The 144,179-nt window shown below is 40.5% G+C and overlaps 1 protein-coding gene and 1 long non-coding RNA gene across 2 annotated transcripts; one reads left to right on the top strand and one right to left on the bottom strand.

The window, feature by feature from the left end:
* Positions 1-16,603: 16,603 nt before the first annotated feature.
* LOC121987465 lies at positions 16,604-16,945 on the bottom strand. The gene is made up of 3 exons (XR_006113606.1): positions 16,860-16,945; positions 16,759-16,781; positions 16,604-16,662 (listed from the first exon to the last, which is right to left on the bottom strand). It is a non-coding gene; the product is annotated as an uncharacterized LOC121987465 (long non-coding RNA).
* A 24,608-nt stretch (positions 16,946-41,553) lies between these two features.
* LOC121986694 lies at positions 41,554-117,777 on the top strand. The gene is made up of 7 exons (XM_042540645.1): positions 41,554-41,881; positions 42,068-42,210; positions 114,535-114,746; positions 115,505-115,586; positions 115,697-115,778; positions 116,659-116,729; positions 117,190-117,777. The coding sequence occupies exons 1-7, from the start codon at positions 41,554-41,556 to the stop codon at positions 117,409-117,411; spliced, it is 1,140 nt and encodes a 379-aa protein (XP_042396579.1). The 3' UTR covers positions 117,412-117,777.
* Positions 117,778-144,179: the final 26,402 nt, after the last annotated feature.

Below are 144,179 nucleotides of genomic sequence, written 5' to 3' on the forward strand. Positions count from 1 at the left end.
CTACTCCACTCAAGAGATTTACTTGTTGCCAGTGCGATCCTCCAGATCGACTGGACTTTTGCTCAGCATTCGAAGCTTCCGGATTTTCTGCTGGACTTCCGCTTCCCGGCCCGTCTAGTCTTTCACCTGGTTCGCGACACCAGGACTTTCCACCTAGGGTTACCCCCTAGGACTTTTGCCTGAAGCTGTCAACCCGCCAAGACTTTCCGCATAGGGTTACCACCCCCTATGACCTAGGGTTACCACCCCCTAGAGTTTTCCACCTGCCTAAACGCAGCTAGGACTTTTGCCTAAGTATCACTTAGGACTTTCCTGCAAGCTCCATGAACTTGTTAGATCATAACACTACTTAACTTTGAACCCTTTGCCATTATCAAAACTTAGGTTCGATCGTCTGATGCTTCCCGCACCAACAATCTCCCCATTTTTAATTATGACAACTCATTCAAAGTTAAGTAAAAAAAATGCATAAATAAACATAAGCATGCTTTAAAATAATAAGTTTAAGTACAAACGTAAGCATACTTAAGTAACAGGTTAAGTACAAGCAAAAAGGATTTTAAGTTTTAAGGTAAACTTAAAGTTTTCCAAAGTTAAGGCTCCCCCTTAATAAGAGAACTCTTATTCTTAATTTGAATTTTTTGTCCTACACTCCCCCTTTGTCATATATCAAAAATTTTGTAGGAAAACTTTGAAAAGAAATGTTGAAGCCCAAGAATAACATTTAAAATACCTGGCTTTTAAAATTTTATAGGAAAAAACTTAATAAAATTTGGCTAAGTAAAAATAGTTTAAAACAACTCTGTTTAGCCAAAAATTTGAGAACTTAAGTTTTAAAGACTTTATTTAAAGATTTTCATTAAACTTAAAAGTCTTAAAAAAAACTTTCTGAATTAAGTTTGAATTTTTGTTTTTAAAGAGAACACTTAGCTTTAAAGAAAAGATATTTAAAGCACTTTTCAAACACTTAGCTTTATAGTTAATATTCAATGTAAAACTCTTAGCTAAGTGTTTAAATAGATAATTATCTTTCAACTAAAATCTTTGGGGAAAATAACTTTTCAAACTCTATGTTTTCAAAGCCTTATTGGAAAGTATTCTTTTACTTTTGAACACATTTTTGAAATAATAGCTTAAAAAGTACAAAATAAACTTCACTAAATTTTCAAAGGATTTTGAAAAACAATATTAAAAAGGTTTGAAAAGGTTTTTAAATGAATAATGAATTTCAAAATACTTAATGGCCAAGGAGGAGCAATAAGTTTAAACCTTAATGTCCAAGCATGAGTTGAGTTAATTTGATTGTAAGTTAACTAAGTTATTTTAAGTAAGGTATCAGAGCCCTAATGTGCAAGGTGAGTAACCCTAAACAATCAAATACTTTAATTTCTTGGCCACATGTCTAACCATCTAGCTACTAGCTGATTGTCTAGAGGATAACAACTTTCACTTGGTTAGTCAAATTAAGTCAATAAATCCAGTTAGATTTGACTAGGGCTGGATGACTTGACTTGATTACTGTATGTAAGGTATTTAACGCCCAGACTCATATTGATGCACATATATAAGCATTTTTGAGTCCAGGCTATACCCTATGCATCTCACACCATTCTATGTTTTTCAAGCATAATCAAGGTAAGCTTAGGTGTTTGTGAGATGCTCTGGCTAAATTCTAGGGGAGCATGATTTCTAAGGTAGAGCCTAGGCTAAGTCCAAATTTGAAAAATTAGTAAGATTGGGATTTTGAAAATAAAATTTTGCCTAGAATTTAGAAATATTATTTTGAAAACAAGTAAAACATTTAAGAGTGAAGGTAGGAAACTGTTTTGAAAATCAATACCTATTCTACCCAACACATTCCTATTTGTTTTCTACGAGTAGAATTTAACCAAAAAAAAACTAGTAAGCAAAAATAAGTATAGTTCAACTAAGCACCAGTACAGTCAAACTAGACAATATAGGTCTCTATCCAAAATACATCAAATGATAGTGTCATAAAACAGGATCATCGAAGGCAGGATCATCGAAGGCAGGATCATCAGCTAGAGGGTCGTCAGCTGGAGGTGGTGCAAGGGGCTGCTCGGGTGCAAGCTGAGGCTGTCCATGGCGACGTATCTCGCCTCGGAGAGAGACGAACCCTGCAGCTATCTTGGATTGAAGAGATCGGAGGAAGCGATGACTCTCTCGAACAGCGCATCAAGTCTCAATGGACTGAACCTCAAGTCGGGCGAGTCTGTCCTCGATGGAGAGTGATGCCGAAGTCGAAGGCTCGACTGATGTGGAGGGCCCAGCAGAGGTGGAAGGATTTGCGAAAAACTCCTCTGCTAAGAAGTCGGGCCACTCCTCTCCCTCACCTGGTGCATCCTCGACCTCTGGAGCGATAGGAGCAGCGACTGGTGGTGGCCGACCCTTCTAGGCCAGAATCCCCTCGGCGGTGACCTCTATACCGGCTAATCGAAGACTCCGCTGCCCTAACTCATCGTATATGGTAAGTGGGATGAGTGTCCCTATGGACGTGTCAATCCTAGATGTGGAGAAAATCTGGGTCAGGATATGACAATAGGGCATATGGATCACTCCAGACGTGACTGTACTTGATGCATGAATGATGTTATGAAACATATGCAGTGCAATGTCTATATCTAGGCGCTGACTAAGAGCGTACAAAAAGAATGAATGAGATGATCGCATCTTCGAGATGTCTCGAGATGTGATGAGCAAAATACATGCTGTCAGGACTCTGTACATAACATAGTCCTGAACCCTAAGAAGAGTCGACCTGAACTCAGTTAGGCCAAAGGGTCTCTCCTCTCCCAAAAAATGCATATAGATGTCATCTAAGGTGATATGGGAATAGGGATCACCGAATGGTAGATCCCTAACCGGATAGCACAGGAAGGTACTGAACGACCACCCTTCTCACTACTCTCTAAAGGTGTCCGTTACATAACTACTATAAACTCTAACTTAACTAGTGTAACAAACTGTACTTAAAATTTTTCCAGAAAACTTAAAATTTCGACAGAGTATATGCAGTTCAGCAGGACTAAAATACAATACAATACTGACATGCACATATAACTCATAATAGCAGAAAACATATGAAACCATATCTCAATGCAAACACAAAAGTACCTACTTACTAAACTGAACTCATCTTAGCGTGCAATCTAAAGCAAGAATAATCTCAAATGACATGGAATATAAAGTACAATCTCAAATGACATGGAATATAAAGTACAATCTCAAATGTTTCTTATCCACTAAAACACGGAAACTTAATAATGTCCCAAATCTCTCCCATAGTCCTGGCATCACACACATCATCGAACACCTCCTTGTTGCCTTCCTTTGCTATAGCTTTTCCTTCCCTTTATCTGCAGTAAGAGGAAATGCAAACTATAAGCGAATGCTTAGTAAGCGTTGTCTAACTCACAAAAACTCGAATGTGCATATAAATACAACAAATGCTAAAAACTGAATCTGTAAGAAGAAAACTACTCATGCTCATCTAATAGCAAAGCACTAAAATTTGCATACTCATGATATACAAGAATAAAACTGCATGCTGGAAGACAAGGCTAATCATGCTCAATAAACTAATCAGGAAACAAATAAAACTAATACTGCATGCTTTGAATTAATAGCAAATAGAAAACTAGAAAATCTACTCATGTATATAACAACAAAAGAAACTAGATGCTTGATGAAAAATCTGCACTGCTACAAAATGCAAGAATCTGCACTGCTACAAAATGTGAAAATCTGCACTACTACAAAATGTAAAAATTCTACAATTCTTCATTTGTGGTGCACGCCTACTGCTACCCAAGAACCCCAAGAGCTAAATGTAAACTAAAAATCTGCAACGCTTCATGACAGTATCAATCAAACTAAGGTTTGCAGTGCTAAAAGAAAACATCAGTTCTAACTTGCTGTACTTGGGAATAAAGAGGCTAACTTGCTGAATTAAACTTTTATGACACTTGCTTTGCTAGTTCAAATACATATAGTTTAATACTTCAAAATAATAATAAACTTTCTCTTGGGCTCAGGCTTAGTACCAATGCGCGCTCCCTAATAGAGACTGTGGTAGCTAGTCACCAGTCCTACGAGGATAAAGACCTTGGTCTTACCAGGGCCAAGACCTTGGAATTGGTCACCGAATTTGTTTAAGGATAACCTTGGAAGTCGGGTACTAGCCTTTTAAAGTAAAATACTTATTATCTTCTAATTCTCTTAGTATAGAATGCCTCGGCATTTCTTCAAGCACTAGGCGTGCCTTTGATCTTCAACTTCTGGAATTTGGATCAAATCAAGACCTTGGTCTTTTCTTACTTATAATTACTCATAAATGCATATGTACAAAAGTCTGAAAACATGGTAAGAACCTATTCATATGACCATTTATTCTAATCAACAAGAAATCTATCTATATACTCGGAATAAGAGGGCAGTTCAGGTTCTGTACAGCAGCAAAGAAAACAAAAGAAAACTCGAATATGATCTGCACTTGCTAATGCACGAGTTACTTAAAGAAACTGCACCAAAATTCTGCACTACAAGGAGATCTATACTGCACTACATTTCTGCACTACAAGGCTAAATGAAATCTGATTAACTGCAAAGGAATCTAATTCTGCAATGCAAAAATAAACTGCAATACTTATACTTTTATTGAGCAACAGGATCTTAAATCTTGTTACAACAGAACTAAAAAGGAAAGAAAGCCAAGAACGATTGCTACTCTTAAAACCTCTAGCTATCCCAATACTGTACAGTATAATCCAAAAGCAAAGAAAACAAAGGACACTTGCTACTCTTAAACTTCTAGCCATCCCAATGTTGTACAGAAAATCCGAAAGCAAGGAAAACAAAGAACACTTGCTACTACAGAATTAAAAAGAACAATCAAATCCTCTTAGTAAAGACAAGTCAATTAGCTTAAGCAAAAGAAATGCCATCTACCAAAATAATGCTGTTGCTATCAAAAGTTGATACGTGAATATGATGATATACTAGAACATACACTTAATGCACTTACACATTCTAAATTATTTCCAACTAAGCAAAGCATGTCTGTACCTAGAAAGCAAGTTGTACCACTTCAATTGCCAACTAAAAATGAAGTAGGTTTTCTTGATAGACAAGAATCTGGGATCAGAAAATCTTAAACCTCCTAAACTAGGTAGTAGGTTTATTCCCTTGCTTTGAGATTCACAGCAGCACTCCAAACAAACAGCATGTTCCGAAACCAAAAGAAAAAGAGAATCGAAGCTCGAAACTACTCTTACCGTAGATGAGTAACACTTACATTGGTTTCTTGGACTCACAACCGAGAAGAGAACTTCTAGGGTTTCGGATAGCTCAAGATTCCGACTTCTTCTTTGTGCCCACGGACTCTCCTTGACAAGAGGATCTCAATTCGATGAAGAAACCCTTCGGATCGAGCCTAGGCTGACCGCCGGAGATGTGCCCTAGGCTTGTCTTCGTTGTCGCCCGAGCCGCCGTCGCGTGCGAGGAAGAAGAGGTGAGAAGGAATTAGGTCTCGAGATAATACCTAAGTTCTCTTCTTATAACTAGGTATTCTGTTATCTACTTCCATATAAATATTTTTTGCTCTTTCCTTAATTAGCACAGCTTGCTTGGGCACTTGGTTAGCCGAATTCGCTTAAGGTTCGGGTCGGGTCGGAGGTCACAGGTTCGAACCTTGGCCGAACCTATTTATTTTTTGAAACTTCCTCCTTTTGGTAAAAATACTAAACGACATCTAAAAATTGCATAAAAATACTCTAAAAATTTCTAAAAATATCTAGAATTTTTCTAAAGCATTTTTAATTATTTTTAAGCACTATTAAGACTCGAAATGAGAAAATTTGGGTTGTTACAATTCCCCATACCTTATAAAAAGTTCGTCCTCGAACTTAGAATAATTCTGGATATTTCTGTCTCATGCTGTCCTCACGCTCCCAAGTAACTTCATCGTGCTTCTGATTCTGCCAGATGACCTTCACTAGTGGCACTTCTTTGTTCCTTAGTCTCTTAACTTCTCTGTCCACTATCTGTGTAGGTCTGCTCTCATAGCTAAGATCCTCCTGGATCTGCACTGACTGAGGCTCAATCACTTGGCTAGGGTCGTGAAGGCACTTCTTCAGCATGGAGACATGAAATACGTTGTGTGTTGGATCGAGACGCGCTAGAGGGGGGGGGGGGGTGAATAGCGCTCGCGGCTTTCACACTTTTCAAATCGCAAAACTATCGGAGTTAAAATGCAGCGGAATAAAAATAAACACAGGGGAATTTACTTCGTTCGGAGCCTTTGACGACTCCTACTCGAAGGCCCGCGATCCTTGATCGCTTTCCGTGGGCAACAACTATAAGTTCGAATAGAGTACAAGTATTGTAAATAAGTACAATAAAAAGAAACACAGTTATACCGACAATAGTATAGAAATCATAAGTTTTAGAGCTCCGGGTCGTCGATGTCAAGTCGTAGCACTTCCGGGTCGTCGATTTAGTAGCACGCAGTAAGAGGATTACTTAGAATCTGATGAATGGAGGTGCTGCTCGAAACCCCTTTATAAAGGGTGTTCAAGGCGCCTTGAAGGCTATTCAAGGCGCCTCCATGCTGCCGAGTCACCCGCGTGGATCAAGCTTGAACTGGTCGAATTTTATCTGCCCAAGGCGCCTTCCAAGGCACCTTATGACTCCTTCAAGGCGCCTCCAGAGTGCTTCGCAGCCAGCTCCAGCTTTGCACCCGAGGTGCCTCCAAGCCCCATGGAGGCGCCTCGGACACTGTTTATCCGAGGTTAACTTGTGCTACTTTGGTCCTGCAACAGTGTTAGTCCCAAACACATACCCTGCAAACCAAAGTTACCATAATACAATAGAAAGTATGATAACAGAGTAATGACAGTCTCCAGACTGTCCGGGTCTGACTTCGGATTTCCGTCCGGAAACCCTAGGTCGACCCGACACCTACTGTTCCCTCTACGGGGAACGCGTCCTCACCTACTCCACTCAGGAGATTTACTTGCTACTAGTGCGATCCTCTAGATCGACTGGACTTTTGCTCAGCACTCGACGCTTCCAGACTTTCTGGTGGACATCCGCTTCCCGGCTAGTCCAGTCTTTCACTTGGTTCGCCACACCAGGACTTTCCACCTAGGGTTATCACCCCCTAGGACTTTTGCCTGAAGCCATCGACCTGCCAAGACTTTCCGCATAGGGTTACCACCCCCTATGACCTAGGGTTACCACCCCCTAGGGTTTTCCCTTTGCCTAACCGCAACTAGGACTTTCCTGAAATACTCAAGCAGACTTGTTAGATCACAAAACACCTTAACTTTGAATCCTTTGCCATTATCAAAACACGAGTTCGATCGTCGGATGCTTCCCGCACCAACAATCTTCCCCTTTTTGATTATGACAACTTAAATTCAAAGTTAAGTAAACAGATATCAAATAAAGAATAGATGCAAGTAAAAACATTTAAAGCAAGCATAACATTAAGTTTAGGCTCCCCTTAATTGTTACTCCCCCTTTAATATTTTGTTACTCATTATTTTAAATTTGAATTTGCTACTCTCATTTTTGAATTTGATAATTATTTGAGTATTTGAATTTGCTACTCTCCCCCTTTGGCATATATCAAAAAATAATCAAAATAATCATTTGATTTTTAAAGATGGATAACAAGATTTTGGTAACACTTAACATTTTATAATTTCATTTCTTACCTTTAGCTAAGTGAAATAAAAATCTAAAACTATATGTAGAGAAGTACTAGTCTAGATTTTGAAAATTTGTTAGAGAAATATTTGGGGCCAAATGAATTTTGAAATTTTTTTTTTAAGTCGCTTTTTGCTTAGTAGAAATTTTTGGAAGAAATGAGTTAAAGTTTGCAAAACTACATAGGAAAGCAAGAATTTACAAAGGTAGATTTAAAAGTGGGCTAAGTTTTTTTTTTTTTTTTAAAATTTTGAGAATAAAGATTGGATCTTAGCTAAGTTCTTTGCAAGTATTGTATTTTGAAAACTATAGCTTAGGTTAAAAAACTTAGCTTAATTCTAAACAATACTTATTAAATTTTAGGACAAGGAGGGAGTGAAGTAGCTAAAAATTTGGTTTAGGTTATTTAGTTGGTCCTTAAGTCCAAGCATGAGTCAAGTTCAATAAATTTCAAATTATCCAGTTTTATTTTTAGAGGTATCAGAGTCCTAAAGATCACACATGCTTAAACTGAAAACTGAGTATCCTTTTACCAACTGTCTAACCTTTAGCTACTTGCTGATTGCCTAGAGGGCAACAACTTTCACTTGGTTAGTCAAGTTAAGTCAGTTTGGTCCAGATAGATTTAACTAGAGCTGGAAAACTTGACTTGATTGATGTATAGTGCGTGTTTAACGCCCAGACTCATATTGATGCACAGATATAAGCATTCTTGAGTCCAGGCTGTACCCTATGCATCTCACGCCATTCTATGTTTTTCAAAACACAATCAAGGTATACCTAGGTGTTTGTGAGATGCTCTGGCTTAAGTCTAGGGGAACATGATTTCTAGGGGGAAAGCCTAAGTTAAATCCAATTTTTGAAACTTCTAAGAAAAAGGGATTTTAAAGTCATTTTTCCTAGAATTTTTAAAACCAATTTAAAAGTTATTTTTGAAATTATGCTCACACATAAGTACTCAATTAAATATAAGGTAGCTAAACATCATATGCCCAACTCCAAGATACAATCCAAAAGATGAGTAAGCTGGCGAATCCAAGAAGTGAATAACATGTCGAGGACAGACTCACTCGACTCGAGATCCAGTCCACTCAGATGCGACGAGCTGTGCTAGATAGCCATCGCTTCCTTCGATCTATGCGATCCGAGATGGCTGCTGGTTTCGCATCTCTCCGAGGCGAGATTCGGGGTCAGGGACAACCTCAGCCGCCACCCGAGCGATCGACTGGACTTTTGCTCAGCACTCGACGCTTCCGGACTTTCTGCTGGACATCCGCTTCCCGGCTAGTCCAGTCTTTCACCTGGTTCGCGACATCAGGACTTTCCACCTAGGGTTACCACCCCCTAGGACTTTTGCCTGAAGCCATCGACCTGCCAAGACTTTCCGCATAGAAAATCAATTTGGACTTGGCCAATACTGGGTCCCGAAGGATCAAATACACTACCTCGATAGACCATATCGAGGCTATGATCCAGGGGGAGTAAACACGAAAACAATTCAAATTTTAAATCAAAATTCTAAATTAAATTAAAATTCAAATTACAAACTCAAAATTTGAAATTAAATTAAAATTCAAAAAATTCAAAATTCAAATTACAAACTTAAAATTTGAAATTAAATTAAAATTCAAACTTAAATTAAAAATTCACTTAAAAATTCAAAATAATTCGAATTCAAATCAAATAAAATATAGATGGAGGATCCAGAATAGCTGGCACCCCCAACTGAACTACCCGACTGGGTAACTGAACTTAATCTACCCAAAATGGATAAAACAAGAGTAGATTACCTGGCAGGGTAATTAAGGTTAGGTTAAAATGGGCTAGGTTTAACTTGACCCACAATACTGGTAAAGTTTTTGGATGATAGTACGTTAGGGAAGCCTGGGCATCGCATGTCTAGGAAGATATGACTTCGACCTGGTGCATTTGGGCAAGTGGAACTGACCGAAACTACCCTTAAATGGATCCTAACTAGTTAGACCAAGGTTTAGTATTAAGTTCAATGGGTAGGACTATTTGGGAAACCTCTAAGACATGGTTACTTTTGTTGGTGCGGGTAGCACTAACGGTTTAACCCAGGTTTTGATGAATGACAAATAGGTTAAGTTAGTTTTGTTATTATCTGACACTTTGATCGAGTGTGCAGGAGAAGTCCAAACAGGTCGACGGGCTGACCGGATGTCTGGCACGAAGTCCAGCTAGGTCGACGGGCTGACCGGATAGCTGGCGAGAAGTCCAAGCGGGTCGACGGGCTGACCGGACGCTTGGCGAGAAGTCCAGCTAGGTCGACGGGCTGACCGGATAGCTGGCGAGAAGTCCAAGCGGGTCGACGGGCTGACCGGACGCTTGGCGAGAAGTCCAGACGGGTCGACGGGCTGACCGGACGTCTGGCAGGTAAGTGAGGTAAGTCACTGGAGGGGAGTGACTGCGAGGACACGTTCCCGGGAAGGGAACATTAGGCGTCGATCCGGCTTAGATCCATTTCGGATATCTAAGTCGAGATCGTGACTAGATTCCGGTCTCGGAAAGACGGAATCTAAGTCATACTAACTTGTGCTAATTCATACTATTATAAATGTGCTAATAATCTATGTTGCAGGGTATATATTGCCTCGGACTAACTTTGTTTTGCAGGAAAAGGGAGTTTTCTGGAACAAGGTGGTCCGGGTGCTCGGAGGTCCGGGCGCCCGGAAGGCAAATTATATCCAACCGAGTCGTCGCCACGTGGAGCATCACGATTTGTGCAGCGACGTCATATTCCAGGCGCCTGGAAGGAATCCAGGCGCCCGGAACAGCATATAAAAGAAGCCCCAGGCAGGAGCTTCAAACAATCAATTCATCTGAGAACTCTTCTACTGCTGGTCTTGCTGCTCGACGTTCAGTGCGACGCCAACAACGCTCCGACAAAGTGCTCCTTCCGTTTTTATTTAATTTCCTTGTCGGTATTGCTTTATTTTCACTAGCATTTCCAGTACTTATTCTGTAATCATATTTCGACTTGTTAGTGATTGCCCAACGAAAGTGGTCAAGGACCACGGGCCTTTGAGTAGGAGTCGTCACAGGCTCCGAACGAAGTAAAAAACATCTGTGTCTATTTTACTTTTCCGTTGCGTTTATACTCTAAGTTTTCGAATCGATATTCACCCCCCTCTATCGAATCTAACGGTCCTACAACTTTAATGAGTTCCTTGTGACTCACCATAGCCCAGAAGTTTATCCAAAGAATGCTTACTTGTTGAACCCAAAGCTAAACCTAAATCTAACACAAAGTTAAACCTTACCCTAAAATTCAACCATAATTCATCTCACAACAATTATAGGGTTCCCTGATTGAAAATGTAGATCGGGTGAGATGACTAAGAAATTAAAACTGACTTAAACTTAAATCAAGTTAATTCAACTAAATTAAACTAATTGAAATTAATTAACTTAAAATTATTTTAAAAAAATTAATTAACTTAAAATTCTTTTTCAAAAAATTAATTAACTTAAAATTCTTTTTCAAAAATTAATTAACTTAAAATTATTTTCAAAATTAATTTTCTTAATTTTATTTTCAAAATTAATTAAATCAAAACGATTTTAAAACTTAATTTCAAAATGATTTTAAAACTTGATTTCAAAATGATTTTAAAACTTAATTTCAAAACAATTTTAAAACTTAATTTCAAAACGATTTTAAAACTTAATTTCAAAATGATTTTGAAACTTAAATCAAAATTATTTTAAAACTTAAATCAAAATTAATTAAATCAAAATTATTTTAAAACTTAATTTCAAAATGATTTTAAAACTTAATTTCAAAATGATTTTAAAACTTAATTTCAAAATTATTTTAAAACTCAATTTCAAAACTCTTTTAAAAATCTTTTCAAAATTACTTTAAAACCCTTAAAACTCTTTTGAAAATCTTTTCAAAATTATTTTAAAAATCTTTTTAACTTAATTTCAAAATCTTTTTAAAACTTAATCCTTTTAAAACTTAATTTCAAAATCTTATTTAAAACCTTCTCCAAAACTTTTCAAAACATTAATTTAATTCAAAACAACCATAGGATTAATTGCTTGCTAACTTAGATTGGGTGAGATTGAAAAACTAAGGAGTCTACTTCAATTAAGCTATCTTTAAATCCATTAAAAGGAAACCAATTCAACTAGTTCGTGTGTAGGAATTGGATCAATGGATGTTGGATAGTGGATGCTCCAGACACATGACTGGAGATAAGTTGAAGTTTACTAAACTCAAGTACAAGAATTTAGGATCGGTTGCATTCGGCAACGACGGTAAACTTAAAGTAATTGGAAAAGGTAATATTGAACTTAGTTCCGATTTCATTATTCGAAATGTTTTATTGGTTGAAAATTTTAACTTTAATTTACTGAGTATAAGTCAATTGTGTGACAGTGGATATCTAGTCAATTTTGATAAATCTGGGTGTCTAGTTAAAAACATCGAAAACCCTGAAATTAGACTTAAGGGACTTAGGAAGAATAACATCTACACAATTGACTTATCAATATCCTCAATAAAGTGTCTCTTGACACAACAAGAGGAAACCCAACTGTGGCACAGAAGACTGGGTCACACTCACACTAGACTCATTTCAAAAATGAGTCAAAATGGTCTAATTAGAGGTTTGTCCAAATTAAAATTTATTGAAAACTCAATCTGTGATGCGTGTCAACAAGGAAAACAAACCAAGTCAACCCACAAGTCAACCAACCTAGAAAGAACTAACTCCTTACTTGAACTCCTTCACCTTGACCTATTTGATTCACATGGAGCCAAATCACTAAGCAAGAACCAATATTGCTTAGTGATAATTGATGACTACTCTAGGTACACATGGGTAAAATTCCTAAAAACAAAAGATGAAACCTATGAAATATTTAGTAATTTTTGCAAATTAACGGAAAATGAAAAAATTCTAAAATAAAAAGAATAAGAAGTGATCATGGGGGGGGGGGGGGGATTTGAAAATCACAGGTTTCTAGAACCCCCCAACAAAATGGTCTAGTGGAACGTAAAAATAGAACACTATAAGAAGGTGCTAGGACTATGTTAAACGAATATAATTTAAATCATCAATTTTGGGCTGAAGCAATAAATACTGCAAATTATATTCAAAACATAATTTTAATAAACAAACCTCACAATAAAACACCTTATGAACTTTACTACCATAAAATTCCCAACCTAAACTATTTAAAAGTATTTGGTTGTAAAGTTCACATTTTAAATACTAAAGATTACTTAGGAAAATTTACACCCAAGTCTAACCAAGGAATATTTTTAGGATACTCCTCAACCAGTAGGGCCTTTAGAGTATATAATCAAAATACCTTGAAAGTTGAAGAAACAACTAATGTAATCTTTGATGAAGAAAACAACCTACCTAATATAAATGAAAATATTGACATCAATCCAAGAGCTATAGAAGATGATGAAATCCAACCTAACCTTAATAAACCAAAAGAACCAATTTCTGACCACAAATAAGACCAACTAGAGTAAGTACCTCTCACCCACCTGACCAAATTTTGGGTGACCCAAACCTAGGAGTCAGAACTAGATCCTCCTATAGAAACCTTAGTCAGATTGTCCTTATTTCTAAAATTGAACCTAAGACTATAGAAGAAGCCCTACCTGACCCAGACTGGATCATTGCAATGCAGGAAGAATTAGCACAATTTGAAAGAAACCAAGTCTGGGACCTTGTACCTAAACCCGTAGATAAATCAATAATAGACACCAAATGAGTTTTTAGAAACAAGTTGGATGATCAGGGTGATATAATAAGAAACAAAGCTAGACTAGTAGCCAAAGGGTTCAGTCAAGTTGAAGGCTTAGACTATGATGAAACCTATGCACCAGTAGCCAGACTCGAATCCATTAGGATGCTATTAGCCTATGCAGCAAATAAAGGGTTTAGGTTATACCAAATGGACGTTAAGTCGGCCTTTTTGAATGGGTTTATCAAGGAAGAGGTCTATGTAAGCCAACCCCCATGATTTGAAGACTTAGATTACCAAATCATGTATTTAAACTAAAAAAGGCTTTATATGGACTAAAACAAGCCCCTAAGGCATGGTATGAAAGATTATCTAATTATTTAATATCCAAAGGCTTTAACCAAGGACAAATAGATCCAACCCTATTTGTAAAAACTATAGAAAAAGACATCTTTATAGCCCAAATATATGTTGACGATATAATTTTTGGCTCAACTAACTCGAAGTTTTTAAAAGAATTTGTTGGATTAATGGAAAATGAATTTGAAATGAGTATGGTTGGGGAACTCAACTTTTTCTTAGGCTTATAAATAAAACAAACCAAAGATGGAATCTACATTTATCAAACTAAATATGCTAAGGAGTTAATTAAAAAATTTTGCATGGAAAATTCAAAAATAATAAATACTCCAATGGCAACCAACATCAACATTGGCTCTGATACCAATTGTTGGATCGAGACGCGCTAGAGAGGGGGGGGGGGTGAATAGCGCTCGTGACTTTCACACTTTTCGAATCGCAAAACTATCGGAGTTAAAACGCAGCGGAATAAAAACAAACACACAAACATAGGGGAATTTACTTCGTTCGGAGCCTGTGACGACTCCTACTCGAAGGCCCGCGATCCTTGATCGCTTTCTGTCACGCCCCAGGTAGTCCCTGTCCGAAGAAATTTCGGCAGCATCTCCCCTGTACGGCGGACAATATGAAGCTCAGTATACATATATCTCTATACCTCGGCCACACACGGCCGGAACGATACAATACAATTAAGAAACAAACCACGCAGTTTATATCAACATTCCACACAGATATAATATATGATCAATCCACGCAGTTTAATAAGGAAAGACGATATGGAACCTCGAAGATATATGTAAACAGCCTACTCCACTACAGCGAAGAAAACAAATCCACGAAGTAATGAAAATACAACCGCAGCGGAAAACAAAAGTAGCAAACCCGAATGTTCAATGTAAAGTCCACAATACAAACCCACAATACAAGTATATAAGATGCAAAAGCAAAATATAATCCGACAAAGAAAATCCTCGCGATAATGGGGCTAGCGACTGGAATATCTCCCAACAACCTCAACCTGAAAAATAGTAACAACGGGGTGAGTTCAAAGAACTCAGCAGGTAATCCAATAGACATGTACAGCAATATATAACTACCAGTAATATCCTAAGGTACAACCTCCTAAACCATAAAGCCTATAGTACAGTCTCCTATCAGTATAACACATATGCATAACTGAATAAAATGCAGTAACCAACAATAGGCATGTAACACAGTCTACTGCACAAATAATAAGAAATGCGATACTGAAATAAACTGTACTCACCTGCGAGGCTTGGACAAATAACTGTGGACATACACAGACAAAAATAGTCAGAGCAAAAGCATGTATCCTGTATGCATGTCAATCATATACAATCACCAAAATGCATGAATCATAACGAATGCAATCCGTGCATATGATGCAATATGACATGGTCACCCCTGTCAACCAGTCAGCCATCTCACACACAATGGTGAGACCGAGTGGGTAGGGCTGTGACACCGTGCACTCTGCCATCACTGCCCCTGAAGAGTGACCGAGTGGACGGGATGCTGTCGGAGTACACCTATCCTCCTACCTCAAACATAGTGAGGGAGCGCAATGCTCTCAACTCCCGGTACGCGATGACGGGGAGGGATCCCTGTCTGCTACCCCGCTGCATCACACTACCCATGAGCACCCGGACGAGCACTACAGAGCTACTGCCATACACACCCTACTGTGCTGTGCCACTACCCATGCAGTGAAACACGTTGTGTGCAGGCCTATGTAGCCGGCCGACGAGCTCAACAATAATGGAGTCGTCAATCGCCCAGCATGCAATCATGCGATATGGTGCATGCGGCTACAATATGACATACCTGAACATAGCCTCCTCCATATATGTGTGTGCCCAAAAGGTAAACGCATATATATAACCATGATATAAACAACATAAATCCAAAGACATCACATATAACAACGATGTAGGTATCATGAATCGAAGAGCATGTATCACACATGTAAAGCAACTAATCCATTAGAGTAGAGCACTATAGATATGCATCTCTATGAACATATATACACATGGCAAGAGATAAAATATCCAATCCTGAAGTAACGCAACTAGCAGATGAAGCATGTGATAGGTATCAACTAGCTAAGACCAAGAGAAAGAATAATCTACTATCTACCACTAGTAAGTATATATAAGCTACACATATCATAAGACATTATCAAAAGATAAGTCAAAGGGTACCCGCCTCAAATAGAAGGTACAATCCAGTCCTAATCCAATGTCGAGATGCTCGTCTCGAATCAGAGTCCTGTGTAAATAAATACATTTACATTTATTTAGCTAAAACACAAACAAATAGCTAAATAAATCCTAAACAGAAATTTAGGGACAAACCCTAACCTATAACCCTCCACCTTTCTAACGGTTAATTATGAATAATTTCCTAATCCTTAATTAACCATTAGATTAGCAAATCAAACCTAAATCCATATAACCTAATTAATCTACACAACCTAATGATAATAAATTATCAATAGGTATCCAGATCATACCTAATCATCTAACATGTGATTATACAACAATATCCAAATTCGAACCATGATCTACAACTAAGATCAATTACCCTAACTAATCATGTACCAATCCAATCCATTCCGAATTCAATACATATCTAATTCATCAACACAACACTAATTATGTATCAACCTCGCTACACCATACCTCAATCTAGCTGCTGTTTGATTCTGGATCAAGGGAACACTGATGGATGGGTTGCTGCCGCACCAAAAAAAAAATCCACAGAATAGCAATGTGTTGAATTCCACTCTACATTCCGGATCAAGAAGAAATCAATCTGGAAGATTATTGATCAAGTCAAGAACAGAGATCAAGATTGGAGATCCCTAATCCAACAACAATCTAATTAAAGAAAACAATCTATTCATCTTACCTTAATCCCTTCAATCTCGTGACCTAAATCCGTAGCCAAGAAAATGAGGATCAAGAACAGGGAAGGGGATTGAACAAACACAGTGAAGATAAGGGTGTTACCTCACCACACCGCCGTCACTGGACAGATCCGACGAAGCCCTAAATCTCTGGATCACCTCCCAATGGCGTCGTTGCCCAATTCCAGCAAGAAGGGAGGTGTGGACTGCTCTGTGAGCAACACGAGGGGAGGAGAGGGTAAGCCTACCAGTCGGAGACGATACGAGATCCGGCTCCTCACCAAGCCCTAGCCACCGATCGTCAACAATCGGTGCAAAATCCACCGAATAGCAACTCCTCAGCCGAAGAAGACCCGGAGAGGAGAAACACCGGCCAGATCTGAGCTTAGGGTGTTGACACCGGCAGAGGAAGACCGCCGGAGATCAAAGCTTCATTCCCTTCGGCGTCGCTTGTCCGCGAGAGAGCAGAGAGTAGGGAAGAGAGGGGAGATCGGGGAAGGAGGGCTCGGGTTCGGCGATGGGGTTGGGGAAATAAAATAAAGGAAATGGATTTATATATTAAAATATTTCCTCACTTAAATGGGTATCCCAAATAGGCCTTATCTGTACCCGAAATTAATCTCCTCAAAACCCGTCGTACGAGCTCCGATAAATTCCCAGAAAATTTCTAAAAATTCTGGAAAAATATTGTAAGACTATTTCTGAAATAACCCTATCTATTTAAATTTTCCGAGATCTCACATCCTCCCCTACTAATAAAAATTTGGTCCCCAAATTTCGCTATAACTAACAGCAAACACTAAAATATAACCAAACAGTATAAATGCTGAAAGGAACTCTAACCCACATACCTCAAGTAAAAAGATGAGGGTATCGAGCTCGGATCGTATCCTCCAGCTCCCACGTAGCCTCCTCGTCAGAATGATGCTGCCATCCGACTTTAACCAGACGGACAGTCTTGTTCCGCAACTGACGCTCTCTACGGTCCAGAATCCGTACAGGAACCTCCTCGTAAGTAACATCAGGCTGAATAGGAACAGATATATCTGACAGAACATGTGCCGGATCGGATATGTATCTCCTCAGCATAGATACATGGAATACATCGTGAATGCCAGCTAGAGATGGTGGTAGCGCCAGACGGTAAGCTACTGCTCCAATCCTCTCCAAGATCTGGAATGGTCCAATATATCGGGGAGCTAGCTTACCTCGGAGACCAAATCTCTTCACCCCTTTCGTGGGTGAAACTCTAAGAAATACGTGATCACCAATGGAGAACTCCAGAGGTCTCCGTCTCGATCAAGCATAACTCTTCGCGGTCCTGAGCCTCGACATCCTCCGTCGATAGTGCGAACTAACTCGCATCCCTGCTGAGCTCTCGAGGTCCTATCAGTGGGCCTCCCAACCTCTTCCGGAGGATGGGTGTCCGACAAGGCCTACTATACAACGCCTCAAACGGTGCCATCTGGATAGCCGAATGATAGCTGTTGTTGTAGCGAACTCCACTAATGGCGGTGGTCCTCCCAACGCCTCCAAGTCCATGACACAAGACCTCAGAAGTCCTCCAATGTCTCAATAGTCCGCTCGATCGCCCATCTGCGGATGGAATGCCGTCTTGAAGCAGGTGTGCCCAAGGCTGCGCCGGACTCGCCAGAATCGGGACGTGAACCGTGGGTCTCTATCTGATATGATGCTCAAAGGCACACCATGTAATCTAATAATCTCACGACAATATAACCCAGCTAATCGATCCAGAGAATCAGTCTTCCGGATCGCTACAAAGTGTGCGGATTTGGTTAATCGGTCAACGATTACCCAAATCGCATCATGGCCTCGTCGAGTCCTAGGCAAACCAACCACGAAATCCATAGTAATATACTCCCACTTCCACTCTGGAATAGGGATCCTCTGAAGTAATCTAGCAGGTCTCTGGTGCTCGGCCTTCACCTGCTGACAGACAAGACATCTAGCAACAAACTCCGCGATGTCCTTCTTCATACCGTTCCACCAATAGGAACGCCTCAAATCATGATACATACGGGTCCCACCTGGGTGGATAGCAAATCTAGATCGATGAGCCTCTTGAAGTAACTCCTCCCTGACCGGGTGAGACTGAGGTACACATAATCTACCTCGAAAATAAACAATCCCCTCATCATCGCGTGTAAACTCGGTCTGCTGTCCGGAAGCTATATGGATGCTAATGAACTGTAAATGCTGATCTCCGGCCTGGGCCTCTCGAATCCTCGTCCTGATCGACGACTGAGCAACCATGGTAACCAGAATACCCTGCTCTGTCCGTCCCTGCTCCTCAAGGCCCAAATCGGAGAATCCCTGAATCAAATCCGTGACTAAAACTCGGTGACAAGCTAAAGTCCCTCTGGACTTCCTGCTAAGTGCATCAGCAACCACATTAGCTTTACCCGGATGGTAGCTAATAGTACAATCATAATCCTTCAGGAATTCCATCCATCTCCTCTGTCGAAGATTGAGTTCCTTCTGTGTGAAAATATATTTGAGACTCTTATGATCAGTAAGAATCTCAAAAGTAATACCATAAAGATGATGTTGCCAACTCTTCAACGCAAAGATAATAGCAGCTAGCTCTAAATCATGTACTGGGTAGTTCTTCTCATGCTCCTTCAACTGACGAGAAGCATAGGAGACTACCCTACCGTGCTGCATCAAGACAGCGCCCAAGCCCTGAAGAGATGCGTCGGTGTAAAGTACAAATCCGTCATCACCAGAAGGTAAAACCAAGACTGGTGCTGATACTAATCTCCGCTTCAGCTCCTGGAAGCTGGTCTCACAAGCCTCTGACCACGTGAACTTCACGCCTTTCCTAGTCAGACGTGTCAATGGCATAGCAATGCTGGAGAAACCCTCAACAAATCGTCGGTAATATCTAGCCAAGCCCAAGAAACTGCGAATCTCTTGGACTGACTTCGGCTGCTCCCAGCTGGTGATAGCCTCGATCTTCTGAGGATCTACTGAAATACCTTGGCTAGAAACCACATGTCCTAGAAAACCAACTGAGGAAAGCCAAAATGCACACTTGCTGAACTTCGCATACAGATGATGTCGTCTAAGAGTCTCCAAGACTATACGAAGGTGCTGCGCGTGCTCCTCCTCGGAACGCGAATAGATCAATATATCATCGATAACCACAATAACAAACTAATCTAGATACTCCAGAAAGATACGGTTCATCAGATCCATAAATACTGCAGGAGCATTGGTAAGCCCAAATGGCATTACCAAAAACTCGTAATGTCCGTATCTGGTGCGAAATGCTGTCTTCTGAATATCAGAATCTCTAACTCTCAGCTGATGATATCCAGACCGCAGATCAATCTTAGAATACACTGATGTATCTCTAAGCTGATCAAATAAATCCTCAATCCGTGGCAAGGGGTACTTATTTCTGATAGTCACTGCATTCAGTTGCCTATAATCGATGCACAACCTCAGAGTACCATCCTTCTTCTTGACGAATAGTACTGGAGAACACTAAGGCGGAATGCCGTGGGGTTCTCCACAAGGACACTGGAATGCTCCTGCCCGTGCATGCCATATGCAGCTGCTGCAGGGGGGGTTGTCCTCTGCTGACGATGCGAAGATTGGGCTTTTGACCCACCTCGCTGAGTCTCGGACTGACCAAACTGTCCTCCCGGAACAGAAATCCCGGAAGCTACATGCTGAGCCTTCAGCGAACAGTCTCGTCTCAAATGTCCAGGCAGTTTGCAATAATAGCAAACTGACTGTCCCAGAGTGCATGCAGAGATGATGTGATCTCGGGACTCGCATCGGGTGTAGTGAGAGTCACCAGTGGACTGTTTCCGGTTCTGCTGAGAAGACTGGGAACGTCTTGATGTAGAGCGTCCTAACTTCTGGGGTCGTCCCGATGACCCAAAAGTACCCTGACCCGTCTGAGTACGACTGCTCTACTGCTATCCCAATAGTCTGTATCTGCTGGATCTGTCCGGAAGTCTGATCAGTCTGCTTCCTCTTCTTATCCGCATTTACTCTCTACTGAGCTGACTCAATCATAAGAGCACTATCCAGTGCCTCTGTGTATGATGCAATACCAAGACCGGCAATCTTCACCTGAAGATGCCCGTCCAGTCCTTGGACAAACTGAAACATACGAGATCTGTCCTCGGCAACCAACTCAGGACAGAATCTGGCCAACCGATTAAATTCGGCATTATACTCCATCACTGAGCGGTTATTCTACCGAAGACTCAGAAAAATCCTGCCGAAGTGTCATCTGATACGCTCGGGGAAAATACTGACTCTCGAATGTCTCCCTAAATCTCGTCCCGGTAATATGTTGCTTGCTTATAATAGAGCGCTGTGTGTCCCACCAGATCTCTGCCCCATCTCGTAAGTGGTAAGCCGCCAGCTCAGCCTTCTCCCACTCGGAGCAGCCATGTAAAAGAATGTCCGCTCCATTGACTCTATCCAAGATTGAGCAACGCTCGGATCAGTCTCCCCGCGAAATAGCGTAAATCAATCTTTTCACCGACTTCGCTAAGGCTGGGACCCGTGCCAGTGTCGCAACCATATCCGTAGATATCGCTACGGAACTGGACAGAACCACTGGAGCTGATCCTATGGGTGGTACTACTGGATAAGTCGGAGGAGGTACTACTGGTGCTGCCACATAAACTGGGGTGGGTACTGCTGGTGGAACTACAGGGTAGACATAAGTACTAAAAGTACGGTGGCCAGTACCGAGTAAGAAGTAATAGGTACTACCAGTGTGGGTGCCTAGTATATAGTAACCGACACAGGTATCTGTAGTAATACCGAGTACGCAGTAACAGGCATGGCTAGAGAGGCTGCCGAGTATAGCGCGAGTACTACGGATGGGGAGGTGCCGGATATGCCGACGGTGGTACCACTAGTGGTACAGTCGAGGTATGTACCTCTGAAGTCAGAACCGTCGGGGTCTTATAATCCGACGTGCCTATAATATCCTGACGAGTCTGTTCCTGATGGGCAGACTCGACCCTAGCAGATCTCTCTGAAGACTCTGTCTCAGGAGAATCTATCGGCCTCTTACGTGTACGACCACGTCTAAGTACTAGAACACGTGTCATATATGAAAAAAAATGTTATCCAGATATCACTACAGGTATGAAAACTATAAAATTACCTGATTTACCTATTGCCGTCTGGAGATGTCCTGTCGCTGCATAGCCCCCAAATAGATCCAATAAAACTTCGTCAAAATACCTCGGAATTCCGAAACGATAAAATCGACGAAAATCCGTACAATCCGAAATACTGAAATATCCAAGCTAAATCAAAAATTTAGCTCTGATACCAAATAAATTGGTATCAGATAAACCTCGAAAATCCAAAATGAAGAGCAAGTATCGTAAGCCTAGCTCTGATACCAAATAAATTGGTATCAGATAAAAAGAAAATACAGAGCATCGTAACCCAGGCTCTGATACCAAAAATTATCACGCCCCAGGTAGTCCCTGTCCGAAGAAATTCCGGCAGCATCTCCCCTGTACGGCGGACAATATGAAGCTCAGTATACATATATCTCTATACCTCGGCCACACACGGCCGGAACAATACAATACAATTAAGAAACAAACCACGCAGTTTATATCAACATTCCACACAGATATAATATATGATCAATCCACGCAGTTTAATAAGGAAAGACGATATAGAACCTCGAAGATATATGTAAACAGCCTACTCCACTACAGCGAAGAAAACAAATCCACGAAGTAATGAAAATACAACCGCAGCGGAAAACAAAAGTAGCAAACCCGAATGTTCAATGTAAAGTCCACAATACAAACCCACAATACAAGTATATAAGATGCAAAAGCAAAATATAATCCGATAAAGAAAATCCTCGCGATAATGGGGCTAGCGACTGGAATATCTCCCAACAACCTCAACCTGAAAAATAGTAACAACGGGGTGAGTTCAAAGAACTCAGCAGGTAATCCAATAGACATGTACAACAATATATAACTACCAGTAATATCCTAATGTACAACCTCCTAAACCATAAAGCCTATAGTACAGTCTCCTATCAGTATAACACATATGCATAACTGAATAAAATGCAGTAACCAACAATAGGCATGTAACACAGTCTACTGCACAAATAATAAGAAATGCGATACTGAAATAAACTGTACTCACCTGCAAGGCTTGGACAAATAACTGTGGACATACACAGACAAAAATAGTCAGAGCAAAAGCATGTATCCTGTATGCATGTCAATCATATACAATCACCAAAATGCATCAATCATAACGAATGCAATCCGTGCATATGATGCAATATGACATGGTCACCCCTGTCAACCAGTCAGCCATCTCACACACAATGGTGAGACCGAGTGGGTAGGGCTGTGACACCATGCACTCTGCCATCACTGCCCCTGAAGAGTGACCGAGTGGACGGGATGCTGTCGGAGTACACCTATCCTCCTACCTCAAACATAGTGAGGGAGCGCAATGCTCTCAACTCCCGGTACGCGATGACGGGGAGGGATCCCTTTCTGCTACCACGCTGCAGTCACACTACCCATGAGCGGACCAGCGGAGCACTACAGAGCTACTGCCATACACACCCTACTGTGCTGTGCCACTACCCATGCAGTGAAACACGTTGTGTGCAGGCCTATGTAGCCGGCCGACGAGCTCAACAATAATGGAGTCGTCAATCGCCCAACATGCAATCATGCGATATGGTGCATGCGGCTACAATATGACATACCTGAACATAGCCTCCTCCATATATGTGTGTGCCCAAAAGGTAAACGCATATATATAACCATGATATAAACAACATAAATCCAAAGACATCACATATAACAACGATGTAGGTATCATGAATCGAAGAGCATGTATCACACATGTAAAGCAACTAATCCAGTAGAGTAGAGCACTATAGATATGCATCTCTATGAACATATATACACATGGCAAGAGATAAAATATCCAATCCTGAAGTAACGCAACTAGCAGATGAAGCATGTGATAGGTATCAACTAGCTAAGACCAAGAGAAAGAATAATCTACTATCTACCACTAGTAAGTATATATAAGCTACACATATCATAAGACATTATCAAAAGATAAGTCAAAGGGTACCCGCCTCAAATAGAAGGTACAATCCAGTCCTAATCCAATGTCGAGATGCTCGTCTCGAATCAGAGTCCTGTGTAAATAAATACATTTACATTTATTTAGCTAAAACACAAACAAATAGCTAAATAAATCCTAAACAGAAATTTAGGGACAAACCCTAACCTATAACCCTCCACCTTTCTAACGGTTAATTATGAATAATTTCCTAATCTTTAATTAACCATTAGATTAGCAAATCAAACCTAAATCTATATAACCTAATTAATCTACACAACCTAATGATAATAAATTATCAATAGGTATCCAGATCATACCTAATCATCTAACATGTGATTATCTAACAATATCCAAATTCGAACCATGATCTACAACTAATATCAATTACCCTAACTAATCATGTACCAATCCAATCCATTCAGAATTCAATACATATCTAATTCATCAACACAACACTAATTATGTATCAACCTCGCTACACCATACCTCAATCTAGCTGCTGTTTGATTCTGGATCAAGGGAACACTGATGGATGGGTTGCTGCCGCACCAAAAAAAAATCCACAGAATAGCAACGTGTTGAATTCCACTCTACATTCCGGATCAAGAAGAAATCAATCTGGAAGATTATTGATCAAGTCAAGAACAGAGATCAAGATTGGAGATCCCTAATCCAACAACAATCTAATTAAAGAAAACAATCTATTCATCTTACCTTAATCCCTTCAATCTCGTGACCTAAATCCGTAGCCAAGAAAATGAGGATCAAGAACAGGGAAGGGGATTGAACAAACACAGTGAAGATAAGGGTGTTACCTCACCACACCGCCGTCACTGGACAGATCCGACGAAGCCCTAAATCTCTGGATCACCTCCCAATGGCGTCGTTGCCCAATTCCAGCAAGAAGGGAGGTGTGGACTGCTCTGTGAGCAACACGAGGGGAGGAGAGGGTAAGCCTACCAGTCGGAGACGATACGAGATCCGGCTCCTCACCAAGCCCTAGCCACCGATCGTCAACAATCGGTGCAAAATCCACCGAATAGCAACTCCTCAGCCGAAGAAGACCCGGAGAGGAGAAACACCGGCCAGATATGAGCTTAGGGTGTTGACGCCGGCAGAGGAAGATCGCCGGAGATCAAAGCTTCATTCCCTTCGGCGTCGCTTGTCCGCGAGAGAGCAGAGAGTAGGGAAGAGAGGGGAGATCGGGGAAGGAGGGCTCGGGTTCGGCGATGGGGTTGGGGAAAGAAAATAAAGGAAATGGATTTATATATTAAAACATTTCCTCACTTAAATGGGTATCCCAAATAGGCCTTATCTGTACCCGGAATTAATCCCCTCAAAACTTGTCGTACGAGCTCCGATAAATTCCCAGAAAATTTCTAAAAATTCTGGAAAAATATTGTAAGACTATTTCTGAAATAACCCTATCTATTTAAATTTTCCGAGATCTCACACTTTACGTGGGAAACAACTATAAGTTTGAATAGAGTACAAGTATTGCAAATAAGTACAATAAAAAGAAACATAGTTATACCGACAACAGTATAGAAATCACAAGTTTCGGAGCTCCGGGTCGTCGATGTCAAGTCGTAGCACTTCCGGGTCGTCGATTTAGCAGCACGCAGTAAGAGGATTACTTAGAATCTGATGAATGAAGGTGCTGCTCGAAACCCCTTTATAAAGGGTGTTCAAGGCGCCTTGAAGGCTATTCAAGACGCCTCCATGCTGCCGAGTCACCCGCGTGGATCAAGCTTGAACTGGTCGAATTTTATCTGTCCAAGGCGCCTTCCAAGGTGCCTTATGACTCCTTCAAGGCGCCTCCAGAGTGCTTCACAGCCAGCTTCAGCTTTGCACCCGAGGCGCCTCCAAGCCCCATGGAGGCGTCTCGGACACTGTTCATCCGAGGTTAACTTGTGCTCCTTTGGTCCTGCAATAGTGTTTGTCCCAGACACATACCCTGCAAACCAAAGTTAGCACAATACAATAGAAAGTATGATAACAGAGTAATGACAGTCTCCGGACTGTTCGGGTCTGACTTCGGATTTCCGTCCGGAAACCCTAGGTCGACCCGACGCCTACTATTCCCTCTACGGGGAATGCGTCCTCACCTACTGCACTCAGGAGATTTACCTGCTACTAGTGTGATCCTCCAGATCGACTGGACTTTTGCTCAGCACTCGACGCTTCCGGACTTTCTGCTGGACATCCGCTTCCCGGCTAGTCCAGTCTTTCACTTGGTTCGTGACACCAGGACTTTCCACCTAGGGTTACCACCCCCTAGGTCTTTTGCCTGAAGCCATCGACCTGCCAAGACTTTCCGCATAGGGTTACCACCCCCTATGACCTAGGGTTACCATCCCCTAGGGTTTTCCCTTTGCCTAACCGCAGCTAGGACTTTCCTGAAATACTCAAGCAGACTTGTTAGATCACAAAACACCTTAACTTTGAATCCTTTGCCATTATCAAAACACGAGTTCGATCATCGGATGCTTCCCACACCAACATTGTGTATTGCTGACATGTCTTGTGGTAAGTCCAGCTTGTAAGCTACTTTCCCAATCCTCTCTATGATCAGGTAAGGCCCTACGTAGTGAGGACTTAATTTTCCCTTCTTGCCAAATCTCATCACGCCCTTCATAGGAGCGACTTTGAGAAAAACTGAATCCCCCACTTTAAAATCAAGTGGCCTATGGCGTGTGTCAGCATAACTTTTCTGTCTACTCTGGGCAGTCTCAATCCTCTGTCTGATCTTCTAGATAGCCTGAGTAGTCTCATCTATCACCTCAGTCTGAATGCCCAGCTCTACTTCCATTTCTTTTCTTTCACCTGCTTCTTGCCAGCAAATGGGTGATCTGCACTTCCTGTCATACAACGCCTCATAAGGTGCCATCTTGATGGTGTCCTGATAGCTATTGTTGTAGGCAAACTCAGCTAAGCATAGATACTTGCACCAACTTCCCTTGAAATCTAGTGCACAAGCTCTGAGCATATCTTCTAAAATCTGATTTACTCGCTCTGTCTGTCCATCAGTTTGAGGATGGAAGGCTGTGCTGAACTTGAGTTTGGTGCCTAGTGTATTCTGAACACACTCCCAAAAATGAGAGGTGAAGTGCCCATCTCTATCAGACATAATAGATTTTGGAACTCCATGAAGTCTGATCACTTTCTTAACATACAGTTGTGCCAACTGCTCTATAGAATGAGACACCTTGATGGCTAGAAAATGGGCAGACTTGGTCAATCTGTCCATTATTACCCATATTGCATCATATCCGTTCGTGGTTCTTGGAAAACCTGTTATAAAGTCCATGAATATGTCTTCCCACTTCCATTCTGGTATTGGGAGAGGTTGTAACATTCCTCCTGGTCTCTGGTGTTCTGCTTTGACTCTCTGGCATGTCAGGCAGTGACTACTTTGCAACATCTCTTTTGAGTCCAAACCACCAGAATCTCTGTTTCACATCCTGATACATCTTGGTGGAACCAGGATGCATGGAGTAAGGTGTACTATGAGCTTCTTCTAAAATTTTCTTTCTCAGTTCTTCATCATTGGGGACACAAAGGCGGTTCCCCTGATAAAGAATTCCACTGTCTAATACTCGAAACTCCAAATTTTTCCCTTTTTGTACCCCTTGCTTGATCTTTTGGATATCTGTATCTTCACTTTGCTTTCTCTGTATATCCTCAAGCAGGGTTGACTCTAAGGTCAATGCAGAGAGTTGCCCATAAATAATTTCCATTCCAAAATTTGACAACTCCTTCTGCAGTAGTAGGGCTAATGATGACAAAAACATCAGGGATGCACTGGATTTTCTGCTTAGTGCATCTGTCACTTTTTTAGCTTTGCCTGAGTGGTAGAGGATTTCACAGTCATAGTCTTTGACCAACTCCAGCCACCTGCACTGTCTCATGTTTAAGTCTTTCTGGGTGAAGAAATACTTTAAACTCTGATGGTCTGTGAAGATTCTGCACTGGACTCCATACAAGTAGTGTCGCCAGAGTTTCAGTGCAAAGACCACAGCTGCCAGCTCAAGATCATGAGTGGGGTAGTTCTTCTCATAGTCTTTGAGTTGTCTGGAAGCATAAGCTATAACTTTTCCTTCTTGCATGAGTACAACTCCTAGGCCCATCTTGGAAGCATCACTGTAGATGTCAAAACTCTTGTCACTTTCTGGAACTATTAGGATGGGAGCACTGGTCAGTCTCTTCTTTAGCTCTTGGAAACTCTGTTCACATTTGTCTGACCATTCAAACTTCTTGTCCTTCCTCGTTAGGGCTGTTAGTGGAGAGGCTATCTTGGAAAAGTCCTCCACAAATTTTCTGTAATACCCAGCTAAACCAAGAAAACTTCTGATCTCTCTAACATTCTTGGGCCTATGCCAATTATTGACTACCTCTATCTTGGCAGGATCCACTTGGATGCCCTCTTTAGAAATAATGTGACCTAGAAACGCCACCTGATTTAACTAGAACTCGCACTTCAAGAATTTGGCATAAAGCTGTTTCTGCTGTAGGGTCTGCAGGACTATTCTCAAGTGCGTGTCATGCTCCTCTGGGGTTCTGGAATAGATTAGAATGTCATCGATGAACACGATGACAAATTTGTCAAGGTATTCTCTGAACACCCTGTTCATCAAGTCCATGAAGACTGTAGGTGCATTAGTCACACCAAAAGGCATGACTACGAATTCATAGTGTCCGTATCTGGTCCTGAAAGCTGTTCTGGGTATATCACTTTCCTTCACTTTCAACTGATGGTACCCAGAGCGCAGATCTATCTTAGAGAACACTGTTGCCCCCTTTAACTGATCGAATAGATCATCTATTCTGGGAAGAGGGTACTTGTTCTTAATTGTCACTTTGTTCAGCGCTCTATAATCTATGCACATTCACATAGATCCGTCTTTCTTCTTGACGAACAACACTGGAGCTCCCCATGGTGAATGATTAGGGCGGATGAAGCCTTTGTCAAGCAGCTCCTGGAGTTGTTCTTGTAGCTCTTTCAGCTCTGCTGGAGACATTCGGTAAGGAGCTTTTGAAATTGGACTGGTACCAGGAACCAATTCAATTTCAAACTCCACTTCTCTATTGGGAGGTAGTCCAGGTAGCTCTTCTGGGAATACCTCTGGATACTTACAGACTACCCGAACATCTTCCTGCTTGGGTCTTTCTTGTTCTTCCTTTTATTACCCTTGCCCTTCCAATTCTGATCACTTGATTGGGGTCTCTGATTCCCCACTGTCTTGTCTTCTATCTTGACTAGCTTGTGTTGCATTTGTTGTGCCTTGATGCTGATTAGATAGTGCTCAGCGACTAATGCTTTGCTGACCAGCTCTTTGCCAGTCTGGGGCTGGTGAGTTCCACTACTCACATTAAGTGCTATCACTGGCCTCAGCATCCTGAGCATCAATCTGACTCGTTCCTTCTCTGTGCTTACTAGCTCTGGGCAAAGACGAACTAGCCTATTGAATCTCTTTACTGCTTCTTCCACTGACAGGTCACCTTGTCTGAATTCTATAAACTCCTCATAATGCTTATTGGTGATCTGCTGGCGGAAGAATTCTTCATAAAACTCTGCCTCAAAGTCAGCCCATCTCATCTGATTGACTGCTCTCTTGCTTTTAAATCTCTCCCACCACATACGAGCATCTCCAACCAGGCAGAAGGAGGCACACTTGACCTTCTCGACTTCTGGCCAGTCAAGAAGCTCCATTGTGCTCTCTAATGTCTTGAACCAAGCCTGGGCATCCTAGGGCTCAGTCTTGCCTGAGAAGTTTTCTGGCTTCAGCTTCAGCCACTGTATCAGGTATTCTTCTAGTCTTCTAGGTGCTGTGGGGACTTCCAGGGTGGCTGGTGGAACCTCAGTCACCACTGGAGTCTCCACATTGATAGTTGGAGGAGTGGGAGGGACTGGCTGCTGATTCACCATCAGATTGACGATCACTTGTTGCTGCTCCGCCACTTGTCTCTGGAGTTGAGCAACAACTTCAGAGAGATTTGGTTCAGCTGTTCTGGGCTCTTCGTTCTCCTGAGCTCGGTCCTCAGTACGAGCGGTACGGGGACACCCTCTTCTTGACATCTAATTATGTGGAAAGAGAAACAAAACTAAATCGTCTCTATTCTTCTTAGACATATGTATCAAAACATAGAAAAAATAAAACAAGAATTTTCTTCTCACTTAAGCACATATGAGCAGATACTCTATACTGCAAATAATAAGGAAAAGCACAAGAGAAAAACTTAAGTACTTTCTTACTTGAAGACGGCAAGGCTGATGCTGATGTGTGTGTGATGCTGGAGAATGGGAACTGCTCTGATACCAACTGTAACGACCACACTTCTCACTACTCTCTAAAGGTGTCCGTTACATAACTACTATAAACTCTTACTTAACTAGTGTAACAAACTGTACTTAAAATTTTTCCAGAAAACTTAAAATTTTGACAGAGTATATGCAGTTCAGCAGGACTAAAATACAATACAATACTGACATGCACATATAACTCATAATAGCATAAAACATATGAAACTATATCTCAATGCAAACACAAAAGTACCTACTTACTAAACTGAACTCATCTTAGCATGCAATCTAAAGCAAAAATAATCTCAAATGACATGGAATATAAAGTACAATCTCAAATGACATGGAATATAAAGTACAATCTCAAATGTTTCTTATCCACTAAAACACGGAAACTTAATAATGTCCCAAATCTCTCCCATAGTCCTGGCATCACACACATCATCAAACACCTCCTTGTCACCTTCCTTTTCTATAGCTTTTCCTTTCCTTTATCTGCAGTAAGAGGAAATGCAAACTATAAGCGAATGGTTAGTAAGCGCTGCCTAATTCATAAAAACTCGAATGTGCATATAAATACAGCAAATGCTAAAAACTGAATCTGTAAGAAGAAAACTACTCATGCTCATCTAATAGCAAAGCACTAAAATTTGCATACTTATGATATACAAGAATAAAACTGCATGCTGGAAGACAAGGCTAATCATGCTCAATAAACTAATCAGGAAACAAATAAAACTAATACTACATGCTTTGAATTAATAGCAAATAGAAAACTAGAAAATCTACTCATGTATATAACAACAAAAGAAACTAGATGCTTGATGAAAAATCTGCACTGCTACAAAATGCAAGAATCTGCACTGCTACAAAATGCGAAAATCTACACTACTACAAAATGTAAAAATTCTACAATTCTTCATTTGTGGTGCACGCCTACTGCTACCCAAGAACCCCAAGAGCTAAATGCAAACTAAAAATCTGCAACGCTTCATGACAGTAGCAATCAAACTAAGGTTTGCAGTGCTAAAAGAAAACATCAGTTCTAACTTGCTGTACTTGGGAATAAAGAGGCTAACTTGCTGAATTAAACTTTTATGACACTTGCTTTGCTAGTTCAAATACATATAGTTTAATACTTCAAAATAATAATAAACTTTCTCTTGGGCTCAGGCTTAGTACCAATGCGCGCTCCCTAATAGAGACTGTGGTAGCTAGTCACCAGTCCTACGAGGATAAAGACCTTGGTCTTACCAGGGCCAAGACCTTGGAATTGGTCACCTGGATTTGTTTAACGACAACCTTGGAAGTCGGGTACTAGCCTTTTAAAGTAAAATACTTATTATCTTCTAATTCTCTTAGTATAGAATGCCTCGGCATTTCTTTAATTACTCATAAATGCATATGTACAAAAGTCCGAAAACATGGTAAGAACCTATTCATATGACCATTTATTCTAATCAACAAGAAATCTATCTATATACTCGGAATAAGAGGGCAGTTTAGGTTCTGTACAACAGCAAAGAAAACAAAAGAAAACTCGAATATGATCTGCACTTGCTAATGCACGAGTTACTTAAAGAAACTGCACCAAAATTCTGCACTACAAGGAGATCTATACTGCACTACATTTCTGCACTACAAGGCTAAATGAAATCCTATTAACTGCAAAGGAATCTAATTCTGCAATGCTAAAATAAACTGCAATACTTATACTTTTATTGAGCAACAGGATCTTAAATCTTGTTACAACAGAACAAAAAAAGGAAAGAAAGCCAAGAATGATTGCTACTCTTAAAACCTCTAGCTATCCCAATACTGTACAGTATAATCCAAAAGCAAAGAAAACAAAGGACACTTGCTACTCTTAAACTTCTAGCCATCCCAATGCTGTACAGAAAATCCGAAAGCAAGGAAAACAAAGAACACTTGCTACTACAGAATTAAAAAGAACAATCAAATCCTCTTAGTAAAGACAAGTCAATTAGCTTAAGCAAAAGAAATGACATCTACTAAAATAATGCTGCTGCTATCAAAAGTTGATACGTGAATATGATGATATACTAGAACATACACTTAATGCACTTACACATTCTAAATTATTTCCAACTAAGCAAAGCATGTCTGTACCTAGAAAGCAAGTTGTACCACTTCAATTGCCAACTAAAAACGAAGTAGGTTTTCTTGATAGACAAGAATCTGGGATCAGAAAATCTTAAACCTCCTAAACTAGGTAGTAGGTTTATTCCCTTGCTTTGAGATTCACGGCAGCACTCCAAACAAACAGCATGTTCCGAAACCAAAAGAAAAAGAGAATCGAAGCTCGAAACTACTCTTACCGTAGGTGAGTAGCACTTACATTGGTTTCTTGGACTCACAACCGAGAAGAGAACTTCTAGGGTTTCAGATAGCTCAAGATTCTGGCTTCTTCTTCGTGCCCACGGACTCTCCTTGACAAGAGGATCTCAATTCGGTGAAGAAACCCTTCGGATCGAGCCTAGGCCGACCGCCGGAGATGTGCCCTAGGTTTGTCTTCGTTGTCACCCAAGCCGCCGTCGCGTGCGAGGAAGAAGAGGTGAGAAGGAATTAGGTCTCGGGATAATACCTAAGTTCTCTTCGTATAACTAGGTATTCTATTATCTACTTCCATATAAATATTTTTCGCTCTTTCCTTAATTAGCACAGCCCTCTTGGGCACTTGGTCAGCTGGATTTGCTTAAGGTTCGGGTCGAGTCAGAGGTCACGGGTTCGAACCTCGGTCGAACCTATTTATTTTTTGAAACTTCTTCCTTTTGGTAAAAATACCAAACGACCTCTAAAAATTGTATAAAAATACTCTAAAAATTTCTAAAAATCTCTAGAATTTTTCTAAAGCATTTCTAATTATTTTTAATCACTATTAAGACTCGAAATGAGGAAATTTGGGTTGTTATAGGTACATGTGGACTCCCTAAGCTCTAGACTCGTATGAATCAGGGAGGGGGTAAGCTGGATGTCAGTTCCACCCACTCTGGTGGAATATGTAGTATCATCAACCTTTTCAAGGTTGTGATAGAACTGGGCACACAAATCCTGGTTTACTGTGTTGTTACAGTCAACCAGTTTCCCTTGGTGATAGTAATCTATCATCTGGACAGTAGGGAGACAAAATTGGGTAAAAAATGCCCTAACTACAGTCCTAAGTTTAATGGACTCAAATGTAAACCTAGCAAAATCTACCCTATGCTGCTCCGAGGGGAATCTAGGGTCCGTAGAAGGGGCCCTAGTCGGTGTAGGATCAACAATGCGACGTTTCCTATTTTTGACAATATATATATAAAAATGTAGAATAACTACAAATAAGGACAATAGGGAGGTTTGAGATATACCTAGGAGGCATTGTAGGTGGGTGAAGGAGAGTGGATGGTTTGAAGGCACCTTAGGGAAGAAATCACACGTTTTTGTAGAGGGAATCGTGGAGAGAAACGAGTTTGAGACGAATAGAAAAGCTTCTATTCGTTTATGAAATCTCAGGTTGGAGGCGCCTTATACGGTGATTAAGGCGCCTCCAGGGGGCCGTTAGAGGCTCCTCGGAGACCATCCGAGGCGCCTTTGGTTAAGGCGGTGGGAAATTTCTCGCCATGATTAAGGGCGCCTCCCTCGTATGGGAGGCGCCTCCGCTGTGCGCCTACGTGTCAGACAATTCTTTTTTAATATTAAGTTAATTTGTTTTAAAGGTTAGGTTAATTAAGAAAAAGAAAAAATAAGTTAATTAAGTTTCAAAAAATATTAGGTTCATTAAATTTTTGAAAAATATTTTAAGTTGATTAAATTTTTGAAAAATATTTTAAGTTGATTAATTTTTTTGAAAAATATTTCAAGTTGATTAAATTTTTGAAAAATATTTCAAGTTGATTAAATTTTTTAAAAATATTTCAAGTTGATTGAATTTTTGAAAAATATTTCAAGTTGATTGAATTTTTGAAAAATATTTTAAGTTGATTAAATTTTTGAAACATATTTTAAGTTGATTAAATTTTTGAAAAATATTTTAAGTTGATTAAATTTTTGAAAATATTTCAAGTTGATTAAATTTTTGAAAAATATTTCAAGTTAATTAAATTTTTAAAAAATATTTTAAGTTGATTAAATTTTTGAAGAATATTTTAAGTTAATTTAATTTTTGAAGAATATTTTAAGTTAATTAAATTTTTGAAAAATATTTTAAGTTGATTAAATTTTTGAAGAATATTTTAAGTTAAAATATTTCAAGTTAATTAAATTTTTGAAAAATATTTTAAGTTGATTAAATTTTTGAAAAATATTTTAAGTTGATGAAATTTTTGAAAAATATTTTAAGTTAATTAAATTTTTATAAAATATTTTAAGTTAATTAAGTATTTAAAAAATATTTTAAGTAAATTAAATTTTTGAAAAATATTTTAAGTTAATTTAGTTTTTGAAAAATATTTTAAGTTAATTTAGGTTTTGAATAATATTTTATGTTAATTAAGTTTTTGAAAAATATTTTAAATTAATTAAGTTTTTTTGAAAAATATTTTAAGTTAATTTAGTTTTTGAAAAATATTTTAAGTTAATTTAGTTTTTGAATAATATTTTATGTTAATTAAGTGTTTGAAAAATATTTTAAGTTAATTAAGTGTTTTTGAAAAATATTTTAAGTTAATTATGTTTTTGAAAAATATTTTAAGTTAATTATGTTTTTGAAAAATATTTTAAGTTAATTTGAAAAACAATAAAGTTAATTGAAAAATAATTAAGTTAATTTAAATTTGAAGGATAATTAATTTAATTTTAATTTCAAATTTCAAATTTTAATCTTGAATTAGAATTAATTTAATTATAATTACAAATTTTAATTTCGAATTTCGAATTTTAATCTTGAATAGAATTAATTTAATTATAATTTCGTATTTTAATTTCGAATTTCGTATTTTAATTCTGAATTAGAATTAATTTAATTATAATTGTGAATTTTAATTTCGAATTTCGAATTTTAATTCGAATTTCGAATTTGAATATTGAATTAGAATTAATTTAATTATAATTATGAATTTTAATTCGAGTTTCGAATTTTAACTCGAATTTTGAATTTCGAGTTTCTATTTGAATTTCAAATTTGATTTTATTTTAATTTCTATTCCTTAGTCATCTCATCCAATCTAAATTTTCAATCAGGTAATCCTATAATTTTTGTGAGATAAATTAGGTTCAATTTTAGAGTTTGGTTTAACTTTGTGTTAGATTCAGATTTAGCTTTGGGTTCAACAAGTAGGTATTCTTTGGATAAAATTCTGGGCTATGGTGAGTCACAAGGACATCATTAAAGTAACCATGCCTTCGAGTTTTCCAAATAGTCCTACCCATTGAACTTAGTACAATACCTTGGTCTAACTGGTTAGGATCCATAAAGGGTAGTTTCGGTCAGTTCCACTTAGCCAAATGCACCAGGTTGAAGTCATATCTTCCTAGACATGCGATGACTAAGCTTCCCCAACGTACTATCATCCAATACTTCACCAGTGCCGTGAGTCAAGTTAAACCTAGCCCATTTTAATCTAACCTTAATTAACCTGCCGGGTAGTCTACTCTTGGTTACCCTTATCGGGTGGATTAAGTTCGGAGGTGCTAGCTATTCTGGAGCCTTCCCTTGGATTTTAATTTGATTTAATTTGGATCTTAATTTAATTTGAATTTTAATTTAATTTTATTTAATTTGAATTTGAATTTTATTTAATTTGGATCTTAATTTAATTTAATTTAATTTAATTTGAATTTAATTTAATTTTAATTTTAATTTTATTTAATTTGAATTTGACTTTAATTTTATTTAATTTGAATTTGAATTTAATTTTATTTTTATTATTTTTCTTCTAGCTCCCCCTGGATCATAACTTCGATATGGTCTATCGAGGTAATGTATTTGATCCTTAGGGACCCAATATTGACCAAGTCCAACTTGATTAACCAGGTTGGACTTGGGTACCCATGCTTGGACTGATTTATTATTTTGTCTGTTTACTAAGGATAGGTAAGATCTATATTTTCTTTTAGTTTTATAACCTAACCCAGTTTTGTTGTAAACAGCTCTTTGTGTCCCAAGAATTAGGTCAAGCTTCTTGGAGCCCAAAGAGAACCGTTCTAATATATTTTTTAAATCCTTAACCTGAGTTTTCAGACTGGAGTTTTCTTCCTCAAGTTTTTGAACTTGAGTTGAATTTCCAGTCTGACTTGGGTCAGGCAAGGTTTTGGGGTTAGTCACTTCTTTAAGGATCGCTACTTCCTTTAGAAGTGACTTGACCTTTAGGTTTGATTTAGCTAATTTGCGTAGTAAGTAATTAACTAAATTATTATGTCGAGGAACACTTACAGCGGGGTCTGGCCCTTCAGAAATGGATACAGATCCGTGGCTTCGTTCGACCTCGGCTTCAGACTCGCTCTCGCTCTCGGACAGATTGATCTGGTCCCGGGCCATTAGTGCAAGTAGACTCGTCTGATCGAGTTCGTCTTCATCGTCCTCTGAGGAAGATTCGTCCCATGTCGCCTTTAGCACCTTCTTTTTCTCCGCTTCTTTGTATCCTTCTGATTTGGGCAGTTTGCCTTGATGTGCCCTTTCTAGTTGCATCCGTAGCAGATCACTTCGAGTTTGACTTTTGAATTGGATTGAACCTCCTTGGATTGTACTGCCTTCTTTAGATCTCTCTTGTTGAAGCCTTTCTTTTTCTTGTAAAGCTTCTTCACTAGGTTCATGAGCTCGGAGGTTAATTCGTCGTCTTCATTGTCTGAGTCGGGTTCGTCTTCCTCCTCCGGTTAAGTTCTTCGCCGTGATCTTGGTTCGCGTGTTCGACTGGTACCTGCAACCAAAGCAATACTCTTCTCGGTTGGCAATGTATTAGTCTGTTCATGCAGTTCAAATTCCGAAAATAATTCATCTAATCTAAAGGAAGATAAGTCCTTGGAGACTTTGTAGGCATCTACCATCGATGCCCACAATGTGCTCCTCGGAAAAGCGTTTAGAGCGTACCTTATGATGTCCCGATTCTCGACTCTTTGCCCGATCGCATGGAGGGAGTTGAGAATGTCTTGTATGCGAGTGTGGAGTTGACTTGTTGTCTCTCTGTCCTGCATTTTTAAATTATATAATTTATTAAATAAAAGATCTCTTTTACTAACCTTGGTGTTGGAGGTGCCCTCGTGGAGTTCGATCAGCTTCTCCCAAAGCTCTTTTGCGCTGGAGAACGATCCAACTCTGTTGAGCTCCTCCTTGGTTAGTTCGCACTGGAGGGTGCAAGTCGCTCTGGCATCAACTTCCACCTTCTTGATTAGGGTCGGTTCCCATTTTTCGCAGGGTGTCGGCTTGCCATCTTCGTCGGTTGGCAGTTGTATTCCAGTCTTGATTGTTAGTTAGAGCCCCAGAGCCAATCATTTGATGATTGTTGTATGGACTCATTGTATCATATTCTTATATATAAAGGTATTTGATTTTTTGGTTATTATGCTTACTTGTATTGGTGCCAAATAAACTAAGTATAATAGCGTCCTTGAGTCGAGGGTTCTTACCTATATCAATCAGTTAGTTGAACCGATAGTGAGATGATATAGGGAACACTACTCTTAATCATTCCTAGTCGAGTATTAACATTCAGGGACAATGTTAATGCGACGAGACTAGCATGTAGGTCAACTTGATGACTTGATCTCACAAGTCATGGATATAGAGATATCAAGTTGACACATGGGTATGCATTGGAGAATGTATACTGAATGACCCGCCATGAGAAAGTATCATGGATCGTTATATGAGTGTCATATACTTTCTCATGTGGCTATTAGTATGACTACTAGTCCTTGGACCTGAAGTCACCATGGATCCCTACATAAGGAGTTACGTACTTTGGCTTCGTCAAACGTCACCCGTAACTGGGTGGACTATAAAGGCGATTACTGGGTATGTAACGAATTATGCAGAGGGATGTGAGTGATGTAGATGGGATCTATCCCTCCTATATGACGGGAGCGACATCGATATTCTTGATAGAGTGAGACCACGAAGTGCATGACCATGCCCAAATGAGTCAATATGAGATATTGAGCTTATTTGATCGTATGAGTCTACTTGGAGTTCAAGATTTAGATTGATTAGAGGATGACATGGTCTATGCCTCACGTTGATCAATCTAGATGTCTAGGATAGAAGGACACTTGTCATATATTGTGAGGAGTCACAATTAGTAGTCACAAGGTGATGTTGGATCTCAACATTCTTGTAACTTGGGTAGTAATGATGTGTTGCTAGATACCACTCATTACTTATGCTTCTAAATGGGTTTAGGAGCATTGCCAACGTTACAAGAACCTATAGGGTCATACACAAAGGGCAATTAGATGGAGATTAGGTTCATTTGATGAACCTAAATGATTAGGTTCATGTGATGAACCAAATTGGATTAAGAGTAATTCAAATTGAGCTAATTGAGTTGGACTCAATTTGGTTCATGTGTTAAGTGAGTCTAATTTGGACTTAGACTCATTTAATTAATTTAATTCAATGAATAGAGATTCATTAAATTAAAATTGACTTGAACCAATGGTTAGATTAGATCAACCAAGGAAGAGAAGTGGTCAAGTTTGACTTGATTCAAGTAGGAAGATGAAGAGTCAAGTTTTGACTTGACTTTGACTTGACCAATGCCACATCATCAAGGCTTCTTCATTTGGTCAAGTTTGACTTGACCAAATGCCACCTCATGGAGGAGATCAAGAGACATGACTCTTGATATTCCATGGGGGTTACAAGACTTGAAGTGGCCGGCCACTTTTAGTGTTGAATGAGATTGATTTTTCATTCAAGGCATTCATTCCATCTTCTTCCTCTTGCTCTCAATTTTCTTCTCCCTCTCCTCTCTTGGCCGAACACTTCATAGGTGCTAGCACACCTTTTGTTTGGCCTCTCCATCTCTTGCTTGTGTGGATACATATAGAGAAGTGTCTACTTTGACACTTTCAAGATCCGGCGAACCGAGGACTAGCGGGATTGCGAAGGGCTTCGCATCAAGGGTAAAATTCCTTGTCGAAAGTGTAGATCTAGGCTTTAGTAAACTCATACATGAAATTTTGTTTTATAAACTTCGCATGGATCCGGTGGCATGGGAGATTCGGGGTTTCCGCAACGCGAAAAAGCAGTTTTTGCGGCCCGAAAATCCCAACATTGATGATCATCCACGTGTCGAATTGTATCTTGAGGAAGGTTTCCCTTCGCCCCTTCCAATATCCGAAGTCTTCTCAGGTGAAAAGCGGGGGGCGAACGGTGCTGAAACCCTCTTGTTGGGCCATTAATAATATGCAAAATAAAGACAAAGTATAAATGTCCGAAGACTAGGTCTTGGATTAACAGTGCGGGAAATAAAATTTTAAGATTACGAGCTCGAGTGGTGTTGCACCAACTTCGAGCTAAAAACCGATTCAAAAAAATAATTAGAATGTAGCTATTAAGCTAGATTCTAATTGACTCCGTAAAAATTAAAAATACCACGAAAAAAATTTGCGTGATTGGTGGTTGCACCAGATCAACGCGACCCCGCTCTAATACCAATTGTTGGATCGAGAAGCACTAGAGGGGGGTGAATAGAGCTCGTGGCTATTTCGCTTTTCGGAATCGTAAATCGTTCGAGTAGTAAAGCAATGGAATAAAAAGAAACACACAAACACAGAAGACACAGGTCGTTTACTTGGTACGGAGTCTGTGGCGACTCCTACTCCAAAGCCCGCGATCGTTGATCGCTTACTGTGGGCAACAACTATATCGTGCAAATTTTGTACAAGTGTAAGTTACAATAAGTGCAATAATTAAAGAAAACTTATACCAACGACAGAATCTTAAAGTAGCGGAGCTCCGGGTCGTCGGAAACTTGTAACAACACTTCAGAGTGTTTTTGAGGCAGCACATTGTAGCTTGATCACTTAGAAATTGTTGTTCTGAACCTCTGCCTCGAACCCCCTTTTAAACAGTGCTGGAGGCACCTCTAAGCCTGTCTGAGGCACCTCCAGGCCGCCGAGTCGCATGCGTGGATCACTCTGATCTGGTTGCACCTTATCCCATTGAAGGCGCCTCCAAGCTACTCCAAGGCGCCTCCAACGCCTGGTCCAAGGCACCTTCAAATTCCTCCGAGGCACCTCCAGCGCCTCTGGACAGCTGGCTTCGGCTAGCACCCGAGGCACCTCTAAGCCCCGTGGAGGTGCCTCGGACACTGTTCATCCGAGGTTAAAAGTGCTCCTTTGTTCCTGCAAAATGTGTTAGTCCCAAACACAAACCCTACAAAACAAAGTTAGCACAGAAATATGATAAATGATATCGACAGTCATCGGACTGTCCGGGTCTGACTTCGGATTTCCAATCGAAAACCCTAGGTCGACCCGACGCCTACTGTTCTCTCTACGGGGAACGCGTCGTCACCTACTCCACTCAGGAGATTTACCTGTTGCCAGTGCGATCCTCCAGATCGACTGAACTTTTGCTCATCGTTCGAAGCTTCCAGACTTTCTGTTGGACTTCCGCTTCCCGGCCCGTCCAGTCTTTCACCTGGTTCGCGACACCAGGACTTTCCACCTAGGGTTACCCCCTAGGACTTTTGCCTGAAGCTGTCAACCCGCCAAGACTTTCCGCATAGGGTTACCACCCCCTATGACCTAGGGTTACCACCCCCTAGGGTTTTCCACCTGCTTAACCGCAGCTAGGACTTTTGCCTAAGTATCACTTAGGTCTTTCCTGCAAGCTCCATGAACTTGTTAGATCACAACACTACTTAACTTTGAACACTTTGCCATTATCAAAACTTGGGTTCGATCGTCTGATGCTTCCCTCACCAACATAGGTATGATCACAGGAGGCCCGACTGATGATAATTCCAACCGAGCTCGGAAGTCACATACCCGACAATTGGAAATACACACTATCGGATGCAGAAATGAGAAAGCAGAAGGTTCAGAGATCAATTTTGGTCCTTGGGACTTGAAGGGAGTGGAAGTCCCTCATGACAACGTTTTGATTATCCGAGCGGTAATCGCTAACTATAATATTCACCGAACCTTTGTAGATACAGGTAGCTCGGTGAACATTATATTCAAGAAGGCTTTCAATCAATTACAAATTGATTGAAGTGAGTTGCAACCCATGACAACGCCCTTATACGGGTTCATGGGCAATAAAGTGTTGTCGATTAGCTATGCTCGGCTAGCCATATCACTCGAGGAGCAACAACTCAAATGGACAAGGACGACTAATTTCATTATGGTGGACGCCCTGTCCGCTTACAATGTCATATTGGGTTGACCGGTGCCAAATGAATTCTAAGTGGTCGTCTCCATGTTTTGTCAGAAGATCAAGTTTCCTGTGGAGATCTCGGTCGAGGAAGTAAAGGGTGACCAATTAACCTCCTACCGGTGCTACATTGAAATGGTAAAGATGGAGGCACATGCCACTCGGAAAGCACAGCGGTTGGAGGTGAATGCAATCCTTGAAGAGCCTCCCACCCTTGTCTATGAAGAAAAGGAAGAAGTTCAGGTGCATCCCACCCGACTGGAGACCACAACTTTTATAGTGACTGATCTAAGCGTGGAGAAGAAGGTGGAGCTGGTCGCCTATCTAAGGAAAAACCATGATGTGTTTGCATGGGTGACTCACGAGCTCTTGGGTATCTCGCCGACCATAACATAGCACGAATTACACGTCTAATGGAACGCAAGGTTGGTAAAACAAAAGAAAAGAGACTTCAGTGTGAAGTAAAATCAGATCATCTAAGCGGAGGCAGATAAGTTACTTAAAGCTGAACACATCCACGAAGTGTAGTTCCTGAGCTGGCTCATCAATATTGTGTTAGTCTCCAAGACAGACAACAAATGGAGGGTCTGCATTCACTTCCACAATCTGAACAAGGCTTTCCCAAAGGACTACTTTCTACTGCCACATATTGACCAGATGGTGGATTTCACGAGCAACTGCGAGCTGATCTACATACTGGACGTATACTAAGGCTACCACCAGGTTCCGCTCGCCAAGGAGGATCAAGAGAAGGGCAGCTTCATCAAGGTGGATGGAACTTTGTAGTATGTCGTTCGGGTTGAAGAATGCTGGAGCCACATATCAGAGGCTGATGAATAAGGTGTTCCACCATCAAATCGGCCGAAACATGGTGGTATACATAGATGACATTTTGATAAAATTCCTCCAAGCTGCTGACCTTTGTGCACACATATAAGAGACTTGTTGAACGATAAGGAAGTATGGAGTCAAGCTCAACATGAACAAGTGTCTGTTCGAGACAAAAAGTGGATGATTCCTCGGTTACATCGTAACCAAGAAGGGGATTAAAGCAAATCCGAGTAAAGTGAAGGCACTCCAGGACATGCTTCCCCCACACAACTTGAAAGAGACTTAGTGATTGACCGGATGGATTATGGCCTTATCAAGATTTATCTTTAAGTCGTCTGATCAGAGCCACTCATTTTTTAAAGTTCTACACTGATCTATGAAATTTCAATGGAATGCGGAGAGAGACAAAGAACTAGAAGAGCTCAAGAGTTTTTTAACTTCTTTACCTGTACTGGCAAAACCTATCGTCGGTGAGCTGTTCTAGCTGTACCTATCATCCATAGAGCAAGCGGTCAGATAAGTATTGGTTCAACAGAATGGCGCTGTACAATAGCTAATGTACTTTTTGAGTCACTTATTAAAAGATGTTGAATGACACTACACCTGTCTTAAAAAATTAGCGTATGGGCTGGTTCTCACCGCTTGGAGGTTACACCCATACTTTTTAGTGCATCCCATAATTGTCTTAACTAACAACACTCTAGGAAGAGTCATCCTCAACCTCGAACTGTCCGACCAACTAATCAAGTGGATCACGGAGATGAGCAAATTCAGCATACGATAACAGCCTAGATCGACGATCAAGGCACAAGCCTTAGCTAATTTTGTGACTGAAGTGCAGAACGGTGAGCCAGAGATAACTTGGAAGATATATGTGGACGGATCCTCCACCCGCCATGGCAACGAAGTAGGCATATTATTGATATCGCCATGCGAGGAGCGGTTACAGCCATCCATTCGACTGAATTGCCGAGCTACAAACAATGAGACGGAGTACGAAGCACTGATCATTAGCCTGTAGGCAACCAGACACGTGGGGGCCACCCGAGTGGTTATCCATTCGGATTCTCAATTGGCATCGCAACAACTCTTAGATTTTTTTGGAATAAATAACATCAGGTTTAAATTATACACGGAGGCTTTCGAGAAGTTAAAGGAAGGATTCCAAAAAGTGATCATGAAAAAAATCCCCCGGGCGGACAACCAGTACATGAATGAATTGGCCAAGTTAGCAAGTTCCTTATGTTAGTCCCTTGGCTGCCGGCTAGAGGGGGGTGAATAGCCCTACACAATAAAAACAGACACCTTTCTCAGAACTTTGGAAATAAAGCATGATGCAGCGATAAAGGGGGCCCCACCTGGCATGGACCAACTATCGAGGTGGAGGTCAAAGTCAATGTGGTCAACGCCAGGGTGTCAAAAGGCTCGCCTATAATGTCCGACCGGCTAGAGACTACAACAGCTGGTCGGGTTGATCAGTGTCCAGCGGGCCAACCGTCCAACTTGGGTTAATATGGTAAGGCAGCCAGACACTCAGTGCGGAGCGGCAGGACGCTGAGGAGACCGAAGAGCTTGTCCAAGTGGGATGGACACGCTACTATGCCCAGTCACTGCAAGGAAGAACAGCTGAGGCCGACAAAGCAGAGGAGTCCCAGCCAAGCGGCTACCCCGCTCGGCCAAGCAGCAGGACTATTGTTATCTCTTTGAGGCTAACAAAGCAAAGGAGTCCCGGCCGAACGACTAACCCACTCGGCCAAGCAGTGGAACCATTGTTATATCTCTCGATATCCTTTTGGGAGATAATGCCATTGACATGAGGCATGGTCAACAGGCAGATTGTACGACGGAAGCTTCTATTATTTTATCAGGGATATGCATGCCCCATTAAGGTATGGTGTCAGAGGTACTTTCTTGATAGGTCCTTTCATAGGACATATTGGAGAACGTGTTCATGCCTCGAGAAGTGTGCACATCACCTACTAGGGCTCTATATAAAGGGGATCCAAGCACCAGTGAAGGCACTCATTATTACTGTTTGAGCTTGCATTACTATTACTCCATTTTCTGCTACAGTTCCAGTGACTAACTTGAGCGCCATAGGGCCAATGCCGAGGACCCCTTTTCTGTCTTGACATTGACATTGTTTGTTTTACAGAGCGGGATGCAATCTATAGCCAGTTAGTGCAGTAGCCACATCCCTAGCTTTCCACCTCCCCATTTTTGGACAGGATTATTTTGCACTGTCTGTGGGAACGTAGCCTGCATTCGAAACTAGAAGATGGAGGATGCTGAACAACTCACCATGGTGACGCTGACAAAGGAGGAGCTCAATATGTTTATACAAGCCCGAGCGACAAGGATATAGTGGAGCAACAATAACAACAAGCGCTGGTCGAGCACTAAGCGCATGAGCCTGCGGTATCAGCGGTAGGGCATCAAGCAGATTATGGAGACCAAGCGGAGCGTGCATCCGCTCAGGGACAGAACAAGAAGCCAACTGACACATATGGGGAGGCACCCAATGTGCCAATCCCTTTTCATCTAGCGCTGTTTCGGACTCCATCAGAGGAACAGGGCCAAACGGACAAGGACCAGGGGTCTTCCTCAGATGATGCACCCGTTCTAGATGCGCGAAAAGGGAAGGTGCTAAGGGATGATGATTCTCCCAAGCGGATCAATTAATAATTTTCACAGGGGATCCTAGATGACCCTCTGCCCAGACACTACACTCCACTGGTGATCAGAGAATACAACGGAACTACTGATCCAGACGACCACTTGGCCAAGTTTGACAACACAGCCACACTTCATCAGTACACCGATGGGGAGAAGTGTTGGGTCTTCCTCACCACACTCTCTAGATCAGTACAACATTGGTTCAAGAGATCGCCGAACGGATCCATTCATAGCCTCAAGGACTTTCGAGTGGCGTTCCTACACCACTTCGCCAGTAGTCACCGCCACCAGAAGATAAGTGTCAATCTGTTCTCCTTGAAATAAGGGCCCAGGGAGACACTGAGGGCCTACATCCAGCGCTTCAAGTAGGTGGCCATGGATATTCCCTCGATCTCTGTAGAAGTGTTGGTGAACACCTTTGCCCAAGGTCTCATCGAAGGGGAGTTCTTTTGGTCACTCATCCGGAAGCCACCAAGGGACTTCGACCATCTGGTCAAGAGGGCCACGGAGTATATAAACGTGGAAGAAGCCCAAGCGGCCAGAAGAAAGGAGGTGTCTACCGAGCCCCAATAGTGCCCGAGTGGCAACAATCAAGTAGCCATCAACCACCAAAGGGGCCCCGATTGGGAGGAGCCCAGCAACATCAGGAGCCGAGGACACATGTCGTGCAGCATGTAGCAGCCGGTCGACTAAAGGCTGCAAAGGCAAGGCATGGACGCCACTATTCTGCTCATTCCATTAGTCGACGACATACAACACGCGTGACTGCTATGATTTGACTCTGATCATGAGCTGACCGACTCTACGAGAATATCGCCATCGGTCACCATCACCCGATCGACATCATAGATGCTGGTTAATTGGTCGGAAGGAGGAGGAAAGAGGGGTGTCTGAGCGGTGGCATCATCAGCCCCAGCGAAGGAACAACACAAGTCCCGCATGAGCTTCTACTAAGAGGAATAGATCCTTGGCTCGAGAGGAAAAAAATAGGAGCAACGCCACTAAGGGTGAAATTGGAATGATTACTGGTGGGTTGACTAGCGGTGATTCCAATCGAGAAAGGAAATCGCATGCTCAGTGACTGGTGATCCACGCTGTGGGGTGTAGCAAGGAGAAGGCTAAAGGACCTGAAATAAGCTTCTGCCCTTGAGACTTAGAGGGAGTGGAGATCCCTCACGATGATGCACTGATCATCCAAGCGGTAATCATATCGCTAATTATACAATTCACCGAACCTTTGTTGATATAGGGAGCTCGGTGAATATTATATTCAAGAAGGCGTTTGACCAGTTGCAAATCGACCGGAGCGAGTTGCAGCCAATGACAACCCCACTATACGGCTTTACAGGCAATGAAGTGTTACCAATCGGCTAGGCACGACTGGCCATTTCACTCGTTGAGTAGCCGTTCAAGAGCACCAGGACCACTAACTTTATTATGGTGGATGTGCCATCCGCCTACAACGTCATATTAGGTCAATCGACCCTTAACGAGTTTCGAGCGGTGGTGTCCACCTTTTGCCAGAAGATTAAGTTTTCGGTGGACAACGAGGTGGGTGAAGTCAAATGCGACTAGTTGGCTGCTTGGCGATGCTATGTCGAGATGGTCAAGTCCGAAGCAAGAGACGCTCGGAAGAACCTGTGCTTGGAGGTGAATGCTATCAGGGAGGAACCTCCTTCACTGGTCTATGAAGAAAAGGAGGAGATTTAGATCCACCCCAGTTGGTCGGAGGTAACTACTTTTATCACTGCCGACTTGGAAAGCGAGAAGAAGGCATAGTTGGTCACCTGCCTAGGCGAAACCATGATGTGTTCGCCTGGTCGACGCATGAGCTCTTGGGCATCTCGCTGAGTGTGGCTCAGCATGAGCTTCATCTCTGACTGGACGCTTGGCCTGTGAAGCAAAAGAAGAGGGACTCAGTACGGAGCAAAACCAGATCATCCAGGTGGAGAGAGAAAAATTACTGGAGGTCGGCCACATCCGTGAAGTTCAATTCCCGAGCTGGCTAGAGTGTCTAAACTGGGCAACAAGTGGCGAGTCTGCATCGACTTTCGCGATCTGAATAAGACGTGCCTGAAGGATTTCTATCTGCCGCCTAGGATAGATCAGATAATGGATTCTACGACGGGCTGCGAGTTGATCTGCATGCTCAACGTGTACTAAGAAAAAAGGTAGATTCGCTACCTTAGCGGCCCCCCTAGTGCCAGCCCCACGGATATGGAGGGAGGTTCATGCAGGTACACAGACCATAGGCGCATGGCGGGGTAAACCCCAGGTCGTCAGTTCCTGAGAATCGACCCCTGACCATTACGCCAGAGATACCATGTGCCCACCGTCTGCGCTACACCCTGGGGGCTGCTCAACGTGTACTAAGGATACCACCAAGTGTCGCTCACCCGAGAGAATGAGGAGAAGGTCAGCTTCATAACGGCCGATAGAACCTATTGCTATAATGTTATGCCGTTTGGATTGAAGAACGTCAACGGTACCTACCAGAGGCTAATGAATAAGGTGTTCCGATGGCAGATCAACCACAACATGGAGGTATATGTCGATGACATATTAATAAAATCCCTCTGAGTTGTTAACCTTTGTGCAGACGTCGAGGAAACTTGCCAAACCTTGAGGGTCTATGGAATAAAACTGAACTCGAATAAGTGCTTGTTTGGCGCAAAGAGTGGCTGCTTCCTCGGATACATCGTCATCGAATAAGGCATTGAGGCGAATTCGAGCAAGGTGAAGGCGCTACAAGACATGCCCTCGGCATGTAATTTGAAGGAGGTCCAATGGTTGGCCGGAGGGATTACTACACTATCAAGGTTCATCTCCAAGTCATCCGACCGGAGTCATCCGTTCTTCAAGGTGCTGCGTCGAGCGACAAAATTTCAATGGGACACGGAGTGTGACAAGGCGCTGGAGGATCTCAAGGAGTACCTTAACTCCTTTCTTGTACTGGCCAAGCTGAGCACTAGCGAGCCGCTCTGGATCTGCTTGTCATCCATCGAGTATGCGCTTGGGTCAGCATTGGTATGGCAGAACGGTTATGAGTAACAGCCTATGTATTTTCTAAGCCATATATTAAAAGATGCAGAGTCCCCCTACACCTGTCTTGAAAAGTTGGCATACACACTAGTGCTCCCCGCTCAGAGACTCCGTCCTTACTTCTTTCACACCCTATCATCATGATGACCAATAATGCCTTGGGAAGGGTCCTTCTCAACCTAGAAATGTCTGGTCGGCTAATCAAATGGACACCTGAGTTGAGCGAATTCGATATACAATATCAACCCCGAATAGTGATCAAGGCCTAGGCCTTAGCTGATTTCGTTACGAAGGTCGAAAACACTGAGCCAGACGCAACATGGAAAATATATATGGATGACTCATCCATTCGGCAAGGTAGCGGGATCTGCATTCTTTTGATTTCACCATAGGAGGACAGGATGCAGCTGTTCGTTTGTCTGGATTATCGGGTGACGAATAATGAAGCTGAATATGAAGCCTTGATAGTCGGCTTACAGGCAGCTCGACATGTCGGAGCTACAAAAGTCCTCATCCACTTGAACTCTCAATTGGTTGCTTAGCAGCTATTAGGGATGTTTGAAATAAGCAGCTCCTAACTCAAGTTATATGTAGAAGCTTTTGAGAAATTGAAAGCTGGTTTTCAAGAGGAAGTGATCCAAAAGATTCCCCGATTGGAAAATCAGGCTGTGAATGAATTGGCTAAGTTAGTCAGTTCATTGTCACCAATCATGATAGAGCATCCAATCGAGCAAGTCTTATTGGTGGAGCACATCGACAGGATAGAACGAATAACTTTCTCGAGCGACTGGAAGACAATACTGATATAGTTCCTCCGATTGGGCATCACACTCGCCGATCAGGAGGAAGCCTGTTTACTAAAAATGAGGGTCGGATGGTTCACCCTGATCAGGGATCAACTATATAAAAGAATCTTCTTTAGGCCCCTACTCAAGTGTGTTGGTGTTAATTAGAGCCCTAGAGCCAATCATTTGATGATTGTTGTATGAACTCATTGTATCATATTCTTGTATATAAATAAAGACATTTGTTTTGGTTATTATACTTACTTGTATTGGTGTCAAATAACTAAGTATAATAGCGTCCTTGAGTAGAAGGTTCTTACCTATATCAATCGATTGGTTGAATCGATAGTGAGATGATATAGGGAACACTACTCTTAATTATTCCTAGTCGAGTATTAACATTCAGGGACAATGTTAATGCGACGAGACTAGCATGTAGGTCAACTCGATGACTTGATCTCACAAGTCATGGATATGGAGATATCAAGTTGACACATGGGTATGCATTGGAGAATGTATACTGAATGACCCGCCATGAGAAAGTATCATAGATCGTTATATGAGTGTCATATACTTTCTCATCTGGCTATTAGTATGACTACTAGTCCTTGGACTTGAAGTCACCATGGTTCCCTATATAAGGAGTTACGTACTTTGGCTTCGTCAAACGTCACCCGTAACTAGGTGGACTATAAAGGCGATTACTGGGTAGTATGTAATAAATTATGCGGAGGGATGTGAGTGATGTAGATGAGATCTATCCCTCCTATATGACGGGAGTGACATCAATATTCTTGATAGAGTGAGACCACTAAGTGAATAACCATGCTCAAATGAGTCAATATGAGATGTTGAGCTCATTTGATTGAGTGAGTCTACTTGGGATTCAAGATTTAGATTGATTAGAGGATGACACGGTCTATGCCTCATATTGATCAATCTAGATGTTTAGGATAGAAGGACAATGTCATATATTGTGAGGATTCACAATTAGTAGTCACAAGGTGATGTTGGATCTCAACATTCTTGTAACTTGGGTAGTAATGATGTGTTGCTAGATACCGCTCATTACTTATGCTTCTAAAAGGGTTTAGGAGCATTGCCAATGTTACAAGAACCTATAGGGTCACACACAAAGGGAAATTAGATGGAGATTAGGTTCATTTGATGAACCTAAAGGATTAGGTTACATGTGATGAACCAAATTGGATTAAGAGTAATCCAAAGTAGGCTAATTGAGTTGGACTCAATTTGATTCATGTATTAGATGAGTCTAATTTGGACTTAGACTCATTGAATCAATTTAATTCAATGAATAGAGATTTATTAAATTAAAATTGACTTGAACCAATGGTTAGATTAGATCAACCATGGGAGAGAAGTGGTCAAGTTTTACTTGACTTGAGAGGAAGATGAAAGGTCAAGTTTGACTTGACCATTTGTCACCTCATTGGTGAGTTGGCATTGAGTGGGCCAATGATGATGCTCCACATCATCATGGTTGCTTAAGTGGGATGCCATCTCATGGGAGTTACCAAGAGTTGTGACTCTTGGCATTCTATGGAGGTTACAACTCCTCTTAATGTGGCCGGCCACATCAATTGAAGGGTGATTTTTCATTTTGTGAAAGAAACTCTCATCTTCTTCCTTCTCTCAAGCTCTCTTCTTCTTCTCCCTCTCCTCCACCTCCTTGGATGAAACTTCTAAGGGTGTTAGCACACCTTTTAGTTGTTTTCTCCATCATTTGTTCATGTGGATACACATAGAGGATTATCTACTTTGATACTCTCAAGATCCGCGAACCTTGGACGAGCGGGATACGCGAAGGGCATCGCATCAAGGGTAAACTCTTCTCCTTGTAGATCTAGTGTAGAACTATGTTAGAAAACTCATATTCGAAGTTTTACGAAATTTTATTCTTCGCACGGATCCGGTGGCGGGGGTTTCGGGGTTTCCGCAACACAAAAAGCGATTTTTGCGGCCCGAAAAACCCAACAGTGGTATCAGAGCCACGTGCGAAGCGAGTATGAGTTTTAATTTGTATTTTTATGAAAATTACAGATCTGTAACTTTCTATGAATTTATGATTTTTATAGTTTTTATGGGTATTTTTTCTCGTAGAAGCGAAGCACAAGTGTTTAGACACTTGTAGGCTTCGACTACCGAGAAGATTTTTTCCAAAACGGCAAGGTTTCGCCCCAAATCATTTTGGGACAGCAGACTAAGGCACTGTAGGATCACTTAGGAACACTCACGATGGTTATATCGCGGTTAGGGGCGCTTCCCCTAACCCCGCAAGGGGATTCGTTCTGCGATTGCGCCCGAAAATCGCTAAACGGGACCGCCGAGAATTTTTACTCATAAAAATTGTAATAAAAATTACAGAAATTTACAGAAATTGCATAATTTATAATTATGTATTATTTTGTGATGGTCATGGCCCAAAAGACCCAATTAGATTGAAAAATTGTGTTGTAATTCATAATATGGCCTGCGTGTCATTTTGTGTTTGTGCGTGTTGTACTTGATTCGCGACCTGCGCGTCGTGCCTTCCTCTATTTTATATTTCCTGTTGTAAATTAGTTTAGACTCGAATGTAACTTGAGTTTCACTTTTGTAATGTACAAAATGGAGCGGTGGAAGGTCCACTCGAGACGGAGTTACGAGGAGGGCGTGAGCAACATAAGTTGGTCAAAGGGAGGAGCTTGAGAAGCTGTTGACCTTAGGTTGACCATCCGATCTTCTCATTGGCTTGAGAAGATCGTAGTAGGGCCATGACTAATCACAAAATATTTAATTAATTTCTTGTGTGTGTATATGTGATGCATGCTAGAATAAGTAATTAATTAGCGCCTTAACGATTTGATTCGATCAATCGCGTATATGATACACCTCGATGATTAGATTAGATCTAAATCGCGTACATGATGCACCCTAACGATTAGATTAGATCTAAATCGAGTATATGATACACCTCGTCGATTAGATTAGATCTTAATCGCGACAACTCGTAATGCCTACCATGTCGTGATACCTATCACTACCTCAATCACATGTAGTTGTTGAATCTGCCAAAGCAGAGCAACACATATTATCTTGGTAGGGTACGGAGGGACAATCTTGGTCCCGCCTATCAATGCATGGGTGAGTAAAACCCAATTAGATTGAGTATAACTAGTTAAATCAAGTTTAACTGTAGGCATTTTTCCAATTGTTGGTAGATAGGACAAAATCACGTTTATATTAACTCTTGGGCGTATTAGCCAAAGCTAACTCGAGTTTTAATATAAATGTGGATCTTGATCCTATAAACAAGAGTTGCATAGAGATGTAATTGGTAATTAGTTACCTACCGATCATACTAAGTCTTGGGCATTTTAGCCAAAGCTAACTCAGGGCATAGTATGATGTGGATCTTGTCCCACATGAATTATAGAATTCAGTGAGAGCATCATTTAATTAAAGGCCTAATTAGATGATTAATTGGAATATGATATTTCGAACACCTTCTCTCTGCATTCTGTCCTTGACAAGGACAAGCTCAACGGAGCAAATTTCCTGGACTGGTACAGGAATCTGAGAATAGTTCTCACCCAAAAACGTAAACTGTACGTTCTAGAGCAGCTCATTCCGGAGGGTCCTCCTGCTAATGCCACGTGAGCAGACAAAGATGCTTACAAGAAGCATCAAGATGACGCATTAGATGTATCATGTCTAATGCTCGCGACCATGAACTCTGAGCTTCAGAAGCAACATGAGTTAATGGGTGCTTATGATATGGTTGAACATCTTCGTCAACTATATCAAGGACAAGCGCGTCACGAGAGATTTGAGATCTCAAGGGCACTATTTCAGTGCAAGATGTCAGATGGGGCTCCCGTAGGTCCATATGTACTTAAGATGATTGGGTACATAGAGAATCTACAGAGGTTGAGATTTCCACTTGGCCAAGAGCTGGCCATTGACCTGATCTTGTAGTCTTTGCCAGAGAGCTACAGTCAATTTGTCATGAACTACAACATGAACGAAATTGACAAGTCACTGCTCGAACTGCTTAGTATGTTACGAACTACTGAGCTCAACCTTAAGAAGGTTAAGCCCAACTCTATTCTGATGGTTCAGAAACATAAGGGCAAGGGCAAGCCTAAAGGCAAGGGAAAGTCTCAAGCCAAGGGCAAAGGCAAGGCACTGAAGCCTAAAGGAGGGGTCGCCAAGGATGCTACCTGCTTCCACTGCGGTCAGACCAGGCACTGGAAGAGGAACTGCAAAGTCTACCTGGAAGATCTTAAGAAGAAGAGAAGTGAGACTTCCACTTCAGGTATATATGTTATAGAAATCAATCTATCTATTTCTTCATCATGGGTATTAGATACCGGATGTGCTTCTCACATTTGTACTAATGCGCAGGCACTGAGAAATAGCAGGACATTGACGAAGGGCGAGGTGGACCTACGAGTAGGCAATGGAGCACGGGTTGCTGCTGTTGCTGTAGGGACTTATTTTCTATCTCTGCCCTCTGGGCTTGTATTAGAGTTGGATGATTGTTGTTATGTGCCTACTTTGACTAAGAACATTATATCAGTTTCTTATTTGGACAAGAAAGGGTTTTCATTTATAATAAAGAACAAATGTTGTTCAGTTTATTTAAATGATATGTTCTATTGTAGTGCACCTCTGATGAATGGACTCTATATTCTAGACCTTGAGAGCCCTATCTATAACATAAGTACCAAGAGGTTCAAGTCAAATGACATGAACCAAACCTATCTCTGGCATTATCGCTTAGGTCATATAAATGACAAGCGCTTATCCCAGCTCTATAAAGATGGTTTGCTGGACTCATTTGATTTTGAATCATATGAGACATGCGAGTCATGCCTACTAGGCAAGATGACCAAGACTCCCTTTAGTGGACATAGTGAGAGAGCGACTGACTTGTTAAGACTTATACATAGCGATGTATGTGGTCCTTTCAATGTCACTGCTAGAGGTGGTTATAGGTACTTCATTACATTTACTGATGACTTTAATAGATATGGTTATGTGTACTTGATGACACATAAGTCTGAATCCTTTGAAAAGTTCAAAGAATTCAAGAATGAAGTACAAAACCAACTTGGCAAGAGTATTAAGATACTTCAATCAGATCGAGGTGGGGAATACCTTAGCCATGAGTTTCGTGACTATCTAGCTGAGTGTGGGATTCTATCCCAACTCACTCCTCCTGGAACACCGCAGTGGAATGGTGTATCTGAAAGGAGGAATCATATCCTATTAGATATGATACGGTCTATGATGAGTCACACAGATCTTCCTACATTCCTTTGGGGCTATGCTCAAGACATGGTAGCCTTTATACTCAACCGAGTTCCATCCAAGGCTGTAATAAAGACACCATATAGGATATGGACTGGGAGAGATGCCCAGGTATCTTTTATGAGGATTTGGGGTTGTGAGGCTTATGTTCAACGTCAAGTCTCAGACAAATTGGGACCCAAATCCGACAAGTGCTATTTTATTGGATATCCCAAGGAAATGAAGGGATATTACTTCTACATTCCCAGTCAACACAAGATAGCTGTGGCTAAGAGTGGGGTATTTCTAGAAAGGAATTTTGTTTCTAGAAAAACTAGTGGGAGTACGTTCGATCTTGAAGAAGTTCAAGATGCGAACAATAGCACTGAAACCTCGATGGAAGTTGAACTAGAACCACAAAGTGTTGTGGATGATGTTGCTCCACAAGGAGTTGAGGAACAACAACTAGTTCAAGTAGACATACCTCTTCGCAGGTCTGATAGGGTACGTCGTCAGCCTGAGAGATACTCATTTCTCTTGTCTGACCATGATAACGTTGTGCTCATAGAGGATGAACCCACCTCCTATCAGGAAGCTGTGATGAGACCAGATTCCGAGAAATGGCTGGAAGCCATGAGATCCGAGATGGAATCCATGTACACTAACCAAGTATGGACTTTGGTTGATCCACCTGAAGGGGTCAAACCCATTGGGTGTAAGTGGGTCTTTAAGAGAAAGACTGACATGGATGAACTTATTTATAAGGGTCACTTGGTAGCTAAAGGTTTCAAGAAAATTCATGGTATTGACTATGATGAAACCTTTTCTCCAGTAGCGATGTTTAAGTCCATTCGGATCATGCTTGCTATTGCAGCATACCATGACTATGAGATATGGCAGATGGATGTCAAAACTGTGTTTCTGAATGGAAACCTGCTCGAGGATGTGTACATGACACAACCTGAGGGTTTTGAAGATCCACAGCATACTAGCAGAGTATGCAAGCTGCATAGGTCCATTTATGGTCTAAAGCAAGCTTCTTGGAGCTAGAATCTTCGATTCGATGATGCAATCAAACAGTTTGGTTTCATCAAGAATGAAGATGAGCCTTGTGTCTACAAGAAGGATGTTGGGAGCACAGTTGTTTTCCTTATATTGTATGTGGATGACATACTACTCATTGGGAAAGACATCCCTTTGCTACAGTCTGTCAAGACTTGGCTAGGGACTTGTTTCTCAATGAAGGACTTAGGTGAAGCATCCCGCATTCTAGGCATACAGATCTATAGAGATAGATCTAAGAGATTTCTTGGCCTAAGTCAGAGTACATATATTGACAAGGTACTCCTACGGTTTGCCATGCAGAACTCCAAGAAGGGATTTCTGTCGATGTCACATGGTGTGAGTCTTTCGAAGACTCAAGGTCCCTCTTCTAGAGAGGAGAGAGACCACACGGATCAGATCTCTTATGCCTCAGCAATAGGATCTATCATGTACGCCATGCTATGTACTCATCCTGATATCTCGTATGCTTTGAGCATGACGAGCAGATACCAGTCAGATCCAGGTGAAAGTCACTGGATAGCGGTCAAGAATATTCTTAAGTACTTAAGAAGGACTAAAGAATATTTCTTGATATATGGAGGCGATGACGAGCTAGCTGTAAAGGGTTACAGTGATACCAGCTTCCAGACCGACCAGGATGATTATCGATCGCAGTCAGGGTTTGTGTTTTGCTTGAATGGTGGTGCTGTGAGCTGGAAGAGTTCACAGCAGTTCTACGACGCTTCCATCTCATTCGAGAGATTATCGATAGAGGAGATGTGAAGATTTGCAGAGTACCCACAGAGGCTAACATCGTAGATCCCTTGACCAAGGCTTTGGCACAGAGAAAGCATGATGGTCACACTAGGTCATTAGGCCTTAGAGCCTACACTGATTGGCACTAGTGCTAGTGGGAGATTGTTAGTTAGAGCCTTAGAGCCAATCATTTGATAATTGTTGTATGGACTCATTGTATCATATTCTTGTATATAAATAAAGACATTTGTTTTGGTTATTATACTTACTTGTATTGGTGCCAAATAACTAAGTATAATAGCGTCCTTGAGTAAAAGGTTCTTACCTATATCAATCGATTGGTTGAATCGATAGTGAGATGATATAGGGAACACTACTCTTAATTATTCCTAGTCGAGTATTAACATTCAGGGACAATGTTAATGCGACGAGACTAGCATGTAGGTCAACTCGATGACTTGATCTCACAAGTCATGGATATGGAGATATCAAGTTGACATATGGGTATGCATTGGAGAATGTATACTGAATTGTTAGAGTGTATACTGAAAGCCTAAGCTTTTGTAAACATTTATTATGAATAAAAAATCACATTTGGTCAAATTATCTACATTTGTTTGTAGTTGTTCAATTAATTTATATTGTAGATAACATAGTATGTGGTGTCACATACAGAAGATAATGTTATCAGTACCTTATAAATTATAGACAGTAGCTCACGACTAAAATGGAAAGGAACAAACCATTGGAAGGTCGTAGTGTAATTAGAAATTAGTTTATCTTAACTAAATAATTACACTAGTACACTTAGAGTGTATTGAGTAGGACCATTAGAGGTCGTTTCTTTTATACTGACTTTATAAAGGAACAAATACCTCAGTTATTATGGAAGTGTGTGCTCTTAATCCTAATATAATAACAAGCACATATATTTGATATTTATTTCTTTAATTTATCAATGGGTGAGATTTAGTTCGATAAATCAATAAGTCCGATAAGTTGGGAAATGATATCACTTATAGTGTGTGTTGTTGATTATAGAAGGAAACTGTGTCCTAGTATCTAGGTTGATAATGTCCCCAAGATGAGCTTATAAGGATTGTCATGTTAAACCCTGCAGGTGGACTTAGTCCAACATGACGATAAGGTTGAGTGGTAATATTCTTGGATTAAGATATTAATTAAATGAGTTGTCAGTAACTCACTTAATTAGTGGACATTTGACATCTTAAACACAGGGAGACTAGCACACTCATAATAAGAAGGAGCCCAAAAATGTAATTTGGGATTGGTGCGATAGTTCAATAATAGTTCTCTAGTGGAATGAATTATTATTGATAAAATTAAGTTGTGTGTTCGGGGCGAACACGGGATGCTTAATTTTATCGGGAGACCAAAACCAATTCCTCCTCTCGGTCCCTATCATAGCCTCTTATTTATAGAGTACTATACCCACTTATACCCACCTTCATACCCATGATGTAGGGGCCGGCCAAGCTATGCTTGTGGATCAAGCTAGGGTCGGCCAAGCCTTGGTTCATGGGTGGCCGGTCCTAGCTTGAACCCAAGCTTAGGTGGCCAACCCCCATTAAATTAAAATAATTTTAATTTTAAAATTTTCTTATGTGAAAGATATAATTTATTGGAGAGATTAAAAATTAAAATATCTCTTTTAAAATGATCTACAAAAGATTAAAGAAAGAGATTAGATCTCTTTCCTTATTTGTAGATTGGAAAGATATTTTATTTTTATTCTTTATAAATTATTCACATGTTGAAAAATTAAAATTGTAGAAATTTCTTTTTATCCACCATGAAGGGATAAATTTTATTTTAAAATTTTTCCGGAAACAAATAAGGAAAGTTTAATTTTTCAGAAAATTTTTCTTATTTGTTTGATCCTAGTTGTGGCCGACCATAAGATGGTTAAGAGGGAAGTTTAATTAAATTTTCCTAAATAACCATTGACAAAAAGAATTAGGGAAAATTTTATTGTAAAGAAGTTTCCTTAATTACCAAGGCCAAGGATTATAAAAGAGGGGGTTAAGGTGCCTTCAAGAGACACAACCTCTATTATTTTCTCCCTCTTTTTCTTTGGTGTTGTGGCCGGCCATCCTCTCTCCCTCTCTTCCTCTTTGTGGTGGCCAAAACTCTTCCTTTCTTGGAGCTTTTGTGGTGGCCGGATACTACTTGGAGAAGAAGAAGAAGAATGAGAGAAAGCTTGCATCCCTTGGAGCTTAGTTGCTGGAAAAAGTTCTTCATCCTTGGATTTTGGTGCTTGGTCGAAACTTGAAAGAAGAAGAAGGTGCTAGGTGGTCCTCATCTTGGAAGATCGTTGCCCACACAATGTCCGAGGTAAGAAAAGGAATACGGTAGAAGATCAAGAGGTCTTTCTAAAAGGTATAACTAGTATTTTTCCTTTCCGCATCATTCTAGTTATTTTTGGAAATAATACCAAATACAAGAGGCTTGCGATTCTAGTATTTCGAAATAGTTTTCGAATTTGTGTTCTTTTGTTTTTCTTTTCCTTGTGATTTGATTGTTCTTTTCGGTTGACCTAAAGTTATTTAAGAAAATTAAATATTAACTTTCCTTAAAAGGCTTTGTCTAGGTGGTGGTGGTTGTTCCCATATCCAAGAAGGCCATGTGCCTCGCCATGCAGTCCTGAAAGCCAATTTTGGAAACTAATATTTAATGAAATTAATAACTTAGGTGATTTGGATCGAACGTGTTAAGTTTCGCAGGAGATCCAAGTCTAAACCTAAAAGAACAAATAGATTAAACTTTGGATCAAACATATTAAGTTCCGCAGGCGATCCAAGTTTAATTTAAAAGAACACATGGTAGCTAGGAAAAGGTTTAGACCTTTGTACAAAATTTTTGTACGGTGGAACCATTAGGTTTTTCGAGTAGCAACCAACAAATGACCCGCCATGAGAAAGTATCATGGATTGTTATATGAGTGTCATATACTTTCTCATCTGGCTATTAATATGACTACTAGTCCTTGGACCTGAAGTCACCATGGTTCCCTACATAAGGAGTTACGTACTTTGGCTTCGTCAAACGTCACCCGTAACTGGGTGGACTATAAAGGAGATTACTGGGTATGTAACAAATTATACGGAGGGATGTGAGTGATGTAGATGGGATCTATCCCTCCTATATGACAGGAGTGACATCGATATTCTTGATAGAGTGAGACCACTAAGTGCATGGCCATGCTCAAATGAGTCAATATGAGATGTTGAGCTCATTTGATTGAGTGAGTCTACTTGGGATTCAAGATTTAGATTGATTAGAGGATGACACGGTCTATGCCTCATATTGATCAATCTAGATGTCTAGGATAGAAGGACAATGTAATATATTGTGAGGAGTCACAATTAGTAGTCACAAGGTGATGTTGGATCTCAACATTCTTGTAACTTGGGTAGTAATGATGTGTTGCTAGATACCGCTCATTACTTATGCTTCTAAAAGGGTTTAGGAGCATTGCCAACATTACAAGAACCTATAGGGTCACACACAAAGGGCAATTAGATGGAGATTAGGTTCATTTGATAAACCTAAAGGATTAGGTTCATGTGATGAACCAAATTGGATTAAGAGTAATCCAAAGTAGGCTAATTGAGTTGGACTCAATTTGATTCATGTATTAGATGAGTCTAATTTGGACTTAGACTCATTGAATCAATTTAATTCAATGAATAGAGATTCATTAAATTAAAATTGACTTGAACCAATGGTTAGATTAGATCAACCATGGGAGAGAAGTGGTCAAGTTTTACTTGACTTGAGAGGAAGATGAAAGGTCAAGTTTGACTTGACCATTTGCCACCTCATTGGTGAGTTGGCATTGAGTGGGCCAATGATGATGTTCCACATCATCATGGTTGCTTAAGTGGGATGCCACCTCATGGGAGTTACCAAGAGTTGTGACTCTTGGCATTCCATGGAGGTTACAACTCCTCTTAATGTGGCCGACCACATCAATTAAAGGGTGAGTTTTCATTTTGTGAAAGAAACTCTCATCTTCTTCCTTCTCTCAAGCTCTCATCTTCTTCTCCCTCTCCTCCACCTCCTTGGCCGAAACTTCTAAGGGTGCTAGCACACCTTTTAGTTGTTTTCTCCATCATTTGTTCGTGTGGATACACATAGAGGAGTATCTACTTTGATACTCTCGAGATCCGGCGAACCTTGGACGAGCGGGATACGCGAAGGGCATCACATCAAGGGTAAACTCTTCTCCTTGTAGATCTAGTGTAGATCTAGGTTAGAAAACTCATATTCGAAGTTTTACGAAATTTTATTCTTCGCACGGATCTGGTGGCGGGGGTTTCGGGGTTTCCGCAACGCAAAAAGCGATTTTTGCGGCCCGAAAAACCCAATAGTTTGACTAGAGGATGCAGAATACATCATTCAGGAAGTGCACCAAGGCTCCTGCGAAAGTCATCCGGGCGGCCGATCGCTGACTCGAAAGATCCTCCTCGCCGGATATTTCTGGCCCACGCTTCAAGATGATGCCACTTGGATAGTAGTCACCTATCTGTCATGCCAAAAATACCACAGCATCCCGCACCGACTGACCAAGGAGATGAAGGCATCCACGGTGTCTTGGCCATTTGACAAATGGGGCATGGACATCATTGGATCATTTCCAATGGCGATCGGTCAATGAAGATTCCTACTGGTTGTGGTGGATTATTTTTCAAAATGGGTGGAGGCCGAGCCACTAGCAAAGATAACCAAGTAGATGGTCATCAAGTTTATTTGGCAGAACATCTTGTGTCGGTTCGACATTCCTCGGTGGCTCGTCTTGGATAGTGGGAGGCAGTTCGTTAGACGGAGGCTCAGGGAGTGGTGCGAAGGCTATGATATTCAGCAAGTCTTCACCTCAGTAGCCTACCCCTAGAGTAACGGCCAGACGGAAGTCACCATCTAGGAGATCCTTAAAGGCTTAGGGGCTCGACTCGACCATGCAGGAGGCAGCTGGGTTGATGAACTCCCCAGTGTCCTGTGGGCTACGACACCAAAAGAGGCAACCAGCCTCACACCATGTCAGCTGGTGTACGGTGGTGAAGTGGTGGTCCCCATGGAAGTCAGAGTAGAATCTGACCAGGTGCAACTATACGATGAAGGGAACGTTGAGCAGAGACTCATGGAGCTCAATTTGGTTGATGAAGCTCGGGATAAGGCCGCCATCTGACTCACGGCGTATAGGAAGCGAATGAAGCAAAATTACAACAGGAGGGTGATCCTGAGGTCCTTCCAGGTCAGTGATCTGGTGTGGAAAAGAATAAAGTCAGTCGGCAATGTCACCAAGCTCGAAGCCCCGTGGATGAGACCTTACAAGGTCATGTAGAAGCTCCGCTCAAAAGCCTACTACTTGCAGGACAAAGATGGGAGACAGCTCAAACGACCTTGGAGTGTGAATCATCTCCAACCATATAGAGCCATGTGAGAGGTGCGTGAATAAATTCAGATGTATTTGTATAAGTGTATGTCTTATGGATGCAGGAAGAGAATGAATAAAAATCCCAAGTATTCTAGACTTTTGTGCTGATCGGCCAAGTTAAAAGTTGAGCGACGACTATAAACTCTTGTCTACGCAAATCAACTATCGAGCAGTGATGTTAAACCCTGGTCTTCGCCAACTGTCGAGCAGCGACATTAAACCCTAGTCTTCGCCAACCGTCGAGCGACGATGTTAAACCTTGGTCTTCGTCAACCCTTGAGTGACGACGTTAAACCCTGGTCTTCGTCGAGTGACGACGTTAAACCCTGGTCTTCTCCAACCGTCGAGCGGCGACATCAAATCCTGGTCTTCGCCAACTGTCGAGCAGCGACGTTAAACCTTATTCTTTATCAACCATCAAACGACGACGTTAAACCCTGGTCTTCACCAACCATCGAGTGGCGACATTAAAACCTGATCTTCGTCAATCGTCGAGCAACGACGTTAAACCCTGGTCTTCGTCAATGGTCGAGTGGCGACCTTAAACCCCTGTCTTCGTTAATAGTCGAGCGACAACCTTAAACCCAAGTCTTCGTCAATAGTTGAGCGGTGACTTTAAACCTAAGTCTGCGCCTTCAACAGTAGAGTGACGGCTATAAACCTGAGTCTACAACGAATAATGGCTGATCAACCACTATAAAACCAAGTCTCCAACAAATGAAGAGGACCGACGAATATATAAGCCGAGAATAAGGTTGAACAGGAAATGTGCTGTTGCAAGAAGTAGTTTTCACTAAAATAAGGTCGTTCAGCAGCATTGAAATGATTGCTTGGACATCCTAGTGACTGCTCACATCGACAATTAGGAGGACATGGAACCACACTTAGAAAGTTTTCACAAAATGGTAACTGGTTCATAGTCCTACTCGAGCCAAGCGGTGAAGCATGAATGAACAAGTGTGACAACCAACAAAGTAAAGAAATGTCGAACGACGATGCATGATGAAATATAGAATCAAATAAATGCCGAACGGACAATCATGCATTAAAACTTAGAAAATTTTATAAGTTTGTGGAGGACAATACAAAAGGAGGCGAGCTTCACAGGGGGCAGTTCACTCTAGGTAATCCAGCACATCAGCGAGCAGCGACTCGATCATCTTGTCCCTACTAATGACCTTGTTGTTCAATGCGGATGGGATATAGCCGCTGCCCTTCAGTTGGTCGAGCGTCCCATCAATGATGAGATTAAAGAGGTCGAGCATCCGGTCGGTGAGCCTGTCATTGAAGAGGTCCAAGAGAAGGTAGTCTCGCTTCAGAATCTCGAATCGACTTTAGAATCCAAGGCAGTTTAGGAGGCCTCTAGCTCAACCTTCAAAGTAGCTATCTCGGCATCCTTAGTGACGAGTTATACTTACGCCACTGCTTGTTCAGTTAATCGACTCTCCCGCTTGGCATTCAGATCCGCCTCCGCCTCCTTCAAGTTTTGAGCCAGGATATGAGCCTCTTTGTTCTTGATCTCTAGGTCCTCAATGGCTCAGAGCTTTCTAATATTGGCCGAATGGATCTTCGCCTCGAAGGAGTTGGCTTGCTTATTGAGCCTCACTAGTTGCGAAACCTGCTCGACACTCCTACCCCTCTCTGCCTCCAGCAGCTCGGCACTCTTTTGCAGATCAACCTTTAGTTGAGCGACCTAAGCAGTCTTAGCTGCTCCATGCATGCCTTAGAAGCCGTTGACTGATTGCTCGGAGCGCGCAGTTGTTGGACTTCATGCTCCAAATAATGCAAGTCTCTGGCACATGGCCAGGTTCTCGACCTCGTATTGTAGCAAAAGAAAAATGGTAAGGGCCAAGAGGATAAAGAGAAGTAAGTACAAGGGTAATGTACATACCCTAATGGACATCTGGGTATGGCTGTTCGCGAGCTCTTCTAGAGAGATGACCGTCGCACGGGCCTGGGCATCGACCCATATTTGTGTGAGCGGCCCTTGGATCCTTATCTAGTGCTCGGAAGTGCGGGACTCAATGTCGTCCGGACTGCTCCACTCCTCGGTCGGCAAATGGACAATTGCCTTAATTTATCTCTAGCTGCTTGGACCAGAGGGTTCCGAGGTAGCTCTACCCATAGACTGGGGCATTGGGATCAGTCGGATGTGGGAGACTTGGGCCTCCGGTAAGGATTGAGGTGACATGAAGGAGACCGGTGGTGTACAAACTGTCCCTAGCGGTAGCCCGGACAATGACGGTGTCCGGTCAGAAGACAGGGAGGTTGTTGGCTGCTACTCGGAATACCGCGCTAGTTCCCCTGTACAAAAATTTGTACAAGCATAGAACTATCCTAGCTACCCATGTGCTCTACTGAAGTTAAATTTGGATTGCAAATGATGCTTAGCATTATTAATCCAAATTATCATTCAGAAGTTAAACTTGGATTGGAAACGATACTTAACATTTTTACTCCAAGTTTAACCGATGTGGTCTTCCTAAGTTAAATCATATTACAGAAATTATCAAATATCTATTTCAAAAATCTACTTCCAGGTTAAACATGGCGAGGCACTAGGCCTTCTTGGGTATGGGATCATCCACCACTTCCTAGACAAAGCCTCTCAAAGAAATCGGATATTTAACTTCTCACAGTAAACTAGATTTAACTATAGAGACCTCAACAGAAGCACATTATCGAAACATGAAATCGAAAAATAAAATCGATAACAAAAATGATAACTTAAAACTGATAACCGCTTGTGTTTGGTTTTTCAATATTTATACAAAAGGATGAACTAGTTATGATGCAGAAACTAATAACTAGTTATACCTTTTATAGCTTATAGACTTCTTGATCTTCTGTTATATTCCTCTCCTTCTCTTGGACATCGTGTGGGCGACGATCTTCCAAGATGAAATCCACCCAAGCTTCTTCCTTTGCTTCCAAGGTTCGACCACCAACTAACCTCCAAGGGATGCTAGACAAGAGAGCTTCCTTCTCTTCTTCTTCTCCTTCAATCAACCGGCCACCAAGAGATCACCAACTAGATGTCGCTGGCCTCCAAGGAAGAAAACAAAAGGAGAAGAGAAAAGGAATAGGGCTGGCCACCAAGGGATTGGAAGAGAGGAATAGAAGATGTGTTGTTGGGTGAGGCTCCCCCTCCTTCTCTTTTATAATCCTTGGTCTTGGCAAAAAAAGGAAAGTTTTAAACATAATTAAAACTTCTTTATATTCCTTGCCAATGACTAAAAAGGAAAGTTTTAAAACAAAAAATTAAAACTTCCTTTAATGCTTGTCATGGCCGACCATATACTTGTGCTCCAAATAAGGAAAATTTTAAACACAAAATTAAAACTTCCTTATTTGTTTCCGGTAAGAAATTTTAATAAAAAATTTCTCTTTTAAATCCCCTTGTTGGTTATAAAAGGAAAATTTTATAAATTAAAATCTCTCTTTTAAAACATGTGGATGGTTACAAAAAGGAAAGTTTTATCAAAAATTAAAATCTTCCTTTTAACTACAAATAAGGAAAGATATCAACCTTTCTCTTAATCCTTTGTAGAAAGTTATAAAAGGAAAGATTAAAATTTAAAAAACTCTCTTTTAAAACCATGACTTCCACAAATGGAAAGATTTTAAAATTTAAATACCCTTTTATTTTAATGTGGTCGGTTACCTTGCTTGGGCTCCAAGCTTGGCCGACCATAAACTTGGCTTCCCTCTTTGGCTTGGCCGACCCTAGCTTGGGCTCCAAGCTTGGCTTGGTTGGCCACCATAAGATGGGTAAGAAGCTTGGCTTTATAAATAAGAGGCTACAACAGGAATCGAGAGGAGGAATTGGTTTGGTCTCCCGATGAGCTTGAGCTTCCCGCGTTCGCCCCGACGCCCTACTCAACTATGCCCACGGTAAAACAGATATCCGGTCTCGTGCATAACATTGTATACATTAGGATTCCTACGGCCAAAGCATAAGGAACTGCCTTCATTTCTTCTATCTCTTTTGATGTCTTAGGAGACATCTCTTTAGATAAAGATACTCCATGCCTAAAAGGTAGAAAACCTTTCTTGGAGTTTTGCATGCTAAAACGAGCTAGGATAGTATCGATATATGAAGCTTGGGATAAGCACAACATTTTTTTCTTGCGATCCCTTATTACTTTGATCCTGAGAATATGTGCGTATTCTCCCAAGTCCTTCATATCGAATTGCTTAGACAACCCTACCCTTACTTCTGACAACATTTTGATATTGTTGCCAACTAACAAAATATCATCTACGTATAGTACAAGAAATACCATCACATTTTTATCACACTTCTTGTATACACAAGGCTCATCCGGACACTGAATAAATTCATAAGACTGGATTACTTCATTAAACCGGATGTTCCAAGATCTTGAAGCTTGCTTCAATCCATAAATAGACCAATTGAGCTTACATACAAGATGCTCTTTGCCCTTTACAATAAACCCTTCTGGTTGCTTCATATGGATGTTTTCTTCAAGACTTACATTAAGGAAATCTGTCTTGACATCCATTTGCCAAACCTCATAATCCATATGAGTAGCAATAGATAAGAGTATCCGGATAGACTTAAGCATAGCTACTGGCGAAAAAGTTTCCTCATAATCAATTCTCTCTTTCTGAGTATACCCCTTTGCAACAAGCCTTACTTTGAAGGTTTCCATCTTCCCATCTATCCCTCTTTTTCTTTTGTGGATCCATTTACATCCAATAGCTTTTACACCATTTGATGGTTCTACTAGCTCCCAGATTTTGTTAGAATACATAGATTCTATTTCTGAATTCATTGCTCTTTGCCAAGATGCTGCATCTTTATCTTGGAGTGCTTCGTCATATGTTCGAGGATCAGGTTCATGTTTACATGGGATCAAGTCCGAAGACTCTCCCAAAAACATGAATCTTTCAGGTTGCCTCACAACCCTCCCACTACGACGAGGCACTGTCTGTAGTTGTGTATCATTTGTAATACGTGTTGCAGTTTCTTGTGATATTTCATCTTGCACTGTTGGTACTAAAGTAGGTGTGTCCTCTCTCATTTCTTCTAGAACAATTTCACTTATGGGCTTGTGGTTATTACATAGTTCCCTTCTAAAAATCAGGCATTAGTGCTAACAATGACCTTCTGATCTTTAGGACTATAAAACAAACCACCTTTCGTTCCTTTAGGATAACCTATAAACAGCCGAACTTCTGTACGAGATTCCAACTTATCAGCATCTCCTTTCAGCACATGTGCTGGACTACCCCAAATCCGGACATGACTCAGACTAGGCTTACGCCCATTCAACAATTCCATGAGAGTAGAGGGTACTGATTTAGAAGGTACCAAATTCAGAATGTACATTGTCGTTTCTAAAGAATATCCCCAAAATGAATTTGGTAATTCTGAATAACTCATCATCGATCTAACCATTTCCATAAGAGTCCTATTCCTTCGTTTTGCCACACCATTCTGTTGGGGTGTACCAGATGCAGACAATTGGGATTGAACCCCAACCTCTGATAAGTAATTCCTAAACTCTCCTGAGAGGTACTCACCACCACGATCAGACCGTAGTATCTTGATACTTTTACCATGACGTTTCTCCACATCAGCCTTGTACTCTTTGAACTTATCAAAGCACTCAAACTTGCGACGCATCAAGTAAATGTACCTATATCTCGAATAATTATCTATAAAAGAGACAAAATATTCGAAACCACCTCTCGCTTGGATAGTCATAGGTCCACACAAATCAGAATGAACCAATTCCAACACATCTTTTGCTCTATACCCCTTGGCCTTAAAAGGTCTCTTGGTCATTTTTCCTTCCAAGCAAGATTCACAGGTTGGAAAGTTTTCCAACACTAATGAACCCAAGAGTCTATCGGCTATTAGCCTTTGAATCCTAGTCAAGTTAATATGACCAAGTCTTAGATGCCAAAGATATGTTTGGTTCATTTTTGAAGGTTTCTTTCTCTTATTAGAATTAGATGATGTGTTATTAATTTCCATTTGTTGCTTTGTGGGAGTTATCAGATTTAGAGTACACAAATTGTCTACTAATGTACCAGAACAGATAACTATCCTATTTTTCTTGATAACCACTTTGTCATCAAAAGAAACAGTATATCCATCCAAAAATAGTTTAGAAACTGAAATTAAATTCTTTTTAAAACTTGGTACATAAAGACAATTTCTCAAAATCAAAGTTCTATTCCTATCAAATGATAAGTAGACGTCTCCCACTACAACAACCGCCATTTTCATAGCATTACCCATGTAGACGGTTATCTCTCCCTCATATAGTCATCGGGTTTCTTGGAACCCCTGCAATGAATTGCAGACATGATTAGTGGCTCCCGTATCTACACACCAGGTACTGGTAGATAACACCACTAAACATGTTTCAACTACTAGAGAATAAGATATACCTTTATTATTCTTATTCCTACGAGGATAGTCCGCCTTCCAATATCCAAACTGCTTGCAAATGAAGCATTTGCCCTTCGGCTTCTTCACTCCTGCTGTTAGTCCAGTACCTAGAGATCAATTTACTTTCTTTGTCGAGCCAGCTTGTTTCTTCTTCTTCTTGCCTTTCGACTTAGAAGTAGAAACATTCTCAGCAAAGTGGATTTGAGAACTATGACGAAATAACCCTTCTGCTGCCTGAAGTTCTGTCAGTAGTTCCACCAATAAATAAATCCTTTTATTCATATTGTAGTTCAGGCGGAACTACTCAAAACTTTTGGGTAGCGTTTGAAGAATAATATCGACCTGAGTTTCCCTATCGGAATACTGTCCTAGTTCCTTTGTACAAAAATTTGTACAAGCATAGAACTATCATAGCTACCCATGTGCTCTACTGAAGTTAAATTTGGATTGCAAATGATGCTTAACATTATTAATCCAAATTGTCCTTTAGAAGTTAAACTTGGATTGGAAATGATACTTAACATTTTTACTCCAAGTTTAGCCGATGTGATCTTCCTAAGTTAAATCATATTACAGAAGTTATCAAATATCTATTTCAAAAATCGGCTTTCAGGTTAAACATGGCAAGACACTAGGCCTTCTTGGGTATGGGATCATCCACCACTTTCTAGACAAAGACTCTCAAAGAAATTGGATATTTAACTTCTCACAGTAAACTAGATTTAACTATAGAGACCTCAACAAAAGCACATTATCGAAACATGAAATTGAAAAATAAAATCGATAACAAAAATGATAACTTAAAATAAATAACCTCTTGTGTTTGGTTTTTCAAGATCTATACAAAAGGATGAACTAGTTATGATGCGGAAACTAATAACTAGTTATACCTTTTATAGCTTATAGACCTCTTGATCTTCTGCTGTATTTCTCTCCTTCTCTTGGACGTCATGTGGGCGACGATCTTCCAAGATGAAATCCACCCAAGCTTCTTCCTTTGCTTCCAAGGTTCGGCCACCATTAACCTCCAAGGGATGCTAGACAAGAGTGATTCTTTCTCTTCTTCTTCTCCTTCAACCAACCAGCCACCAAGAGATCACCAACTAGATGCCACCGACTTCCAAGTAAGAAAACAAAAGGAGAAGAGAAAATGAATAGGGCCGGCCACCAAGGGATTGGAAGAGAAGAATAGAAGATGTGTTGATGGGTGAGGTACCCCTCCTTCTCTTTTATAATCCTTGGTCTTGGCAAAAAAGGAAAGTTTTAAACATAATTAAAATTTCCTTATATTCCTTGCCAATGACTAAAAAGGAAAGTTTTAAAATAAAAATTTAAAACTTCCTTTAATGCTTGTCATGGTCGGTCATATACTTGTGCTCCAAACAAGGAAAGTTTTAAACACAAAATTAAAACTTGCTTATTTGTTTCCGGTAAGAAATTTTAATAAAAAATTTCTCTTTTAAATCCCCTTGTTGGTTATAAAAGGAAAATTTTATAAATTAAAATATCTCTTTTAAAACATGTGGATGGTTACAAAAAAAGAAAATTTTTATCAAAAATTAAAATCTTCCTTTTAACTACAAATAAGGAAAGATATCAAACCTTTCTCTTAATCCTTTGTAGAAAGTTATAAAAGGAAAGATTAAAATTTAAAAACTCTTTTTTAAAATCATGACTTCCACAAAAGGAAAGATTTTAAAATTTAAAATACCCTTTTATTTTAATGTGGTCGGCCACCTTGCTTGGGATCCAAGCTTGACCGACCATAAACTTGGCTTCCCTCTTTGGCTTGGCTGACCCTAGCTTAGGCTCCAAGCTTGGCTTGGCCGGCCACCATAAGATGGGTAAGAAGCTTGGCTTTAAGTGGATATAAGGCTTTATAAATAAGAGGCTACAACAGGAATCAAGAGGAGAAATTGGTTTTGGTCTCCCGATGAGCTTAAGCTTCCCGCGTTCGCCCCGAACACCCACTCAAGTTCATCAATAATAACTCATACCACTAAAGAGTTATTATTGCACTACCGTACCAATCCCATATTACAATATGAGCTCCTTATTATTATGAGTGTGTTAGTCTCCCTGTGTTTAAGATATTGAATGAGTTACTGATAACTCACTTAATTAATATCTAGCTCCAATAGTAGTACCACTAAACCTTATCGTCATATCGGACTAAGTCCACCTGCAGGGTTTATATGACAATCCTTATGAGCTCCTCAAGGGGATATCATCAACCTAGATTACTAGGACACAGTTTCATTCTATAATCAACAACACACTATATAAGTAATATCATTTCCCAACTTATCGGGCCTATTGATTTATCGAACTAAATCGCACCCTTTGATAAATTAAAGAAATAAATATTAAGTATACGTGCTTGTTATTATATCATGATTAAGAGTATGCACTTCTATAATAACAGAGATTTTGTTCTTTTATATAGTCAGTATCAAAAGAAACTACCTCAAATGGTCCTGCTCAATACACTCATAGTGTACTAGTGTAATTTTATAGTCAAGATAAACTAATACCAAATTACATTACAACCACTCCAATGGTTTGTCTCATTCCATCTTGGTTGTGAGCTACTATTTATAATTTATAAGGAACTGATGGCATGAACTTCTGTGTGTCTCCTCACACCATGTTATCTACAATATAAATTAAACGGACAACTACACTTAGCATAAATGTAGATATTTGACCAATGTGATTCTTATTTCAAAATAAATGTTTATACAAAAAGTTAGACTTTTAGTATACACGCTAACAGAGGTGTGGAGTGATGCGGCATCCTGCTCGAGAGGAGGCATGGATGTCTTACCTTGCTCGGAGGATGGTCATGAGGCGGCTTGGGTTGGAATCTGTAGGACGAAAGTAGTAGAGCCGGAGGACCCTTCCGCGCAACGCCTCTTGCGTCGTACCAGAGGTTCACCAGAAGTGGCCAACTCAGAAGCCACCGCGATTGACCGCATCGAGGGTCGTTCAGGAGGAAGGTTCGCTGTAGCAACTACTACATCACTGGCCGCAGTCTAACTTCTTCCACCCCCGCTACCCGGCGCTTGCATTCCTTCGGTGTCGCCGAGCAGATCCTCGTGGGAGCTGACCGACTGTATGCCTTGACTCTCTAGTTCGACCACAACTGTGACATTAATTTCCACATCCGCAAGTTTGCTCTTGCCAGCCAGACGCACCCTTAACATGATGGGAGCTGCAAAAAAGAAAGGAAAATTAGTTAGATTCAAGGATGAAGAGAAGAAAGAGCATACCTAGGCTGGATGGAAGTCGTATGCAGATCGGGCTCAAACCGAACATGTAAAGGATGCCCTCTAACAACAACCAGTGAATGTGGTATTTTTGACTGACCAAACTGGAAGCTACCTGGAGAAAGTCCGATTGGCTTCTGTACTTCTCGAGCGATGGGGGATTTGTCTCCTCTATCTGCCAGCCGGTTGGGAAGTCTGTCCGCTTAGGAAAACGAATAAAGAAGTAGTGGTCCCTCCAATGCTTATTGGAGGACAACATCTTATCAAAAAAGACCAAGCCCACTCGGGCTTGGAACAAGAAGGTCCCCGACTCGGACAATTTAGGGTAATAAAAATAATGGAAGAGCCGAGGAGTCAAAAGAATGTCATACATGTGGAACAAAATTACGACCCCGCACAACAGTCTAAAGGAGTTCGACACAAGCTAATTAAGGAAAATATGAAAATATTTACAAACAGTGGAAAAAATGGATGAACAGGGAACCGAAGGCTAGCAGTGAACTGATCCTTAAAAAACACAAAAAACTTGCTGGTGGTTCATGTGCCCGATTGTACGTAGAGGGAATAGCAACTTGGTAGTCAGATGGGAAGTGGTAGGAGGATTTCAGACTTTCAATGTCGCTCTTGTCAAACCTAGACTCGGTGGAAGTATTCTAGAGTCCAGGGACGGGGACGGGGGATTGCGAAGAACTGGCCATTGAAGATAAAAGACTTGAGAAGGAGCAATGAACGGATTCAGATCGGGAAAAACAAAGAAGCTTACAGAAAATGATCGCCGGAGAAGAAGAAAAGGTGAAGCGTCGTAGAGAAGGCTTAAAGACGAAGGCGCACGAAGTGAAGATAACGGTGACACGAAGTGGGGTTTATAACCCTCGCGGCCGATCACTCTGAGCTGTTTGATCCAGGGTTCGAAAAACAAGGAGAAGATCCGAATGTAGAATTTGAAAAGGCATCTATTATATCACCAGCAGATATCCGTTTGTTACATCAAACGTGTGGCAGCAGAAAGCAGGACACGTGACGTTCAGCTAATGAAAGTCATTAATAAGGCTTAATTAAAAGGTATGCCCGCGTGCTCGACCATAATGATTAGAGATTTGTGTGGTCTTTGAGAAATTTAGATAACGTCAGCTACTATGAAAGGACGCTCATCTGTTGGAGCATCGGGAAAGGAAAAATTTCGCCAAGTATTATCGCCCATCGGCACATAGAGTGGGTTATCACACAGCCGAGTGGCCGATGGACCATCTGCCCTAGGTGGTATGATATGAGCGGTAGTTATAAATATAAACCCATGAAAGGGAGTTGAACGGTGAAGACATGTGATCCAATCAGAAATTTGGGAGCATATGCAAGGTCCGATCGAACGTGGAAGCCACTGAAGACTCTACTGGTCTATTCAGTCAGACTTGCAGCCTCCTTTGACTAGACTTGAGGGGGAGGCTTGTGATGCGACAATAAAGGCTGGCCCCGCTCGACATGGGTCAACTACCAAGGTGGAGGTCAAAGTCAAGGTGGTCAATTCCAGGGTGTTAAAAGGCTGGCCTATAATGTCCAATCTACAAGAGACTACAACGTCCGGTCGGGTTGATCAGTGTCCGAGCGGGTCAACCGTCCAGCTTGGACTAATACGGTAAGGCAGCCAAACGCTTAGTGTGGAGCGACAAGATGTTGAGAAGATGAAGAGCTTGTCCGAGTGGGATGGATATGCTATTATGCTCAGTCACCGCATGGAAGAACAGCTGAGGCTGACAGAGCGGAGGAGTCCCGGCCGAGCGGCTACCCTGCTCGGCCAAGCAGTGGGATCAATTGTTATCTCTCTGAGGCCAAAAAAGCGAAGGAGTCCTGGCCGAGCGGCTACCCTGCTCGGCCAAGCAGTGGGATCAATTGTTATCTCTCTGAGGCCAAAAAAGCGAAGGAGTCCCATCCGAACGGCTACCCTGCTCGGTCAAGCAGCGGGACTATTGTTATATTTCTTGATATCCTTTTGGGAGATAGTGCCGTTGACACAAGGTATGGTTAACAAACGGATCATACGATGGAAGCTTCTACTCTCTTGTCAGGGATATGCATGCCCTGTTAAGGTATGGTGTCAGAGACACTTTCCTGATAGGTCCTTTCATGGGACACATTGGAGAATGTGTTCATACCTTGAGGAGTGTGCACGTCACCCACCAGGGCTCTATATAAAGGAGGATCCAAGCACCGGTGGAGGTATGCATTATTACTATTTGCGCTTACGTTACTATTGTTGGTGCAACCTTAGGTCAAGGTTGACCTGGTTGACCTGACTCGAGTTGACCTGACTCGAGTTGTATTTTGATGTTTGACTTGGGAAGATTGTCGGTGCAACCTTAGGTCAAGGTTGACCTAGTTGAGTTGCATGTTGATGTTTGACACTCGTGAGAGAGTTGTATTCTTGATGTTTGACAAGAATAGGTGTTTGGGAGATTGTAGGTGCAACCTTAGGTCAAGGTTGACCTGGTTGACCTGATTCGGAAAAAGTCCAAGCAGGGAGCTTGGCACGCGAAAAGTCCAAGTATGGAGACTTGGCAACAGAAAAGTTCAAGCAGGGAGCTTGGCACTGGAAAAGTTCAAGTATGGAGACTTGGCACTGGAAAAGTCCAAGCAGGGAGCTTGGCACGCGAAAAGTCCAAGTATGGAGACTTGGCACTGGAAAAGTCCAAGTATGGAGACTTGGCTCGAAAAGTCCAAGTATGGAGACTTGGCACGGAGAAGTCCAAGCAGGGAGCTTGGCACGAGGAAAGTCCTAACTGGGATGTTAGGCGGTTGGAAAGTCCCGTGAGTGAAGCAGGCGGGAGAAAGTCCTAAGCGGGATGTTAGGCGGTGTGGAAATCCTGGTGAGTGAGCCGTGGAAAGTCCCGTGAGTGAAGCGGGCAAGGGAAAATCCAGATGGATCAAGGGTGATCGGACATCCGTGTTGAGAAGTCCAAGTGAGTAAAGCTTGGCATATGGAGTCGGAGAGGGCTCGGTGAGCTCGTTCTCCGAACTAGGTTAGAGAGGGCAATCTAAACCTAGGAGTTGGATCGGTCTGCAGACCGATCCAAGCTGTGAGATCGGTCCGGTGACCGATCAGATTCCACTCAAGAGTGGCATATGGAGTTCTGATCGGTCCACGCACCGATCGTGCAACGATCGGCGAAGAAGAAGCTCCGATCGATCCAGGACCGATCAGTATGCCGATCGGTCTCCGACCGATCGAGAGCAGTGCGATCGTGTCTCTCACAGAGCCTGGGAGAGCTGGATCGGTCCAGGGACCGATCCAGGCCCTGATCGGTCCCCACGATCGATCAGAGGTTCTCGATCGGTCCCTAGCGGAGTTCGGGAGAAAGTGCTGATCGATCAGTGCACCCGATCAGGTTCTAGCTGATGCGACGCAACGGCCAGTTTCTTCGCCGTCTTCAAGGGGTCAAGGGCTGCTGCCGCATTACTACTTCTTCCTCTTCTCTTCTGCTAATCACTGCTGTGCTTTGAGCTTTGCTGAGCTCTCATCACTGCTGCTGATGAGTTTCTATTGCTGTTCTGGTTGGATCTGAGAAGCTGCTGCTTCATCAAGGTTCCAGTCGACAACAAGAGGCAAGCAAGTGTTTTACAATTTCTGTTGTTCTTGTTTGTTGTCTCTATTGTTGTACTCCTTTGTTTGCTGTTGCAAAAGACTGTGGCGAGGTTTCTCCACCCATAAGGAGTATTTATTAGTCGGGTTTCCGGGGATTCATCCACCGACGGATTGACAGGGCTCGTCCACCTTACGGACACGCCGAGGAGTAGGAGCCCTAATCTCCGAACCTCGTTACATCCTTGTGTTAAGGTTTGGTTTTCTTCTTTTTCGTTTCTTTGTTGTATTTTCCGCTGCGCTAACCCTAGTTTGTAGAAAGAAACGCGAGTGATTTGGGGTCGGCTATTCACACCCCCCCTCTCTAGCCGTATGAAGAGATCCTAACAAGTGGTATCAGAGCCAGGTCGCTCTTCATCGGATCAACACCCGTGGGAGCAAAGCTAGAGAATGGATCTCTATGGAGAAGACGTCACCATTCCACCTTTCTACGAATGCGGCGACTTCGCGTATTGGAAGGTAAGGATGAAGTACTTTCTTATGACTAATATAATGAATTGGTTTTGTGTACAAGAAGGCTTTTCCCCTCCGATGGATGAGGAAGGAAAACCTATCAAGAAGAAGGAGTGGACGAAAGAGCAAATCCGACAATCCGAAATCAATGACGAGGTAACAAAAATTATTGAATTTGCGTTACCTAATAATGTTTTGTGCAAGATAGATAGGTACAACAACGCCAAGGAATTGTGGAACAACTTGGCCAAGTTTCATGAGGAGAGCTCCACTTCAAGCCATGAAGAGGAGCCTAGTGAGCCAAGTAGCTCACATCATGGAGGGAGCGAATTGAGAGTTGAGGGCTACTCAACATCCAAGGAAGAAGAGGAGGAGAGTTCCTCTTGTTCAAGTTCGGAGCAAGAAGAAGAAGTTTCCACCTCCGGAAGGGTTGAAGAAGAAAGCTCATCTCCACCTCAACCCTAGGTAACTCAAGCAATTTAAGTTCAATTAAATTACACATTATGTGCTTTGAGTGTAGGGAACATGGACATTACAAGAGTAAGTGTCCAAAGAGGGTAAGAAAGACTCCACCGGCGCCAAAGGTCAAGGAAGCCGGAGTCCCGAAACGCAAGGGCAAGGAGCACATCGTGTGCTTCCAATGCAAGCAAAGGGGACACTATAGGAGCCATTGTCCGAGGGGGAGGCAACCTCACAAGGGCAAGAGACCGGGCAACGATAGGGGAGCTAAGGCAAACCCTAAGGTAACCTCTAAGGTTCATTATTGCAATTCTAATAAAACTCATGCTAGTAGTTTTGTTGCAATTGTTAATAATGATAAGCATGCTAACTTTAAGAACCAATACATGTGCTTAGGAGCTAAACATGTTAGCCTAGGTAAGGATAACACTAGAAATACCAACCCTAGGATTAACGCTTCTAAAGTTAAGGAAAACCTAGGTAGAAATCCCAAGAAGACTAGACACATGCCTAGGAATATCTTAAGAGAAAATGACAAATTAAAACTTGAGGTATTAGAGAGAGAAAATCAAGTCTTGAGGTCAAGACTTGATAATTTAGAAAAGGCTCTTAAAAACATGGAGAAGTCATCTCTAGGGTTTAAAAGTCAAAAACTCAAGTCCAAGGACAAGAAAGGTTTGGGTCACAAACCTAAGTCCCAAATGGTCAAGCCCACTTACCACAATGTTCCATTCGATTATGGAACAAAACCTAGGGCTAGGAAGATCATTACCAAGGTTACAAGGGGAGTCACCCCTATAGTTGACCTTGACGAGACCCAAATGACCAAGGCTTCAAAGCCTAAGAGGGTCATTAGGAGGGTTGCTAGGGAAGTCATCCCTAGTGAATATTTAGTGAACCCAATGAGCTCAAATAGGTATTGGGTTCCTAGGAGCATCTTCTCTACCCCATAAATGGGTTAGAGAGTGTCAACTCCAATAAGAAGGGTAGTTAACCCAACTTTGAGGAAATTGACACTCAAGGAGCATTTTCAAGGTTTTGTGAACCTTTGAAAATGAAAAGGAATTATCGTTTACTCCTTGAAGAGTAAATTGTGCCATATTTGAAAAATATCGATTTTAATCTTATTTGGCACAATTTAAGAAAACCTAGAGAAATACCATAATTGGGATTTTGGTTTTCTCTTAGGGATATATGGGCAATCTAGGGTTAGATTTTAAGTTAGCAAAGGCTAAGGATACTTAGATAGGGAATTTAGGTATTTTATTTGTGCTAACTTGCCATGATTGGTTGCCATATGCCATGCCATGACATCATATTTATTTTATTATCATTTGAAATGTCATGATAATGCTTAGGTTATCTATATGTCATGTTTATTTAAGTTTTCAAACTTTATGCCATGACATCATGACATTAAACCCACAATGACATCATCATCTCTTGCATTAATAATCAATGAAATTGATTTAAGGATGAAAAACACATTTTGATATTGAGATCAAATTTGTGTTTAGAAAATACATGAGACCTTAGTCTAAGATACCTAAACCCATATCTCACATCAACTTTGACTTGGATGTGTTTGATACACTTTAGATGTATGTGAGATATTAGGATCATGAGTTAGGATCAAGGTGCATAGTTTTTGTACCTAGATGAGCCTAATTCAAGAAATGGAGGATCATAGGGAAAGCTTGTGTACAAGTCATGTACATTTAGCCCTAAGATTATGGTCCTAAATTAAAAGGTTTAAAATCATTTTGAAATTGATTTGGAAAACCTTGATGAAGCTTTCCTAGTGATAGCATTCATCATTGACCAAAGTGATACAAAGTTGAGCTAAACTTGAACTATTTCAAAGTTTTTGAACTTTGTATCAAGATTGAAAAATGGAAGTTATTTTCATAGAAAACTATTTTTTCTTGATAGTATATGTTGCGAGGAGTGTATCCTCAAAGTTTTATAATTTTTGAAATTTTCTGGAATTTTTTATGGGTTTCTGAATTTCGGGTAAAAGAAATTCAGGAATTCTGATAAGGGAGCTTGGATCGGTCACTGGACCGATCCAGAAAGGAGTGGATCGGTCACGGGACCGATCCAGGGAGGTGTGGATCGGTCCGGAGACCGATCCAGTAAGAGGCAGTGAGGCAGTCCGATCCCAGTGAATGTGGATCGGTCTGGGGACCGATCCAATGGGATCATGATCGGTCTGCTGACCGATCAGTGCATGCCAATTTCTGACTGAAATTTCAGGTGGAAGTTGGGTTTTGTGGATTTCTAAAGGTTTGGAACTCTCCAAGACATTGTTGGTGCAATGATCAAGGTGAGTTGACCTTAGGGGAGTTTTACCTAATTGTCAAGGGAGTTGACTTTTAGGGGAGTTTTTACTCCTTAAGACTTTTGAGGATTAGTGATATGGGATTATCACTAAGTTGATTGTTGAGTTTAGTATCAAGGGAAATTAAGAGGTTCAATGAAAGGTATGAGACTTTCATTAGGAAGAAACTCTTGACCTTGATACCCTCCTTTTTCTTTTTGATGTGTGTCAAAAAGGGGAGAGTGTTCATTTGAGAATTATTGGAGAACCCAAATTAGGTTATCGGGTTAACCTAAGCTAGGGGAAGAATGTCAAGGAATGTTCGAGGAAGAACATTGGACTTCTTTTTGATGTGTGTCAAAAAGGGGGAGAATTATTGGAGAACCCAAGTTAGGTTATCGGGTTAACCTAAGGGGAGAATATCCAGAGAATGTTCAAGGAAAGAACATTGGACATTGGAAGATGGTTGGAAAACCTAAGTTAGGTTATCGGGTTACCTAACTTGATTATGGGTTTTGTCAAACATCAAAAAGGGGGAGATTGTTGGTGCAACCTTAGGTCAAGGTTGACCTGGTTGACCCGACTCGAGTTGTATTTTGATGTTTGACTTGGGAAGATTGTCGGTGCAACCTTAGGTCAAGGTTGACCTAGTTGAGTTGCATGTTGATGTTTGACACTCGTGAGAGAGTTGTATTCTTGATGTTTGACAAGAATAGGTGTTTGGGAGATTGTAGGTGCAACCTTAGGTCAAGGTTGACCTGGTTGACCTGATTCGGGAAAAGTCCAAGCAGGGAGCTTGGCACGCGAAAAGTCCAAGTATGGAGACTTGGCAACGGAAAAGTCTAAGCAGGGAGCTTGGCACGCGAAAAGTCCAAGTATGGAGACTTGGCACTGGAAAAGTCCAAGTATGGAGACTTGGCACTGGAAAAGTCCAAGTATGGAGACTTGGCACGGAGAAGTCCAAGTATGGAGACTTGGCACGGAGAAGTCCAAGCAGGGAGCTTGGCACGAGGGAAAGTCCTAACTGGGATGTTAGGCAGTTGGAAAGTCCTGGTGAGTGAAGCCAGGCAGTGGGAAAGTCCTAACTGGGATGTTAGGCAGTTGGAAAGTCCTGGTGAGTGAAGCCAGGTGGAAAGTCCTGGTGAGTGAAGCCGGGCAAGGGAAAATCCAGATGGATCAAGGGTGATCGGACATCTGGTGTTGAGAAGTCCAAGTGAGTAAAGCTTGGCATATGGAGTCGGAGAGGGCTCGGTAGCTCGTTCTCCGAACTAGGTTAGAGAGGGCAATCTAAACCTAGGAGTTGGATCGGTCTGCACCGATCGGTGATATCGATGTTTCTGATCGGTGCGGTGACCGATCAGATTCCACTCGTAGCATCAGAGTTCTGATCGGTCCACCGTCGTGCAACGATCGAGCGAAGAAAAGCTCCGATCGTCCAGGACCGATCGGTGTGCCTGATCGGTCTCCACGACCGTCGGAGAGCGAGTGCGATCGTCTCTCACGAGCTGGGACTCCTGGGATCGTCACCTGATCGGTCCCACGACCGATCAGAGGTTCCTGATCGGTCCATGGTCCGATCGGGGCGGAATCAGTTAAGGCTTTTCCCTGATCGTCCACGCCGATCAGAGTTCTAGCTCTTGACGCAAGCCAGTTTCTTCATCTTCTTCGCGGTATAAAGGTCGGTCAACTTGCATTACTACTTCTTCCTCTTCTCTTACGCTCTTGAGCTGTTGCTGAGCTCAGTTTGCTGAAGCTCTGCGTGAGTTTCCTGCTGGTGTTCTAGCTGCTGGATCTGAGAAGCTGCTGCTTCATCAAGGTTCCAGTCGACAACAAGAGGCAAGCAAGTGTTTTACAATTTCTGTTGTTCTTGTTTGTTGTCTCTATTGTTGTACTCCTTTGTTTGCTGTTGCAAAAGACTGTGGCGAGGTTTCTCCACCCATAAGGAGTATTTATTAGCCGGGTTTCCGGGGATTCATCCACCGACGGATTGACAGGGCTCGTCCACCTTACGGACACGCCGAGGAGTAGGAGCCCTAATCTCCGAACCTCGTTACATCCTTGTGTTAAGGTTTAGTTTTCTTCTTTTTCGTTTCTTTGTTGTATTTTCCGCTGCGCTAACCCTAGTTTGTAGAAAGAAACGCGAGTGATTTGGGGTCGGCTATTCACACCCCCCCTCTCTAGCCGTACGAAGAGATCCTAACAACTATTGCTCCGCTTTCCCCTACAGTTTCGGTGACTGACTTGAGCGTCGGAGGGCCAACTCCGGAGACCCCTTCCCTGGCTCGGCACTGACGTTGTTTGTTTTTCTGAGCGGGGAGCGATCTACAGCCAGTCAGCGCAGTAGCCACATCCCCAGCTTTCCAGCTCCCCATTTTTGGACAGGATCAAAGCACTTGTATAAAATGAAATTGATTAATAGACAAGAAAAAGAGGCACAATAATTTACTTGGTTTACAATAAGGGGATTGTTATTCCAAGATGTTTGAAAGCTCACTAATGTCTCCTTCAGGCGAAGAATCCTCTTACAACAGTCAAAGCTTACAACGACAAAGCTAAACTCAATTAGGATCGATTACAAGTGTTGTTTTTAGCTTTAGGGATCAGAGCTATATTTATAGCCCTGATCGGGGTGCTTGGAAGGGTAGAGGGGGATAAAATTTTATCCCTGTCATAATGGATCGTGACAGTTGGTATTTCGATAAAGTTTCTGGTCCGAGCACCTGGACTCGCTTTGGGTGTTTAGACTGGGTTGAATCAGCTCAACCAGTGAGCCTGGATCAGGCTGAATTAGCTTGACCAGGGCGCGCACCTGGGGTGCCCTGGGTTGGGCGCCCAGAATAACTCCGGGCGCCTGAAGCACAATCAACCTCCGGTTGACTTTTCCTCCGAGTCTTTCGCTTCGGCTCCGCTTGCTTAGGTGATTTTGGCCATTCAGAATAGGGCTCACCCGAACCCATTTTCTGACCTTCTCGAGCAATCTTCCGCTTCGACTTCTCGTCCCTCGTAATTGTCACGCGCTTCCTTCTCGTCCGCCAACATACACTTCCGCGGTACCTCATCCTTTGGATGCACTGAGCCTGTCTATTCTCTACCGTGTCGTCCTTCTCGCTAGCTGCGTCTTTTGCTCGAGTTCCTGTCCTCCTAAGTCTTTGCATACTTAAACACAAGGATATCAAAATATAACAGGACTTAACTTAACTTGGTTGATCATATCAAAACTATCACGGGGTATTTACAATCTTCCTCTTTTTGATGTGAGCAACCAGTTAATTTAGGGTAATCAGACATAAATAATAGTAAGGTAATAAGTATAAATTTTGCAATTTTTAATAATATGCAAAAAAATCAATGTTATCCTCCCCTAGACTTAACATTTAATTCTCCCTCTTTGATCACATTAAAAATAGAGGTAAAGCAAGAATATGACATTGAAAAAGTACCGTCGAAGGGAAAAAAATGTGGACTAATATAAAAAAATGAACTTTTAAATTCTAGATAAATATTTTTTTTTAATTTATAAATTATTTTTTAAAAAAGATAATTTAAAAAGTGTTTTTAGACTACAAAAATTCTAAAGTTTTATAACGATTGAACAAATATATTTAAAATAGATATAAAATTTTTTCACAAAAGATTAAAATTATTTTAAGCGAAAATAAATTTTTTTTAGCATAAATACATATTTTCTAAAAAAATAATTAAAAATAGTTATTAACTTCGAAAAATCGTGAAATATTTTCTTTGAATGTATAATCGTAAGTAATTTTCCAGAAAAAATGAATTTTAAAGAATTAAATTTTTAAAAAAAATTAATATTAAAAATTCTTATTTGAATAAATAATAAAATTCAATAACAGTCAGAAAATTTTAAAAATATTTTTTAGACTGATAATATGACAAATTTTCATAGAAAATTAAATTTTTGCAACAATTAGTTCCGCGAAATAATTCTAAATTAAAATAATATGATTTTAGAAAAAATCATAGAAAAATAAAACAAACGTCAAAAAATATGAATTTTTTTTTTATAAATGAGTATTGAATTCCTCTTTCATAGAAAAATTAGGATCAAATTTATTTCAAACAGAAATTATACGAAAAAATTATTTAGCCAATTCTAAGTAATAAAAATATTAAATCAATTCAAATGTAAGACATGCATACAAATTCAATCCAAGCATGATTTTGGAATCCAAAATAGATTCCTTCCTACTAGATTAATAAAAAAAATTTCAGAATATTTTTTAGTGATAGTTTTCTTATTTGGTTCTTATGATATCTATAATACCAATTAAGTCCTGAATAATTTTGAACTAGTTAAACATGTGAGCATGCAAATGTTTCATATTTTCTATTTCTATTTTTAATTTTTATCTTGTCGAAATCTTCTCATTAACAGAATGTTGCTAAGGTTAGTTTTAATTCATCATTTTCCTTTTTATATTTTTTATATTAAATTTCTAATTTACATACATTTTTTGACAATATTTTATGAATTTGAATAACTGGTCAGGAGGTAGAGACCATACCTGACTTACCTTGTCGATTTCTTATACTCCCCCTGTAGAGATACATTCTTATGGTGTTGCTCGCCCTTCATCGATGCTCTTGATGCTCATTGTGGAAGAGCTTGCTTCGTCATCTTCTTGGTGACTTGTCATCAATGCAAGTCTGGCTTGGGCTTCGATCTCTGACTCTGAAGATGTTTCGTCCCATGTCGCTTTTAGATTTTTATATTTTAACTGGATCAGCTTCTTATTCTTCTCCTTATTCTTCAATTTGGGGGAGTTATCTTTGACGTGCCCTTCTTCATCATAGTGGTAACATCTTATCTTTCTTCTTCTTCTACTTTTATCCTGCACTTGACTAAACTTATTAGTTTTAAACAACTTTTTGAATTGTCTTACCATGAATGCAGTTTCATCATCATCGAAAGAAGTTTCAGGTTTTGGTTCATCCATTTTTGCTTTTAAGATAATGTTGTGCTTAGGCTCCTTCTTTAGATCTGCACATATAGTTTCATGAACTTCAAATATAGAAAATAACTCTTCTAAAGTACTTACCTCTAGATCGTTAGAGATGTAATATGCATCTACTAAGGATACCCATTTAGAAGTCCTAGGAAAGACATTAAGCGTGTACCTTAGCGAATCTCGATTGGTTACATTTTCTCCAAGATTCATGAGTCTGGTGATGAGTTCCTTGATCCATGAGTGAAGGTGTGCAACAATTTCGTCTTCTTCTAATCAGAGGTTGTTGATCTCATTTCAGAGTAGATCCCGTCTTGCTAGTTTTTCCTTTGAGGTCCCTTCGTGTAGTTCCAAGAATTTCTCCTAGAGATCCTTGGCTGACTCGTAGGCTCCGAACCGATTGACTTCTTGAGGTGGTAAAAGGCTAAGCAGATGAAACTTTACTTTCTCATTTGTCACGAAGTCGACTTACTCATTTTTCATCCATTGGTATTCTTCTTTGCCCTCTGGTGCTATAAAATAAAATTTCATAATTAGTAATAAATCAAAATCCATCTTAAAGAATACCTTCATCTTTTTCTTCTAGTTCGTGAATTCTCCCTCGAAAATCGGTGGATAGATACTCGGTCTGGCCATCTCTTGTATTTCAGTCGACAATTAGTCCTTCTGAAGCATCCTCACTCTGATACCACTTGTTGGTTCCTTGGCTGCCGGCTAGAAAGGGGTGAATAGCCCTACACAATAAAAGCAGACATTTTTCTCAAAACTTTGGAAATAAAGCACTTGTATTAAAAAGAAACTGATTAATAGACAAGAAAAAGAGGCACAACAATTTACTTGGTTTGTAATTAGGGGATGCTAATCCAAGACATTTGAAAACTCACTAATGTCTCATTCAGGTGGAGAAGCTTCTTACAATAGTCAAAGATCACAACTATAAAGCTAAACTCAATTAGGATCGATTACAAGTGTTGTTTTTAGCTTCAGGGATCAGAGTTATATTTATAGCCCTGATCGGGGCGCTTGGAAGGGTTCCAAGTGCCTGAAGGGGGATAAAATTTTATCCCTATCGTAATGGATTACGACAACTGGCATTTCGATAATGTTTCTGGTCTGGGCGCTAACCCCCTCCTGTTGGTGCAACCTTAGGTCAAGGTTGACCTGGTTGACCTGACTTGAGTTGACCTAACTCGAATTGTATTTTGATGTTTGACGAGAATAGGAAAGTATGTTTGACGAGAATAGAAAAGTTCTATTCTGATGTTTGACGAGAATAGAAAAGTAAGTTTGACGAGAATAGAAAAGTTCTATTCTGATGTTTGACGAGAATAGAAAAGTTGTATTCTGATGTTTGACAGAATACAAACTTGGGAGATTGTGGGTGCAATCTTTGGTCAAGGTTGACCAGACATCTAGTGAAAAGTCCAAGTATGGAGACTTGGCATGGAAAAGTCCAAGCAGGGAGCTTGGCACGGGAAAAGCCCAAGTATGGAGACTTGGCACGAGAAAAGTCCAAGTATGGAGACTTGGCACGGAAAAGTCCAAGCAGGGAGCTTGGCACGGGAAAAGCCCAAGTATGGAGACTTGGCACGGTAAAGTCCAAGTATGGAGACTTGGCACGGAAAAGTCCAAGCAGGGAGCTTGGCACGGGAGAAGTCCAAGTTGGAAGCTTGGCATGGGAAGTCGGAGAGAGCTCGGTAGCCCGGTAGCTCGGTAGCTCAGCAGCTCGTTCTCCGGACTAGATCAGAGAGGGCTCGGTAGCTCGTTCTCTGGATCGGATGGAGTCGGAGAGGGCTCGGTAGCTCGGTAGCTCGGCAGCTCATTCTCCGGACTAGGTCAGAGAGGGCTCGGTAGCTCGTTCTCTGGACCGGATGGAGTCGGAGAGGGCTCGGTAGCTCGGTAGCCCGGTAGCTCGGTAGCTCGGTCTCCGGACTAGGTCAGAGAGGGCTCGGTAGCTCGTTCTCTGGACCGGATGGAGTTGGAGAGGGCTCGGTAGCTCGCTCTCTGGACGAAGTCGGAGAGAGCTCGGTAGCTTGGTAGCTCGGTAGCTCGGTAGCTCTGACTAGGTCAGAGAGGGCTCGGTAGCTCGTTCTCAGGACTAGGTAGGGTTTAGGGCTGGGAGCTCTAAACCTGGATCGGTCTGGTGACCGATCCAGTGATACGCTAGTTGACTGATCGGTCTGGTGACCGATCAGTAACCAGATAGGATTAGGGTCGGGAGATTTAACCGATCGGTCTGAGACCGATCGGGAGAAAAGGTCGCAGAAGAAAAAGGGCGTTGGATCGGTCTATGGACCGATCCACATCCAATCTGATCGGTCGCCACGACCGATCAGACCAGCCTCAGACCGATCAGGCTGTGGTCTGATCGGTCCAGGGGTCTGTGATCAGTCTGCTGACCGATCCACAGTTAAGTTCATTATGCATGCGCTTTCTCTGACAGTTTCTGATTTGTACTTCTTTTTGCCCATCTCTGTTTAACCTTCTGCTGTGAGTCTTTTGGAGATACAGGTTGCAGGTACCATACCAGTGCTTAGTTTCAAATTAAGCCTCATCAAAGGAATGAGACAAAGGATCTTTCCACTGCTTTCTCTGCGTCAAATACATTTGAAGCAGCAACGGCTACAGGTTGCAATTGGCTGTGTTTCTGGCAGTGGTCAGGCGGCGATTGGCTTAACTCCTGGTGATTGGTTCGAGCTCAGAGGCACCAGTGAAGACCGTGGTTCTATTGGTGTGAGCTCAGAGAATCAGAAGAGGAAGAGAAGCGATTGGCGACGCCGTAGCTTGCAGCAGGGATTCGGTGCAGGTTGGCAGCGATCCAGTGCAGGCTGATCGAATGCAGAGACATAAGAAGCAGTGTATGCTGGAAAGAAAAGAGAACAAGAAAACAAGAAGCAAGTGAAAAGCTGTGTGTGTTTCGATTGAGAGCTTGCTGTGTTCTTGGACTCTGTCTTCATCATCTTCGTGGCTGTGAGCTTACTTCGATTTCCTTTGAGCCACTGTGATCTGTAAGTCTTGCGCTTCATTTAAATCCTTTTGAGACTTTGTGGAGAGGTTTCTCCACCGAGAAGGAGAAATACTTAGCCGAAATCTGTCCGGGGGTTGATCTACCGAAAGATCAAGGGATCGTCCACCTTACGGACACGCCGAGGAGTAGGGGCAAGTTATCCCCGAACCTCGTACATCATTGTGTTAGTGGTGTTTTGTTTTCTTCCTTGTATTAGTTTGTTTTTGCTTATTTCCGCTGTGCTCACAAAGTTCTGGAAGAAAATTTGTGTAAGTTTGCGAAGAGGCTATTCACCCCCCCCCCCCCCCCTCTCTAGCCATCCAAAGGTCCTAACAAGTGGTATCAGAGCTTGGCGCTCTTCATCCGGACTAACACCCTAAAGAGCAAGAAGATGGCTATGAAGGAAGGCTTTAGCACCAATCATCCACCCTACTTCGACGGAGCGGATTTCCAATATTGGAAGAGCCGCATGGAGTATTACCTCAAGACCGACATCTCCATGTGGTTCTCGGTCAAGGAAGGGTTCACACCTCCAAAGGACGAAGAAGGTAAGGAACTAGACTCGTCAAGGTGGTCCGCCGAGCAAACCCGCAAAGGACAAGCCGATGCCAAGGCAGTGGTAACCCTACAATGTGGGCTAGCCAAAGATCAACTCGTCAAGGTAGGTCCCGTTACGAGCGCAAAAGAGTTGTGGAACAAGCTCATCGAGCTCCAAGAAGGAACCCGAGACTCTTAGATCGCCAAGAGAGACTTATTCCTAAACCAACTACAAAACCTCACCATGAAGGAGAACGAAATGGTAAGTGAACTACATGGAAGGTTCAAAGAGATCCTCAATGGTCTTCATTCCGTGGATGAACGCGTAGAGAATCGCGATCTCGTAAGGCATGCACTCAAAGCTTTTCCAAGGAATGCCTTGTGGTCATCTATGGTAGATGCCTACAAGGTTTCCAAGGACCTTTCAATTGTTAAGTTAGATGAATTTTTCTGTGAAATGGAACTTCATGAACTTGCTAACAAAGGTCAAAAAGAGAAATGTATTGCCTTAGTTGCAGGACAAAAGAGCAAGGATGGAAGAAGAAAGAAAGAAAAGAAGGAGAAAGAGATCCCTACATCCTCATCCTCCTCCGGGTCCGATGATGAAGGTGGATCATCATCAAGCGAGATGGACAACTTTGTAAGGAGGATCATGAGAAGAAGCCGGAGATACAAAGGGAAAGGTAAATCTGTTGATCAAAATATTGATAAGACTAACGTTACTTGTTATGAGTGTAGCAAGAAAGGACACTATCGGATCGAGTGTCCAAAACTCAAGAAGAAGGAGGAAAGGGCCAAGAAGAAGAAAGCTCTCAAAGCTACTTGGGATGAATCCTCCTCAAGCTCATCGGAGGAAGAGAAGAAGGAGAAAAGCACACGTCAACTAGCACTCATGGCAAGGGAGGAACCGGATTCCGGAAGTGATGGTGACACAAGTGACACATCAACCGCGGCTTCATCATCTTCGGATGATGAAGAGGTAACTTCGCCTCATTTAGAAAAGTGTTATAGAACTATTACTCATTTATCTACTTTGCTCAAGAAATCAAAAACAGAAATTAAATCACTAAAAGATGAAGTAGAAAAATTGAAGGCTCTTAGGGAAGATGAGGTCGATGACCTACATCAAGAGCTTCTTGAGGATGAAAACAAAGCTTTAAAGAGTGAAGTTGAGAAACTCAAGAAAATTCTTGAGAAATTCTCAATTAGCTCTAAGACCTTAGACATGATTCTAAATGCCCAAAGGGCGGTCTACAACAAGGCTGGATTAGGATACCAACCTAAGGAGTCTAGCTTTATTTCTTTAGTGTCAAGAACCCAATTTCATAGATCGCATGTTTCTAGGGTTCATGAGACTAGGAAGAAGGTAACAAAGGCATGGGTGCCTAAGTCTTTCATTGTAGATGCATTAGGTCCCAAGATTTGGGTACCTAAAACATCTATCTTTCGTGTCTTGTAGGCATTGGTAAAGGGGGAGCGTGTTAGTTAGAGCCCTAGAGTCAATCATTTGATGATTGTATGGACTCATGTATATCATATTCTTGTATATTAATAAAGGCATTTGTTTGGTTATTATACTTATTTATATTAGTGCCAAATAGACTAAGTATAATAGCGTCCTTGAGTAGAAGGTTCATACCTATATCAATCGATTAGTTGAATCGATAGTGAGATGATATAGGGAACACTACTCTAAATCATTCCTAGTCGAGTATTAGCATTCAGGGACAATGTTAATACAATAAGACTAGCATGTAGGTCAGCTCGATGACTTGATCTCACAAGTCATGGATATAGAGATATCAAGCTGACACATGGGTATGCATTAGAGAATGTATACTGAATGACCCGCCATGAGAAAGTATCATGGATCGTTATATGAGTGTCATATACTTTCTCATGTGGCTATTAGTATAACTATTAGTCCTTAGACCTGAAGTCACCATGGATCCCTACATAAGGAGTTATGTACTTTAGTTTCGTCAAACGTCACCCGTAACTGGGTGGACTATAAAGGCGATTACTGAGTATGTAACAAATTATGTGGAGGGATGTGAGTGATGTAGATGGAATCTATCCCTCCCATATGACGGGAGCGACATCGGTATTCTTGATAGAGTGAGACAACTAAGTGCATGGCCATGCCCAAATGAGTCAACATTAGATGTTGAGCTCATTTGATCGAGTGAGTCTACTTGGAGTTCAAGATTTAGATTGATTAGAGGATGACACGGTCTATGCCTCATATTGATCAATCTAGATGTTTAGGATAGAAGGACACTTGTCATTATTTTGTGAGGAGTCACAATTAGTAGTCACAAGGTGATGTTGGATCTCGACATTCTTGTAACTTGGGTAGTAATGATGTGTCGCTAGATACCGCTCATTACTTATGCTCCTAAATGGGTTTAGGGCATTGCCAACGTTACAAGTGTAAGACCGTTAGATTCGATAGAGGGGGGGGTGAATATCGATTCAAAAATCTCTAGTTAAAGCGCAGCGGAAAAGTGAGAAAGTAAAGAGATGAACACGGTTGATTTTTACTTCGTTCGGAGCCTGTGACGACTCCTACTCGAAGGCCCGTACTCCTTGAGTACTTTCGTTGGGCAATTCACTAGAAATTCGGATAATTACAATTTACGTACAAATATTGCTAATGAAAGAAAAATAAAGCTATACCGACAAATAATGAATTAAAAGAAAACCGGAGTGAGTCGTCGGAGCTTTGTGAACGTCGTTGGAGCGCAGAGTAGCAGAGTGATTGAACTCAGAGATCTCAGAACACAGATCTATTGAAGCTCCTGCCTGGGGCTTCTTTTATATGCTGCTCCGGGCGCCTGGATCCCTTCCGGGCGCCTGGAATGTGACGTAACACTCCCAACCAGCATGCTCCAAGTGTCAACGTTGTCCTGGGGATAAAACTTGCCTCCGGGCGCCTGGATACCTTCCAGGCGCCCGGACTTACGGGCGCCCAGAACCATCCCAGGCGCCCGAACCCTCACTGTTTCAAAACAGTTTTAGTCCGAGGCAAATAAAAACCCTACAGCACAGATTGTAAGCACATTTTTATAGATACGCTAAGTAATAAAAATTAACAAGAGTATGACTTAGATTCCGTCTTTCCGAGACCGGAATCTAGTCACGATCTTGACTTAGATATCCGAAATGGATCTAAGCCGGATCGACGCCTAATGTTCCCTTCCCGGGAACGCGTCCTCGCAGTCACTCCCATCCAGTGACTTACCTCACTTACCTGCCAGACGTCCGGTCAGCCCGTCGACCCGTCTGGACTTCTTGCCAAGCGTCCGGTAAGCCCGTCGACCCGCCTGGGCTTCTCGCCAGCTATCCGGTCAGCCCGTCGACCTAGCTGGACTTCTCGCCAAGCGTCCGGTCAGCCCGTCGACCCACTTGGACTTCTCGCCAGCTATCCGGTCAGCCCGTCGACCTAGCTGGACTTCGTGCCAGACATCTGGTCGGCCCGTCGACCTGTCTGGGCTTCTCCTGCACACTTTATCAAAGTGTCAGACAACAACAGACTAACTTAACCTGATTTGTCATTCATCAAAACCTGGGTTAAATCGTTAGTGCTAACCGCACCAACAATCTCCCCCTTTTTGATGGAATGACAACCTGGTTAAGTTAGTGAAAACATATGCAAGAAAAAACAAGCATTTAAAGGGTTTTTAAGTTAGTTTGTATTTTCAATTCTGGTTTAGCTAACTTAACCACCTAACTCTCCCCCTTTGGCATTCATCAAAAAAATAAGCAAGAGTAAACAAGCATAGTGTGGAGTTACTGAAAACAATAACACTTAATCTTAAAAATTAACTGAGTTTGGTTTAGAATTCAAGGAAAAAAAATATAATTTTTAAATCCAAGAAAAGGTCAAGTTGACTTGGGGGAGTATAAAGTTTTAAAAACTTGTATAAAGCAGTAGCTTTTAGCTTTTAGAAAAATTGCTAAGTTTTAATTTTCAAACATAAGTGTATAAGGTCTAAATTTCAAGAGTAAATATTCAAAACAAGTTTCAACTTTGAAACGCTTTTCAAACATAAGTTTTCAAAACCAAAATTCCAAAACTAAGTTTGAAAAAATCTATTTTTCAAAACTAATTGAAATTTATTTTTCAACACTAAGTTTGTAAAAGATTCAATTTTCAAAATCAAGGAAAATGAGTTTGAGAAGCTTAGTTTGTAAACTAATTTTTTTTGTAAAATTTAACCTTCAAATCAAAATGTCAAAATTGAGTAAAATCAAATTTTAAGAACTAGATTCAGGACAATTTTCAAAGTAAAGTTAAATTAAATTTAAATCTTTACTTTTAGTTTTCAAAGGAGTTTGGTAAAAGTAAGATCATATTTTTAGAATGTTTTTGTAAAATTTGTTTTTCAAAATCAAATTTTCAAAGTTTAAAAGTATTAGATTCAAAACCTTTCAAACTTTCAAATTTTTGTAAAAAATTTCACAATTTTAAACAAGTTGTTTTTAAACTTTGATTTTCAAAATTAAGTTTAAAATTCGATTTGAGAAACTGAATTAGTTTTATTTCTCCCCCTGAACTTGATACTTAAAAGTTTGAAAATATTTGCTAAAAATGTTCAAAGTAATAATTTTTTTTTTTTTAAATGAGGTAGAATTTTCTAAGGAGATTTTAAAGAGAAGATTAAAAAATAACGCTTAAGGAGATAATTAAAAAATAAACCTCCCCCTGAATTTGATATTCCTTTAATTTATTAATCCTCCTTATTTATTAATTTTTCTAGGGGATTTAAAAGAAATTGAACCTCCCCCTGAATTGGTTACTCCCCTTAATTTAATATCTCCCCTTTAATACTAAGGTTTGGTTGTGTTATATTTCAAAGCCCTAACACATTTGTCTAATACATATATTATTATCTCTGTATCCTTGGTATAACTATTTATTTGAATTTGATTAATAAATAATTAATTTTAGATTCAGGTGCTTAACTTTAGTTTAAGGTTAAATAAGATAAGATTTTATTAATTCAATAACAGTTAAGCATTATCAATAATTTATTGATTAGTTTTTACTTGATTTAATAATTTAATACTTAGTGAAATAATTTAAATTTCATATTACTTGATTGAGCTGGTCAATGAAAGTGTTAGTTATTATTATTATTAAAAATTTTTCAAGGGATTTCTAAAACAGCATTTAAAAGGAATTTAAAATGATTTTTGTAATATGTTTTATGTCAATTAACATATGTTTGATTCAGTTTTGATTTTAGATTTAAATTAATATTAGTGGTTAATTTAAGTTTGAGTTTAATTTCAAGTTTAAGTTAAAAATTTTAATTTTAATTGTAATTTCAATATTAAGTTTTAATTTAAGATTTAATTTTTAGTTAAGTCAAATTAAAAATTAATTTTAAGGTTAAAATGATGTTTAAGATTAAAAATGAGTTTAAAGTCAAAATAATAATTTTTAAAGTGAAAATAATCTATAGAAATAATTTATTATTACTATTTTTAAGTTAACAAAATTTCATTCAAAATGATACAAAATTTTTAGATAGTTTTAAAATTATTTTTAAAATATTTTTTAAATGATTTTTAAAAGTTTTTTTTTTTAAATAATTTTTGAAATAATTTCTAAGTTAAAATAATTTTTAAGTTAAAATAATTTTTAAAATAACAATAATTTTTAAAAGGTTTTAAAAGAATTTTTAAAGTTTTTTTTTTTTAAATGATTTTTAAAAGAGTTTTTAAAATAATTTTTAAAAACGTTTTAAAATAATTTTTAAAAAATTTTAAAATGATTTTTTAAAAGATTTTTTAAAATAATTTTTAAAATGTTTTAAAATAATTTTTTAAAATAATTTTTTAAAGTTTAAAATGATTTTTAAAATAGTTTTTAAAATGTTTTAAAATAATTTTTTTAAGTTTAAAATGATTTTTAAAAGAGTTTTTAAAATGTTTTAAAATAATTTTTAAAAGAATTTTTTAAAGTTTTTTTTTTTAAAACGATTTTTAAAAGAGTTTTTAAAATAATTTTTAAAATGTTTTAAAATAATTTTTAAAAGAATTTTTTTTAAAGAGTTTTTAAATAATTTTTAAAAAGTTTTTTAAAGAATTTTAAAAAATAGTTTTTAAAGAATTTTAAAAATAGTTTTTAAAGAAATTTAAAAATAGTTTTTAAAGAAATTTAAAAATAGTTTTTAAAGAATTTTTTAAAATAGTTTTTAAAGAATTTTAAAAATAGTTTTTAAAGAATTTTTTAAAATAGTTTTTAAAGAATTTTAAAAATAGTTTTTAAAGAATTTTAAAAATAGTTTTTAAAGAATTTTTGAAATAGATTTTAAAGAATTTTTAAAATAGTTTTTAAAGAATTTTTAAAATTATTTTTAAAGAATTTTTTAAAATAGTTTTTAAAGAATTTTTAAAATAGTTTTTTAAAGAATTTTTAAAATAGTTTTTATTAAAGAATTTTTAAAAATAGTTTTTAAAGAATTTTTAAAATAGTTTTTAAAGTTATTATAATTTTAATTTGAAATTAAAAATTTATTTTTAATTAATTTTAATTTAATTTGAAATTTGAAAATTAATTTTAATTTGAAAATTATTTAATTTAATCCTTATTCATCTCACCCGATCTAGATTATCAATCAGGGAATCCTATAATTTTGTGAGATGAATTAGATTTAATTACAGAGTTTGGTTTAACTTGTGTTAGATTCAGGTTTGGCTTTGGTCTCAACAAATAGGCATTCTTCGGATAAACTTCTAAGCTTGGTGTGTCACCTGGACATCATTAGAAGTAACCAACCCTTCGAGGTTTTCCGAATAGTCCTATCCACGGAGCTTAGTACCAAACCTTGGTCTACCTAGTTAGGATCCGTAAGGGGTAGCTTCGGTCAGTTCCACTTGGCCAAATGCACCAGATCGAAGCCATATCTTTCTAGACATGCGATGCCCAAGCTTCCCCAACGTACTATCATCCAAAACTTCACCAGTACTACTTGTCAAGTTAAACTTTTTGTCCCTGTTTATTCTATTCCTAACTACCCTGCCAGGTAGGTTGGTTTTTGGGTACCCTACCGGGTAAATTATTTTTTGGAGGTGCCAGCTATTCTGGAGCCTCCCCCTAAATTGTTGATTTTTATTTTTAAGATTTCTTGTATAATTAGAGTTAGTTTTAGTTAAGTTTTAATGTTTAATTTGTAATTTAAATTTAAGTTTTTAATTTTGAATTAATTAAATTGGTCAAATTATCTTTCTTTAAAAGAGTATATTTAATATTTAAATTTTCTTTCAATTTTAATTTTATTGGGTTAATTGACTTATCTTTCTTTAGTAGCTTATTTTTAAAGTTTAGGTTTTTATTTAATTTTGAGTTAATTAAATTGTTTGAATTATATTTCTTTAAGGGTTTATCTTTTAACTTTTTATTAATTGTTAATTTTGAATTTTCTAGATTATTTTTGTTTAATATGTTATCTTTAACATTTAATTTTAAGTTTGTTAACTTCCATTTTGATTTTATCAAAGTATTTGATTTTATCCTTATATTTTCTTTACCTTTTAAGTTGATATAATTAGTGGAATTTATTAAATAAGTCTTATCATTAAAATTTAATTTTTTGTTAATTAAATTATCTTGGGTTTGGATAGAATTTTCTAGATTGATATTGTCTAGATTATTAAACAATTTATTAATTGTGTCTAGATTGATATTGACCTTGTCATCCTTTTTGTTTGAAATTTCAAATTTGTTTAGGTTTAAATTCGAATTTTTAGATTTATTAATTATTTTCAGATTTTCTGTATTTTCTAAATTAATTATATTTGTTTTATCAGAAAATATCCTAGGGGTATTTTCTGAATTAATTATATTTGTTTTATCAGAAAATGTCCTAGGGGTATTTTCGCAAGTATTGTCATGTACACTATTTTCACATATACTTTCAGATATATCCAAATTAACATGCACATATTTTAAACTACTACTAGCAAGGGTGTTTTGGTAAATATTACTAACCTTGAGCGCAACCCCTAATTCAGCAGGCTTCTCCGTTGTATCTGACTCGAGTCCGGATTCGACTTTAACTTGATCTTCTAGCTCCAATGGCGTCTCGTGAAGCTTGATCAACTGGGTCCACAGCTCATATGCATTCTTGTATTTTTCTAGTCTGCATATGATATTGTTAGGTAAAATATTACAAATAATTTTACTTACGTTTTTATTCAGTTCCGAGTTCTGAGAAGGTTTTTTCAATATTAGCATATAATCGATATCTACGCTTCCTAAGAAGCATTCCATTCTTCGCCTCCAGTAGTTGAAATCTTCATCGTACGGTGGTGGTTCATTGGGGTTCCATCCTTCTTGAAAAGACATTGTTCTTGCACACAATGAAACAAAGACAAAATCCCAAGACTTGGTCTTGGATTAGCAGTGCTGGAAAAAATAATATTTCACTAATTTTTTTTTAAAAAAAATAATAAAATATTATTAAAATATTAATAAAAAATATTATCTCAAATTTTTGAAAATGTAATATTTTGTCGATACTAAATAATAGTGAAAAGATGACGATGTATTTTTCAAAAACAGTTTTGGAGGGAAAAAACGAAAGGCGTAAGGTTTTATTTTAAAAACGAACGATATATATTTTTCTTTAAAAAGACCCCCTCTTTGTCTGATTGGTGGTTGCACCAAATTAGAGCGGTACCCGCTCTGATACCACTTGTAAGACCGTTAGATTCGATAGAGGGGGGTGAATATCGATTCAAAAATCTCGAGTTAAAGCGCAGCGGAAAAGTGAGAAAGTAAAGAGATGAACACGGTTGATTTTTACTTCGTTCGGAGCCTGTGACGACTCCTACTCGAAGGCCCATACTCCTTGAGTACTTTCGTTGGGCAATTCACTAGCAATTCGGATAATTACAATTTACGTACAAATATTGCTAATGAAAGAAAAACAAAGCTATACCAACAAATAATGAATTAAAAGAAAACCGGAGTGAGTCGTCGGAGCTTTGTGAACGTCGTTGGAGCGCATAGTAGCAGAGTGATTGAACTCAGAGTTCTCAGAACACAGATCTATTGAAGCTCCTGCCTGGGGCTTCTTTTATATGCTGCTCCGGGCGCCTGGATCCCTTCCGGGCGCCTGAAATGTGACGTAACACTCCCAACCAGCATGCTCCAAGTGTCAACGTTGTCCTGGGGATAAAACTTGCCTCCAGGCGCCTGGATACCTTCCAGGCGCCCGGACTTCCGGGCGCCCGGACCCTCACTATTTCCTACCGCAAAACAGTGTTAGTCCGAGGCAAATAAAAACCCTGCAAAACAGATTGTAAGCACATTTTATAGATCAAAATAAAAAGAGTATGACTTAGATTCCGTCTTTCCGAGACCGGAATCTAGTCACGATCTCGACTTAGATATCCGAAATGGATCTAAACCGGATCGGCGCCTAATGTTCCTCGCAGTCACTCCCCTCCAGTGACTTACCTCACTTACCTGCCAGACGTCCGGTCAGCCCGTCGACCCGTCTGGACTTCTTGCCAAGCGTCCGGTCAGCCCGTCGACCCGCCTGGGCTTCTCGCCAGCTATCCGGTCAGCCCGTCGACCTAGCTGGACTTCTTGCCAAGCGTCCGGTCAGCCCGTCGACCCGCTTGGACTTCTCGCCAGCTATCCGGTCAGCCCGTCGACCTAGCTGGACTTCGTGCCAGACATCTGGTCGGCCCGTCGACCTGTCTGGGCTTCTCCTGCACACTTTATCAAAGTGTCAGACAACAACAAACTAACTTAACCTGATTTGTCATTCATCAAAACCTGGGTTAAATCGTTAGTGCTAACCGCACCAACAACAAGAACCTATAGGGTCACACACTTAGGACAAATAGATGGAGATTAGGTTCATATGATGAACCAAGGGGATTAGATTTATTTGATAAATCAAATTGGATTAAGAGTAATCCTAATTGGGCTAACTTGAGTTCGACTCAAGTTGATTCATGTATTTAATAAGTCTAATTTAGATTATGACTTATTAAATCAATTTAATTTAATGAATTAGATTCATTATATTAAATTGGCTCGAATCAAATGGTTGGATTAGATCAACCATGGTAGAGATTGAGTCAAGTTTGACTTGACTAGAGAAGGAAGACCAAAGGTCAATTTTGACTTGACCTTTTGCCACCTCATTGGTGAGTTGGCATTAGGTGGACCAATGATGATATTCCACATCATCATGGATGCCACCTCATGGAAGTTACAAAGCCATTTTCTTATTAACTTCACATTAATTGCATTTAATGGGGAGTTACACTAGAGAAGAAAAGTGGCCGGCCACTTTGTGAATGGGTGGAAATTCATTTTCATTCAAGTGTGGTTTTTCTTCCTCCTTCTTCCTCTCAAGCTCTCCCTCTCCCTCTCCTCCTTGCTTGGCCGAATCTCACCAAGGTGCTAGCACACCTTTGTGTGAGGTTTTCTCCACCTACGTGTCCGTGTGGATACTTCTAGAGGACCGGCGCTTGACGGTCTAGAGATCCGGCAACTCCTTGGACGAGCGGGATAAGCGAAAGGCACGCTTCGAAGGTATAACCCTTATCTAGTGTAGATCTAAAGGTTTTACAAACTCGTACAAGAAAAGGTTTTTCGAAAAGTTTTGTTTACGAATCTTTGCACGGATCTACGGCTTTGGGTGACTCGGGGTTTCTGCGACGCGAAAAAGTGGTTTTCGCGGCCCGAAGAACCCAACAGAGCGTCTATCAACTTGGTTTGTTGATAGTGGATGCTCCAAGCACATGACCGGGGACAAGTCATTATTTTCTACCATTCAAAACAAAAATAGAGGTAATGTGTCATTTGGTAACAATGGTAGTCTTAAGGTTATAGGAGTTGGAGACATTCATATATCCGAAGGCCTCCAAATCAAGAATGTCCTTCTAGTCAAGGGGATGACTTTTAATCTTCTAAGGGTCAGTCAATTGTGTGATACGGGCTACACAATTGAGTTTCACTCAAGTCAATGTCTGGTCAAACATATTGACACACTTGACACGGTACTAGTAGGCACAAGAGTAGATAACATTTATCAAGTTTCTTTTAAAAGTGCTACTAATGCCTCTGCTAAGTGTTTCATGTCAAAAGAAGAAGAATCATGACTTTGGCATAGGAGGTTGGCTCATGTGAACATGAAGAATATTAGAAAGCTGGCAAACAAAGGATTAGTGTGAGGCTTACCAAGCATCAAGTACCAAAAGACAAAACTATGTGATGCATGTCAAAAGGGTAAGCAAACAAAAGCAACTCATAAAGGTAAAAGCGCTGTAAGTACCTCTACTGTTTTAGATTTACTGCATATGGACTTGTTTGATTGTAGTAGTGTCATTTCTTTGAATGGTAGTAGATATTACTTAGTGATTATTGATGATTTTACTAGATATACATGGACTTTCTTTTTGAAAAATAAGGATCAAACCATAGATATTTTTATTTCTTTTTGTAGAAGAACTGAAAATGAAAAATCAACAACAATTAAAACAATTAGAAGTGATCATGGTGGAGAATTTCAAAACCATAGATTTTTAAAGTTTTGTCAAGAAAAAGGATATAGGCATGAGTTCTCTACTCCAAGGACCCCACAGCAAAATGGGGTTGTGGAGAGAAAGAACCGAGCTTTGCAAGCGGCTGCACGAAGCATGCTCAATGAGTACTCACTACCGAGCTACTTGTGGACTGAAGCTGTGAATACAGCTTGCTATGTGCAAAACCGAGTCCTGATACATAGGTTTTTAGGAAAAACTCCTCATGAACTTTGGTTTGGGAAATCCCCTACAATTAAACATCTTAGGGTGTTTGGTTGTAAGGTGTTTATCCTGAACACCAAGGATCATCTTGGAAAGTTCACGGCTAAGGCTGATGAAGGGATACTGGTCGGGTACTCTCTCTTCAGCAAAGCCTATCGAGTCTACAACAATAGGACTAAATTGATTGAAGAGTCCTCAGATGTAGCATTTGAAGAAATCCCTAAATCGAATGATCAATCAAGGGATGTAGGAGAAATTCAACTCGAACTTAGAAATCTAAGTTTGAATGATCAAAATGAAGAAAGAGTCGAGGTTGACTCTGATGACGATGAGCAAAGGCAACAAAGAACTCAATCTGATCCTTTGCCTGATATTGAGTCCTTGCCTGTGCCTAGTGAGACCATTCATGAGGCACCATCAACACCAAGACAATCTAGGATAGCCACTAGTCATCCCCAAGACCAAATTGTGGGAGACATCCAATAAGGGGTTAGGACTAGGTCATTCTTTAGAAATGAGTCTAATGAAGTCGCATTGATTTCAGAGATTGAACCAAAAATAGTTGATGAGGCATTGCACTATCCTGAGTGGATCATAGCTATGCAAGATGAGTTAGGTCAATTTGAAAGGAGCCAAGTGTGGGACTTAGTTCCTAGACCTAAGAAGACCACCATTATTGGAACTAAATGGGTCTTCAAAAATAAGTTAAACCAAAAGGGAGAAGTCGTAAGAAACAAGGCAAGACTTGTAGCCAAGGGCTATAGTCAAGTCAAAGGTCTCGATTATGATGAGACTTATGCTCCCGTGGCTCGATTAGAGTCCATTCGTTTAATGCTAGCTTTTGCTGCACATAGAGGTTTCAAGCTCTATCAAATGGACGTTAAATCGGCCTTCTTAAATGGTTTCATTAAAGAAGAGGTCTATGTTGAACAACCACCGGGGTTTGTGAATACCGAAGCTCCAAACCACGTGTACAAGCTTAAGAAAGCTCTTTATGGGCTTAAACAAGCACCTCGAGCTTGGTACGAAAGGTTGTCAACTTACCTACTAGAAAATGGTTTTGTGAGAGGTCAAATAGATCCGACACTATTTCTGCGTAGAGATGGTGAAAATATTTTTGTAGCCCAAGTGTATGTCGATGACATAATTTGTGGCTCAAATAACAAGGACTTTTTGAATGAATTTATCACTCACATGGAAAGTGAGTTTAAGATGAGTCTAGTAGGAGAATTGACATTCTTCCTTTGACTTGAAATCAAACAAACTCGAGATGGAATTTATGTCCATCAATCGAAATACACTCAAGAGATGCTCAAGAAATTCAACATGAGTGACTCTAAGGAAGTGTCCACTCCAATGGCGACAAACACTCGTCTGGACAATGATGAGAGTGGGAAACCAGTTGATCTAACGCAATATAGAAGCATGATCGGTAGTCTTCTATATCTCACAGCTAGTCGACCGGACATACTTTTTGCTGTGGGCATGTGCGCTAGATATCAAGTTTGTGCCAAGGAATCTCATTTAACTGCAGTTAAGAGAATTCTAAGATATCTCAAGGGCACAATTAGAGTAGGTCTTTGGTACCCTCGTACTGAGTCTTTTGACTTGATAGGTTATACCGACTCCGATTATCCTGGGTGCAAATTGGATCGGAAAAGTACTAGTGGGGGTTGCCAATTCTTAGGATCATCATTGGTTAGTTGGTCAAGTCGGAAGCAACATTGTGTTGCTCTCTCCATGACCGAGGCTGAATACATTGCCATGGGAGAGAGTGTATCACAATTATTGTGGATGATCCACACCCTAGAAGATTATGGACTTTTGTATAAGGGAGTGCAAGGGTTATGTGACAACATTAGCACAATAAACCTAACAAAAATCCTGTCCATCATTCAAGAACCAAACATATTGAAGTGCGTCATCACTTCATTAGAGATCATGTAACTAGGGGAGACATTGAGCTCACATATGTTGAGTCAAAGTCAAACCTAGCCGATATTTTCACCAAACCTCTTCCGGAAAATGAATTTAGTCATTTGAGGAGAGAATTGGGAATGTGTTTGGCTCAATAGACCATTCGGATATCATCATGATCAATGAGGACAGTTAAAACAACAAGAGAAATTGGGAAATTAATTTAGGCAACTTGGGGACATCTCACACAAACTATAAGGCTTAACAAATTATTTTTGTTTGCTGGAAATGGGGTGAGATGCTAGGATCAGCAGAATTATTCAAAATGTATCATACATCTCTTGAATAATTAGGTTGAAGAGACATCAATTGAGTATGGGGAAGACCATTACATAATTCATGTGTATTTGGTTCCTAGATCTTACTCATATATTCCAACTAAGGAAACTTGGTTGGACCTTTTCCTATAAATCATGTAACCTTGATTGTTGGACTGTTTGATACACCTTGGATGTGTGTGAGATATTAGGATTATGAGTTAGGATCAAGGTGCATAGTTCTTGTACCTAGATGAGCCTAATTCGAAATGGGGATCATAGGGAAAGCTTATGTACAAGTCATGTACATTTAGCCCAAAGATTGTGGTCCTAAATTAAATGATTTAAAATCATTTCAAAATTGATTTGCAAAACCTTGATGAAGCTTTTCTAGTGATAGCATTCATCATTGAACAAGTTGATACAAAGATGAGTTAACTTTGAGCTATTTCAAAGACTTTTGAACTTTGTATCAAGTTTTGAAAATGGAAGTTATTTTCGTAGAAAACTATTTTTCCCTGATAGTATATGTTATGAGGAATGTATCCTCAAAATTTCACAATTTTTGGAATTTTCTGTAATTTATTAGGGGTTTCTGAATTTCGCTGAAGGAAAATCAGAAATCAGAACCTATCAGTACCTGGATCGGTCCCTGGACCGATCCAGGGAAGGCTGGATCGGTCACTGTGACCGATCCAGAGGGATCCTGATCGGTCTGGTGACCGATCAAGGCGTGCCAACCTGCTGAATTTCGACTGTTTGTCTGAAATTGCAGCAATGGAAGTGGTGTTTTAGAGTTCTAAAGGTTTGAAACTCTCCAAGACATTGTTGGTGTAATGGTCAAGGGGGAGTTGACCTTTAGGGGGAGTTTTACCTATTAGTCAAGGGGGAGTTGACTTTTAGGGGGAGTTTTTACTCTAAAGACTTGAGTGGTATGGGATTATCACTAAGTTGATTGTTGACTTTAGTATCAAGGGGGAAATTAAGGGTTTCAATGAAAGATATGGGACTTTCATTAGAAAGAAACTCTTGGCCTTGAATCACTCCTTTTGATGTGTGTCAAAAAGGGGGAGAATGGGAGAATATCCAAAGAATGTTCAAGGAAGAACAATAGAATTTGGGGAGAATGTTCAAGGAAGAACATTGGAAAACCTAAGTTAGGTTATCAGGTTAACCTAAATTGATTATGGTTTTTGTCAAACATCAAAAAGGGGGAGATTGTTGGTGCAACCTTAGGTCAAGGTTGACCTGGTTGAGCTGACTTGAGTTGACCTGACTCGAATTGTATTTTGATGTTTGACGAGAATATGAAAGTATGTTTGACGAGAATAGAAAAGTTCTATTCTGATATTTGACGAGAATAGAAAAGTATGTTTGACGAGAATAGAAAAGTTCTATTCTGATGTTTGACGAGAATAGAAAAGTTGTATTCTGATGTTTGACAGAATACAAACTTGGGAGATTGTGGGTGCAATCTTTGGTCAAGGTTGACCAAACATCTGGTGAAAAGTCCAAGTATGGAGACTTGGCACGGAAAAGTCCAAGCAGGGAGCTTGGCACGGGAAAAGCCCAAGTATGGAGACTTAGCACGGGAAAAGTCCAAGTATGGAGACTTGGCACGGAAAAGTCCAAGCAGGGAGCTTAGCACGGGAAAAGGCCAAGTATGGAGACTTGGCACGGTAAAGTCCAAGTATGGAGACTTGGCACGGAAAAGTCCAAGCAGGGAGCTTGGCACGGGAGAAGTCCAAGTTGGAAGCTTGGCATGGGAAGTCGGAGAGAGCTCGGTAGCTCGGTAGCTCGGTAGCTCAGCAACTCGTTCTCCGGACTAGGTCAGAGAGGGCTCGGTAGCTCGTTCTCTGGACCGGATGGAGTCGGAGAGAGCTCGGTAGCTCGGTAGCTCAGTAGCTCGGTAGCTCGGCAGCTCGTTCTCCGGACTAGGTCAGAGAGGGCTCGGTAGCTCGTTCTCTGGACCGGATGGAGTCGGAGAAGGCTCGGTAGCTCGGTAGCCCGGTAGCTCGGTAGCTCGGTAGCTCGGTCTCCGGACTAGGTTAGAGAGGGCTCGGTAGCTCGTTCTCTGGACCGGATGGAGTTGGAGAGGGCTCGGTAGCTCGCTCTCTGGACGAAGTCGGAGAGAGCTCGGTAGCTCGGTAGCTCGGTAGCTCTGACTAGGTCAGAGAGGGCTCGGTAAGGTTTAGGGCTGGGAGCTCTAAACCTGGATCGGTCTGGTGACCGATCCAGTGATACGCTGGTTGACTGATCGGTCTGGTGACCGATTAGTAATCGATCAGTAGCTTTCTGTGAGAGTTACGGATCGGTCTGTAGACCGATCAGGAGAAAAAGGTCGCAGAAGAAAAAGGGCGTTGGATCGGTCTATGGACCGATCCACATCTAATCTGATCGGTCGCCACGACCGATCAGACCAGCCTCAGACCGATCAGGCTGTGGTCTGATCGGTCCAGGGGTCTGTGATCGGTCTGCTGACCGATCCATAGTTAAGTTCATTATGCATGCGCTTTCTCTGACAGTTTCTGATTTGTACTTCTTTTTGCCCATCTCTGTTTAACCTTCTGCTGTGAGTCTTTTGGAGATACAGGTTGTAGGTACCATACCAGTGCTTAGTTTCAAATTAAGCCTCATCAAAGGAATGAGACAAAGGATCTTTCCACTGCTTTCTCTGCGTCAAATACATTTGAAGCAGCAACGACTACAGGTTACAATTGGCTGTGTTTCTGGCAGTGGTCAGGCGACGATTGGCTTAACTCCTGGTGATTGGTTCGAGCTCAGTGGCACCAGTGAAGACCGTGGTTCTATTGGTGTGAGCTCAGAGAATCAGAAGAGGAAGAGAAGCGATTGGCGACGCCGTAGCTTGCAGCAGGGATTCGGTGCAGGTTGGCAACGATCCGATGCAGGCTGATCGAATGCAGAGACATAAGAAGCAGTGTATGCTGGAAAGAAAAGAGAACAAGAAAACAAGAAGCAAGTGAAAAGCTGTGTGTGTTTCGATTGAGAGCTTGCTGTGTTCTTGGACTCTGTCTTCATCATCTTCGTGGCTGTGAGCTTACTTCGATTTCCTTTGAGCCACTATGATCTGTAAGTCTTGTGCTTCATTTAAATCCTTTTGAGACTTTGTGGAGAGGTTTCTCCACCGAGAAGGAGAAATACTTAGCCGGAATCTGTCCGGGGGTTGATCTACCGAAAGATCAAGGGATCGTCCACCTTACGGACACGCCGAGGAGTAGGGGTAAGTTATCCCCGAACCTCGTACATCATTGTGTTAGTGGTGTTTTGTTTTCTTCCTTGTATTAGTTTGTTTTTGCTTATTTCCGCTGTGCTCACAAAGTTCTGGAAGAAAATTTGTGTAAGTTTGCGAAGAGGCTATTCACACCCCCCTCTCTAGCCATCCGAAGGTCCTAACACCTCCGACCTCCTAGACCAGGTTGAATCAGCTTGACCAGGGCGCGTGCCTGGGGCACCCTAAGTCTGGGTGGTCCGAGCGCCCGGAGCACAGTCAACCTTTGGTTGACTTTTCCTCCTGGTCTTTCGCTCCGGCTCTACTCATTTGGGTGATTTTGGCCATTCGAAATAGGGCTCACCCAAATCCATTTTTCAGCTTTCTTGAGTAACCTTTCGCTCCGGCTTCTCGTCCTTTGGAAATGTCACACGCTTCTTTCTCGTCTGCCAGCGTACTCTTTCGTAGCACCTTGTCCCTCGGACGCACCAAGCCCGTCGACTCTCTCTTATGTCGTCCTTCTTGCTAGTTGCATCTTTCGCTTGACTTCCTGTGCTCCTAAGTTTCTGCACACTTAGACACAAGGATATCAAAACACAACAGGACCTAACTTGACTTGGTTGATCACATCAAAACTACCACGGGGTACTTACACCTTAAGCCCTGTGGTATTGGAAAAGCCAATTGAGCTTGTTGATGGCTCACATTGATAGAACGGTGGGATTGGAAGCCCCACCGACTGGAGGACACCTCTGATTAAATTCCTCCAATCAGGCAGTGTTCCAGCCGATCGAGAGCAGGCTCAGTTAATAAAAAGGAGAGCAGGGCAGTTCACACTGGTGGGAGATCACCCATATAAAAAGCCTTCTCGAGACCCTTACTGAAGCATATTAGATGAGAAGATGTTCAATACATCATGCAAGAAGTTCACCAAGGCTCTTGTGGTAGTCATCCGGGCAGCCGTTCGTTGGCGAGGAAAATCCTATTGGTAGGTTATTTCTGGCTTACTTTATAAGCCGATGCCGCTCGAACAGTAGCAACTTACCTGTCTTACTAGAAATATCAGAACATACCACATAGACCTATAAAAGAGTTGAAGGCATCTATTGTCTCTTGCTCGTTTGATCAGTAGGGTATGGACATTGTGAGACCCTTCCTCTTGGAGACTGGACATAGGAAATTTCTTCTTGTACCTGTAGACTACTTGTCCAAATGGGTGGAGGCCGAGCCGCTCACCAAGATAATCGAACATATGGTTATTAAGTTCTTATGGAAGAACATTATATGTTGATTTGACATCCCTCACAAACTTATCTACGACAATGGAAGATAGTTTCAAAGACAGAAGCTCAGAGAGTGATGTGCCAGTTATGGTATTACACAAGCCTTCATTTCAGTAGCTTACCCCCGAAGCAATAGCCAGGCGGAAGTCACCAACAGAGAAATCCTCAGAGGACTCCGGACTCAGCTCGACCACGTTGGGGGAAGTTGGGTAGATGAACTGCTGAATGTGCTGTGGGCCTACCATGTCATGCCTAGGGAAGCTATCGCCATAACTTTGTTCCACTTAGTATACGGAGGGGAAATAATAGTGCAGGTCGAGATAGGAATTGAGTTCAATCAGATGCAGTTTTACGACGAGGAAAACCTCGAATGACGTCTTATGAAGTTAGACTTAATAGACGAAATCAGGGATAAAGCAGTCGTGCAGCTGATGACATACCGACAGAGGATAGAGTAAAACTACAACAAAAGGGTGATTCTCAGATCCTTCTAGGTCGACAACTTGATCTGGAAAAGAGTCAAACCGGTCAGCAACGTCACCAAGCTAGAGACCCCTTGGGGAGGACCGTATAAAGTAATCCAAAAGCTCAATTTGGGATTCTATTATTTACAAGACGAAATGGAAGGAACCTAGAATGGCCGTGGAGTGCAAATTATCTGTAGCCCTACTAGGCCAGGTAGTAAGTTGGTAATTGAATTCATGTAAATTATAAAAACATTTGTTCTATAAATGCAAGAGAGTTTAAATGAAAATTTGCTAACTGTCAAAGACTCACATGTCAATCGACTGTGTTATAAGCGAGTATGCTCTCGCGCCTCAAAGTTATAGCCCCCAAATTTTAGACCGGGCTTGTCCCAGACTTACGTGCCGATCGACCATGTTATAAGCGAACATGCTCTCGTGCCTCAAAGTTATAACCCCCAAATTTCAGACTGGGCCTGCCCCAGACTCTCGTGTCGGTCAGCAATGTTATAAGCGAGCATGCTCTCGTGCCTCAAAGTTATAGCCCATGGGTTTCAGACCGAGTCTGTCCCAGACTCAAGTGTCGATCAGCCCTGTTATATGTGAACATGCTCTCGCGCCTCAAAATTACAGCCCCCGAGTTTTAGACCAGGCCTATCCCAAACTCAAGTGTCGATCAACCGTGTTATAAGCAAGCATGCTCTTGCGCCTCAAAGTTATAGCCCCCGGGTTTCAGACCGGGCCTATCCTAGACTCACTTGTTGATTGACCGTGTTATAAGTGAGCATTCTTTCACCACTCAAAGTTATAGCCACCGAGTTTTAGACCAGGTATGTCCCAGACTCATGTGATAATCAGTTGTGTTATAAGCGAGCATGCTCTCGCGCCTTAAAATTATTGCCCCTCAATTTCAGAACAGGCCTGTCCCAGACTCACGTGCCAATCGGTCGTGTTATAAGTGAGCATGCTCTTGTGCCTCAAAGTTACAACCTCTCTGGTTTCAGACCAGGCTTGTCCGAGACCCACGTGCTGATTGACTGTGTTATAAGCGGGCATGCTCTCACACCTCAAAGTTATAGCCCTCGAGTTTCAGACTGGGCCTATCCCAGACTCATGTGTCGATTGACCGTATTCTAAGTGAGCATGCTCTTGCGCCTCAAAGTTATAGCCCCTCGGTTTTAGACCGGGCCTATTCCAGACTCACATGACGATTGACTGTGTTATAAGAGAGCAAAGCCCTCACGTCTAAGTATTAAATAGTCTTGACTCGTTTGAACGACTTATAATCCCCTGAGTGTCGTCCGGTCATGTTATAAGAGAGCAAAGCCCTCATGCCTAAGTGTTATAGACTCGCTCACCGCTCGACTTTGATATAAGCAAGCAAGGTACTCACACTAAGTGCTCAAGAGGCACGGGCCACTCGGCCAAACTCCACTTTCGTTCGACATATTACAAGGACAAATATAAAGACCCAAGTTTACTATGCTAAGGATAAGCTAAGAGAAAGCAATACTCCGTAACAAAGAACTTAAAAGTGTCGAACGGGCGCTCGTCGATTCATACTTATATTTTTTACCGGGTTCCTTGGGCATGTACAAGAAGTAGCCAAAAAACTTGTAGAAAAAACTAGGCGAGGTAGTCTAGCATTTCGTCGGGGAGCGATTCCGAGATCTTATCCCTCTTTATAATTTTGTTTGACAGATTGGGGGAGAGATAGTCGTCGTTCTTCAGTTACTAGAGAGTTCCATCAATACCATAGTCAAAGAGATGAAGGGTTTTGTCGATGAATATTTTGTTGAAATCTTGGGAGCGAAGATACTTTACCCGGAAAGATTTCAGCCAATCGGGCTCCTCTTCCTTGAGCTTGTTAAGTTCAGCCTTGGATGCCTCCAACCAGACCTTTAGCGCAGCCAGCTCGGCAGCTTGCTCATCGATTATTCGTTTATGCTCGTCGAGCTAAAGCTCACTCGTCGCCTACTCCACCATTTGACTAACCTGCTCGGCCGCGAGCAATGCCTCTGCCTCTTCAAGCTTCTTGGCCAAGACTCGAGCCTTCTTGTTTTTTATCTCTAGATCTTCGATAGCTCAGAGTTTCTTGGTATTGACAGAATTTATCTTTGACTTGAAGTGGTGAGCCTACTTGGTTAGCCGGTCAAGATGGAGGGCCTGGTCATGGTTCTTGTTCTTCTCCATGATGAGAGCCTACTCGGACCCCAGAAGCTGCTTGGAGCTCGTGTCTAACTCTTTTTTCCATTGGGCCACCTTGGTAGTTAGCTGTTTTACCCAAGCCCGAGAAGTGTCTGTTTGCCTAACCAACGCTCTTCATTGCTGGTTCTCATGTTCAAGGAAGGCTAGCCTCTGGCACATAGCCAGACTCTCCACCTAGAACTACAAGCAAAATGAAGCTAGTTAACATCGATCGGGAAAAGTAAAGAAAAGATTCCGCTAAACTTACCTCAGTTGATTTCTAGATAAAACCATCAGCAAGCTCCCCAAGTAGGATGGTCACCACTCGGGTCCTAGCGTTTTCCCAAATCTGCGCTAGGGACCTTGGATTGTAATTTGATGTTGGGGAAGTGTGACTCAGCGTCATCTAAACTGTGCCACTCGTCGATCAGCAGGTGGAGGATTGCCTTGACATGCCTATAACCGCTCGGATTTGAGGGCTCTAAGATGGCTGAGCCCTTGGATTTGGACATTGGGGAGGAGCGAATAATGGAAATGGGTGCTTCTGCGCTGATTTGTGGAGGTGAAAGATAGGCGATCGGTGGCGCGAGTGTTATACCAGCCGACAACAAGGACAATGAGGGGGTCCGATCGGAAGAAGGGGGAGTCAGCAGGACAACCTCTCTCTTAGGAATCGTAGAAGTGGAGGATTCCCCCAGCTTGGAAGTGTTGGTTGCTACTCGGAATATCGTACTGGTTCCCCTATACAAAAATTTTGTACAAGTCCTGAACCTTTCCTAACAACCTATTGTGTTATTTAGAAATTAAACTTGGAATCGTAAACAGAACTTAACATTATTGATTCCAAATTCAACTTATATGTTCTTAGAGGTTTAGACTTGGATCTCAAACGATGCTTAACATTATTAATCCAAATCCACCTATGTTACAAATTTGATTAAATATTTATTTCAAAGTTCGGCTTCCAGGTAAAACATGGTGAGGCACTAGACCTTTTTGGGTATGAGATCATCCACCACTGCCTAGACAAAGTCTTACAAAGAAAACCAATATTTAATCTCCTTATAGTAACCCTAGGTTCAACCATTAAGAACAATCGAATCACAAGATCGAAAAACAAAAGAAACACAAAATCGAAAACATAAATTCCATTTCCTAGATTCATTAGCCTCTTGTGTTTGGTATTTCAAGATCTAAATAAAAAGATGAACTAGTTATGATGCGGAAACTAATAACTAATTATACCTTTTATAGTTTATAGACCTCACGATCTTCTGTCGTATTCCTCTTCTTATCTCGGACGTCGTGTGGGCAACGATCTACCGAGACGAGAATCCACCCAAGCTTCCTTCTTCTTCAAGCAAGTTTCGGTCAATCAACAAACTCCTTGAGATGAAGAACTTCGGCCACCAACCAAGCTCCAAGGGATGCAAGGAAATAATGCCTCCTATCTTTTCTTCTCCAAGAAAAATCCGGCCACCAAGATCACTCCAAGAAGATGATGCCGCCGGCCACTTAAGAAGAAGAATAGGGGAAGAGGAAGAAGTGAGGGTCGGCCACCACAAGAAAGAGAGAAATAGAAGATAGATTGTTCTATGGTGAGGCACCTCTACCCTCTTTTTTATATTCCTTGGTCTTGGCAAATAAGGAAAGTTTTAATTAAAACTTCCTTAATTTCCTTGCCATTGAAAAGGAAAATTTAATTAAAAATTCCTATTATTTATTAATGGGGCCGACCCCTACAACTCTTCCAAACAAGGAAAGTTTTAAACACAAAATTAAAACTTCCTAATTTGTTTTCGGAAATTTTAAAATAAAAATTTCTCTTTTAAAAATTCCCTTCATGGTTGGTTATAAAAGAAAACTTTTATAAATTAAAATTTCTCTGTTAAAACATGTGGATGATTTACAAAAAGGAAAGTTTTCTCTAAAATTAGAATATTTCTTTTAACTACAAATAAGGAAAGATATCAAATCTTTCTCTTAATCTTTTGTAGAAAACTATAAAAGGAAAGATTTAATTTTAAAAACTCTCTTTTAAAATCATGCAGATGGTTATAAAAAAGGAAAGTTTTATCAAAAATTAAAATCTTCCTTTTAACTACAAATAAGGAAAGATATCAAACCTTTCTCTTAATCTTTTGTAGAAAACTATAAAAGGAAATATTTAAATTTTAAACTCTCTTTTAAAACCATGGCTTCCACATAAGAAAATATTTTTAAAAAATAAAATCCTTTTAATTTATTGTGGCTGGCCACCTAAGCTTGGGTTCAAGGTAGGGTCGGCCACCTCTTGAAACCAACTCACCTTGGTTTGGTCGGCCCCTTGCTTGGGCTCCAAGCTAGGCTTGGCCGGCCACCTTAAGGTGAGTAAGAAGGTGGGTATAGGTGGATATAATACTTTATAAATAAGAGGCTACGACAGGGACCGAGAGAAGGAATTGGTTTTGGTCTCCCGATGAACTTGAGCTTCCCGTGTTTGCCCCGAACACTCAACTCGAGTTCATCAATAATAACTCATTCCACTAAAGAGTTATTATTGAACTACCGCACCAATCTCATATTATTATATGGATTCCTTCTTATCATGAGTGTGTAAGTCTCCATGTATTTAAAATATCGAATGTCTACTAATTAAATGAGTTACTGACAACTCATTTAATTAATATCTAATTCCAAGAGTAGTACCACTCAACCTTATTTTCAAGTCGGACTAAGTCCACCTACAGAGTTTAACATGACAATCCTTATGAGCTCCTCTTGAGGACATTATCAACCTAGATTACTAGGGCACAATTTCATTCTATAATCAACAACACACCATATAAATAATACCATTTCCCAACTTATCGGGCCTATTGATTTATCGAAATAAATCGCACCCTTTGATAAATCAAAGAAATGAATATTAAGTATATGTGCTTATTATTATATCATGATTAAGAGCACACACTTCCATAATAACAAAGGTCTTATTTTTTTATTCAGTCAGTATAAAAAGAACTTACCTTAAATGGTCCAGTTTAATATACTCTGAGTGTACTAGTGTAATTTTATAGTCAAGATAAACTAATACCAAATTACACTACGACTATTCCAATGGTTTGTTCCTATCCATCTTAGTCGTGAGCAACTGTTTATAATTTATAAAGAACTGATAACATGATCTTCTGTGTATGACACCACACACTATGTTATCTACAATATAAATTAATTGAACAACTACACTTAGCTTATAAATGTAGATATTTGACCAATATGATTCTTATTTCTAAGTAAATGTTTATACAAAAGCTAGACTTTTAGTATACATTCCAACAGGAAGGAGGTCAGGAAGTCGTTGTTGGGGCACGGGCCTGCAAAGCCAAAGTCACTAAGTTGGAAGAGGATTCCGCTTGGTGTCGCTTAAGTCAATGGATCAATGGCTTGTCTGACATGGTCGATTCGGATGGAATGGCGATCAGCGCCATAGAGGGGCGCTCAGGCGGTAGCTCGCTAGTAGTGGTCGCTGCATTGCTGGCCGCCACCCGGCTTCCCCCTACTTCGTCGGTCGGCTCGTCGGAATGCTTGACCAGCAAAAAGTCATAGCTTTCTAGCTTGGTCATTGCTTTAGCATTGATGTCTGCATCGGTAAGCTTACACTTGCTGCTCAGCAATGCTCGGTTCATGATTTGATCTATAAAAATGAGATAGAAATCAGTTAGATTCAAAAACTACAGGAAGAAAAATAACGTACCTAGAGGGAGGGGTAGCAGCATTCGAATGAGGCTTAACCCGAACACATACAAGACGCCCTCCAAAAGTAGCATGTGTATATGATATTTCTGACTGCCAGGCTTGGAGCTGCTTGGAGGTAAGTCGACTGGCTTCGATATCTATCAGTCGGAGGGGGTTTTGACAACTCCATCTGCTAGCCAGTCGAAAAGTCTGGCCGGTCGGGGAGAAAAACAAAGAATTAATGCTATTTCCAGTACTTATTAGAGGAGTGCATTTTGTTGAAATAAATGATGGCTACTCGGGCTTGAAAAAAAAGTGCCCTGTTGGAAAACTTAGGATAGAAGAAGTAGTGAAACATGTGGGGTACAAGGGGAATACTATACAAACAGAATAAGACAACATCCCACACAATAACCTAAAGGAATTAGGCACTAATTGATGTAGTAGAATATGAAAATATCTACAAACTTTCGAAAAAAAAGATGGATGGAAAAGCATAGATCAACAAAAAATTGGTCCGTGAAAAGGGAAGAAAATTGTTTGGGGGGCATATGAGAGCGGTCGTAAGCAGAAGGAATGACGATTTGGTAATCATCAGGGAAATGATAAGTTAGTTTCATTTGATCGATCTCATCGCCATTAAATTTGGACTCGGTGGAGGTATACTATAATTCGGGGACAGCTGGGGGTGGGGAAGGGTAGACAACCATGGAACAAGGTATAGAAATTTGAAATTGGAGATCAAAAGAGAAGAAAATAGAGAGAGCTTACTAAAGAAAGATCGTCGGCGATGAAGCATGAGCAAGAAGCAAAGAAGAAGAAGGTGGAGAATGAAGATGATAGCGGTGAGAAAGAAAATTACTGGCTTTAAAAACCTTGTCTGTGGCTGCCTTGTGCCGTCTGATCCAGGATTTTGGAAAATGAGACTTAATCTGAGTCATTGATTTGGAAAAGGTAGCGGTCACATCAAATCCAAATAGTCACCTATCACATCACACATATGGCGGCAGGGAAACGTGATGCATGGTATTATATTACAGGCGACATTAAAGAGGAAGGAGAGAACATGATTACAGGGCATGACCAAGCGTGCTTTACATTAATGAGTGGGGATTTGAGCGATTTTTAAGAAATTATGGTGACGTTAACGACAATTAAAAGGAACTACATGGAGGCGAGAGATCGGGGCAGAGATCAAAATGAAGTTGGAAAATGGCCAAGTGCTGCCCTCGATAGATTTGAGCGGCACCAACCTAGGAGTATACATTGCCGATCGGAAGAATGACCAAAAGGAAGTTCAGAGTTAGCTAAAGCGCACGACAGAGCCAAGCAGCAACTAGAAACCGTTGTATAGTGAACATCATAGTCGAGCGACGGCTCTAAACTCTAACATCTCTGTTCGGAGAAAAGGCAACTTCTCGATAAATGACATGAGGGCGGGTGGAGTGAACGACACAGCCAAGTGGCGGCTATAAACCCTTGAGCAATGAATGACACAGATGAGCGACAGCTATAAACTCTTGAGCAGTGAAGATTACAACTGAGCGATGACTATAAACCCTTGAGCAATAAATATTATAGCCGAGCGGCGATTATAAACCCTTAAACAGTGAAGATTATAGCCGAGCGGCGGCTATAAATCCTTGTGCAGTAAACATAAGAGCTGAGCAATGACTATAAACCCTTATGTAGTGCACGTCATAGCCGAGCGATGACTATAAACTTCTGTGCATTGAGCATAAGAGCCGAGCGACAACTATAAACCCTTGTGCATTGATCTTCACAGTCGAGCGACGGCTATAAACTTCAGTGTATTAAGCATAATAGTCGAGCGGCGGCTCTAAACCCCAGAGCATCCGAATGGGAAGAAGAGCTTCAGAACATACTAATTGTCCAATCAGTCAGAGTTACAACATCCTTTAACTAGACTTGAGGGAAAGACTTATGATACGGTGATGAAAAAGGGCCCTACCAAAGCAAGGGCGACCGGTTGACATAGAAGTCAAAGTCAAGGAAGATAAAGAGGCGCTGTCCACAGATCAGGCAAGATTGACCATTTGGCTGAGTTATGGGTGGATGGGTGGCACACCCGAATGGACGAGCAGGGCCAAGCAGACAACATAAGGTTACGAGATAAACAGATAGTATCTCTCCTGGTCACTATCCCTGTCGAGTAGGCGACATGTCCTTTCGGGGAGGAGTCCTCCGATTATGGAAAAGCTAAGTGAATAGATATTACTCTATGCAACACAGCCGAGCGGGGTGTATCTCGATAGAGTGGCCACCGATCGACCTATAGCAGGACCCACCTACGTACCTCCTTGTACCCTTTTAGAGGTTTGTACCACTGATAACAGAGTATGTTCCTAGGCAAATAGTACAATAGAAGATTCCAGCCTGTCATATCAAGGATTTGCATGCTTGCTTAAGGAAAGGTGTTAGAGATACTTTTGGACTTTTTTTCCTAGAACGCTTGTGAAGACATGTGTTTGCTTTGAGATGCGTGCACAGAGACTACAGGGACACTATAAAAGGGGGTTCCTATGTACAGGCAAAGGGATGCACCACTTCATTATTTCACATATTTAACTACAATTTTCTACTATTCTCCACTTGTCAGAAATTGACTTGAGCGTCGGAGGACTAACACTGGGAATCCCTTTTCGGTCTGACACTAACGCCTCTTATGTTACAGGACCATTTGGAGTCTTCACTTCATCAACTTTCAAACTACATTCCTATCTTGACATTTTTTCCACTTTCATACAGGAACACACTCCTATTCTACATTCCTATTCTACACTCCTATCTCTATTGTTAATAAGTAAATAATTGAGTCGGTGATTTAGAAAAGTAAAAAAAATATTTTACTCTTAAATAGGAATTATTTTTATATTTAAAATAAGAATAACAAAATAAAATTTCTTTCAATAGTTGCCCTCACCGTGCTTCTTCAGGAGATAGCATGCTCGTAAATATGATCTTTTTTCTATTAATATTTTAGAAAAAAAAGTTGTTTCATAATATTTCTTAGTAAAATAGAATTAATATTTGTAAAAGCAATAATGATAGATTTCTGATAATTGAAGATAAAACATCGAGTTTAATTTTAATAGTGCTATGAAAATTTATTTTTTGTTGTTAACAAATTCATTTTGGCCACGATAGCAATTTAATTTATTCGGTTCTTTATTAATCTCACTCTTCTCGCTGAGAGGATGTTCTAATTACGCATCCTTGACTAGGTTTGGCGGACCAGAGGATCCCATCCCGGTTTGGGGTTCCTTTTTTATCTTTCCCCTTTTCTCCGCCTCGACTCTCGATCGTCGGCGCACTGTAAGTTCCATCGCACCTCGCCGAGTTCGTTGCTTTCGCTTCTGGTAAGACTGTTTCGTTGTAAAGTTTTTTTTTTTTTGCCTCTTTACTTCGTCTGGTGTTTTCCTTGAAATTCTTGGAAGGACCGAGTAGAATAGATTCTTTTCCATTGCCGTTTACTTCGAATCTGTAATCTCCAGTTGTATGTTGCATATTTGTTAGGGAGTTCTGGTCAATCTTCATGTCAAAAGTTTTCTTTTTGATCGAAAATTATACACAATTTTCATTATACGATTTGAATCATTTCCTCCAAGTAGTCATGAAATAAATTTGTTAAGAAATGTAGCCTTGTACTCGGATTTGGTTCTCAGTTCTCTTACTCTCTTATGTTTGATCTTTACACTAAGTGGATCAAGTTTCCAATGTTCTCTCAAAAAATGAAGATTTTTCAATTTTGCGTCATACGTGATAGTATGTGGAAGGGAAGGGAAGGGAAGGGAAGGAGTGAACTAGCCAAGGTTTCAGTCTCCTTCAACTAAATTTCCAAGCAAGGAAATCAAATCCCTCCTCTCACTTCCGCTGTATATCCTTTAGTACAAATAAGTAGTGTTAATAGTTGTTGCGTTTGGTTGAGGATTGCTGTAATTAAAATGTACTGCATGGATACACCTATTTGATTTGGTTGCAAGCTCACCTGACATTGATTCTTTGGATACTGTTAAAAAGAAGTTGGGCAGATAATGAATAGATCAAGCAGAGTAGCATTGCAAGATCTTGAGTTGAGACTTGGTCCTTCTATATTTAAAGGAGTCAATTTTATCAGGGGTTGCCCTGAAATTATACTGATTGAGGATGATGATGATGATGATGGCATTGAAATCTACCCTTCTGAGCTTCGAGATCAGGTACTGGTTAGTGATGTTTTTTTATCATGTTTTAGTTAATTGAGTCACTCTTTAGTTTATGAATGATTTCAGCTGTTTTCTGGAAATCATGTGAATGAATTTCACTCCAGTTATTTAGGTCCCCACTGTATTCAAGTCACTGGGAATCTTTAATTGGTGGAGAGGATTTGGAGCTTCGTCTTGGAATTGGAGGTAAGTAAACTGGTTGGGCTGCTAGTTTTTTTTTTACTCATGTTTAGTTGTCAACTGACACGCTCATCCAGAATAGTGAATTAGACCTTTGAATCTATTTGCTCATTTAGTGAATTGTCTATTGTCGATGTTTAATGCTATTTCATTTTAAAAACATGAGGAAGGCTATGCTAAAAAATTTGTGGGAATCTGTGCTGTGCTAGCATGTTATGTTACCAAATAATCCAAGACAAGTTCTTACACTTTTAGGTATAGCTCTTATTGATGCTCATTCTAAATTGATCACATATACATCACACTTACTTGTAATAGTTCCTTAAGTATATCTGATGCAGTTTTTAGTTTGCAAAGTTGAAGAAGTCAATAAAATGAAGATTTAGAGCTTTCTTGGAGCTTCTTAAAAGTTAAAACCATCATAGAGAAAGAAAGAGCACAATGGAGAAGACAAAAGGAATTCAAATTTAGGGGAATTGGAATATGTACATAATGGACAGGTTGGAGGTCCACTACATTATTTTCCCCATTTTTTTTTGAACTTTCATCCAATGAACACAAATTCCTTGCCCTCCAAACCGTACGTCTAAGAATTAAAATCATGGAGCTCTGTTATTGAATTAATGGAGGTTTTATCTGAACTAGTGCTTCCATTCTCGCTAAACACTAATATACAGGTACTTTTTCTTAGTTTCTAGTTGAAAGGGATATCTATATTTGACACTAGATATCACACACCAGCTTGTTGTATGCTGATAAAATGAATCTTCTATCATATGCAGGATACATCATGAGTTCATGCTTCTTACTTTCATTCTTTCTCTGTAACTTTAATTTTATTTTACTACATGTAGCATATCTTCATGTTTCATTAATTTTCCAACAGCTTATGGAGATTTGAACTCTAATAGATGGGACACCAAAGTCGAAAACCCAAATGCACAGAAATCCAGGAAGGTATATGTTTTATAACGACTGAACTTTTTTTAAGAGTTAACACGTCATAGGAAGGCTAAGCAATGTATATTTTTATATGTTAATAAAATAGCTTCAAGGAAAATATTCCTTTTACCCATGTAGTTGCTCTTAGATTGGTTGTGGTCACAAACTAACTGATTGTTTACGGTTATGCCAATACTCAAGTATGCCACTTAAATACCCAGCAGCTTCTTTGACCAGGCTTGCAAGTAGAATCATATGATGTAAATAGTTTTTGGATTCTTGTTGGATATTGGACCCCAGGAATCCTTGTGTACTAGGTCTGATTTACGATTACTAACAACCCATCTATATAATTGATGTGGTTTCAAATATGTTACTGGAAGGTGCACTATGGTTTCTTTTACTGCGGTTTCATTCCCGAGTAAGTAAAAGCAAGCCATTCAGTTAGCTGCTCTGATATTGTTTAGGATGACAGGCATTAAGCAGCCAATACCCATTTGGTAACGAAGAGGTAAAGTTGCGATGTTCTATATGCATGGACACAATGAAGGAGGAGACATCCACCACTTGTGGCCACATTTTTTGCAACAGTTGCATCACCAATGCCATTCACGTGCAGCGGAAATGCCCAACCTGCCGGCTGAGTCTCTCTATGAGCAATATTCACCGAATATACCTCCCAGGAGCAAGTTCTTAACAAAGACCGAGTGGATTACTTAACATCTCAATTGAGCGTACCGCTTTGGATCACTTTGAGACTTCTTCTATGAGCTAGCTCCTTAGACGATTTTGACCATCTTCATTGGCCCCGTAGAAGGGCTTTGTGCATGATGGATTGGAAGCTGTAACGTGAGAGTAATTGTGTATGTTTTGTGAATGAGAAGGCGTTAGGCGAGTTGTGGTTTGTTTGAACTCGACTGTAATAAGAACCTTGATCACTGATTGATCTTATCCTTGAAAGAGCCTTGAACTGGATTGTTGAACGTTCTAAACTGTATGTAATGAGCCAAGCTTGATGAGATTGACTGTTGGAGGCACTGTTCTATTATATGGTGTCAGATCCTATGCCATGTGTAAGTCTGAAGGAACTTTTAGTTCATGACCAGTGCAATTATATTTTGATCAAGCACCTTTTAGCTTACATAGTACGATGCATTATCAAGATTTTAGTTTAGATAATTGTTACTTTCTTAGACCAGGTCACTCGTTGACCTGACCAAGTGTTCTACTGATTCCACCAGACATGAAACAACTTCGTAATTCTCGATTCGGTGTCGAACTTGGGACTTTCAGAAACTGTGATCGCTTTATGTAGGTAGCTCTTAAAAGTACATGGTGAGTGAAAGAAAGGGTGTTAGACTACTTGGTAGTACTTAGAACATGGGGTTTGGCCCTGCTGGTCATTTTGACTCATGGTCATGCTAGCTCTAAATAACCTAGTGCGAGGCTTAACCTGAGCTTGGACCCTTGGCTTAGGCCTCCCTGACCATATTATTTTTTCTAAAAATATTTTTTCTATTTTTTTAAATAATAAAACATTAATATTTTTTTAAAAAAAAGTAATAAAGTGTATCAAAAATTATAAATTAATAGTATTTTTGTGAAATATAATTAATAAATTTTAATTGGACTAGAAATAATAACGAATCGAGTTTGACCTAAATACTCTACTCAATTAGGTGTTAGTCGATGTCGAGCTACATCATAGGTCATCGAGGGGTGTTAATTAGTCATAGCAATGGGGCATAATGCGAGTTCAATATAATGGTAGTTCTACAACATTCTTATCACACCATGTTGTAGAACTATCAAATCGTAGCTGCTACAACATGGTGTGATCAGCATGTTATGATCAAAACTAGTTGAATTATCATTTTATTATTCAAAATTAACATTGTAATATATCATTTTATAGAATTAAATGACGTCTAGTGCATCAACGCCCCACATAAACTATACGTCTCATGCATATCGTAAGAAAATACAATGGAAAAATAACATCCCCCAATTTAAGTCTTTCATAAAAGCACTAGAACCAAATGATAGGTAGTTGAAATTGCTAAGTAGAAGATCATTTGTCTGGGCGCTAGACATACAACATATTGTAAACATTATAGGCCTTGTACAAAATATGTTTAACAATTGAGACTATGATGCTAAGTGTTTTATCTTTCAAAATCAGAAGGTTAGATTTATAAGAAAAGATGTTGCATTGATTCTAGGACTTCCAGATCATGGCGATAAAGTTCATTTATATTTGGATGTTAGCTCTACCCCACTCTACCTTTAACATTTCATGGATCTGGAGTGTTTAAAGAAGTAGAGAACAAGTTGATCAACATCAGCAAACAACCAGAACCATCTCCCGAATATGATACTTTGTTTTGTCAACTTGTTCTTATATATTTTTTTATGTGTTTTATTTACTACTACTAGTAGTATATCTAGATTATCAGAAAAATACTACTTGATTGTGTAGATAACTTTAAAAATATAAGTAGATATAATTGGTGTAAGGTTGTATATGACTATATGACCCCACAATTGGAGGTCATAGGTGTTAGGATCCTTCGTACGCGGCTAGAGAGGGGGGGGGTGTGAATAGCCGACCCTAAATCGTCGTTTCTTCCTACAATTTGGGTTAGTGCAGCGGAAACTAAATGCAGAAAGAAAACAGGAGAAGAAATCAAACCTCTACGCAAGGATGTAACGAGGTTCGGAGATGAAACTCCTACTCCTCGGCGTGTCCGTAAGGTGGACGAAGCCTATCAATCCGTCGGTGGATGAGTCCCCGGAAAACCGGCTAAATCAAACTCCTTGTGGGTGGAGAAACCTCGCCACAATCACTTGCAACAGCAAGCTAAGAGTACAAGAGAATAGCAAGAACAAAATACAATAGGAATGTAAACACAGCAGCTTGCCTTCTCGTCGACTGGGGTCCCGGATGAAGTAGCAACTTCATGGACAGATGCAACAAGCAACTCAGCAGCAGCTGATCCAGTCGTGGAATGAAGCTCACGCGAAGCTTCGACAAGGAGGAGCTCAACAAAGCTCAAGCACAACAGCACTTCGCAACAGGAAGGAAGAAGAAGTTGTCATCGCAGCAGCAGCCCTCGACCCCTTTATACCTGCGAAGAAGACACAGCAGAAACTAGCCGTTGCTACGCAACGGCTAGATTCCTGAATCTGATCGGTCGCGGGACCGATCAGGCCCTACGCAGACCGATCAGAGGCTTCACAGAGAGTTGCCCAACTCTCTGTGCGGAATCTGATCGGTCCCCGGACCGATCGGCCTCGATCGGTCCCGGGACCGATCGGGCTCATCTTGATCGGTCCCAGGCCGATCGGTAAAGACCTTACATTTGTTATCGATCGGTCACGGACCGATCGGATACAACGTATCAGATCGATGCGGATCGATCCGAGCTTGGTTTTGCCCAAACCAAGTCCCAAACCTTCCAACCAATATCCGGTCAACCTTGACCTATTGGTACTTCATCCCTAGCATCCGGTCATTCCCTTGACTGCTAGAATTCCTCACCAAGTGTCCGGTCAATCCTTTGACCTACTTGGAGTTTCACCCGATGTCCGATCATCCTTGATCTATCTCGGATTTTCCACCACTCACGGGACTTTCCACCGCTTCGCCACGTGATTTCCACCGCCTAACATCCAGCTTAGGACTTTCTCTCACTGGCTTCACTCACGGGACTTTCAACCGCCTAACATCCAGTTAGGACTTTCCATTGCCTCACCTCCACTGACTTTCCACACCGCCTAACATCCCAGTTAGGACTTTCCCCTTCGGCTTCACTCACGGGACTTTCACCTAACATCCCAGTTAGGACTTTCCTCGTGCCAAGCTCCCTGCTTGGACTTCTCGTGCCAAGTCTCCATACTTGACTTTTTGCCAAGTCTCCATACTTGACTTTTCCCGTGCCAAGTCTCCACACTTGACTTTTCCGTTGCCAAGTCTCCATACTTGGACTCTTTCCCAAATCAACCAGTCAACCTTGACTTACTATTGCACCAATAATCTCCCAAACATCTATTCTTGTCCCATATCAAGAATAGAACTTCTCTTCTCGTCAAACATAACTCGTCAAACATCAAAACACAACTCGAGTCAAGTCAACTCGAGTCTGGTCAACCAGGTCAACCTTGACCTAAGATTGCACTAACAATCTCCCCCTTTTTGATGTTTGACAAAATCCAAAATCAAGTTAGGTTAACCCGATAACCTAACTTAGGTTTTCCAATGTTCTTCCTTGAACATTCTTCCAAAACCTACACTCTCCCCCTTGGGACATCTCTCCCCCTTTTTGACACACATCAAAAAGAGGAAATCAAGGTTAAGAGTTTCTTCCTAATGAAAGTCCCATACCTTTCATTGAAACTCTTCATTTCCCCCTTGATACTAAACACAACAATCAACTTAGTGATAATCCCATATCACTCAAGTCTTTAGGAGTAAAAACTCTCCCTAAAAGTCAACTCCCCCTTGACTAATAGGTAAAACTCTCCCGAAAGGCCAACTCCCCCTTGACCATTGCGCCAACAATGTCTTGGAGAGTTTCAATCCTTTAGAGATCCGAAACTCAATTCCCAAAAACTGAAATTTCAGACATCCAGTCGAATTTCAGCAATTCAGCACGCACTGATCGGTCCCCAGACCGATCAGGAACCCCTTGGATCGTTTCCCAAATCGATCCTCTTTCTGGATCATTACTGATCGGTCACCAGACCGATCAGGCCTTCCCTGGATCGGTCCGGTGACCGATCCAGACTCTGAAATCAGAGATTTCTGATTTTCCTCCCCGGGAGAAATTCAGAAACTCCTAGAAAATTCCAGAAAATTCAAAAAATTATAAAATTTATATCCTCATAACATATACTATCATGGAAAAATAGTTTTCTATGAAAATAACTTCCATTTTTCAATCTTGATACAAAGTTCAAAAACTTTGAAATAGTTCAAGTTTAACTCAACTTTGTATCACAATGTTCAATGATGAATGCAATCACTAAGATGACTTCATCAAGGTTTTCCAAATCAATTTCAAAATGATTTTAAACCTTTTAATTTAGGACCATAATCTTAGGGCTAAATGTACATGACTTGTACACAAGCTTTCCCTATGATCCTCCATTTCTTGAATTAGGCTCATCTAGGTACAAGAACTATGCACCTTGATCCTAATTCATGATCCTAATATCTCACACACATCTAAAGTGTATCAAACACATCCATGGCAATTTTGATGTGAGATATGGGTTTAGGTATCTTAGACTAAGGTCTCATGCATTTTCTAAACACAAATTTGATCTCAATATCAAAATGTATTTTTCATCCTTAAATCAATTCAATTGATTATTAATGCAAGAGATGATGACATGGCATATAATGATATCATAAGTAAAAACATGTGCCAATGTCATGATGTCATGGCATAAAGTTTGAAAACTTAAATAAAGCATGACATACAAACTAGCCTAAGCATTATCATGACATTTCAAATGATAATAAAACTAAACATGATGTCATGACATGTGAGGGCAATCAATCATGGCAAGATTTAGCATAAATAAATATACCTAGATTACCTATCTAAGTATCCTTAACCACTTTGCTAACCTAAAATTTAACCCTTGATTGCCCTAAAATGCCAAAATCCTAATTTTGACACTTCTTGAACTCTAGATTAATTCATGCCACTTAAAGATCAAATTTATCCTCAAAACTTGGCATGTTTCATTTTTCCTCGAGAGTTCTCTAGATTTTCCCAAATTGTGCCAATTAAAATCATTCTTTTCCATAATGACACATTTTACTCTTCCAAGGAGTAAATGATAATTCCATTTCATTTTCAAAGGTTCACAAAACCTTGAAAATGCTCCTTGAGTGTCAATTTCCTCAAAGTTGGGTTAACTACCCTTCTTATTGGAGTTGACACTCTCTAACCCATTTATGGGGTAGAAAAGATGCTCCTAGGAACCCAATATCTATGTGAGCTCATTGGGTTCACTAAATATTCACTAGGGATGACTTCCCTAGCAACCCTCCTAATGACCCTCTTAGGCTTTGAAGCCTTGGTCATTTGGGACTCATCAAGATCAACTCTAGGGGTGACTCCCCTTGTGACCTTGGTGATGGTCTTCCTAGCCCTAGGTTTTGTTCCATAATCGAATGGAACACTATGATAAGTGGGCTTGACCACTTGGGACTTAGGTTTGTGACCCAAACCTTTCTTGTCCTTGGACTTGGGTTTTTGACTCTTAAACCCTAGAGATGACTTCTCCATGTTTTTAAGAGCCTTTTCTAAATTATCAAGTCTTGACCTCAAGACTTGATTTTCTCTCTCTAATACCTCAAGTGTTAATTTGTCATTTTCTCTTGAGATATTCCTAGGCATGTGTCTAGTCTTCTTGGGATTTCTACCTAGGTTTTCCTTAACTTTAGAAGCGTTAATCCTAGGGTTGGTATTTCTAGTGTTATCCTTACCTAGGCTAACATGTTTAGCTCCTAAGCACATGTATTGGTTCCTAAAGTTAACATGCTTATCATTATTAACAATTGCAACAAAACTACTAGCATGAGTTTTATTAGAATTGCAATAATGAACCTTAGAGATTACCTTCGGGTTTGCCTTAGCCCCCCCTATTGATGTGCTTGGTTTCTTGTCCTTGTGAGGTTGCCTCCCCCTCGGACATTGGCTCCTATAGTGTCCCCTTCGCTTGCATTGGAAGCACACCACGTGCTCCTTGCCTTTGCATATCGGGCCTCCGGCTTCCTTGACCTTAGGCGCCGGTGGAGTCTTCCTAACTCTCTTTGGACATTTGCTCTTGTAATGTCCATACTCCCTACACTCAAAGCATAATATATGTAATTTGCTCGAAATTAAAGTGTTTGAGTTACCTAGGTTTGTGGATGGAGATGAGCTTTCTTCTTCATCCCTTCCGGAGGTAGAATCTTCTTCTTGCTCCGATCTTGAACAAGAGGAACTCTCCTCCTCTTCTTCCTTGGATGTTGAGTAGCCCTCAACTCCCAATTCGCTCCCTCCATGATGTGAGCTACTTGACTCCTCTTCATGGCTTGAAGTGGAGCTCTCCTCATGGTACTTGGCCAAGTTATCTCATAATTCCTTGGCATTGTTGTAACCTATCTTACACAAGATGTTAGTAGGCAATGAAAATTCAATTATTCTCGTTACCTCTTCGTTGATTTCGGATTTGTGAATTTGTTCTCTTGTCCACTCCTTCTTCTCAAGTGGTTTTCCTTCCTTATCCACCGGAGGAATAAAACCTTCTTGTACACAAAACCAATTCATTATGTTAGTCATAAGAAAGTACTTCATCCTTACCTTCCAATACGCGAAGTCACCGCATTCGTAGAATGGTGGAATGGTGACATCTTCTCCGAGTAGATCCATCCTCTAGCTCGTGCTCCCTGGGTGTTAATCCGATGAAGAGCAAACCTTTGCTCTGATACCACTTGTTAGGATCCTTCGTACGCGGCTAGAGAGGGGGGGGTGAATAGCCGACCCCAAATCGTCGTTTCTTCCTACAATTTGGGTTAGTGCAGCGGAAACTAAATGCAGAAAGAAAACAGGAGAAGAAATCAAACCTCTACGCAAGGATGTAACGAGGTTCGGAGATGAAACTCCTACTCCTCGGCGTGTCCGTAAGGTGGACGAAGCCTATCAATCCGTCGGTGGATGAGTCCCCGGAAAACCGGCTAAATCAAACTCCTTGTGGGTGGAGAAACCTCGCCACAATCACTTGCAACAGCAAGCTAAGAGTACAAGAGAATAGCAAGAACAAAATACAATAGGAATGTAAACACAGCAGCTTGCCTTCTCGTCGACTGGGGTCCCGGATGAAGTAGCAACTTCACGGACAGATGCAACAAGCAACTCAGCAGCAGCTGATCCAGTCGTGGAATGAAGCTTCGACAAGGAGGAGCTCAACAAAGCTCAAGCACAACAGCACGCAACAGGAAGGAAGAAGAAGTTGTCATCGCAGCAGCAGCCCTCGACTCCTTTATACTGCGAAGAAGACACGGTGAAACTAGCGTTGCTATGCAGCGGCTAGAACTGGACCGATCAGCTTCATCCGATCGATGCGATCGGCCGCGGGGACCGATTGATCGGTCCCCATCGATCGAGGTTTCACAGAGTTGCCCAACTCTCGTGGAATCTGATCGGTCCGGACCGATCAGCGTCTGATCGGTCCGGGACCGTCGAGCTCCATGCCTTGATCGGTCCCCGGCCGTCGGTAAGCCTACCAACCTTGTTTGTTATCGATCGGTCACCGCACCGATCGATACACTAACGATCAACTGATCGGTCTACAGACCGATCCAGAGCTTGGTTTTTGCCCAAACCAAGTCCCAAACCTTCCAAACCAATATCCGGTCAACCTTGACCTATTGGTACTTCATCCCTAGCATCTGGTCATTCCCTTGACCTGCTAGAATTCCTCACCAAGTGTCCGGTCAATCCCTTTGACCTACTTGGACTTTCCTCAACACCAGATGTCCGATCATCCTTGATCTATCTGGATTTTTCCTTGCCCGGCTTCACTCACCAGGACTTTCCACCTGGCTTCACTCACCAGGATTTCCACACTGCCTAACATCCCAGTTAGGACTTTCTCACTGCCTGGCTTCACTCACCAGGACTTTCCAACTGCCTAACATCCCAGTTAGGACTTTCCCATTGCCTGGCTTCACTCACCAGGACTTTCCACACTGCCTAACATCCCAGTTAGGACTTTCCCACTGCCTGGCTTCACTCACCAGGACTTTCCAGCTGCCTAACATCCCAGTTAGGACTTTCCCTCGTGCCAAGCTCCCTGCTTGGACTTCTCCGTGCCAAGTCTCCATACTTGGACTTTTCCAGTGCCAAGTCTCCATACTTGGACTTTTCCCGTGCCAAGTCTCCACACTTGGACTTTTCCGTTGCCAAGTCTCCATACTTGGACTCTTTCCCGAATTAGGTCAACCAAGTCAACCTTGACCTACGGTTGCACCAATAATCTCCCAAACATCTATTCTTGTCCCATATCAAGAATAGAACTTCTCTTCTCGTCAAACATCGTCAAACATAACTCGTCAAACATCAAAACACAACTCGAGTCAAGTCAACTCGAGTCTGGTCAACCAGGTCAACCTTGACCTAAGATTGCACCAACAATAGGTGTGATGCTCTCTCAATGACCAAAGCCACAGGAGCTCGAGGGAAATCAAACTCCAATGCTAAAAGAATTTGCACACCTACTTGCTGTAAGTTGTTAAATTTTACTGTAATTTCATTGATTCAAAATTTATAACCATACTTATTATATTGCAAGTTTGGATGTGTAAACATGTTGGAATCATATAGTCACACAAGAACTTTGCCCTTCTAAGAATATGCCGATGGAACTGGACAATCTCACATGTATCTACAATAAAGACGATGATTTCCTAGTTACCTTTATAAAAAATAATAGCAACTTTGATTCCATTGGATTTAGAGGAAAATCTACAATCAATTGATTTCCTAGCAGTCGAATAGCAAATTGATGATCAAATTGCATAGCACTTTGGCATTATTGAAGCTTTTCCTGAGCAAGTAGAGGATGTAGAGGAGCATTTAGAAGAGGATGTTCAGGAGTAACCTAAAGAGGATGTTGTGTTGGTGTAGGGAGCACCAGACGATCGAACATGAGTTTTGATAATGATAAAGGGTTCTAAGTTAAGTTTATTATTATTCTAACAAGTTAAACTAAGTGTGTAAGAAAATTCTAAGTGATATGAGGCAAAGTGAAAGTCCTAGTTGTGGTTAGGTAATGAAGTCATGGTCCAAGGGACTGGGCAAAGTCTTGGCAGGTTGAGGATGTCGGGTGAAATCCTAGGGTCGCATATTCTAGGTTGAAGTTTTGGGGGTCCCGGACACTAGGCGAAAGACTGGACGGGTCGGGGATCAGACTTCCAGCGGAAAAGTCTTGAAGTCTCGGATGTTGAGCAAAAGTTTAGACGGTCTGGAGGACCGGTCTGGCAAAAGGTAAACCCTTCTGAGAGGAGTAGGTGAGGACGCGTTCCCTGTTGAGGAAACAGTAGGCGTCAGTTCGACTTAGGATTTTTGGGAAATTCGAAAGTCATAACCAGACAGTCCAGAGACTGTCAAAATACCTTATCTGCCTATTATTCTAACTATATTTTATAGGAAACTAACATTTTATAGGTTAAGGTTTTTGCCTTGTTCGGTCGATCGAACGTCAGGATCAGTCGACTGAACCCCAAAGATCAGATTAGCTCACGGTGAAGGTTCGACCAAGGGATCGGTAGACCGAACCTTGGGTTCAGTTGACCGAACAGGTGGATAAATATCAGTGGATCAGACCGGGTTGATCAGACTAGATAAGCCAGGGAGGGTTGAAGGTTCGGTTGACCGAATGACTGGATCAGTCGATCAAACAAATACTTCTATCCGAAGTGGTAGTATCTGGACGGAAAGCTGGGTGGATTTAGAAGGATCGGTCAACCGATTAGGGAGGATTGGTCAACCAATCAACGTCGAGTCAAACAGTGATCTCGAGATCAGTGGATCAGATCATGTTCAACTCAACTATAAAAAGGGTTCAACCAGTAGCTTCGAAAACACAACTTTCCAAACATCTTCCGCTTTTGTGCGCTACTCCGAAAAGGTCTCTACGAGGCCCAAAAGCTGCTCCGACGACAACTACACTGAAGATCTGATTCTCCAAGTTGTCGGTATTATTTTTATTTAAATTACTTGTACTAAAATTGTAATAATTCTTGTAACCTTCGGATTGATTAGTATTTGCCCACCGAAGGCACTCTCACATGTGGGCCTTGGAATAAGAGTCGCCATAGGCTCTAAACTAAGTAAATCTTAGTCGTGTTAGCATTGTTTCTTTCTTCCTGTCTTTATTCCCCTGCCATTATTCTCGAATTTTAAATCGAATGTGAAAGCCACGAGCGTTATTCACCCCCTCTAGCGCAACGATCCTACAAATTGGTATCAGAGCAATGCCACTTCCAATCGGTGAAACCACCATTCAAGCAATTTTTTCATGGTATTATTTTTAATTTTTTTCCAGAGTCTATCGAAATTGGTACAATTGCCCCTTCCATTCATTTTTTCGCAATCGATTTTTTTTGTTATCGAAGTTAGTGCAACACCACTCGAGTTCTTTTAGTTTTTCATAAGTTCTTTATTTCACATTACTAATCCAAGTCCAAGTTTTGGGACAAGTCTACTTGTTTTGTTGTATTCTATTCTAGATTTATTTTTCAAATGACACCAAGAAGGCTATAGCACTGCACTCCCACCACTCTTCTCCAATGAAGATTTCAGCTACTGGAAGAGCCAAATGGAGTACCACCTCAAAACACAAGTTGAAATGTGGATCATCATCCAAACTGGTTTTGCACTTCCACTTGATGGCACTGGAAAATCAGTATTATGAGAAAACTGGGGCAAAAGCATAATGAAGAAGATCACAGCTGATGCAAAGGCAACCCAGACCCTCTAATGTGGCTTAACCAAAGAAGAGTTGAACTGGGTTGACCCCTTCAACAACGCCAAGGAATTATGGGAAAAGCTAATCGAGCTGCACGAAAGAACCTCCGACACTAAGGTAAGCAAACGAGACTTAATTTTAAATAAATTATACAATATTAAAATGTAGGATGGTGAGCCAACGTGTCAACTTCATGCTCGGATCCAAGACCTGCTCAAGGGTCTTTATGCAATTGGTCAGAAGGTGGAAAATCACAATGTTATAAGGTATGCCCTTAACGATTTTCCAAGAAACACTTTGTGGGAATCCATGGTGGATGCTTTCAAAGTTTCTAAGGATCTCTCTCTAATTAGGTTAGATGAATTGTTATCAAAATTTGAATTTCATGAACAGACTAATGCACATCTAGTCAAGAAAGGTATTGCGTTGGTTGCAGGTACAAGTAAGACAAAGGAGTCTAGGAAGAAGTACCAAATCGAGTACAAGTCTGAAGACGAATCCAACTCAGAAGAAGATGAAGAAATTACCGCCGAACTTGTGAACTTAGTTTGGAAACTATGCAAGAAGAAGAAGGGATTCACCAAAAGAGAGATTAAGAAGGTAAACCAGTCAAAGATGACGCAACCAAGTCTAAAATCAAACAGAAAGGCCAAGTCTGAAGCCACCTGCTATGGATACAACAAGAAGGGACATATCAAGACGAACTACCCAAACCAGAAGGAAATGAAGAAGAAACGAAAGAAGAAGGTACTACAAGTAACGTGGGATGAGTCTTCATTAGAAGACTCTAACGAAGATCCTGAATAGACAAGCTTCCTTGCACTTCCAGCTCGAGAACAAGTCGTCGAGTCTGAAACTGAGAGCGAATCAGAAGTTGAGTCTGAGCAAAGCCATGGATCTGTATCCGGTTCAGAAAGTTCCCAATCCACTATAAGTATTTCTTTAATTAGGCCACATAATTTACTTTCGTACTTGTCTAGAAAATTGGCTAAATCCAACTTCCGAGTCAAGTCACTCTAAGAGGAGATCAAAGCCCTCAAGAAAAAGGTTCATTAACTGAGAAGACACAAATTGGAACTCCAACTCAAGTCCAACTTGAGGAAATGTTGGAACAATTCATTTTGAGTTCCAAGAACCTTGACCTAATTCTTGGGAAACAAAGGGCCATATACAACCAATCCGGACTTGGGTATAAGACCAAAAATAAATTTATATCTTACCTATTTTTTGTTAATCAAACAAATAGAAAAGCAGTCTAAGCATGAGTCCCAATTCTAACTTGGTTAATCAAGTTGACTTACTCAATATTAGATCCCCAAGGATCAAATCCACTACCTTGATAAACCTTATCAATGTTATGATCCAGGGGGAATCAATAGAAAGACCATCTTCATTATTAGATAAACTTATTTGATGTTTGCTTTACCGCTTTTCTTATACATGCTTAGATTAGGATAGTAAAGACTTAGTCTTGATCGACAATTGTTTAGTTATACCAAGGAATCCTAGAAAGAAAATTAAATATTTAATTTCTTTAAAAGGGGTTGTCTAGAAGTGGTTGTTACTTCAATATCCAAGAAGGTCTAATGCCTCGTCACAGCTTGGAAATCAATTATTGAAATGAATGTTTAATTAACTAACTATTAAACTTTAGTCTAATTCAATGTAAATCAATCCTTAGATTTTAATCTAAATTAAAAATAAAATTAATCACCTCACAAAACTTATAAGGTTTCTTGATTGACAATCTAAAAAAGGGTGAGATGGACTTAGATTTAAAATTAGTTAACTTAAACCAAATCTAATTAAACTTAAATTAACTTAAATAAATCTAAATAAAATTAAATAAATTTAAATTAAACTAAATATAATTAAACTTAAATTAACTTAAACTCAATTAACTCAAATCAAATTAAATTAAATCAAATTAGACTGAACTCAAATCAAATTAAACTTAACTCAAATCAAATTAAAAATAACTTAAATCAAATTAAACTTAATGTTGGATTGATCGCACATGAGGGGGGGGGGGGGGGGGGGGGGAATCATGTGGTTTTGAAAATCTCGTCTTTTCTGTTTTAAAATCAAAGTATGAACGCAGCGGAAAACTAAGAAGACACGAACGGTTTACTTGGTTCGGAGCCTTTGGTGACTCCTACCTCCCGTGGATCTATCGATGGGTAATCCACTAAAGGCCTCTTCCAGTACCTCTGGAAGAGGAAATCGAGTACAAAAAAAGTTGAATAAGTGCAACACACTGCACTTATCCTTTTACAGTAATTAATTACAAAAGAAAATTACCGGCACTTAAAGATTAAAGTGGGAGTGCTCGTGTTGATGTTGGTCTACCGACCGTGATCGGAAGTCCTCAGAGCAGTCATCGGGCACAGCAGCTTTGCAACAGAGTGGTAGCATGAGCCCGGAGCAATCGAAACTTCCAATGAACGCACAGTAGCTCGTATAAGTGTTGTTATCCAATGCCTTCTCGAGACAGCCTTATAAAAGGCATGGAAGGCGCCTCCAATGAGGTAGATTCGATCTCTAACAGTCCGGTGCTTATCCACAACTTCGACCAAAATTTATCCTGTAGAAGGCACCTTCCATAGTCATGGAAGGCGCCTTCTATGAACAATACGAAGGCGCCTTCTATCAAGCTTGAAGGCGCCTTCAGACACTGTTCATTCGAAGACAAATGTACTTCCTTGTCTTGCAAAACAACATTAGTCCAATAAACAAAATAATAACTTGTAAGACAAATGTTAGTACGATAATAATGAGCAATATTAATTAGTTCATATCCTCCAAGGACCAGGAACTAGTTAAGGTCTCAGCTTAGGGATCCCAAATGGACCTAAACTGGACTAACGCCTACTGTCCCTTCAACAAGGACGTGTCCTCACTTGGTCACTTTCCTCCAGTGATTTACCTTAACTTACTAGTTTGCCAAACATCCAGTCAGTCTGTCGACCTGTCTGGACTTTATGTCAGTTATCTGATCGGCCCATTGACTTAGTTGGACTTCTTGCTAGATATCCAATCAGCCCGTCGACCTATCTGGACTTCGTACCAGCTATCCGGTCGGCCCGTCAACCTACCTGGATTTCGTACCAGCTATCCGGTCGACCCGTCATCCTAGCTGGATTTCATACCAGTTATTCGGTTGGCCTGTTGACCTAGCTGGATTTCCTGCACACTTAATCAAGTGGTTAGATCACAACAAGGCTTAACTTAACTTACTTGTCATTCATCAAAATCCGAGTTAGACTATTAGTGCAAACTACACCAACAATCTCTCCCTTTTTGATGCAATGACAACCTGAGTTAAGTTAGGGGGAAAAAAATACAAAAATAGACAAATAATATGATTTAAGTTATTTGGATTTTCATTTATTTTAGAGTTTGCTAACTTAATCAACTTAACCTCTTAACCCTCCTCCTTTGATATTTATCAAAAAAACATGAATACATATTTAAGAAATTGTGCTAAGGAAAGTAACAAAACTTGACAATAGGATAATTTAGGATAACTTAGGGGAAAAAATTCTTATCTTTTTAGAAAATAGTGATTTAAAAAAAACTTTTTCAAAACTCTTTAAGATTTAAAAAAATAAATTTTGAAAAATAAGTTAGTTTAAAAACTTTTTCTAAAACGCTTTAATCTTTTAAAGCAGTTTTAACTACTTTAAAAAATTTATAGAATTTAAGATTTGAAAATTTTTAAAGTTAAGGGGAGATAAGTTAAAAAATGGTTGAAAATGCTAGATTTTGTAATAATAAAATTTTTCCAAAACTTGTCAAAAATTATACGAAGTTTTGCAACAATGACCAAATATTTTGCAAGAATTAAGGTTTGTAATAAGTTGTAAAACTTTTCAAAAACAATATTGGAGGTAGTTTAGAAAAATTGAATTAGTTTTCAAAACAATATTTCAAAACATATGATTTGATAAGTATCAGAATTTTTCAAACATATGATTTTTCAAAATATGTAAAAAAAAATTCTTGTTAGAAGGAAAATTTATTGAATTATGAGATAATTTTTAGAGATCTTGTTCCTCCCCCTCCCCCTGAACCTGATATTTGTTTTTAAAATAATCGAATCAACTATAAATTGTCATTAATTGTCTAACCGTTAGTTACTAACTAGCTATCAGAAGATAGCAGTGTTCACTTGGTTAGTCAGGTTAAGTCATTTTATCCAGTTAGTGTCTGACTAACTTGGATTACTTAACCTGATTACTGTAGATTTGATATTTAACGCATAGACTTATGTTGATGCATTGATATAAGCATCTTAAGTCCAGGCAAGCTGCCTATGCATCTCACCCCTTTCTAAGTGTGACAATACACAAACAAGATAACCCTAATGTGTTAGTGAGATATTCAAGTCCTAAATCTATAGGAACATGCTTTTTATGGATTTGACCTAGAGTAAGGCTAAAAGTGATTTTGAAAATTCTAAAAATAAGGGAATTTTGAGAAAGTATAAGTAAAGAACTTTATCCTAGAATTTGAAAATTTTTGAAAATAATTTTGAAAATATTTATCCTAGTCTATTAAGCATATTCTTAATTTTAACAATTAGACAAAAAAAACTAATTGAAAATAGTAAGTCAAGTCATATACAATGCATAATAATGTATGTAACATGATCAGGTCTGATCATCGTCAGCAGGTGGTGGTAGGGGTCGCTCAGGAGTGCGCAGAGCTTGAAGAATTTGCTCAAATCTGGTGGTCATGTCGTCTCAGAGAGAAGTAAATCCAGTGGTCATCTCCCCCAGAGTGTGCTGAATCCATTCAAGACTGACTACCGAAGCTGCATGAAGGACTCCTCAAGATGAGCGAGTCGATCCTCGACAGATAGAGAAGTTGAGGGCTGAGTCGAGGTCGAGGGTTGGTCCGAAGGCGGAGCATATCCAAATATCTCCTCAGCCGTAAACTCTGGCCACTCCTCTCCCTCGATTGGAATAGGTGGAAAGTCATCCTCGGCCTCGACTGGTATGGCTAGCTGTGACCCACCTTTCCAAGCTAGAACCCCCTGAGCAATGATGTCTATATGCACTAAAGCTAGCTGACGCTGACCAAACTCGTCATATGCACTCCCTGAGTCATATCTACTCCTATGGTCGAAAATATGTATGTCAAGATGTGATAATAGGGCATATGAACCTGACGCCTAGTGACGAGACTGGATGCATGTATGATATTATGAAAAATATGTAATGCAATGTCAAAATCTAGACGCTAATAAAGGGCATACAAAAAGGAGTGGGAAGGTCGCATCATCGCAACATCGTGAGATGTGATCGGTAAAATGCATGTGGTCAGGACTCGATATAGGATATAGTCCTGGACCCTAAGGGAGAGTGACCAAAAGTCAGTCACTGTAGGTAGTCTCCTTCCTTAAAAAATACATATAGATAGTATCTAATGTAATAGGGAGTAGGGCTTGCCAAATGACAGATCCCTACCAGGGTAGCACAAAAATGTGCATGTTGATCCTGTCTGAGAAGCTTGACAAAACGGAAAGCTAGGAGAAAAACCTACTGCTGATGAAGAATAATACCTGACTGACTGAATACCGATCCGAGAAACCCAAAGCGGATCGGGGAGAATAGAGTCACAGAATGCCCTCCTTGTGCGAAGATCCAATGACGAGAGAGAAATTTGACTAAAGAAAATCGAGATTCGAAGCTTCCAAGGTTTCTTGCGCACAAGAGACCAACCAACACTATCGTCGGTGACCTAGGACCGGGGTGGGAATCCCTGGCTAGCCCCTCCGACGCTAAAGTCTGTGATCTCTGCTCGTGTGGGAAGAAAGAAAGAAGAAGATGAACAGTAGTTGAAAACTAGGGTTGTGAATGTGAGCAATAATGTGAACTCACCTGGCCAACGAAGAGGATTCCCCCTTTTATACCACTTCACATAACCTCCGTAGTCATGAAGTGGACCCCGGTTTGTTAGAGTTTGTTATGAGATGACGTAAGCTACGTACTTGTGGCAAATGACTTTTAAGGAATCTTTTTTGTACCCCAGATGTACCTTCTTTGTCGTCTAGTACCTGCAGAAAAGTCTAGAAGCACATTTCCCGCCAAATAGGTAAACCTGTTATACAATCACATACAGATATCTTTATTAAATTAATTATGAGCCTACCTGTTCGTCCTGTCTTTATTATGTTGTAGACAGTTTGGTATTATACTATGTTTTATATTGACCGAATATTAAACCCAGACCTTGTTCGGTCGGTTTATTATTATCATTCAACTAATCGTTCAATAATATACTACCAATTCTATAAAGCCTTAGATCTTTTCATTCCCGGGTGATCATGTATACTTAATTAATACCAGTCCATGCCTAATCGTACTGCTCCAGATCATCTTGCCTTATCTATCCTGCACGCTTAAGCCTGGCCGATATTGGCCTTTACTTCTCAGGGTATATCTCGGTCGATATTAGCTTACTCTCATTAAGGTATATATCGGTCGATATTGACCTGTCTCCCCTAAGGTATATCTCGGTCGATATTAGCTTACTTTCATTAAGGTATATATCGGTCGATATTGACCTGCCTCCCCTAAGGTATATATCGATCGATATCGGTCTACCTCCCTTGAGGTATATATCGGTCGATATTGACTTACTTCCCTTAAGGTATATCTTAGTCGATATTGGTCTTCCTCCCTTGATGGATATCTCGATCGATATTGGTCTTCCTTCATCAAGGTATTATCTTGCCGGGATCGACCTTCCTCTCTTAAGGTATATTCCGGCCGATATTGATCTATCTTCTTAACTCTACTATCTCCTTTCCCTTTTTCACCAGTGACCCATTAAACTTAACCTATATCACATGCAGATCTCCTAAGTCCTAAACTATCATATAATAAGGTGGGGGAAAAGTGAAAATCTTTTTCACCAACTCTGGTGGAGTAGGTCAGATCATCTATCTTTTCTAAGTTGTTATAAAATTGAGCACACAAATCAAAATTTACTGCATAACTGCAGTAAACTAGTTTATCTAATTGGTAGTACTCAATAATCTGTGTGATAAGGGCCAGTTTTGAGTAAAAAAGGTTCTACTTAAGTACCTAGATTTCAGGACCACATATATATGCTGTAAGAAGGACAGCCTAAGCTGCTCAGTAGGGAATCTAGCATCAATAGATGGAGTATTGCTAGCCCTAGGGGTAACATATCATCTTTTCCTAATTCTATACACATATAAGCATAAATAGACAAGAAAAATGCATATAAACTAAATATTAAAGATACATATTGAGGTAAGGTATACCTAGGAGGCATTTTTGAGATTTTGAGGATGAAAGTGTTGAGAAATTCGGGTTGGAAGGTGCCTTGTCGTGGTTAAAATTGCGAACAGAGATCGTCTCTGTTAGCTGGAAAAATACTACTCAAAGGCGCCTTCCAGCTTCATGGAAGGTGCCTTCCATCAATTTGGAGGGCGCCTTCAAATGGCTAAAGACACCTTCTACCGCTTAGGTGGGATTTTTCCTGCCTCTCCTGAGGGCGCCTTCCACCGGTGTCGAAGGCGCCTTCGGGGGGTGCTGTCGGGAGGCGCCTTCTGGAGATTTTTTGTTTTTTGTTTTTAGTTTTTAAATTAAAATTTTAATTTCTAATTTTTTAAGTTAAATTATAAATTTAATTTTTATTTTTAAATTTTAAGTTAAATTTTAATAATTTTTTTAACTTTAAGTTAAATTTTTATTTTTAAATTTTAAGTTAGATTTTTAATTTTTTTTAAAGTTTAAGTTAATTTTTTTAAAAATAATTATTAAGTAATTTTGAAAAATAATTTTTAAATAATTTTTAAGTAATTTTGAAAATAATTTTTAAATAATTTTTAAGTAATATTAAAAATAATTTTAAAAATAATTTTTAAGTAATTTTGAAAATAATTTTTAAAATAATTTTTTAAAGTAATTTTGAAAATAATTTTAAAATAATTTTGGAAATAATTTTTAAGTTATACGTTAATTAGTATTTGAATAAATTTTTGTTAAGTCCTTGGTTATCTCACCAAATTTATGTTTTCAATCAAGGAATTCTATAATTTTGTGAGATGAGTTAGGTTTAATTTCAAGTTTGGTTTAACTTTATGTTAGATTTAGGTTTAGCTTTGGGTTCAACAAACAGACATTCTTTGGATAAACTTCTAGGGTATGGTGAGTCACTTGGACATCATTAGAGTAACCATGCCGTCGAGGTTTTCCAAATAGTCCTATCCACTAAACTTAGTACAAAACCTTGTTCTGATTAGTTAGGATATGTAAGGGGTAGCTTCAGTTAGTTCAACTAAGCCAAATACACCAGGTCGAAGTCATATCTTACTAGACATGCATAGACAGAGTTTTCCTAACCTACTATCATCCAAAACTTCACTAGTACTTTTGTCAAGTTAAACTATTGTCCCTATTTTGTCGATTTCTTTTATAATTATAGCTTACTTGATGGTAATTTGATCTATTTGTTTTGAATTTATTTCGTACGTTTGATTTTATTTTGTTTTTAAGTTTAGACTTTGACTTTAAGGATTCATTTTGGTTTGAATTTAAGAGTTTAGTTGGATTTGATTTTAGGTAATGGATTTTGGTTTTAGGTACATAATATTGATTAATTCCTACTTACGTGTCAGACAAGTTTTTCAAACCCAAGCTTTTTGGTTAACTAATGATATAAAGGATTTGTTGGTTGAGCTAGACTTGTATCCGAGTCTGGACTTGTTGTACATAGCTCTTTGTGATCCAAGTATCATATCGAAGTACTTGGATCTAGTTGTGAATTTTTGTAGTAACTCTTTTAGTTTAATTATTTCATTTTTAATTTGGAATTATCTTCCTTAAGTTTTGCAACTTGAGTTAGGATTTCAGCTTGAATTGGTTCAATCGTTGCACTCAATTTTAATTGTTCATTAAGTTTGTAATTTTCTTTTATTAGTTCATTTATTTTATTCTCAGATATAGTTAATTTTTTATTCAATCATGCAATAACTATAAAGAACTTTCTGCTTAAACCAAAGTATACCTCATTGGAACCTTCGAAAATGAGTACAGACTCGTGGCTTGATTCTGGTTCGGACCCGTCTTCCGATTGGTACTTCGATTCTGTTTCGTATGCCATTAGCACGAGGTACTTGGAATGCTTCGGTTCTCTGCCATTTGATTCATGTCCGGATGATTCATTGCACGTCGCTTTGAGGGCCTCCTTCTTCTTTAGATTCGGGCAGTCGGTCTTGTAGTTCCCCTTCTTGTTGCATGCAAAGCAGGTCATATTTTTATTGTTAGAGTTGGATGTGGAGTTGATCTTCTACAAGTCCTTGCTGGTGAAGTTCTTCTTTCTCTTGGTGAATATTTTTCTTACCAAGTTCACCAGGTGTTCTTCATCATCTAAGTCTGGGTTAGACTCAACTTCAGGTTCCGGCTTGAATTTGGACTTGTCTTTTGATGACCCTACAATAAGAGCAATACCTTTCTCAGATTTGGCGTTAGTCTATTCGTGTACTTCTAGTTCACAGAATAATTCATCTAGTTTTAACTTTGACAAGTTCCTTGAAATCTTATAGGCATCCACAATGGATGCCCACAGTGCATTTTGAGGAAATGCATTTAGGGCGTGTTTGGTTCAAGTCATCGAGTATAGCCTTGGTTATGTGATTACTTAGTAATCACATAACCAAAGTTATAGGGAATAAAATATAACCTTAGTGTTGTTTGGTTCAATCTAGTTAATTATACAACCTAATTTTATATTTACTGTATTACCCTTAATAATTTAGCGTTGAAAAAAAATAATTAAATTATTCTATTAAATTAGGAATAGAGTCGAACAACTTGGAGGCAATCGAATGCTGTGAACTCCTCCCCAATACCTTGATCATCACCTCGATCGCTAGGGCATCTAATCTGGATCCTTCAGCACGGGAAGTGGATGCAGCCCATTCAAACAACGCGAGAGCTTTCTCCCAATTGCCCAGAATTTTGACCGCCTTCAAGAGGCCAACCCAATCCACGCCAAAAATCTCATCTTTCTTGGCTTCAAGCAGAGTGACAAAGTCAACGAGCGGCCATTCGATGAGGGATCTTAGTAACGACTTGCCTGCGACCGAGAGGAACCCCAGATGAGGATCCTGCAGAAACCGAGCGCCACCTTTCACGCCAGCGAGCCGTGCGCCTTGCGCAGGAGGCAATTTCTCACGATGGGGCGAGGTCGCAGCAAGGCGCAAAGAGGGAAAGGTGGGATTTTTATTGCTCGACGGAGGGCGAAGGGTGGTGGCGGTCTCCTTTGTGAGGTGTTGAAGGAGGGAGTCCAAAGGAAGCGAACGAGAAGGAGGAGGCGGTGGAGGGAAGGAAAGGTTGAAGTTGGGACGGTTAGGCGAGGGATTTCTCTAGCGAAGGCTGTGAGTGCCAGGCGAGGAGAGGAAAGTGTAAGTTGCTGGTCTTGCAGTTTTGCTCCGACGCAGGCATCATCTCCAGCAAAGGGCCCTCTTCTCCCATGGATGTAGGTGGGTAATTTTGGAAAAAATAATACGATAACCCTGGAATCGTAGAAAACCTTAGGCTTTCAAGGTTTTCTGATTCCTGGTTATATTCCCAAATTGCTGACGTGGCAGGAATCACTCATTACCAGGAATCACTCATTACCTAAACCAAACAAGGTTTTTGTTGATAACCTACCAAGGTTATCAGCGATAACCTTGAACCAAACGCACCCTTAAGGTATACCTTATCAGATCTCGGTTCTTTCATTGGTGGCCGATTGTGTGGAGTCCATTGAGGATGTCCTTTATCCTCGCATGCAACTGACTGGCAGTCTCACCTTCCTGCATTTTGACATTAAATAATTTATTTAAAAATAAATCTCTCTTTGTTACCTTTGCGTCGTTGGTTCCCTTGTGCAGTTCTATGAGCTTGTCCCAAAGTTCCTTTGCGTTTTCGTGTGGGCCGATGTGGTTCAGCTCTTCTTTTGTTAGCCCACACTAGATTGTGTTGAGGGCTTTGAAGTCAATTTGTGCTTTTTTCTTCATTTCCGGATACTAATTTTTTGAGTCCATTGGAATTCTGGTGTTGTGGTCACTGGAGCCTTGTACCCTTTGACGATGCTGAACCATTGGTCGTAGTCTGTTTTTAGGTAGACCTCCATTCGCTTCCTCCAGTATGAGAAGTTGTCACCGTTGAATAGGGGAGGATGAACGGTGTTGTACCCTTCAAGTTGTGCCATTTCACAGTTGTAGAAAAAAAAACTAAAATAGGGTACCAAAACTTGGTCTTAGATTAGTAGTGTTTGAGATATATTTAAAAATATAGAAAAATTCGAGAGGTGTTGCACCAATCTCAAATTAAAACCAAATAAAAAAATTATCTAAACAGGTAAAGTTTTATCAATTCAGATAGAATGCGAAAAACAAAGAAATCTAAAAATGATTCCCTGACTTGATTGGTGGCTGCACCAATTCAAAGCAAAATCTGCTTTGATATCATTTGTTGTGCCCAAAGGATGTCCACATATTTCCACAATGACATGATATTGTCCACTTTAGGCCTAAGCCCTCATGGCTTTGCTCTTGGGCTCTACCCAAAATACCTCATGCCAATGGAGATATCCTACATCCATTTAAACTCATGATCTTTACCAAATCTTTCCAATGTTGGACTTTGATTGAACCCCAACAATCCTTTCCTTAAACGAAGGACCATAATTACTCTCATGGTACGTGCCTCCCCACGAAAATCGGGCCACCCTAACATGCTTTGGGCCTCCCCGCGAGCATCCAGTCACCCTGACCTGCTTCGGGCCTCCCCGTGAGCATCTGGTCACCTTGACCTACTCGCCTCCCCACAAGTATCTGGTCACCCTGACCTGTTCCGAGACATTCCCACAAGCATCTGGTCACCCTGACCTACTCCGGGTCTCCCCATGAGCATTGAGTCACTCATGACAAGCTCCGGGTTTACCCTCAACTTCGTTCAAGGCCACCCCACATGGTATCTGGTTTAGATCATGACTCTAATACCACTTGTTGGATTGATCGCACGTGAGAAGGCGGGGGTGATGTTGGGTTTTTCGGGCCGCGAAAACCGTGTTTTAGCGTCGCGGAAACCCCGAAAGCCCCAAAGCCAACGGATCCGTGCAAAGAAAATTTTTGAAAACTACGAATATGAGTTTCTACCGAGATCTACTCCTAGATCTATATGAAAAAGGGTTATACCTTTGAAGCAAAGCCCTTCGCGTTCCCGCTCGTCCAAACGGTGCCGGATCTCAAGAGTATCAAAATAGATACTCCTCTAGAAGTATCCACACGAACTAATTAGGTGGAGAAAGACCTAAATGAAGGTGTGCTAGCACCTTGATAGGTCACGGCAAGAGAGGAGAAGAGGGAGAGGGAGAGCTTGAGAGGAAGAAGATGGATTGAATGAGAATTCAATGAAAATTCATTCCCATTAACCCTCTTGTGTGGCCGACCACTTGAGTAACTCCCACTCATTTAATGTGGCCGACCACATTAATGGGAAAGGAGGCTTGTAACCTCCATAAGGTGGCACACCATGATGATGTGGAGCATCATCATTGGTCCACATCTTGCCATCTCACTTATGATGTGATAATTAGTCAAGTCAAACTTGACTCTTCCTCTTCCTCTTCCTCTTCCTCTCAAGTCAAGTCAAACTTGACCAAATCTCTTCCATGGTTGATCTAATCTAACCATTTGATTCAAGCCAACTTAATATAATGAATCTAATTCATTAAATTAAGTTGATTTAATGAGTCATAATCTAAATTAGACTCATTGAATACATGAATCAACTTGAGTCCAACTCAATTAGCCCAATTTGGATTACTCTTAATCCAATTTGATTCATCAAATGAATCTAATCCTCTTGGTTCATCATATGAACCTAATCTCCATCTAATTGTCCTTAGTGTGTGACCCTATAGGTTCTTGTAACGTTGGCAATGTCCCTAAACCCATTTAGGAGCATAAGTAATGAGCGGTATCTAGCAACACATCATTACTACCCAATGTTACAAGAATGTTGAGATCCAACATCATCTTGTGACTACTAATTGTGACTCCTCACAATATATGACAAGTGTCCTTCTATCCTAGACATCTAGATTGATCAATGTGAGGCATAGACCGTGTCATCCTCTGATCAATCTAAATCTTGAACTCCAAGTAGACTCACTAAATCAAATGAGCTCAATATCTTATATTGACTCATTTGGGCATGGCCATGCACTTCGTGGTCTCACTCTATCAAGAATATTGATGTCTCTCCCGTCATATAGGAGGGATAGATCCCATCTACATCACTCACATCCCTCCGCATAATTTGTTACATACCCAGTAATCGCCTTTATAGTCTACCCAGTGATTGATGAAACTAAAGTACATAACTCCTTATGTAGGGAACCATGGTGACTTCAGGTCTAAGGACTAGTAGTCATACTAATAGTCACATGAGAAAGTATATGACACTCATATAACGATCCATGATACTTTCTCATGGCGGGTCATTCAGTATACATTCTCTAATGCATACCCATGTGTCAACTTGATATCTCTATATCCATGACTTGTGAGATCAAGTCATCGAGTTGACCTACATGCTAGTCTTATTGCATTAACATTGTCCCTGAATGTTAATACTCAACTAGGAATGATTAAGAGTAGTGTTCCCTATATCATCTCACTATCGGTTCAGCTAACCGATTGATATAGGTAAGAACCTTCTACTCAAGGACGTTATTATACTTAGTTTATTTGGCACCAATACAAGTAAGTATAATAATAACCAAAAACCAAATACCTTTATTTATATAGAATATGATACAACAAGTCCAAAATACAATCATCAAATAATTGGCTCTAGGGCTCTAGCTAACAATCTCCCACTAGCACTAGTGCCAATCAGTGTAGGCTCTAAGCCCCAATGACCTAGTGTGACTATCATGCTTCCTCTGTGCCAAAACCTTGGTCCGCTGGTGTGAGCGAGGTTCCTTCGCCTGTGCTATAGCTCCATTGTTGTCACAATAGAGCTCAATGGGGTCAGCAATGCTAGGAACCGCCCCAAGTTCAGTGATGAACTTGCGAATCCAAACTGCCTCCTTTGCTGCCTCTGATGCAACAATGTACTCGGCCATTGTAGAATCAACCATCAGTATCCTGCGAACTCTTCCAACCGACAGCACCACCATTAATGCAAAATACGAACTCGATCATTGCGATCTATAGTCATCCTGGTTTGCCCGGAAGCTAGCATCATAACCCTTTACGCCTAGCTCATCATCGCTCCATATATCAAGAAATATTCTTTAGTCCTTCTTAAGTACTCAAGAATATTCTTGCTATCGATCCAAAGGACTTTCACCTGGATCTGACTGGTATCTGCTCGTCAGGCTCAAAGCATACGAGACATCAGGTCGAGTACATAGCATGGCGTACATGATCGATCCTATGGCTGAAGCATAAGGGATCTGATCCATGCGGTCTCTCTCCTATCTAGAAGAGGGACCCTGAGTCTTCGAAAGACTCACGCCATGTGACATCGGCAGAAATCCCTTCTTGGAGTTCTGCATGGCAAACCGAAGGAGTACCTTGTCAATGTATGTACTCTGACTTAGGCCAAGCAATCTCTTAGATCTATCTCTATAGATCTGTATCCCTAGAATGCGGGATGCCTCACCTAAGTCATTCATTGAGAAACATGTCCCTAGCCAAGTCTTGACAGACTGTAGCAAAGGGATGTCCTTCCCAATGAGAAGTATGTCATCCATATACAATATGAGGAAGACAACTATATCCCCTACAACCTTCTTATAGACACAAGGCTCATCTTCGTTCTTGATGAAACCAAACTGTTTGATTGCATCATCGAATCGAAGATTCCAGCTCCGAGAAGCTTGATTTAGTCCATAAATGGATCTATGCAGCTTGCATACTCTGCTAGTATGATGTGGATCTACATAACCCTCAGGTTGTGTCATGTACACATCCTCGAGTAGGTTTCCATTCAAAAACGCGGTTTTGACATCCATCTGCCATATCTCATAGTCATGGTAGGCTGCAATAGCAAGCATGATCCGAATGGACTTAAACATCGCTACTGGAGAAAAGGTTTCATCATAGTCAATACCATGAATCTGCTTGAAACCTTTAGCTACCAAACGACCCTTATATATAAGTCCATCCATGTCAGTCTTTTTCTTAAAGACCCACTTACACCCAATGGGTTTTACCCCTTCAGGTTGATTAACCAAAGTCCATACTTGGTTGGTGTACATGGATTCCATCTCGGATCTCATGGCCTCTAGCCATTTCTCGGAATCTGGTCTCATTACAGCTTCCTGATAGGTGGTAGGCCCATCCTCTATGAGCACAACGTCATCATGGTCAGACAAGAGAAATGAGTATCTCTCAGGCTGACGACGTACCCTATTAGACCTGCGAAGAGGTATGTCTACTTGAACTGGTTGTTGTTCCTCAACTCCTTGTGGAACAACATCATCCACAACACTTTGTGGTTCCAGTTCAACTTCCATCGAGGCATCAGTGCTATTGTTCGCATCTTGAACTTCTTCAAGATCGAACATGCTCCCACTAGTCTTTCTAGAAACAAAGTCCCTTTCTAGAAAGACCCTAGTCTTTGCCACAACTACCTTGTGCTGACTGGAATGTAGATGTAATATCCCTTAGTTTCCTTGGGATATCCAATAAAGTAGCACTTGTCAGATTTGGGTCCTAATTTGTCTGAGACTTGACGTCAAACGTAAGCCTCACAACCTCAAATCCTCATGAAAGACACCTGGGCATCTCTCCCAGTCCATATCCTATATGGTTTCTTTATAACGGCCTTGGATGGAACTCGGTTGAGTATAAAAGCTGCCGTGTCTAGAGCATAGCCCCCAAGGTATGTC

This window comes from Zingiber officinale, chromosome 5B, assembly GCF_018446385.1.
Source record: "Zingiber officinale cultivar Zhangliang chromosome 5B, Zo_v1.1, whole genome shotgun sequence".
NCBI lineage: Eukaryota > Viridiplantae > Streptophyta > Magnoliopsida > Zingiberales > Zingiberaceae > Zingiber > Zingiber officinale.

Excerpts from the sequence above, each read along its gene's own strand:
- LOC121986694 (XM_042540645.1), top strand. The coding sequence starts at position 41,554 with ATGTTTTGTCAGAAGATCAAGTTTCCTGTGGAGATCTCGGTCGAGGAA. Across the intron at positions 41,882-42,067 it reads GGTGACTCACGAGCTCTTGG|TCTCCAAGACAGACAACAAA; the intron begins GTATCTCGCCGA and ends ATATTGTGTTAG. Across the intron at positions 115,587-115,696 it reads CTTCTGAGCTTCGAGATCAG|TTATTTAGGTCCCCACTGTA; the intron begins GTACTGGTTAGT and ends ATTTCACTCCAG.